At 40.1% G+C, this 144,179-nt stretch overlaps 1 protein-coding gene across 1 annotated transcript; it reads left to right on the top strand.

Moving 5' to 3' along the window:
• The first annotated feature begins 31,472 nt into the window (after positions 1 to 31,472).
• LOC124716701 (speckle-type POZ protein-like) lies at positions 31,473 to 91,806 on the top strand. The gene is made up of 3 exons (XM_047243243.1): positions 31,473 to 31,497; positions 35,729 to 36,773; positions 91,740 to 91,806. The coding sequence occupies exons 1-2, from the start codon at positions 31,473 to 31,475 to the stop codon at positions 36,763 to 36,765; spliced, it is 1,062 nt and encodes a 353-aa protein (XP_047099199.1). The 3' UTR covers positions 36,766 to 36,773; positions 91,740 to 91,806.
• Positions 91,807 to 144,179: the final 52,373 nt, after the last annotated feature.

The raw sequence follows: 144,179 nt of genomic DNA, 5'->3' as shown, positions 1-144,179 counted from the left end.
GTCCACCGTTAAGGGGGTGGTATAATTAGGGCGATGGAATACAATTGTGCATCTTGCGAGCTGACATCATACTGTAAGGCAACCCGAAATGTCCGTTTTTTTGCTCAGGAACCGAAATTAGTACCGATAAAGCATTCTTAGGCCGACTTTACGTTTTGACGTTCTCATACCATAAATAAAATATTACGTTTTGGAGAAATCTTTAACACACTGTTGCATTGGAATACCAGGCTATACATCCGTAGCACGATTTTAAATTAAAAAGTGCCATAATGCAACTTAAGCTTCTCATGGTTATGACTTGTTATGTCGTGTGACGGTAGCTACATGACACGTAATATCTAGAAAAGGATTTTCCCAGCAGTAAAATAATCTTATAAACCCCCCCCCCCCCCTAAACAAACACACACGTACAGGTGATAAATCGCTGACAGTCTCGTCAGAAATATTGCCTGCAGTCGGTTGCTCTGCTTGATCGTACCGCACACGAACTATGTACCAAACATTTTAAAAAAATATTTCGAACCATTGTGGGTATGTCACTTAATACGTAATGAACCATTATCAGAGCTGTCCGACCCGATAGGCCGGCACGGTAGCTCAGCGTATTCGGTCAGAGGGTTACGTACCCTCTTTAATTTAAAAAAAAAAAAAAAACTGAGTTAATCGATCATAAGGCATGGATGTGTGTGATGTCCTTAGGTTAGTTAGGTTTAAGTAGTTCTAAGTTCTAGGGGACTGATGACCACAGATGTTAAGTCCCATAGTGCTCAGAGCCATTTGAACCATTTTTTTACAACGGTCGCCCCGAGCTGATACAGCGAAGAAAATGAGATTCGTCACGGACTGCCGTACGAAGGGCCCGGGTTCGAAGGGGCCCGAGTTCGATTCCCGGGTGTGTCGGGTATTTTCTACGCTCAGAACTGGGTGTTGTGTTGTTTTCATCATCCGGCGCGCAGGTCGCCCAATGTGGCGTCGAATGTAATAAGACCTGCCCCTAAGGGGCCTACCGGCAAATGACGCCAAACGCTTATTTCCATTCCCATGGGAGCTGAATGTTATACAATAATGAAGTGTTTAGTCCTAAATTTCTGCTGCTTCCTGCTTTTAAAACGTTTCTGATTCTTTTATCTTGCTAGAGAAAGTAACTCATTTTTCCATGAAATAAATTTAAATATACTGATTTTGATCATAATATCAAAATTCAGTATGTAAATATATAGTGTGATTTACTCTTGTTATCAAAATATTTGTTTCATTAACAGATTAAGTTCATTATGTAGGCACAATCACGTTATTTGAATATGTTAGGTTACTCAATAATTTGTCAACTGAAGTGGCCACCTCTTTCTACCCTGTTCTGTTGTATAGTTTATTCATTTCTGTGAATCCAGGACTGCACAGTGTGCAAAAGATATTGGTCCATACCTTTATGCTATACACATTTATTGAAATTTTTTATGGACATGAGTTTAGCAGAAGGTAATTTTTATTATTCTGTATGCTTCAAATGATAATCTTAATGGGTGCTTCATTTTTTTGTTTTTCAAGATACTCCCTTACTCTGTAGAAGTACTGCTTGACCAAGAAATCTTCCACTTTGGGTTTGCAATTGTATCTGTACATTATTAGTTTTATGGATTTTGGTAATACACAATACAGTTTGATGGCAGGATGAGTATACGTTTCTGTAATAGCACTCTATTTTCTGTCGTAGGTGTACATCATTTATCTGTCTTGTGTGATAGCTGCCAACAGATTCATCATAGGTGACACATGAACTGCTACAGTTTAATTTGTCTTTTATAGTAGTCAAATTTTTTAGTATGGTACATAAAGACATGGAAGTGGTAGTATTTTATTTTTCTTAAATACTGGCTTGCATGGTGATCCTTGGTCCACCTCTGCTACATCTACATCTCACTCTGCAAACCACTGTGAAGTGCATGGCAGAGGGTACATGCAGTTGCACCAGTTATTAGGGTTTCTTCCCATCGCATTCACGTATTGAAAAAATAAAATGAAACAAAGCCTTCCATGCACTTCCTCTACTTGATGACCCTTCGATTACTGTTGTGTAGCCTACTCTTTCTGCTGTACTAGCTGCTGGCTGGAAACTATGCCAACACCGACTTGCGCCAAAAATGCTATTTTTTCCCAAATGCTTTCCCATCTGGAGCTACCAGTTTTGACACTCATTTCTGGCCAGTCACAGCTCATACCACAACTTGGCACAAAATCGGTGATGATGAGAAGGTGCAGTCCCTTTGTCAAACTTACTCCACAATTTCCCCAGAATGTTACACCATAGCAGGCACGGGTGCCCGAGCTGTTCTAGGTGCTACAGTCTGGATCCACGCGACTGCTACGGTCGCAGGTTCGAATCCTGCCTTGGGCATGGATGTGTGTGATGCTCATAGATTAGTTAGGTTTAAGAAGTTCTAGGGGACTGATGACCTCAGAAGTTAGTGACCCCATAGTGCTCAGAGCCATTTGAACCATTTTTTGTTACAGCATATTTCAACATTGAGTGAACTGAAGAAAAATATATGGTCCTGAGATTATTGTATGCTATATGCTTTCTTGGTACTCATTTTATGTATTGTGTTTATCTCAGTTTTCTATTTATATCATCTACGTGTGTATCCCACTTTGTATTCTGTCGTATCCACACACTGAGAAATTTTGTATTCTCTGTTTTTATGATTGTTTGTTCATTTATTTCAGTATGAGGGTTAGCTGGTGTTCTGAGTGTGAATATGTACATTGCAACAGTTTTTTTTTTTTCAGGTTTGTAATTAAACTGTTTGCATGAAAGTATTCTGCTTTATATGGTAACATATTCAGATATCAGATGATATCATCCTACTAAGTGGAAACAGTTAACGACTCTTTTTGTAAGCTGAGCCTGAAAACTACATGATGTTTGATCATTGTTTTGTTTGTGAAAGGGTGTAGTTCTGTTTTGTTTTTGAAAGTGTGTAGTTCATTAAGGATCATGAATACAGTTTTGTTACATTCGTTAATCACCTTTTATCCTGTGTTATGGGTGTTTGTGGGCTATTTGAAAGATTTCCTCTATTCTTAACTACAATTTTACAAACCATAGCTTTCTCTGACTGCCTACACATCTAATTCAATATTACATGGACAGTGGTTTTCCCATACAAGTCCTATAAAAAAATTGGGTTTGTACTACTATTGTTTAGGCCTATGGTCTTGACATTTTGCAAGTAACTACTGTCATAATTAACAGCATTATGAAAAGGATAGGTTGCTACCTAGCGTTAAGATGACACATTGAGTTGCAGACAGATGCTTACAAAAGCGCACCGCAATCTCGATTTCAATGATTTCGAAAGTAACATGCGGTGTTTGGTGGAATTCCAATGTATACTTTCGCAATATGAAAATATGCTGCTCATCAAAGATATTTCCAGAACATGTGTTTTTCCCTGAGTTTCATTTTCTACATTTCCAGGAAATTCTACACCTGTGTATAAAACCATAACCATTCAAAGGATTGGTAAGTTTTGCAGTTCCTAGGGAAAATATATTGTCGCTTAACACAGAAAAAGTGTGTCTTCACCCGAGACAAAGTGTATTTTTAACTGGGAAATCTGGGAAAAATCCAGGAATTTTTTTCCCTTGCCCGCATATTCCCCCCTGTGCAAATACAGACTTGTTTAGACACTTAAGTAATTATGTGGTATGCCCTTTCCAATTGAATTTATTATCGAGTTGTAATCCCAGAAATTTAACACTGTCAAGCTCTTCGATCTGCATGCCTTCATATGTTATACACATGCTGGAAGGAAATCTCTTACAGGTTCTGAACTGCATACATTGGGTCTTTTCAAAGTTTAATGAGAGTGAATTAGCTTTAAACTGCATATTAATGTCAGTGAAAATTTGATTAGCAGCTATTTTTGAATCTGTACTTGACTTGCTAATTATTGCAATGTTTTGTATCATGTGCAAACAAAACAAACTTAGCATCTGCCAATGTAACAGACGAGAGGTTATTAATGTACACACGAAAAAGCAATAGACCCAAGACGGTACCTTGAGGAACACCACATGTCATTAATTCCTAATCAGATGAAGACTGACTGCTTACTGCACAGGTATTTCGTAACAACACACTTTGTTTCCTGTTAATTAAATAAGACTCACTTCATTTTGCAGCACTGCTGGTGACACTGTAATATTCTAATTTACATAAGAGAATGGTGTGGTTCATAAAGTCAAAAGCTTTTGACAGGTCACAGAGAATAGCAGTAGTCTCTAATTTATTATCTAATGAATTTAGCCCACATCAATTCAGGCAGCATAGGAAAAAATCTTACCTTCGTAGTCGTGGGTGTTATTGAATTTAGCATATGTCAGAGTGAAGCACTAAGTAAGAAACATGTATACAGCTCTCCCACTGTGCGTACCATTTTGAAGATGTGAATTTTGAAAAAGAAAATTATAATGCTGTATCTCTGGAACAGTTCTAGATGTCTTATTGTTCTTTTATTTGAAAGATAATTGCTTTATGATTATAAAAAAATCCTCTTTTACTATAGCATTCTGAATGTTTTTTATAATTTATGGAAAAAATTGTCAATCCATAAAATTTTGATTTTTTGCTGTTGATTAGTACCATATAGTTCTACATTCCGTGAAAAGGAGAGCTTCCACTTTTAGGTTGAACAGGTTTTATAAGCAACTGAAATTTTTGCCATACATAAAACTTTTTTTATTATCACATAACAGGCTCATAAAGATCAAAACCTAGCCTTATCTTTCAAAACTAAAATTATGTTACATGAGTAAGAGTGTCATTTTTCAAGCATTTTAAATGGTTCCAAAATGTATGTGAAAGGTCCGAAGACTTAATGGTTTCAATTTATACAACTTCTGTGCACTCTGTTTTGTACTGAAATTAGTCAGTCAATGAATAAAAATTGTCCCCCACTGCTTCAGTATCTTTCTTTGATGTAGAGTGATGCTTTGCTTTTGAACCAGTAGTAACTGTAGTACTTACAATATTCAAAACATTGAGAACAGGAAGCGAGCACTGATGGTGTTGTTGCTGTCCTTCAGCAGGAAACCTGTATCCAGCAACTGGTCTCTGTGGTAGCATAAAGTTCACCAAAATTTAGTTTAATTCATAACTGGTGCCTATAATCTCTGCAATCCACCAGTCACAGTCATACACATGTGCCACAAACATCCCCCATGTCAATATTATCCTGCTGTTACTGAGGTGTTGGCCGAACGAACGAAATTTCTTCTTTCTTGCTCTTAAAGTACATGCAATATGAGTTCGCCCATCACTTTGAGGCCAAAAATGTTTCCTTTCACAGGAGTAGTTTGTTTGGACCATTCTTCTTTTTCCTATTCATGGAATTCTTCGATTTCCTCTTTGGACAAAAGAATTAGGGCTGTGGGTGTGTAAGGTTTCATGACTCTTGTGAAATCCTCAGCATTCTGAATTGCAGCTGTATTTGGTCTGGAAATATTATGTTTTGTAGCATGGTGCTTCAGCAGGCCTCCTGCACCATCACAAGGCCCCTTCCCATGACCAGTAGCACTGTATACCCAATCAATTGGCACTCAGTTCAAATGGCTGGTAACAGTTTTTAAAATGACTAGGAGCGCCATCAGAAATAATGATGATCTTCTCTGCCCCTGTTTGCAGTTGAAGAATTTTGCGCATTGCTAGCAAAGCTTGTGCTGATTCATGTCCTGTGTAATCACTTATAACAGCAACTCTTGTGGTCTTATTTTGAAAATATGTCACTCCAGTAAAATTGAAACCTGGTCATTACTCCAATAATACCCTTGTACTTCTTGTGGGAGAATTACGGACCAGTTCTCAGCAAAATGATAGTGAAGCACTAAACATAGTTCTTCAGCATGTACACACCCTTTCACTTCTGCAATGTGTTGTTGTTGCAGTTTCTTCAGATTCTGGTGTGTTACTGCTTTCACTGACCATTTACTCAGTTCATCAGTGAAACTGTCAAAGGCAACAATTTTCTTAATTAGTTTATTTTCCTCCCATGTCGCATTTGTAATTTCTGCAGAGTTATCTGCTGCATCTTCCAGGCCAAGTGTATGTAAAGTCAGTCCACCCTTTTCCAGGGCACCACATTCTTGAAACAAACAAGTCTCTCGCTTTATGTCACAGACTGCTAATAAGTTGACATGCCCAACCAAGGTGTCATATGTCACGTGCTCCAATAAGTTCTTCAAAGTTACCACACGAAGTTTGAAATTCTTACAGTACACACATAAACAGAAATCTCTAGGTGGTTGTGGTACTACCCACTTAGGTTGTAGTGCGTAAAATTTTGATCTTTCAATATGTGAAGTTACATAGTTGCTCTTACAAATTGCAAAAGTTTCTTCAATACTGCTAATCATTTACCTCTTCACTTTCACAACTTTTTGAACTTCAGCTGTTACAGTTATAGTGTCTTTTTTGTTTGCTCTCTGGCGAGAACAGTCCCATTTATAAACCAGATAAAATGACTGCACTATTTGAACTTGAGCTGCTTCTACAGGATGACCATAATAGGGATCTGGGCTTCTAAAGACACCTTTTACAGGCCTCACATATTTGATTTGTCTACCATGTACTTTGATACTGATGGAACTTGGTTCAGAATTGTTTTCTTTGAAAAGAATAATAGTTAACTTGCAGCTTTTCACTGTACGATGCACAATATTCAACAGCTGAATTGATATTTGTGAAAAATTCCTGGCGGGAGGTGCAGGAGTGCTTTGGTTTATTTTCTTCTGAGGATGGAATTTCTACTTTAAAGAGTGTGGTCAGCTTTGCTGTAGTGTATTCATCCATAGCTTTAGTAATTTCTCTGCACTTTCTTGGTGCATAGAGCTTAAGACTCGACTTCACAGACCACGGTTCCTTAACAGGACTAACACCTACATCTGAAGTTGACTGATTCAGGGTATTTAATGCTTCCTCAATCGATGCAAAATCTGCAGCTACATCTACATGCATACTCCGCAAGCCACCTGGCGGTGTGTGGCAGAGGGTACCTCAAGTACTTCTATCGGTTCTCCCTTCTATTCCAGTCTCGTATTGTTTGTGGAAAGAAAGATTGTCAGTATGCCTCTGTGTGGGCTCTAATCTCTCTGATTTTATCCTCATGGTCTCTTTGCGAGATATACGTAGGAGGGAGCAATATACTGCTTGACTCCTCGGTGAAGGTATGTTCTCGAAACTTCAACAAAAGCCCGTACCGAGCTACTGAGCTTCTCTCCTACAGAGGCTTCCACTGGAGTTTATCGATCATCTCTGTAATGCTTTCGTGATTACTAAATGATCCTGTAACGAAGCGCGCTGCTCTCCGTTGGATCTTTTCTATCTCTTCTGTCAACCTTACCTGGTACGGATCCCACACTGGTGAGCAATATTCAAGCAGTGGGCGAACACCCTATTTCCTTTGTTTTCAGATTGCACTTCCTTAGGATTCTTGCAATGAATCTGTCTGACATCTGCTTTACCGACGATCAACTTGATATGGTCATTCCATTTTATATCACTCCTGATGCCTACTCCCACATAATTTATAGAATTAACTGCTTCCAGTTGCTGACCTGCTATATTGTAGCTAAATGATAAAGGATCTTTCTTTCTATGTATTTGCAGCACATTACACTTGTCTACATTGAGATTCAATTGCCATTCCCTGCACCATGCATCAATTCATTGCAGATCTTCCTGGATTACAGTACAGTTTTCCATTGTTACAAGCTCTTGATATACTACAACATCGTCCGCAAAAAGCCTCAGTGAACTTGCGATGTTATCTGCACCATGGGAGGTGCCGTCTTGTTCAGATACTATCATTATTATTTATTATTCTGTCAAAACATTTATAACTCAAAAAGTCATCACTAGAAACATCTTCACTTTGAAACAGTCTTCAAATGAGAACACTTATTCCCAATCTAAACAAAGTCTGTTTTTTTGTTTGTCTTATGGATATGCAAAAAGGCAGCACATTTCACTGCCCTGTGGTCCCAGTCAGAAGACATTTCAAACAGTCCTTTTTTCAAAACAAACTACAACTGTGTCAACTGGCAAATTCCTCATGGAAACACAGAACTCTCTGGATGGACTCAGAGGTTTTAGAATCTTCTTCAGTAAAAAAATTAGCACTGAACAACTTCAATACAGAAATCTGCAATGAGCAACCGTGAGAAAGAAACTACAAAAAAGTGTAAGTTATATCTGTAACAATGAAAGTGAAAGAAATAACCGCAACAAAGAAAGTGAAACGAAATAACTGCAACAAAGACAATAGAAATAAACATTGTAACAAAGAAATTAGTAGGAAACATCTTCAGTGAAGACATTCATTGCCATTGAAAGTTAAAGTGGAAGTTAAAGAAACTATAGTACTACATGGTAATCAACAGAAAAAAATCTAACTTTTCTGGATTGGCATTTAAAAAAAAAAATTCTGTAAATTATTAAAAAAAATTCAAAGAGTGACAGTAAAAGAACTTTGACAGATTTGTCCAAACGGAGGATACCATTGTAATCACAAGGAAATTAGCTTTCAAATAAAAAGACTCTAACAAAATATCAATTTTTCAAAAATTCACATCATCAAAATCGTGTTTGCAGTGTCATCTTTGGAGGCCTGTATCTTGGGGCAGGAATTTTTTTGGAGAAAACAAAAAAAATTACATATTCCTATATGCTAAATTGAATAACATCTGAGACTATGAAGGTAACCAACCTGCCTGAAGTGATACGGATTATGCCACTGTAAGTGTAAATAGCTTTCTCTATCAGAACCCTTAAGAAATCCAAACTGTCACTTGGACAATATATTATCTGCAGTCAGAGACTTAAGAAAACGCTCGAACACAACCTTTTGAAATATTTTTGAGAAAGCCAACGAAAGTGAAATTGCTCAATAGTTTTGGTGGTATCTCTTTATCCCCCTTCTTGTAATGAGGCTTAACTTAAGCATATTTTAGCCAGTCTGGAAATGTTCTGCTGATAAGAGATTGATAACACAAACCAGTCAAGACAGAGCTCAACTCACTTGAACACTCTTTGATTAACTTCATTGGTATGTTATCATACCCACTAGAATGTTTAGATTTTAAGGATTTTATGATGGATGCTACTTCTTTGGGAGACATGAGTTTGATTTCCATTTTACTGAAGTTATTTTTAAAGACTGGTCTCAGATACTCCATTGCACTGTTCACCGGACCTTATAATCTCAAGCTGTCTGTAACAGAAATGAAGTACTTGTTTAAGAGATTTGTAACACAACATGCACATGTTACCAAAGTCTCATTTATTTTTAGAGCTCTCTGTTCCTCTACCTTTTTGTCCCCATCAATCTCTGTCTTTACTATATCCCATGCAGCTTTTATTTTGTTGCCCAATGTAATTGCCTTTTTCTCATATTAAAGCTGCTTTGATTTCTAAATTACTCACTTCAGTATTTTGCAGTTTTCGTTGTGATGTATTACAGTGCTAACATCAGAGCTGTTCTTAGGTAGTAGATATACTCTACTTTTTGTCCCACTTGATATCTTTATTCCTTGTGTAATCCATGATTTATGGTTTGATTTCTGTGTGATTTGAGATACCTTTAGGGAAAGCAATTTTCAAAAGTGGAAGTAACTTTATTAATGAATGCTTTGTATTTTCCATTTGAGTCAGAAGTATTGTAAACATGTATCCAGTTCATGTCTTTGAGCAATTTCCAGAATTTCTCAATTTTTGACTGATATATTAACTCCCCCCCTCCCCGTACTCAGATTTAATAGATTTTTATCCTGACAAGTTTCAACATCTAACACAAGATGCTGCACGTCATAATCAGATAGCCCATTTACTATTGGTGTTGTTATGTGACTTCTTTCCCTAGGTTTGTCTACGAAGATATTATCAATAGCGATCTGAGAGCATTTACATATCCTAGTTGCAAAGTTCACTGCAGGAAATAATCTGAATGATAGTGTTACTGATTGCAGTAATTGTTCACTGACGGAGCTTTTCAATAAATCCTCAGTAAAATTACCAGCAATCACTAATTCCTTGTTTGTTACTATGAGGCAACTACTATATGGCAACAGAGAAAAGGACTTATTATGAAGTACTACTTCTGTTGCACAAGCTTCTAAGTGCTGTTCTGAGCTAAATTTATTAATATCAATATTCTTGAAATCAAAACAGTTTCTGACAAATGTAGCAACTCCTCCATATTTGCTCACAGAAGTAAGAAGCTAACTTGAATTCTTTAACATTCAGCATATCTATACCAATGCTCACATGATGTTCGGAGAGTCATATTATATTAACTGGTTTGATCAACTCTAATTCTTCAACAAAAATAAACAACTCATTAAGCATACTTCTTAGTCCTCAGTAGAGAAAGTACGCAAAATGAAAGTTTTGAGGTCATAAAGGTACAGCATCATACTGCCATCTTAACTAATGCACTTACAGTTTGCCATATCAAAAGTAGACACACACATTATCATTTTAGGCCTAAAATAAGAACATAAGAGAGAAATACTGAATCTATAAATACCATTCCTCTACTTTGACCCATGAAGTCATCAAAACAGCAAACATGAGCCACCTATCAAAATCCACAATGTGAAAAATATGCTCCATCGTAATAATTATGATTACTCTCTTGATAGCACTTTCATTTGTTTCACTAAGTCACAAGAAATCAGTCACCATCCCATCTAATGTAGACATTGGGCTACACTACAAATCATTATCCCATCTAATGTAGACATTGAGCTACACTGCAAATCATTATGTAGCCACAACTAAGATACAGTATTTACATTGTCACCTTCCAGCATTATGTAAACCTTATTTTACAATACAGATCCTTGTGTCACCATAGCCTACAACCCAAAAAAGTCATTGTTCTGTTCTGTCTCTGTTTCTTGTAGCATCACATTCCACAACATTGTCACAAATTAAAGCCAACATTTGGTATCAGCAGATTTTACCTAATCCATAGTAAACCAGTCAAACCCATAATATATTTTTAAAGAAAAATGGTCGAAATCTACATAAGATTGTACATAGGAACTAAAAAATGTCTGCATTACAAAAAGGAAGGAAAAAGTTTTGTGGTTTACACAGGAAAGTGTCCATATCTATGTAGATTGATGCTTTGTCGAAGAAATTATCACAAAATACCATATCTAGATACATTACTTATGCATAAGAAATGACAGTTAGACTTGAATATTACTCTGTCTAAATTAAACAAGATTTGGTTCACGCATATTTAAATTATTAGACCATTTACACTATTACATCTTGAGATTGTAGGAGAACTTTCTATCTAAGGTATTATTACCATTTCATGGTACTATTTCCAGAATTACTTTGCCATTGTTTGCTACGTTCCTTCTTTTTCTTTCTTTTTTTCCAGCAAATGCGTTTTTTTAATAAGGAATCCTGTAATGGGCACCAAATATGAATCTTATACCTTTTTCTGGGAGACAAAGATATTCTTCGCCCCAGTAGAATTTTCCAGAGTTTCATGGTTTAAGTGTTTATTAAAATAAGAAGGATGTGTTGACTGAAACTAATTTTACTTTGGAAGATAATCTGATAGACTTCCCATGCACTAAACATTATCAATTTATTTGTTAGTTTTTTCTAGGATTTTTTTTTTCTTTTGTTGCATTTATAAAATGTGTCTTTTGCTACATGTGTATTTGGAAATACATCTCATTATATCAGAAATAAAAGATAATTTACTTATCTGAAACATTACGTCATGAACCATAAGTTTTTCAACTGATAAATCAAATACTTCTACCTTTTGTCCCCACGCCATATTTTATGGCATCAGGTCAACCATAACCAACAATATATAATGTCAAAAATCCAAATAGGCAGTACTGCATGGCCACTGCTGTAAAATGTTTCATAGATTTTCATTAATAAATACATTACAACTATTCATTGTAATATAGTTGCATTTGAGTATTTTGAACAGAATCAACTTTACAAAGAAACGATGTGACCATTTATTTAATATTTCTGCCAAAAACTAGCATTATAATCTTTTGAGAAATTCTGTACTTTCTAACAGAAAAAGGTGGTTTTCTATTATTGGCCTCCTTTATGTTTGACATAACAAATTTTTCACTTTTAAGGTGATCCGACACTTCTCAGTATGTATTTATTAGCTTGTTATTGCAGTCGATTGTGTGCAGTTTTTCTTTCCTTCTGGTAACCTTATATTATACTGAAATAGATAAACTGAGAATTTCTATTGTGTAAACAAGGAAGTACCAAGTGGTTCCTTCATCCGAGGAAAGAGGAAGCAGTCCAGTGCTGGGAGAATATGTGAAGTGTGCAGTTTGAACTGGAGTGTTGACATGTAGTAAAAACACCGCCTCTGATTTCTTGTGACTCTTGTTCTTGACAGCCTCCCAAAACGTTATTTGGAGATTTTGGTAGTATGTTAATGCAACAGTTTGCGTCTTAGGAGAATAATCTATCAACAAATGAAATTTGTGAGTGGATTTGGGGATTTCTTTAAGGAGAACCCACTTTAATACCTTGGATAGTGAGTTTTTGACAGAAGTAAAAGTAACTTCAGATATGCCCCAGAAAATTCTGATAGGACTGCTGCTATTTCCTATATACATAAATGATTTCATGGACAGTGTGTTTGCTGATAATGCTGTGGTGTATGGGAAGGTGCAGTCATCAAGTGATTTTAAGAGGATATTTGATGACGTATAGTCTGTTTAAAATTACTGGATGGATGACACTTCATTGAAAGAAATCATTCTTTCAATCAGAGCACTCATCATAATTCCTGAATCATTTGCCATTGCCAAATTGCCATAACATTTTTGAAGGCTGTCAGTTGATTATCGTAAGCAGGCAACCAGAGTCATAAGTACGACAGCCAGTTGCCAAGTAATGTCATAGCAGTGTTGTTAGCATATGACGTTGACATGTAGAAGGCTGAAGATTCAAATACAAGGAAATTTTTTATTTTTCTAAACCTAATCAAAGGAATTTCATTATCATTTTTATTTGATTAATCGGTTTAAATGTAATCATATTTTTGTAATCATATTGACTTTTTTTAATTGCTCTTATTTTTCTTCCTATAATTCATTTTTTGTTGGAATGTGTTTGTGTCAACTATATTTTGCAACCAAGTGTCAACCAGAACTACTCTTCGATTGGTAATGTGGCATCCCATGCAGTCAGTGTGCGGGTAGTTTCAAGTAATCAATGATAGCAAGAAATTAGTTTGCTTTTATCGCTAAAACTGAAATTTTGCTACAGGAGATGACTATGGAAGCAAACATATTAAGAAATTCTTCTGTCTTGAGTTTGTTCTTAAAAGTTAGCTTTAAATGCTGTGAACAAAATGATCATGATTTTAGTTTGGATGCAAATTACTGATCTCCATTTTCTCAAATACATTGCACATCATGAGGTTGTGGTTAGGTTAGGACATGAGTTTAAATTCAAGGCTAAAAAATCCGTTGTCTCACAGTTCAGTCGTTGATTACCTAAAATCTGCTGTCGACCGAACATTTCCCATTTCCATGACTCCTCGCAGCAGCTGCTTGCAACATTGTTCCACGTTTGACATTAGCAACATTTGTGGAAGTGATTACTATGTTTGTGTGTTGCCTGTGACCGAGTTGTAGCCAGCAGCTGTGTGACACCACTGTAATGGCAAGTGAAAAATTTCAACTACCAAGTAATTTTAAACAGGCTGTAGACAAAATTTCTGATTGGTGTGGTGAATGGCAGCTAGCTCTAAATTTGGAAAAATGTAAGTTGATGTGCACAAGTAGGAAAAACAAACCCATAATGGTCAAATATATATAGCATTAGTGATGTGCTGCTTGACAAAGACACATTGATTAAATATCTAGGTGTAACACCTCAAAGCAATATGAAATGGAATGCGTGCATGAGGATTGTAGTAGGGAAGGCAAGTGGTCAAGTTTATTTCATTGGGGAAATCTTAAGAAAGTGTTGCTTATCTCTAAAGGAGACTGCATGTAGGATGATAGTGCAATACATTCTTGAGGGCTGCTCAAGTGTTTGGGATCTGATCCAGGTAGGATTGAGGGAAGGCATTGGTGCAATTTAGAGTGATGCAGCTAAATTTTGTTACCATTAGATTAAAAAAAACACATAACTATTACAGAGATGCTTCCAGGAACTCAAATGTAAATCCCTAGAGGGAAGGTGATGTTCTTTTCAAGGAATGCTGTTGAGAAAATTTAGAGAACTGGCATTCGAGCCGATTGCAGAACGATTCTGTTGCTGCCAACATACATTTTGTATAAGGAGCTTAAAGATGAAATAAGATAAATTAGGGCTTGTGTGGAAGCATATAGATAGTCTTTTTGGTCCACTCTATTAGCGAGTGGAACAAGAAAGGAAATATGCAGCAGTACTCTCTGCCACACACGGTGCAGTGACGTGAAGTACCTGTGTAGATGTAAGACATTTGATGTTCATGTTGTTCAGATTAATGACATGCTAAACAATATTAACAGTGACCTCAACTATTGGCAGGTGAACCTGTTGTCTGTAATGAAGTACCACTTGGAGAAAGCTGTTGAAATATTCTTTTAAGATTTTTGTAAGATTTCGAACTAGTATAAAGATTGTATTTAAATGCTGAGAAATGTGATATTCTGCACTTCACAAACTGTAGAATGAGACACAACTGGAATTAAGTGACTCAAGAGTTTAACATTTTGTGGGGATATGAAATGGGCTGCTACATAATCCCAACCATAGGTAAAACAGGTGGCAGATTTTTGTTTGTTGGTACGCTACTAGAAAGGTGCAGATAATCTGCAAAGGAGATTGCTCACAAAACACTTGTGTGACGTTTCATAGGATATTGTTCATGTTTGTGGAAGTCACACCAGATATTGAGTGTATACAAAGAGTGGGGGCATGAGTGGTTGCATATCTGTTGGCGTTACATGAGAGTGTCACGCAGTTGCTTCGCAACCTAGAGTGACTGACAGTTTAAGTTACATGCTGACTATCTCAGCACTCAAAACCTACTTACAAAGTTTCAAGAACCAGTGTTAAGAGAGGAATCCGGGAGTATACTACAACCCCATACATACCACTTCCACAAATAACATGAAATCATGATCAAACTAATTACATTGCACACTGAAGCATTTAAATAATGATTTTTACTGCACTCCGGACATGGATGATGGTATAGTGAGAAGTACCATGTATTTCACAGTGGTTTGCAGGGTGAGGGCAGCTGTGTACATGCAAATAGGAGGCAGTATGCATTTTCTTTCTGTGCACTAAGTGGCCCATGGTTCCATCAGCTCCTCTGTGACCCTGACGTCCAGCAATGGTAGTTTCCTCCTTTTGATCACCATAGTGAGTTTGTTGTTGGGGTGTATGGAGTTCAGGTGTGCAAGGAAGTTAAGCAGTTTGCCCCTCCTATGGGTCCAGATGATGAGTATGTCATCTCCATAATAGGGAAATCAGGTGGATTTCCATTTGGATGATTTGAGGGCTTCTTCCTCAAAGTGCTTCATTTAAAAATTCGCACACACTTGCAAGAATGGGCTGCCCATTCCAACTTTGTCTGTTTGTTCCTAGTATTCTCCATTAACTGGCTGTCAGAGAATCATGTGAGGGAATACGAAAGTCCCAGGATTTTAGCGCAGACTTCAAAATACTGTGACAGTGTTGTCAGAGAAGCCACTGAAATTTGTGCCAGGAATAATTTTATTAACCAGGAGTGTGGCTAAATTATGAACAAGGCTCGGGAACCGGCACTGGGTATAATCACGGAGACACTCAGCAAATGCAACAATCTGGCAGCCAGGGCTGACAGAGCTACTTCAACTGCACTACCACAGATGCTAATGCAGTTGCCTCCATGGCCACTGATGCACTCCCTAGGACACAGACTGTGGAGGGAATGGCTCATGGGGGAATGTAATGTAAGTCAGCCATGCACCCCCAATAGCTCAGTTTGCCAATACAGCTGATGATGGCAACGTACCTGACTGCTGAAATATTGTGCATGTTGAACTGGCAGTATATCTGTGGACTGTTGATCAACTAAACTCATGTTCAGTAAGCATTATAATCTAACAGACCTCTCAACAAGCTCTAGTAGAAGACGCAGAAACACAATTTTGCTACATGGAGCTCTTATTAATGTTAATATTCCAATAACTTATTCTTCATGATAGCTGAAGAACATACCTAATATTCCTTCTCCACACATTCCCCATTCAAGGCAACACAGCTTTTTCAATTATGTATGACTTGATGGAGGCCTTGGTTGTATAAGTCTGCATTCTGGCTGTTCAGGATCTGCGTCATTTTGAAAATCACCTCATTATCATTCTGAAAATTCTGCCGTGCAATAGTTTTTCAACTGGGGAAAAAGGAAGAAGTCACTGTCAGCAAGTGTAAGTGGTGGGAGGCCATGAATTTCAATAGCCCAAAGAAGGACCGTGGACATCTGTCCTCTGCAGAATGAGTTAGGATGTTAATGTTGAGGAAGAGTGTGCCCTCAGACACTTTGTCCTGATGGTCTAGCATAGCCTCACCAGGAGATTTTAGTAGTGTGGTCCCGTATGAGCATAATCTGTTAGCACCTCACTGTGACGGTTCCTAAAAATGCTCAGCATTACGTTGCCTGGTGATGGTTGGGTCTTCACCATTTCCTTCAGTGGTGATTGCAGCTTTCTACTGCTTGCTTTTCTCCTGTGGCTCAGGATAGTAGTGATACACCTGGCACTCATCCGTGGTTATTAGGAGGCTTACGAAGTCATCTAGATGGATCTGAAGCAGCTGAAATGTTTCTGCTGCTACCTCTTATTTAGTTGGCTTGTAGAATGAGTTTGAGCATTTTTGTAACCCAGCAGATAGCAGCCTCTCCTCTGTTATGTTCAAGTAGTTGTGCAATACATTGAATTCAGATCTATAAGCCAGAATGAAATTTTCACTCTGCAGCAGAGTGTATGCCAATATGAAACTTCCTGGCAGAAAGACTGGTGCTGGACCTTTGCCTTCCATTGGCAACTGCTCTACTGACTGTGCCTCCCAAGTATGACTCAGCTTGGCTTCTGTCAGTAGCTCATCTCCTACCTTCGAAACTTCACGGGACACCTCCTGCAAAAAGTGCAAGACTAGCACTCCTTGAACAAAAGATGTTGAGAAGACATGTTTAGCTGCAGCCAGGGGGATGTTTCCAGAATGAAATTTTCATTCTGCAGGGAGTGACTACTGGTGTGAAACTAACTGGCAAATTCAAACTGTGTGCCAGATTGACACTCGAACATGGGACCCATCGAATGATCCATGAGCAATTTTGATTGTTTTTATTATCGTGTCAGCTGTGGTATCTACCTCTACAGAGACAGTCTACGAGGCACTATATTATTCTCTCCCTTTCCTTTTCCACTTGCTGATGGACTGAGGGGAAAACAGCTATCTATAAGCTTTGGTATGAGCCCTGATTTCTCTTATCTTGTGCTTGCTGTCCTTATGCAGGATATATGTTACTGGCTGTAGGACTGTTCTGGAATCTTTGAAAATGTGAGATCTCTAAACTTTCTCAATAGTCTTTCATGAAAAAAACTGTCTTCCGCCCTCACGGGGTTCCCATTAGGGTTTGCATAACATTCCTGTAATGCACACCAATTGAACCGATTGATAGCAGACCCAGAGATATCCCTCTAAATTGCTTCAGTATGTTTTACGATCTGATCTAGTGGGGGTCGCAAACACTGGAGCAACACTCAAGAATGAATCCCAAAAGTGTTCTCTACATTGTCTCCTTTGTAGATGAGTTGCACTTACTTAAATTTATATCTTTAAAACACCTTCCCTACAAGTGACGTGTGCTTGTTTCATTTCGTATATACATTTGCATTGTTATGTCTAGAAACTTAATCAACATGACTTTGTGAAGCAGCACATCACTAATTCTGTATTCAAATATTATATAATTGTTTTTCCTATTCATCTGCATTAATTTACATTTTTCCACAAATGATCATTTGTCTAATAAATATGTTACTTGGTCATTTTCAAATCACGGGTTGTCTGTTCTGTGTGACATTCAGCTACTTATAAAAGGGCGTAAGATCAAACTGTTATTTTCAAAGCTACAAAATGCTTTGAAATTTGGTTATGTGGAATTTACTGGTTTTGGTGAACTTAAAGGACTAATGATTTTAATTTATACAAAAGATCACCAGCCACAAAATTATAAAACTACATGGATACTGTTTTCGTTCTACAGTACTATTCCCCTTGTTTACATGCATGACTGTTGCAACTTAAAGAGAATTAGATGAAATTATTAATTTGTAAGTTAATCAATCAATATTATCTTCTGTGCCCTTCCATTCACCATTTCCACTGTTCATACATTACTCTGTCTCTACCGAATGGCTGCAAAATATGGCTGGGAAGTAGTATTATGTCTGATTAAAACTTCAAATACTTTTAGACAGCTCTGCAGTTGGTTGTAGTAGTTCACCTTAAATTCACCTCTGCCAGTGTTTTATGGCAACATGCTGACCTTTTACATGATTTTTCAAGTTTTTAAAATCTAATTTATAACAATTTTTATCAGTTTGTCCCCTCTCATGCACACACACACACACACACACACACACACACACACACACGTGCTAGCAGATATGGTACCAGCTTTTATTTGTCGTTAATTTTAATAGAAGTATTTACTTCACTGGGTAGATGGTCAAAGATTTTTATGGCTGAATAGCCTACCTCACTTCTTTCTGTGCCACACCAAGGCTCAGCTGTTTACAATATGTGCAAGTTTTTAAAGAGATGTCTGTAAGAGGTTCTCAACTGGACATGACATATTATCCTCATTTTACACTTTTGTGCAAGAACTGTTTTCTTCTTGAATGATGTTTTGCCCAGAAAATGATAGTGAATGAAAATACGAAGGCCATCCGTGGTGGCCGAGCGGTTCTACGCGCTACAGTCCGGAACCGTGCAACTGCTATGGTCGCAGGTTCGAATCCTGGCTCTGAGCACTATGGGACTTAACATCGGACGTCATCGGTCCCCTAGAACTTAGAACTACTTAAACCTAACTAACCTAAGGACATCACACACATCCATGCCCGAGGCAGGATTCGAACCTGCGACCGGAGCAGTCACGCGGCCGGCCGGCTTTAAAGTATTGAAGTCACTCAATTAGTCTTGATTAGAATCAGAATTTTTATTATCCCATAATGTACAAAGTTAAATCATAGATTTCATGTACAACGGATCTGTCAACACACAATTACAATTCAAATGTATTACAGAAACAATACATACCAATAGCATTAATGTAAAAAATGTAGCTATTACAGTCTTTTATTTCACATAAAACTAAGCTTAATTAGTAGCCATTTGCTTAGTTGCTCAGATTTTCCCTTGATGGTTCAAAAGCCTTGTAAGGAATAATAGCATTTTCGTACTAACAACTTTCATAGCTCTTGTTTCAGCACTCTAGCTCCTTGCAGTGGATTCGTTTCTTTTCTAGAACATTGTAAATTTTCATGCCCATGTGTTCTGGGATTTGTGCGTATCTCTTTCAACTATGAGTGGGGAAGCATGAAATTCTTCTTGTTCCTAGTGCAGTATTGATGTTGAAAATTATTGTCTATAATTAAATTAGGGTTATTGTGTACAAAAATAATCAGTTCATAAATGTACAAACAGGGTTCACTTAATATTTTTAAATTTCTGAACAGTGGGTGGCAGGATTCTTTTGGTTCTGCATTGCAAATATTTCTAATAATTGATTTTTTAATTTTAATACTCTAATCATTTTGCTTGTGTTACTACAAAAAGTAATACCATACATTATAACTGACTCAAAATGAGCCTGTTTTTGCCTGTTTCTAATTTACTTTAGTATTGCAAATGTGATTGTGCAGTACAAACAATATGTTTAGATTTCGAAATTTTTGGCAAAGAAGCTACTTGTATGATGACTTAGTTTTCTGTTCCCTTCAGGGTTGGTTGTGGTGAGTTTGTAAACCATCAAAATGCTTGATTGCAATGGCCATCCTTGAAGCCCTCCACCCTGGTGACTGATTTTGGTGTGTGTTTCCATCAAACCACCATAATTCTCTCTACCAGCAGAATATAAACCACAACCACTGTAATAAGATAAAACATCTGTGAAGTTTTAATGACAGGCGCACCTGCCATGGATGCACACGTAACTGTAAACACTCACCAAAATCGAGCACTGCAATTGTAAGTGGCAAGGGGACTCACTGAAATGAATCATCCCACAACTATTACAGCCACTTGTTGTACCTGAGTCACGCTAAGTGTAGTTCCTGAAAAGACACTGAAATGGCTAACCACATTGTACTGTACAATCAAACTTGCAGCACTGAAGCACATTTTGAACATAAATACCATATGTTAGAACACAAAGGTCTACATTTACACTGTAAATGAAAATTAGAATCAAATGCATCAGTTCTTAACGACAAAAACAGGTACACCTCATATTTGTCAAGTACAGTATCATCTACCACAAATGGACAACAATTTTTTAATGTAGCATCCAAATATGCAGTAAAAATTGGATGGATTGAAAATACACAGCTGACGCCATACACACAGGAGGGCTGATTAGGAGCTGGCCTGTTGAAACACAGGCAGGTGTGTACTTTTCATGTAGAACATTATTTTCATGCAATGCCTCATTTTTAAGATATTTGGTTATCTCAACTTAAAACAAACATCCTGTACATGAATGGAATTATCAGAACCACCACCTTTTTGCTGATGTTTCAATTACAGAAAATCTTCAGAAATTAATGAAGAAAATACACAGCTGATGCCATACACACAGGAGGGCTGATTAGGAGCTGGCCTGTTGAAGCACAGGCAGGTGTGTACTTTTCATGTAGAACATTATTTTCATGCAATGCCTCATTTTTAAGATATTTGGTTATCTCAACTTAAAACAAACATCCTGTACATGAATGGAATTATCAGAACCACCATCTTTTTGCTGATGTTTCAATTACAGAAAATCTTCAGAAATTAATGAAGAAACTTCGTTGAGCAAATTTGAAATTAGGTCTGATTGAGTGTCAAATTAGTCATGAAAGTCAGATGTAGTAATGCAACAGTAATGTGTAATCAAGAACCTACCTATATTGTTGTTATCTGCAATGCACACTCATGTGGTTCATAACCTGGGGGTAGAAAAAATCTTCATTGCAGGATGTAGGAGGCAACAATAGATGGCATAAGGTTGTTAACCACCAGAATTCGCATCATTATCATAGATAAAATTCCAACGCCTCTGCAGAATCTTATGAAAGGACCTGTCAAGGATGAGCCCTCTGTTGGGTGGATTCATTAAGCCTGACAGTCCTTTTGGTGCCGTTCAAAAGGAATATACTATGTGCCAGACCAGATTTCAACCTTTTGCTTCACTCATCATCATTCAACGCAAATATAACACCATACTGTACTTACTATATATGCTTTGGTGTCAGCTACATTCAGATGATACACTTACGATAGCTCTCTTGCATAATTCTTTCTGCTTAGGCAACTGAAATACCCCTCAAGGTCTCCCAGCTGACAACACATTGGAAAGAAAACTGTATAAAATGTACCATGCACTCACTGAAATAGTTGTTAGGTTATTCCATTTAAGGCTGTCAAAATCTGTAGCTGAATTGGACACCAGAAGATGCAAGCAGAATAAGCAATAGGATTTCGAGAGCTCAATAAAGTTTTGATGACTTGAGTGCTCGATAAAGTTTTGGTAACTTAAGTTTATGATGTGTCTGAAAAAGAAATTTTATAGTCAGTGTGTATTACCAGCTATTGTTTCTAGCAGCGTGACAAGGGATTTTAAAGCAAACACTATTCAAAAGGAAAGGATTGTTCATCGATTATTTGATAGATATTTGTTGGGGCGTACTGGGAGAGATAGGTTAATGGATCAGAAAACGAATTGAAGAGGTTGAAGTAGGCCCTACATGTAATGAAAATTAAATGAAGGTGGCCTGAACATGTAGTCGTGCACAGGATGATTGGTAGGCCAAGGAAGTTCTATTCTAAATTCCAAATGACAAGAAACACTTGACACAGTGACTTAAGGGAAAAATCGAAAAATTAGAAGAGCAGCATGAATGCAGGTAGGGGAACCCTGTAATATACAGAGAAGTTTGTATAGACATCAAATGGAACATTATTAGTTACCATCTCAGACCTTTTTTAAAAAACAAATTGTAGAATTATCGGCATTGAACTTCCATGCTGCATTTGTTTAGGCACTGCCAGCATTTATCTAGGCATTGCCACTGTCTGATGTGGATAATTCACCAGTTGCAAAGTGTTAAGTAATTTAGAGCTTCTATTTTGCATTGAAAACTGGGCTACCTCTCACACTGATAACGATTTGTAAATGTATGGGAAGATGTACAAGAAGCCTGCTTATGTACTAGAAATACCTCTCTGAAGTCCGCCTGCTTGGCTGGGGGTAATGTGCTCGCCTCCCACGCAAGTTCAATTCACAGCCGGATTGGAGATTTTTTTTCCACTCATGGACTGGGTGTTGTGTTGTCCTCATCATTAGTTCACCCTCATTACCGGTGCGCATGTCGCCCAATGTGGCATCGAATGAAATAAGACTTGAACTTGGAAGCTGAACTTTCCCGAATAGGGCCCTCCCGGCCAACGATGCCATATGTTCATTTCATTTTTTACCTCTGAATTGCTGAAAAGAGAGTATGAATTTTGTTTGCAGGAGAGAGGATCACTTTCTACAAATAAGTACTGCCTTCCTAGCAGACATCATGAGCTACTGTCCAAACCGCGGTCAATGTAAGTAATTACGGTTCTCATATGCCAAACATACATTCTTCATGTGTGATTTATAGTTGCTAAAAACTTTAACAACAGTTATTAATCTTTTTATTGATACCATGTCCATGTAAAAATTGTTCACAAAAAGAAGTTTATGTGTTGCAGTGTGCTTTTCTGTGTGTACTGTGGTAAGGTGCTAACTCGGTTTCCATTTTGTTGAGTACATAGGCCTGCCCCCTGCATATTTTAGCCACCACTTTTATGTGTAGGGTTCACAGTTATGGCCCCTCTGGAGGTTATTTGTAAACAGGGGAGTGTCATAGGACCGTTGCTATTCACAATATACATAAATGACCTTGTGGATGACATCGGAAGTTCACTGAGGCTTTTTGCAGATGATGCTGTGGTGTATCGAGAGGTTGTAACAATGGAAAATTGTACTGAAATGCAGGAGGATCTGCAGCGAATTGACGCATGGTGCAGGGAATGGCAATTGAATCTCAATGTAGACAAGTGTAATGTGCTGCGAATACACAGAAAGATAGATCCTTTATCATTTAGCTACAAAATAGCAGGTCAGCAACTGGAAGCAGTTAATACCATAAATTATCTGGGAGTACGCATTAGGAGTGATTTAAAATGGAATGATCATATAATGTTGATCGTCGGTAAAGCAGATGCCAGACTGAGATTCATTGGAAGAATCCTAAGGAAATGCAATCCGAAAACAAAGGAAGTAGGTTACAGTACACTTGTTCGCCCACTGCTTGAATACTGCTCAGCAGTGTGGGATCCGTACCAGATAGGGTTGATAGAAGATATAGAGAAGATCCAACGGAGAGCAGCGCGCTTCGTTACAGGATCATTTAGTAATCGCGAAAGCGTCACGGAGATGATAGATAAACTCCAGTGGAAGACTCTGCAGGAGGGACGCTCAGTAGCTCGGTACGGGCTTTTGTCAAAGTTTCGAGAACATACCTTCTCCGAAGAGTCAAGCAGTATATTGCTCCCTCCTACGTATATCTCGCGAAGAGACCATGAGGATAAAATCAGAGAGATTAGAGCCCACACAGAGGCATACCGACAAACCTTCTTTCCACGAACAAAACGAGACTGGAATAGAAGGGAGAACCGATAGAGGTATTCAAGGTACCCTCCGCCACACACCGTCAGGTGGCTTGCGGAGTATAGATGTAGATGTAGAAGAGATAAGGTGCTTGGTACGGGCAAGCTGCCAGGAGTTGCCACAGCATCCGGGGGCCACCAGTCTCGCCACTACGTGGCCCGCAAATCACAGCACGCAGTGCTGCATCACAGGCACTAATTTACATCTATATAGTCACATGCTGATGTGATACTGTGCACATATTCGTCCGCAGGCACGTACTTACGTCAGCACTTTGCCCACCGATAGCCAGTTATGTCCCGAACTCCGAGCAACTGGTAGCCACCTTGACTCTCCCTTATGGATACCACCAATTGCTGCTACTTCATTACCCACCAAGGTGCCGTGCTGCTTTTGCCCTGAGCAACACTTGATGCTGTGCTTCCAGCAATTGCTCCGAGGGCACCATTTCACAGTATTTGTTATGAGTGCCAACATGCTCATTGCCTCTTGGGACCGTGTTATTACCTTTAAGCAGTCTTAAGAGCTCTCACCCTCAAAGGATCATGCTGTCACAGCACCTGCTGCTGTTCTCAAGTTTCATAGGCATAATTAGTGAGGCTCTAATAAAGAGATGTTATTGTAAAGTGTGTCACTTCAGTGCATCTCGCTACTCTAGAGGAGAATAGGACACCTTCCATTGACTGTTATGTTTTAAATATACAGTGACAAGCATTAAAACTGCAACATTGTGGAGATGGCAGGCAGCAAATACCACAATTAATCAAGCATACATGCTTGGGTATAAAAAGCATTAGCATTACAGCATAACTTCACAAAGTAAGTGGAAGTACCATTTTTATTATATATGTGGGATGTGCAATAAGTAATACAACACTTTTTTATGGGCCAGTTCAGTTTAAAAAAATGGAGATTTTGTTATGAGACATCATGGAATATTCCCACTTGAGCCCCTATAGTTTCAAGAAGCTTCATTAGGTGGTGGCACTATACATAGCCTTCAAAATGGTGTCTATAATGGAGATGTGTTCCAAATAGAGAGCTGTCATTGTGTTTCTTTTGGTGGAAAATCAGAGCATTGCAGATATTCATAGGCATGTGCAGAAAGTCTGTGGAGACCTTGCAGTGAACAAAAGCAAGATGTGTCTGCCATCATCGCAATGAGGTCACACAAACCTGTTCTATTTCCCAAGTGCTGGTCGGCCGCACACAGCTGCGGGCCCTTCAGTGTTGGAATGTGCGGACACTTTCATTCGAGGTGATCGAAGGGATCACAATCAAACACTTTGCTGCTCAGCCGGTAGTCCGTTTTAAGTGCTGAAACATTCATCTAACAGTGGGGTACCCGTTGGATTCCTCGCTGCCTAACAGTAGACCATAAAGAGCAATGAAGAATCACCTGTATGGAACTGGTAGCTACTTATGAGACTGATTGTGCCAATTTTTTTTAATGCCATCACAGATGAGGAAACATGGCTCCATCACTTCAAACAAGAAAAAAAAATATGGAGTGGTACAACACCAACTCTCCTCCGAAATAAAAGTTCACAGCCGCACACTCAGCCAGTAAAGTCATGGCGATGGTCTCGTGGGGTTTGGAGGGGTTATTCTGATGTGTTGGTAAATGTGTCAACACCTTGTAGATAGAGGAGGCCTAAATGCACGCTATTTACTGCAGACGGGCGTGAATTCTGGAACAGGATAAGTAGTGAATGGTAATAAGAAAAGTATGCAGCTCCTCGAATACTTAACTTTTATATAGTCCTTTGGTACATCGCTCTTGATAATACAAATAAGACTATCTTCAGATACGGTTAATGGCGCCTTGCTACGTCGTAGCCATGGACTTAGCTGAAGGCTATTCTAACTGTCTCTCGGCAAATGAGAGAAAGGCTTCGTAAGTGTAGTCGCTAGCAAAGTCGTCGTGCAACTGGGGCGAGTGCTATTCCGTATCTCGAGGCCTGCCTTGTGGTGGCGCTCGGTCTGCGATCACACAGTGGCGACACGCGGGTCTGACATGTACTAAATCGACCGCGGCCAATTTAAAGCTACCACCTAGCAAGTGTGGTGTCTGGCGGTGACACCACATTCCTCCCCCGCAAATCGGCGAACGGTCGTGTGATAAGGCTTCCGCCCGCCGTGGGGAGGACCCCATGTGGACGTATGCGATGAGGTGGGGAGCCTAACAACAGGCGAGGCTGTGCCACCCGCACCCAGCCATTCGGTCCGAGGGGAGCTAGGAAACGCCTGAAAACCTAGTCCAGGGTGCACGTCAACATGCGGTGTATGCGCCCGTAAAGAGACAGGAGGGGCCGAAGGGTCGACCTCCATTGCGTCGGGGTAGCCGACGCGCGATGACGTCATGTGGTCCGGAGCGGGCAAGAGTTCCATGGCGGAGGACAGCTGGTCACGGGAAGCGATCGGCGGCGCGTGACCCAGGGAGGCGCTTGGCGGCTGCAGCGAAGCGTCGAATGCGGGCAGCGCCGGCGGGAGAACAGGCGGCTGCGGCGGCGTGTCGCCATGGGGCAAAATGGAAGACATCGTCGGTAACACCTGGGGATGAGGCGAGCCAGTAGATGGGTCCCCAGGGCCCTGACCGGACGGCACCGTCGCTGAAAGCAGACGGGGAATGGCAGAACCCGTGCGACGACAGAGGCACAGCTGATTGAGATGCCGACGCACCTCAGCAGAGGCCCCCAAAACCAAATACATCGCGCGGCCGAGGCAGCGAAGAATGCGCCCTGCTAGCCAACGCCGTGAACCTCGATAGTTGCGATAGAATACAACGTCGCCTGCAGCAAAAGCAGAAGCCTGCCGCTGCACAGGAACCTGATGCGGCGGGTGAAGCAAAGACATCAAGGTTCGATGAGGACGACCGTGGAGCAACTCAGCCGGCGAGCGACCATCTCGGGGCTGAGAGCAATACGAAGACAAAAAGAGCAACAAGGCGTCCTCCCGAGAATGCGACGCTTTCAACTTCAACATCTGTGACTTGAAAGTCCGGACCAATCGCTCAGTGGCACCGTTTGACTGAGGCAAAAACGGCGCGGATGTCAGATGTTGAATACCATTGGCCTGGCGGAATGACTGAAATTCTGCGGACATGAATTGTGGGCCATTGTCGGAAACAATAGTCTGCGGAAGACCTTCAATGCAAAAGATAGCAGACAACGCTTGGATGGTGGCAGAGGACGTCGTGGAAGACATCCGGACAACAAAAGGAAAATTACTGAAGGCATCTACCAGAACCAACCATCTAGCATTCCAGAATGGACCAGCAAAATCGATGTGCAAGCGTTGCCAAGGGGGAGTGGCTTTCGGCAATGCAAAGACTTTCCGCGGCGGTGCGGATTGTTGTTCGGCACACACCATGCAAGAAGATAACATATTCGTAATCGCAGCATCGATTCCGAACCAAGTACAGTGCTGACGAGCAAGTTGTTTCGTGCGCACTATACCCCAATGTTCTTGGCGAAGAAGCCGTAAGACAGAGGACTGTAACGAACGTGGGACCACGACTCTGGACTGATCATTATCAGAACGCAACAACAAAACACCACGTCGAACAAAAAGTCTCTGCTTGTGAGCAAAAAATCGGCGAACCAACGGATCATCGATCCGAGACTTTGACAAAGGCCATTGCATAGCAACAAAACGCAAAACGGTAGCAAGGACAGGGTCAGCAGCTGTGGCTGTAGCTACACGACGAAAATCAATCGGAAACGGTTCGACCACGTCATCGGTTTCCGAATCAATAAACATGCAAGCAAGTTCGGAAGAATCGAATGCTTTATCCTCAGCAACAGGCAAACGGGACAACGCATCGGCGTTTCCGTGCTTAGCAGTGGACTGATACAAGATATCGATGCAGTACTGCGAGAGGAAAATAGACCAGCGAATGAATTTCTGTGCTGTACGCGGAAGTACAGGCTTGTTCGGATGAAAAAGCGACGTCAAAGGTTTGTGATCTGTGATGATGGTAAAGTGATGACCATACAAGAAATCATGGAACTTAGTAACACCAAAGACAAGAGCCAAAGCTTCTTTCTCTATGTGCGAGTAATTTCTTTGCGCAGACGAGAGCAATTTTGACGCAAAGGCAATAGGGCGATCATGCGATCCATCTTTGTGCGCAAGCACAGCACCGATCCCGAAATCCGATGCATCTACCATCAACAAAAGGGGTTTCTGGGGATCGAATGGCGTAAGGCAAGTATTAGAAAGCAACGCCGATTTCAACTGGCGAAAGGCGCGTTCGCATTCCGTCGTCCAGAGAAACGGAACACTCGTACGGCGTAAGCGATGAAGCGGAGCTGAAAGGGAAGAGGCATTGCGCACATTCACACACACCTTGTGATGCTAAATTGTGTAATGTTCTTGCGACCTCATCACGCAATGCGTGGGGAACATTGCGCGCTCGGATAAATTTCGGTTGCGCGTTTACTTTCAGTTCCAAATGTGCTACATAGTTCTTAGTGCAACCTAGGCCCGGTGCAAAAATGTCTGCAAATTCTTGACACAGACGAGAAACACTGTCTGAAGGCACAGTCTGATTCACTGATAGGACCTGATTTACTATAGACATGTTAAACAACTGAAATAAATCTATACCAAACAAGTTCACTGCAGTATAAGAACGAAGAACGTAAAATGACACAAGTTTTGTTTGTCCCTTGTATGTTGCAAGAACGCTGCACTGTCCTAACACAGGAATTTTCTGTCCTGAATATGTAGTGAGCTTAACAGTTGCGGCACGCAACGGAGGTTTGCCCAGTTGTTTGTATGTGTAGTGATTGAGCAATGAAACTGCAGCTCCGATATCGAGCTGGAATGGTATGACCGTGCCATTGAAGTCCAAATCTACAAAAAGTTTATTGTCCTGCTGACGACAAGAGCGACTGTCTCGTGCAATTTGAACTGATACAGGTACAGCATCACTTGCTAATTGACGTGACTTCCGGCGACGTCGACGCACAGTTTTTGTGGGACGAACACAGTCACTGTTAGATAGAGTGGCACTGGGCGAAGTGGAATTAACTACACGAATGTCCATGGGTGAAGGTCCACGAGCCTGAGTGTCCTTGGTTCGATTCCGGCGCGAAGCAAAGGGCCTGGAATGGTTAAGAGTGTCTGATCTGAGCTTTTTCTGGCAAACACTTTGAACATGTCCTTTCTTATTACAGAAAAAGCAAATAGCTTGGCGTGACGGGCAATTCTCACGCGAATGTCTAGTTTCACACCGCGGGCATGATCTCAGCACTGCATTTGCTCGCTTTCGCGGGACACGTGGTTGTGCGGACGTGCACGAAGGCTGTTTACAGTTCCTCGCAGCGCGCCCGGCGGGCCGGTTAATGCGACACACAGCTGGCGAAGTTTCAAATGATTCCTGAGCAAAGTCAAGTGTGTCTTGTCTATCCAATATGTCTATCACTTGTGGAAGGGAGGGATTAACTAGTTTCAAAATCTGTTCCCGTATGCGAACATCAGAAACGTTCTGTGCAATTGCATCACGCACCATAGTATCAGAATAAGGAAGGCCACAGTCACATTCAAACGCACAATCCCTAGTAAGGCCTTGCAAAGTTGCAACCCACTCCCGATTGGTTTGACCGGCCGTACGTTTTGTACGAAAGAAAGTATACCTTTTTGCAACTACATTAACTGTTTCTTTGAAATAGGCGTCCAATGCCGACAAAATTTCTTCGTAGGACAGAGTTGCTACGTCACGTCGGGGAAACAATTTCTCTATCACGTGGTACGTTTGCACCCCTACACACGCCAATAAATGAGGCTGCCGCTCGTTACCTTGAATTCTGTAGGTGGCGAGATGAAATCCAAACTGGCGTGACCACTCAGTCCAGGTCTCTTGCTGTGCATCAAAATTGCGAAACGGCGGTGCAACTGCATGTTGTGGCTACGGTAGTGATGAAGCGGCGGCGGCCGCATCGTGTGGCAGTGCACGTTGACCCTGGACGAGCTGTCCAAGGGCATCCAATAACGCCTGCGTCTGCTGATTCTGCAAGCGATAAAATTCGGACAGTACATCTGGAGATTGTGGCGAAGCCATGACACAAGTAAATGTAAGCTATGAGAAAGAACAAGACCCTTTCCGTTGTCTCGTCGCCAATGATGTGTTGGTAAATGTGCCAACACCTTGTAGATAGAGGAGGCCTAAATGCACGCTGTTTACTGCAGACGGGCGTGAATTCTGGAACAGGATAAGTAGTGAATGGTAATAAGAAAAGTATGCAGCTCCTCGAATACTTAACTTTTATATAGTCCTTTGGTACATCGCTCTTGATAATACAAATAAGACTATCTTCAGATACGGTTAATGGCGCCTTGCTAGGTCATAGCCATGGACTTAGCTGAAGGCTATTCTAACTGTCTCTCGGCAAATGAGAGAAAGGCTTCGTAAGTGTAGTCGCTAGCAAAGTCGTCGTACAACTGGGGCGAGTGCTATTCCGTATCTCGAGGCCTGCCTTGTGGTGGCGCTCGGTCTGCGATCACTGACAGTGGCGACACGCGGGTCCGACATGTACTAAATGGACCGCGGCTGATTTAAGCTACCACCTAGCAAGTGTGGTGTCTGGCGGTGACACCACATATTCTGTGACACGTCCTCCCTCGAACAATTAACTCTGAAGTGAAACGTGCCAGGCTCAGTGAAATGGAGAAATTCACTACCACAAAAATGAAAATGAAATTCTTCTCCATGACAGTGCAAGGTGTCACACAAGTCTGTGTACATGAGAGGAGCTTATATAACTTGATTGGACTGTTCTTCCTGATCCAGCCTATAGCCCGGATCTCACAAATTCCAATTTCCATCTGTTGGCCCAATGAAGGTTGCACTCCACGGGAAGCAGTACAAGGACGATGGGGAGGTTATTGATGCAGCAAGAAGTTGGCTTCAGCATCAAGCAGTTGGAGTGATATGATGTAGCAGTAAGATGGCATATGGCCTTCGCATTGAACGGAGATTATGTTGAGAAACAAGGTTTAGTAACCAAAAGAATGGGGAGTAATAATGTGTATTGGAATCCTGAATAAAACCAGAAAAAATGTGTTTTGAATGCTCCTCATACTTAATTTAGAAACAGTCTTTGAACTTTTTTTGTAAGATCATGTTATGCCTCGTGTGAGAAACAGAATATCTGTCAGCACGTGTCAGAATTTGACAATTGTGGTGGAGGAGGAGGAAGAGGAGATCAGTGTTCAACATCCTGTCAACAGTGAGGTTATTAGAGAGGAAGCACAAGCTCTGATTAGGGAAGGATGGAGAAGGAAAGTAGCCGTGCCCTTTCAAAGGAACCATCTCAGCATTTGCCTCATGCAATTTAGGAAAATCTCAGGAAACCTAAATCAGGATGACTGAACACAGGTTTGAACCATCATCCTCCCAAATGCAAGTCCAGTGTGCTTAAAACTGAGCAAACCCACATGGTTGTGGACACTGTTGTGCCACGTAAGACTGTATTTATGTTTCTGAAATATTGCTGTTAGCGGTGGCTGGGATACCACAATTGTCTTGTGTATATGTAATTGATGGGTTCATAAGGATCACACAATAACCATACAGGATTTCACATGAATACTACCCAAGAGGACAGACACACTGTTCACTTGGCCACGCAGGATCCTACAGCAATTTCATGTACCTTGTGTCAAGAATTGGGCTCGTTTGCATTAGGTATCCGGGCACACTGACATTGGGGTGCCCTGCAGCAACACCAAACAAGTAGCAGACAAGACATCTATTCCAACAAATTTCGGTTCTGCATACAGCATCATGATGGACAGATCTATCTGTAGAAGCACTGAAGAGAACAGACATTACCAAATGGCACTAGTCATCATAATATGGGCCCAGTAGCTTTGGTGATGGTGTGGAGTGCCATGTACACAGCACAATCACGTCTGGTTTGCACAGGACAGCAGCTGTCACATTTATTATGTGCTAATGCCGGTGGCTGTACCCCATCTCAGAGTTTCCATGATGATACCGTTCAACACAGTACAGAACGTAACATGAGACTGCATGCTCTGCTTGCTGTCTTGACTATTGCCCTGTCCAGCACATTCTCCAGGCTCTCAGCCATATCCAAGAGATTGGCAAGCCACCACTCACCAACTACTATGAGTGAAGAAGGAGCACGAAATGGTGTGCCTGTATCTGTCGCCCAAGCTCACCTGGGTTAGAGCTGTTGTTGCCCCCTGGTGTGGGATCTTTTATGTACTGAATTTTGCATCATGTGCACCCCTAAACAACCCATAAATATAATAAAATAACAAAACAATCATATATGACAAAACAACTCACCAGGTGCCAGCAGAATACACACACACAAAAGAAGGTTATAATTAGGCAAGCTTTCGGAGCCAGTGGCTCCCTCTTCAGGCTGAAGTGGTGAAGGGGAAGGAAGAGGGGTAAAGCAAAAGGACTGGAGAGGTCTAGGAAAAGGGGCAGACTTTGGTAAAGTCACCCAGAACTGCGGGACAGGGTAAAATTACCGCACGGGATGAGAAGGAAAGACTGGTTGTTAGAGACTGCATCCGACAAGATTTGAAAACCTGAGAGCTTAAAGGTGGAAGACAGGGTAATATGCAAGACAGAGACTACTGTTTGAACAACGTGCATTAGTTACTAAGAGTGAAAATCTAAGAGCATTGTATGTAACAGAGGTGGGCAGTGAAAAATAGATGGGTAAGACAATAAAAGGTGTAGTAAAAAAGAAAGAAGTAAAACAGAGTGAAGAAAAGAGTAGTTACTGTAAAGAAATTCTGAGGTGGAAGAAATTAAAGTAAATTAAGACCAGGTGGGTGGCGAGAAACAAGGACGTGTTTTAGCGCTAGTTCCCAGGTGCGGAGTTCTGAGAAACTCGTGTCTGGGGAAGAATCCAAATGGTGCATATGACGAAACAGGCATTGTGGTCACAATTGCCATGCTGTAGAGCATGCTCTGCAACAGGATATTGTGTGTTGCCAGGTTTCACCCTCTGCCCAAGCTCATTCACTGTAATTGATAATTTGGTGATAGTCATGCCAATGTAAAAAGCTGAGCAGTGTTTACATAACAGCTGGTATATGCATTCTCCTACCACCACTTGTATCAGCCCTGTAACAGGCAAGACTTATATTATCAAAGGGAGAACCACCCGTGAAATGACACATTATATACCAACTGTTATGTAAGCACTGTTCGCTCTTTTACATCAACATGACTATCACCAAATTATCAATTAGGATGAATGGGCATAGGCATACAGGCAATATGCAGTATCCTGTTGCAGAGCATGCTTTACAAGATGACAATTGTGACCTCAGTGTCTTGTTTCACCACAAGTGCCATCTGGATTCTTCCCCGAACCACCAGTTTCTCAGAAGTCTGCAGGTGGGAACTACATCATGTCCTAGGCTCTTGCCACCCACCTTGCCTTAATTTACGTTAATTTCTTGTGTCTCGGCATTTATTTACACTAACTACTCTTTTCTTCACTCCATTTTAGTTTTCTATATTTTTCATTGTCTTATCTGTCAGTTTTTCACCATCCCCCTCGCACCTCTATTATATACAATGCATTTAACTTTTCACACTTATTAACTCGTGCACGATGTTTAAACAGTAATCTCTTTCTTGCATATTACCCTCTCTTCCCCATTTAAGCTCTCAGGTTTTCAAATCTCATCCAATGCGGTCCCCAACAATCAGTATTTCCTTTTCATCCTATGCAGTAAGTCTCCCTTACCCATGGTTGTGAGTGACTTTCTCAAAATCTACCCCTTTTCCTTTTACCTCTCCAGTCCTTTTGCTTCACCTCTCTTCCTTCCCCTGCAACCCTTCTGCCTGAAGGAGGAGCCACTAGCTCCGAGAGCTTGCCTAATTGTAACCTTCTTTCACGTGTGTGTTCTGCGCCACTTGGTAGGTAGAGTTTTTATCTAATAAATACAATAATGAATTTTTCCTGCCACACTTTATGTATACAACAAGTAAAATTTGAGTGACCAATTATTAAAACCAGCCAAGGTCACTGAAGGCATTTTTTTCAATACGGGTATGATGAGACAAAGTAATGATCGACACAAACGTTTGTCTTTCTTTTCATAATTACATCCTTAATGGTTTAATAAATAAGTTCTATTGGTTTGTAAAATCTGATTCATAATTAACCTTTATTCAGGAAAAAAATAGTGATTTTTTTAATATCACTTTTTTATATAAAAGTGTACCCCTTTTACATTATTAGATATTCTGCAGGAAGCAGTTAAATGAAAATAAAATGCTGTATAATTACTTTTCTTTATTGCAATAAATTTATAATTTTACTTTTTGTTATATAAAATTGTACGTTTTTAAATTACCAGCAGGAAGCAGTTAAGACAAATTTATGTGTAATTAGTTTTCTTTATTGCAATAAAATAAATCATTTAAACATGAACTGGATGATAACGTATCAAGAAGAATATCAGATAACTGCTAGCTGTTTCACTAGCTCATATTATTGTTTTATAAAATTGTTTTTTCTGCATCACATTTTAGATGTCTTGTTTTAGAGACAGGTAGAGTAATTATATGAATGAATGGTGTCTGTTCTTTTGGACACATCTGAAATAACAGACACCATACATTGATATCATTGGTTCTAGATGGGCACGGATCCATTTCTGCAGTGTAGATGCAGAAATATGTCCGACTTCCCGCGGGAATCTCAGAGTAGTGAGCATGGAGGACACAGACACAGACTGCAGATAGGTGATGCTCGATGTGAATGGGGTTTGGCCATGAGGCGTGCCAAGATGTCTGCACAGATGCAATAATACTGCGTCCTGGATGGCACAGTGGTTAACGCACTTGCCCAGTTATCAGCAGAATCGGGGTTTAAATCGTGGTGCGGTACACATTTTCACTCACTGCCACTGTAATGTCTCGATGCAGCTGACATCAGTAATCCCTTCCATTTCCCTTTCTTTCTCCCCCCTCCACCTTCAGTTTACATATAAGAAAGAGTAATGTCTTCAATCAGTGCTTTATTTGAGCCAGCAATTTTCCTCGTTTACACACACTTTGGTGCTTCTGAACATCGTAATTGTTAAGATACCACACCTTTTATATGGACAGAACTTTTTGCCTTCTTTTTTATCCATAATAATTCTTTTGGTTTTAGCTAAGAGAAAATGCTATTGAAAAGGAGGCATCAATACATCAGCAGCCTGTGATTTTTCCTACTGATATAGTCACATTGTTGCATAATCTAACAACACAAGTTTCCAGACAAAAAGTGCTGTGACATGTTGCTTGTTCCTTAACGTGGTTGGTTACGAAATCAGTGCTCTGTAACAAGGACACATTGCCAGTTTTGAAGTCTTACAACTGATAATGATGTACTTCTACTTTAAATTGATAATTTGAACCCATATTTGTAATTTTGTGACTTGGCTGGTTTTGTTCTCTTTAATAAAAGTGAACATGCTGCAGTTAAACTACTTTTCATCATTTGATTTAACTGTGCGGATGAATTTCACGTGATTTTATGTTCTGGGTTAGTAATTTATCAGTTTTTCTTTCCAAAAATGTTTGTGGTAAAATAGCATCAACTGAATAATTCTGTACATATCAAATACAGGTATTGCACTAGATAATGTGGTAGATAGTTGCAGTATCTTGTTTAGTGATATTTTACAATCTTTAATTGTTGCAGCAACTGCTTCACTTAATGGATACAAGACACCAAGTAGTATTGCAGAAGTAGCAGCAGGGACTCCAAAAATTTTGAAGCAGTCATTTAGTACAAGGTTTGAGAATTTCTCATCTTTGAGCACTTGGACTGTGAAGGGGCTGTCAATCTTGCCGTCTGATAGTACCGCCATCGAGTCAATCCCGTTCGCCCACCAGAATTCCAGTGAATGGTGCATGGTGCTTGCAAACCAGTCAGATGGACTTTACCTGAGCTTTTTGCTGAAAAAGTGCAAAAATGGAGAGTGTTTAAGAGCAATGCTGAAAGCTGATGAGATTATTCCTTGTGGTAAAAAACGAGAAGTCTTCCCAAGCAAATGGTACTCTTTGTCACAAGGAGGAAAAACACAACAGAATCTTGTGAGGAGTTTGGGTACATCAAAAAATGAAGATGAAGTAATATTGCAGTGTGAAATCCGCATCCAGTGCATTACGCAGGACAAGTTGCCTGTGGCAGGGAAAGTTGAGCCATACATACATATAGTAAAAGGCTTGGAGAGGATGTTTGACAGAGAAGAACTCACAGACTTTGAACTGCATGCAAGAGGCACAGTTCTAAAGGCACACAGAGCTCTACTGTCTGTACAGAGCCCTTACTTTGCGGCCATGCTGCAACCACACACGAAGGAAGCAATGGAGGGCCACGTGGAGGTCAAGGACGTGAGTCCGGGAGTGCTGAAGCAGGTTCTGCTATACATGTACAAGGGCGTGGCACCGGATCTTAAGGACATGCCGTGGGATCTTTTAATTGCTGCTGATAAGTACCAGCTCCACCAGCTCAAGGGACAGTGTGAAAATCACATTGCCAGCTGTTTGAATGTGGACAATGCTGCAGAAACTGCCGCTAATGCTCAAGTTTTATCTTGTGACATCCTGTGGGACCGTGCAGTCCTTTACATTAAACAGAATCTTTGTAAAGTCATGTCCACTCAAGGTTGGCGTGACATAATAGCCTCACATCCGGAAGCTGTACAGTGTATCAGTGAGCTGATGGCACAATAAAATGAGAGGTAAGTGCTCCTATTGTACAAGCCTTTGTTCAACTCCTCTTATATCATTTAGCATGTTAGTATGAAAATTTTCTCTAAAACTTTCTGGCACATTAAAACTATGCCAGACTAGACTCAAACCTGGTGTCTTTGCCTTTTATGGATAAGTGCTCTGTCAATTGTGCTATTTAACATGACTCTTGATCTGCCCTCACAGTGTTACTTCTGTCAGTGTCTCGTCTCCTACCTTCCAAACTTGTTGTCGGAATACTGGTTTTAATCTGTCAGAAAGTTTCAGACCGCCACACACTCAACTGCAGTGTGAAAAGTCACCGTGGAAGAAGTTTCTCTATCATAAGCATTTCAGTAGAAAATGGAAAGTAACTTTTATATAGTGTGCTCTTACAGAGAACTCTGTGACTGTGAAATATAATTGTAAGCATTGTTATTGTTTAGCGTGAGTAATATATTTGTCCAAAGGCCATATTACAATGATACAGGTAAACTTGAGTTGTATATGAAGACATGTACTCATGTTAAATAATGAGAATTGTAACGTCTGCTGGCGACACAAGCTTACAAACAAGGGTCCAAACTCAACCCTAGCAGACATGGCTCAGATGGTATCTGATCAAGTGTACAAATGGTTCACAGTTAACAGTTTAAATCCTAATCTTACAAAGACTTGTGTTATGCATTTTCAGACCATCAATAATGACCTGTTCGTACCATATATAGATGTCAATGTTCACCACTAAGTGAAACATAGCGTATAAAAGTACCTGGAGTCCAGTTGAATAACAACTTCAAATGGGTCACCACAAAGATAAACTAAACACAAAACTCAGTTTTTTTCAGTGTGTTATACATTTAGGGCACATCGAGAATGTATACAGCAGGAGGGAGTAGTAAGGACATTGTGAAAATTAGATAAGTATGCCCCATAAAGAAATCTTTTTAAAGATCTTGGAATTCTTACACTCATCCCCAAATATGTTTACTCTTAATGGTTTTTGTTTCTGACAGGAAAAACTTGTTTCAGTCAAACTGTGATTCACACAGTCACAAAACAAGACAGAGATGTAATTCTGAAGTAGACTTCTCCTTTTTGTCCAGGGTTCAGAACTGATTCATCTAGGGGGGAGGGGGCACATTTCAACAAATTTCAGATTGTGATTTTTTCCATATCAACCATAACTTTTGTTATGTTTAACATTATTGGCTATTGTTGTATGTTGGACAACTTTAAGTGCCCGGACGACTTTAAGTGCCCTTCACTTCTGTTTGCTTACAGCCCTTCCGCTTTTTCTGTTGTTGGTATAAGATTACAGCTGGACATTCAGTGCTTGTGCTTTGTTCACACTCCAACAGGCAAAGAATCCGACTATGACATCCATGTTGTGTATTCAGTCTTTTGTAAAATTATGTGAATGAGTAGCTCATCCGTAATAGTGAAAAAAGTTCTGAGATATTTTCATTATTAAAAGCTGTTGCTGCATGTGAGCTAGTGTGCTGTTGATAAAGGCTGAAAAACCCATGTCCTTGTGTATTCCAGCTGTTTTTATTACATCTCAATTGCATTATTTTCTTGAGCCCAGTTATTTTGGATGCTGTTACGCAAGATGACAGAGTTGTTTGGAAGTCAGTCCATAATTCATGTTGTTGAGTCTCATAGTATAATTGTAAAGCTTAAATTGTTCATCTACAATGAAAACTTGTTGAGTTGTATGCTTTTAGGGATAATTTTGTGATTACCATCATTGAGCTTAATATCCCCACATCATTATTTTTTAACCTGTCAAATAAAGCAAAACAGTAAATTTGAAATAGTACAACCTATCTCTCACTGCTTTCATGACATTTTCAATATTTCCCTGATGTGTTTAGTTTAATAAAATAATTTTTCAAGGTCACCCCACATTACCAAAGCCTACAAGAAAACATTGTGCTTTGCACCTGTTGTTCCATAAATTAGTGTGTTGTTGCCAAAATCAATTATTCAATCAAAGATATGTTGACATCTGCTTCAAGTGCAGCCACTGTTACTTAATTTAGGAAAGGTGTTTCAAGTGGTTTACATTATGTTAGGTGCAGAAAATACTCATTAACTGGATGTCATGCTATGATAATAATGGAGAGGAAGACATAGTCAGCTATTTTCCTGTCATGGAATCTAATCATTTACCTGTTGGTAAATTAAACAGAGGTACCTGTAGTTAGAAACTGAAACTGTTCATAGGTGCCTCTTAGCCTCTTGTTAAAATGTACTGCCCAGTCCCCTTATCTAGTTCATAATTCTTGTCCAACATAATTAAAGCATTATTTAGATTCAGATGTTGTAAATTTCTTTTACCTACATGGTATAATCTTACCTCCCTCACAAAACCAGTTGATTTTCACTCTTCCAAACAATTGACTCGTTTCATAAGCTTTGAGAGGAGTAAGATTTACAAATAATTATTTTTTACTTGTCTTGTTTTCTCAGTGTTGGCTCCAGTTGTCACATCTACGGTTTGATTCTTGACGCTGAAATTTTTGACTTTGTAGTCTCCAAACGACATGATAATGTTTAAAGATTTGCCTGTCTTTCTCTTGAATTTTATTCTTTGTCACTTTTTTCAATATCGCACTTTCATAACAACATAGCCAATCACAACAGAGGCATTCCACTACTAACTCATTCTGCGGCACTAACAATATTCCAAAAGAGTTCAAAAAACAAAAAGAGTTTACAAACTTCCTTGACAAATGAAGATACACCAATTCATGTCATTATTTTATAAATCCCCCTCCCCATGAACCATGGACCTTGCCATTGGTGGGGAGGCTTGCGTGCCTCAGCGATACAGATGGCCGTACCGTAGGTGCAACCACAACGGAGGGGTATCTGTTGAGAGGCCAGACAAACGTGTGGTTCCTGAAGAGGGGCAGCAGCCTTTTCAGTAGTTGCAGGGGCAACAAACAGTCTGGATGATTGACTGATCTGGCCTTGTAACACTAACCAAAACGGTCTTGCTGTGCTGGTACTGCGAACGGCTGAAAGCAAGAGGAAACTACAGCCGTAATTTTTCCCGAGGGCATGCAGCCTTACTGTATGGTTAAATGATGATGGCGTCTTCTTGGGTAAGATATTCCAGAGGTAAAGTAGTCCCCCATTCGGATCTCTGGGCAGGGACTACTCAAGAGGACATCATTATAAGGAAAAAGAAAACTGGCATTCTATGGATGGGAGTGTGGAATGTCAGATCCCTTAATCAGGCAGGTAGGTTAGAAAATTTAAAATGGGAAAAGTTAGATATAGTGGGAATTAGTGAAGTTTGGTAAAAAAATAGGAGTGCAGGTAAGCTACTACAAACAGCATAGTGCATGCCTTATTTTGGCCAAAATAGACACGAAGCCCATGCCTACTACAGTAGTACAAGTTTATATGTCAACTAGCTTGCAGATGATGAAGAAATTGATGAAATGTACGATGAGGTAAAAGAAATTATTCAGGTAGTGAAGGGAGACGAAAATTTAATAGTCATGGGTGACTGGAATTTGAGTGTAGGAAAAGGGAGAGAAGGAAACATAGTAGGTGAATATGGATTGGGGCTAATAAATGAAAGAGGAAGCCGCCTGTTAGAGTTTTGCACAAAGCATAACTTAATCATAGCTAACACTTGGTTAAAAAATCATGAAAGAAGGTTGTATACACGGAAGAATCCTGGAGATACTAGAAGGTATCAGCTATATTATATAATGGTAAGACAGAGATTTAGCAACCAGGTTTTAAATTGTAAGACATTTCCAGGGGCAGATGTGGACCGTGACCACAATCTATTGGTTATGAACTGTAGAGTAAAACTGAAGAAACTGCAAAAGGTGGGAATTTAAGGAGATGGGACACGGATAAACTGACTAAACCAGAGGTTGTACAGAGTTTCAGGGACAGCATAAGGGAACAATTGACAGGAATGGGGGAAAGAAGAACAGTAGAAGAAGAATGGGTAGCCCTGAGGGATGAAGTAGTGAAGGCAGCAGACGATCAAGTAGGTAAAAAGACGAGGGCTAGAAGAAATCCTTGGGTAACAGAAGAAATATTGAACTTAATTGGTGAAAGGAGAAAATTAAATGCAGTAAATGAAGCAGGCAAAAAAGAATACAAACATCTCAAAAATGAGATCGACAGGAAGTGTAAAACGGCTAAGCAGGGATGGCTAGAAAACAAATGTAAGGATTTAGAGGCTTATCTGACTAGGGGTAAGATAGATACTGCCTACAGGAAAATTAAACAGACCTTTGGAGAAAAGAGAACCCCTTGTATGAATATCAAGAGCTCAGATGGAAACCCAGTTCTAAGCAAAGAAGGGAAAGCAGAAAGGTGGAAGGAGTATATAGAGGGTCTATTCAAGGGCGATGTACTTGAGGACAATATTATGGAAATGGAAGAGTTTGACAGAGCACTGAAAGACCTGAGTCGAAACAAGGCCCCGGGAGTAGACAACATTCCATTAGAACTACTGACGGCCTTGGGAGAGCCAGTCCGGACAGAACTCTACCATCTGGTGAGCAAGATGTATGAGACAGGCGAAATACCCTCAGACTTCAAGAAGAATATAATAATTCCAATCCCAAAGAAAGCAGGTGTTGACAGATGTGAAAATTACCGAACTATCAGTTTAATAAGTCACAGCTGCAAAATACTAACACGAATTCTTTACAGATGAATGGAAAAACTGGTAGAAGTCGACCTTGGGGAAGATCAGTTTGGATTCCATAGAAATATTGTAACACGTGAGGCAATACTGACCTTACGACTTATCTTAGAAGAAAGATTAAGGAAAGGCATACCTATGTTTCTAGCATTTGTAGACTTAGAGAAAGCTTTTGACAATGTTGGCTGGAATACTCTCTATCAAATTCTAAAGGTGGCAAGGCTAAAATAAAGAGAGCGAAAGGCTATTTACAATTTGTATGGAAACCAGATGGCAGTTATAAGAGTCGAGGGGCATGAAAGGGAAGCAGTGGTTGGGAAAGGACTGAGACAGGGCTGTAGCCTCTCCCCGATGTTATTCAATCTGTATATTGAGCCAGCAGTAAAGGAAACAAAAGAAAAATTCGGAGTAGGTATTAAAATTCATGGAGAAGAAGTAAAAACTTTGAGGTTCGCCGATGACATTGTAATTCTGTCAGAGGCAGCAAAGGTCTTGGAAGAGCAGTTGAACGGAATGGACAGTGTCTTGAAAGGACGATATAAGATGAACATCAACAAAAGCAAAACGAGGATAATGGAATGTAGTCAAATTAAATCGGGTGATGCTGAGGGAATTAGATTAGGAAATGAAACACTTAAAGTAGTAAAGGACTTTGCTATTTAGGGATTAAAATAACTGATGATGGTCGAAGTAGAGAGGATATAAAATGTAGACTGGCAATGGCAAGGAAATCGTTTCTGAAGAAGAGAAATTTGTTAACATCGAGTATTGATTTAAGTGTCAGGAAGTCGTTTCTGAAAGTATTTGTATGGAATGTAGCCATGTATGGAAGTGAAACATGGACGATAACTAGTGTGGACAAGAAGAGAATAGAAGCTTTCGAAATGTGGTGCTACAGAAGAATGCTGAAGATTAGATGGGTAGATCACATAACTAATGATGAATTATTGAATAGAATTGTGGAGAAGAGGAGTTTGTGGCACATCTTAGACAAAAAGAAAGGACCGGTTTGTAGGACATGTTCTGAGGCATCAAGGGATCACAAATTTAGCATTGGAGGGAAACATGGAGGGTAAAAATCGTAGATGGAGACCAAGAGATGAATACACTAAGCAGATTCAGAAGGATGTAGGTTGCAGTAGGTACTGGGAGATGAAGAAGCTTGCACAGGATAGGGTAGCATGGAGAGTTGCAGCAAACCAGTCTCAGGACTGAAGACCAGTACAACAACAACGACATTTTATAAATCAATCCAGAAATTAATTTTATAAATAGTGTTACATTGTGGAATTAATAATATTACTTTTAAGTGTGCCAGATATTTCATAATTTCAAATATTTCCAAAAGAAGATTAATTTCAGCTGTACCTACAGAGTTAATACATATCAGTTGTAATAAAGTAATAAAATAATTTCTATGTATACATTTTAGCATGAAATATAATGCATCGTATAAAAAATCATATGAAATTATTTTAGTTAAACAGCTGAGATAATAGTAACCTGTTTAAAAGCTAGAAGGTAATTTTGGTATCGATAACTTCTGTTGAATAAAGTTAATAGTAGAGGAGGGTGTCCCTTTACAATATCCCCATCATAAAATTTGGAAACAGTGTGACGATATATTGTAACAGACTATAAAGTTTGCCAATCAATGTACAAAATGATGCCATAAGATGGAATCCAAATGTATAGAAGTAACTGATACGTAACATATTACAGAAAACGTAAGAAAAATATCTACTGTAGAAGTCATAATCTATACATCGGGATATGGCATTCAGATTTTCGGATGCGTGGAACATTCTGTCACGAGACAATCAATACAAAGTCAAAACTACAACATTGCAACACTAAACTATAGAAATAAATACAGAGACAAGTTAAAGTACTAGAATTACAAATTGTAAGTTTACATACATAAAACCACACCTTCAAAATCTTCAAAAGACAAGAGAAAAAATTCGAAGTGTAAGTGTACGATGAGTGAGCGGGCTCAAAAAACTCAAAATGACGGGTAGAGACCAGTAGAATATACTCAACTATGAGTAGGAATATAGCACAAAATCAATCGGCCACATAAACCAGAGTACTTAAGGATATGTTGACTCATGAAAGGACAAAATAATGAAAAAATGGTAGGGCGTAAGCTTAAATGTGGGGGCCAACCCATAAATCCACTCCACACTGAGCACAAACAAGCAAAAAATGTTTCGACACAACATAATGAATAAAGTTCAAAATCATATTAGTAAGTTCAATCACATGCAAAGAGTAATTGTGAGAAGCATCTACCCTCGATCAATAGTTGTACACTCTCCTTTGGAGTACACTCAGGCGATGACCAGGGGTACCCAAAACAAGAGTTAAGCATGAGTTTACCCACAACTCAAGTTCCAAGCAAATACAATATTGCCGTATTCAGGATAAATAAAGGCAAACAGTCATTATTAGCTTTGAATTATGACATAATCCAGTAGCTGGAGAACCACAATCAGTGTATGAAAGCAAACCTTGTTATATTGTCTGTACTAGTAAAAATCTTACACACTGTTTACTAATGTCCATACACAGTAACCTAAATACATAAAGACCTAGAAGAATCATTTACAATCAATAAAAAAAATAATAATAAAACTGGTTTCCAGTTACATAATGTACTGGGAAGTTAATCCCCCTACTTGAAAAAGCATACATTAAAACTGTCTTTGGTAGTCTTGGCTAACAATTTACAAATCTCAGTCACAACACTGATATAGTTAACAAATGCTTGAGTACATACCCAGCAGCTATAATCTCTTGTAAGTCGACTGGTCCAGCTGGGTACAGCCATACGGCAGTTTGGGGAGTAGATCGGCCCACATCTTTCAGTTTCGTTCCTAGAGTTATCATCACACTATCCAACAGATAAGTTATTTCCTGTCTAGCATTCGCATCAAATCCTGAAACATTGTTTTGTGTACTAAACATGCTGTTCAGTACCTTCTTGGCATATGCTCTTCCTATTCATTTTCCAAAAGCAATTATGCGGGATTTATGTCAGGTGAGATTAAAAAATGTCCACATATGAAACTTTGATAAACAGAGTTAAATGCAGTGAAAAAATGAACTAAAAAGGTGATGTACACAGATATACTAAGACACTACTCCCTAATTTTTGCAGTACAAATTAGATCATTGTACTCATTTAGTCTCATGGCATATATGTATCAAATTCTAAAGCGCAGATCTATTACAAAACTTAATTATATAGTGTATCACAGATTTTAACTCAGTCAAAAGATAAGACAGAACTTGAAAAAATAACATCGTTTTACATACTAAATTCATAACAAACAAAACACAGTTATAGAGTCTTATAAATCTACAAACATAGTGTTTATTTTCCTCTAGACTAGGTGTCAGTATGCATCCATATTCAAAGGTTACTTGACATTGTACTTACTTGCTTTGCTAACCAGTAGCTCCTCTTATCTTTACATGTGGAATGGTTATTTCCACAAAATTCTTACTATACTTACTCTTGTCTCTAAATTCTTAAGATATCCCACAAACTGAGCTACCTGAATCAATTAGACAGTTCCCTTCCCACAGATCAATCTTAATCTTGATGTATGGACACCCAAAATCTGAATCCCATCTTAGACACTTCTCACAAAACATCACTTTTAATTTCATCAAATGCTACATCCACACTGTTTTTGCAGGGTTTTATCAGCTTTACTGGTATCATAGCATTCCTTTGGTTACTTATGTCGTCAGGTAAAGATTGAACACAACTAACATCACTTATTACAGAAGGAATGCAAAGTATATTACTGTCAAAATTACACTTCGTACTTAGATCTTCTTTCACTTCATTCCACCAATTTGAATACAAATTTTGAGTAACTACAGCTGACTTATTCCAGAATGGACACTCATCTATGTTATTATCAACCTGGTCCCAAACAAACTGCAAAAAGTTTTTACTCTCTAGTCTTACCGATACTCACCTTTACTGTTTGGATCATTATTCTGCATGACATTAATGAAAAACTACTATGACTGGACTGGTGTTGCATGTCTCTCATTTACATCACTTATCTGTATTCACAAAATACTCTGAAACTTCATTATTCTTAAACTCCACAAATACCTTATACTCATCTTCACATTCTTCCAAAATTGCTTCATCAACAATATCATTAACAACACAAGTCTCAGCTCCATTAACACCTCCACTCTTTTGCAATAAGATACCAGTCTCAGGCTGACTAACCTCAGTTATTTCAGAGCTCTCATTCATATCTACATCAAAAATACCACCTAGCTCAGATCCAATACAGTCATCACATCATACATCAATAAAACTGTTTTCTGACCAAGAGAAGAAATCATTGGTACACACATAAAAATTCTCATTACTCTCACTTTCAGGCTTGTGATTAGCACCTACATCTCTTTTTCTGTTCAACTTCAGATATCTGTGCCACATTATTAACACTGTAATTACTGTCTAATTGCAAGTGTAGATTGGGGGTCCTGTGCTTGTTTTGTTTCCTCGTCCCAAAACTGTGGACCTTCATGAGGCGGACTGCCGTTTCGAGAGTAGTTACCTTTATGATTATTTCTTCTATTGCCCATGGTTATCACCATTATTCCTATTCTGCTGATTTTCAAAATTTCTGTCTCTATTAACATTTTGACCTTGATAGAAATTGCCATTGTCTCTGTTTCTGTGGTTATTGCCATTGTGATCTCTTGTCATTTCGATTATTATGGTGCAAGCTTCTTTCTGCTGTCCTATCCAGCCTGTCAACATTTTGAAAAAAATTGTGCTAGACAGTTGTCAGGACCGTGTACTAATCCCACTGCAACCTTTCTGGTAATTTCCTTTTGAGTGCTCGAGTCAATGTCATTTTGTCAAATGGTTTGTCAAGGTGTGTTAATTTCTTAAATTGATTCTTACAAAACTCTTTCAGTGTACTGTCCCTATTCCTATAATTAGGCCCATTCAAAAATTCACTTTTAATTATCCCCCGTACAGCATCTGACCAAAATTCCTTTAAAAAACTTTTCTCGAAACTTTGATGTTTTTGCCACTGACTTAAATTTAGATTTACCCAAGACAGAGTTTCGCCTTCAAGACATCTTTTAACAAATTTGAGTTTTTGATTGTCACTCCTGCTGACACAAAACTATCTTTACAGTGGTACAGAAAATCCACTGGATGTAAATCATCTGATGGAAAACTTTTGACTGGAATGTTGGACCATGCAATACCATTGTTTGAATACAGATTGCTGTGAATGCAATTTTCCTGAACTGCTGAAATTTTTTGATCTAAGAAGATTCACATTAGTTTGCATATTGTTTTCAACATTTAAAGTTTTTTGATCTAAACTACTAAAGTTCTGTTCCATTTTTTTCCACTATGGCTTCTGTTCAACTCTGACATCATTAACATTCTTCACCAGTCTTACAGATTCGCCATCTAACTCATTTTCCAAAACAATAAATTTATTTTCTAAGACATCAACTTTTTCGTGACTACCCATTTTTAGGTTGAAACCTGATTACCATGTTGGTCTACTTGGTATTGTATCCTATCCATTTTACTATTGCTTTCATTTTTCAGGTCATTTAATTATCCTTGTAGTGAAGTAAATTTTTCAGTTAACTGATCATTAACTGCACTAAATTTACTATTGTTATCTGTCTTCATTTCCTCTAGTTTTGACAAAAGTAACTATAAACTGTCAGTTTTTATTGTTTGTTTGCTGACCACACTTTCATTTGGTTCAAACATGTCCTGACTGGGTCCTACACCTTTCACTTCTGTGTCACTAATACCGTCATCTGTATTCATTTTTTTAACAATCGCACTAGTCCACAAACAAATTAATTTCACAAGTAGTTTGTACTTATCTTTCCTTTTTGATGTCCCTTGTGATCGTTCTAAAGTCCTCTTTCAGTTGATCTGGTCCGTCATTGTTGGTAGTATCTCGTCACTGTTGATACGACTTTGTTGAGCAGCTCTCGGTCTCCTTTCTTCAAGTGATCGGATTTTTATATAAACTGCAATTGACACAGATTGCTGTCCCTTCTTCTTTTGCAGCAGACAAAACTCATTATCAGTCAACTGATTGTGGATGATGCCCTCAGCAATCTTGCCCTCCGTCATGTCACCTGTTAGTAGTCTGTTTCAAAATAAAATCTTTTAATAAGCTTCAAGAGGACTAAGATTTACAAATAAACTTTTTTACTTATATTTATTTCTTGTTGTTGGCTCCATTTCATCATGTCTAGGTGTTCATTCTTGAGACTGAATTTTTTTGACTTTGTAATTTCCAAATGACATAATAGTGTTTAAAGATTTCCCGGTTTTGCTTTTGAATTTTATTTTTTCAGTATAGCACTGTGTTTTTTTTTTATATATATATATATATATATATATATATATATATATATAAAAGGAAAGTTGCTACTCATCATATAGTGGAGATCCTGACTCATTTTCATAATATTGTTACATTCTATCCTGGATTTTCTATTCTTTGATTTTCGTCTTAACAAATTCTCTTCATTATCAGAAATTACATTGTTATTGCCAAACATAATAACTTGTCAGATCATAACAGAGGCATGCCCACTACTAACTCGTTGTACGGTACTAACAATCTTCCAAAGACTTTAAAAAACCAAAAGAGTTTAAAAGTTTTCTTGACAAATGAATATTCACCAATTTATGTCATTATTTTATAAATCAGTCCAGAAATAAATTTTATAAATAGTGTTAGATTGTGCAATTAATAATATTAATTTTAAGTGTGCCAGATATTTCATAATTTCAAATATTTCTAACAGAAGAGTAATTTCAACTGTACATACAGAATTAATATATGTCGATTGTAATAATGTAATAACATAAATTCTTTTTATACATTTCAGCCTGAAATAGAACACATCATATGCAAAATCATATGAAATTCCTTTAGTTAAACGGCTGAGATAATATTAACCTGTTGAAAAGGTAGAAAGTATTTTTGGTGTGGATAACTTTTGTTGAATAAAGGTAATTTAAAGGAGGATGTCCCTTTACAATGGTATGTAGAAATATTTTTTATGGAGCTGTATGATGGTTAGCCCTTTGGCTGCTATAGCTGCATGTATGGCTGGCCATGTTGAGCACGCCCTTGAGATTACCTAATCCATTTACCTGCACTAATAGCAATCTCCACCGACTACGTGTGTGCGTGAGCTCTTCGCTCGGCCGACCTCACCCTGTGCTGAGTATTTCTGGAGCCAGAGAGGTTGTGACTGTCTTTCAGTCTGAGTGTGATCATCGACATTACAAATATCTGGATACTTATTCCATAGCTTTGGATCGGGAGATGAATAGCTTGACAGACGTAATGTACACTGATATTGCTTATTCTGTTTTCTTGCATATGCAATTAGTTCTTGTGAATCATAAGGTCTCTGCATGCATCTGAGTTTTGTTTGACACACTGATACTTAAAAAACTATCAGCTTTTGTACTTAATGTACAATGTAAATGCTGGACAATCCATAATGATCAAACATTGACTGTCATCTGCTCTAGCACAATAATTCACCCACAGACAACTTTCGAGGGAAGTATCTGGATGCCAAAACACACTTTTGAAACTAATCTCTATATTTTGAGCTCATTAACCCAATAAATTACCCTTGGGGAAACTTTAATTCAAAAAGCCAATGTTTCTAGATGCTTTTGATACAGGATGCAGTTGTTATTATACAGTAGAAATAAATGATGATGTATAACTTTTGTTTAAGAATTTGATAGGGAAATATTAATGTTTCTACAGTACCTAATTAAACATCACCTTTAACTTCTAATGACATTTTGTGCCTCAGAAATGTTTGAATGTGTGCAACTGGTCATCGTCTAATGATGTTAGCATTCATTATATTTTATACGTAACATCACAGTGTATAAAAATGAGCTGCTGTGCATTAGTCTCGTTGAAACTCGGAAATGGCTTAACTCATTTTGGGTTTTTATTTATTTATTTATTTATTTTTTTCTTTTTTATTTTATTTTTTTTTTTTTTTTTGACAATGTTTGTATGAAGTAAAAGATTTGAAAAGCTCCGTACAAAATTGGAAAATTCTGGCTGAAAAAGCTTTTTTATGGGATTTTCATGATTATCGTTATTTACAGTGGAAAATATCGATATGAATAATTCTTTTTTTTTTTTTATTTGTTCACGATGGCCTTGTATTTGAAGCACCCAGTCTGTGTTTGGCAGCACGGGCTGTAAATTTCACATGTTTGTATATAAGGTGTTTGTTAGCACAGTAATTCATCTGGAGAGGTTCTTCAAGCTCAGATAATTCTGTGTTTTCATTTATTTATTTTTGCACTGTTTTATTTCCCATCCTTCTTTCTCATCCAAGCTTTGGACTGGCAATAGTGAAGTTAAAAATTTTTTTTTAATTTTTATATATTTTTTTATATAATTTTTTGTAAATAAGGGCTTAATTTCATCATCCACATTTAGCAATTTGCTAAAAGTGCTTCTTTGTGCGGTATGTTTCAAAACATGGTACAGCACACAAGCGTATGTTGCATGTTTTGCATTCATATTTCGTTTCTCAGAACAAATTCTGTTTTCAGCAGACTGTATATTGGCATTTCTTGGACTGGTCACTTGGAATGACATATGGAAAGTGCCTTACAGTAAAGCAAAGAGGATTCTCGTCATCAGAGCATCTTCCTTTCCTATCTCTTCTGTGTTCTGTAGCAAATTTTTCCACAAGTTCTTGTATCAGACAAATGAAAATCTGCTAATGGTATTTTTCTCCCTGTCATCAATCTGTGAAGAGGGTGAGCAATCAAAACACAAAGGTCCGCAACAGGAAAAAATATCATTTTCTGCCATTTAACAGATCTACACGGAGATCCAACTGAGTTTTAGCAACACATCAGAGTGGTCTATTGTGCCCATACTTGCATTGTAGTCGACAACACATTGTGACTTCATTACTTTCTCACCAGTCTTTCTGTTTGTCTTTCCCATGTTACGCATTTCTGGAGTGTTACATATAGTCAGCATCAACACTTCTCTCTTGTCACATCACTTGATGGCGTGTCAGTTGACATAAATTCAACTTCTCCTCATTTCAGTTTCTTCTGTAGCTTCGGCAAATTGCACCTGTTGCTACGAACAATACTGCATGCTGCTGCTCTGTGGTTGTGACACCAGAGGAACAAGTCTGGACTTGTATGGCTTCATCAGTATTGCCACTATATCGCCGGATTTCCACAAATTATGGACTTCAGTTTTTGTAGCTGTTCCTGTGTATACAATGAAATGCAAGATGTATCCAGTTTTACAGTTGCACGACACAAATCTCTTGATGCCAAATCTACTTCATTTCGAAGGAATGAATTGTTTAAAAGATAAGGACCTTTGAACAAAAGCAGGCTTTCATTGACACAGAGCTTTTTGTGTGGATTAAATGCAATGCACAACGCCATACAAACTGTACCAGTTGTTTTTCTAATTTTAAACAGACTCTCCAAGATTGACGGAGTTGTCACTAAAATGTGACATTCTCAAAAGTAACATAAAACGATCAGAGGTCATAACTTTGCCAAAAATTGTAGTGCTCAGAAGTACATCTGTAGACCAATATTCCCTTATTCTCAGCTTTTTAACTCTTGCCATGAGAAGCCTGATACCAATGAAGCAATACAGCTCCGCAAAACCAGTGTCTTTCCAGGTGGACAGTCAAGAATGAACTGGTCCTGACATATGTGCCATGGTGAAAGTGTAAAATCGGTTTCAAGTGCTATAAATTTCATCAGATTTTTCTGATTGAAATAGCATAAAAGTGGATAGAAGGCTTGAATCAGGTGCTAATTGGCAACTATCCCCCGAAGATGGGACATCAAATGCATGTAGTGCTGGAGTGAAATCACGCTTTTGCCAATCAAATTTGTCACTAAGGCATGGCCTTTTACAGATCAATTTGTCTTCACTTTCAGATCACTTTCAGAATCCGAAGAAAAAGTATCCTGGTGAGGTCTATTAGGTGAAGTATAAGGTCAAAATCATCATCACTACTACAGTCATTGAAGATATCACACTCACTGTCACTCCTTGTGAGTATCTCCAGTATCTCTGTGTCTGTGCAACCATGCTGACATGCCATTTGTTTGTGGAACTCAGAAGTGATAGAACTCTGAAAATCCTGATGAAGAGGCAGAAAGCCAAACAACACCACAGAAGCAGAATGGAGATGATCACAAGAATCAGCTAGCACAAATGTCGAACAGCAACTGTGAAATACAATGGAAATACTGCTGAGCAGCTATAAATGTTCACAGGACCACAGGTAGTGGAACTGGCTGAAGGTAAAAGCCGTTGTAAGGACTCTGGTACTGTCCAGGCCATCTGCAGTGCCCATGGGAAATACCACTACAGCGGCTACGAGGCAGCCCATGTGGAAAGGTGGAGCATGGCAGGATTTCATGTCTGCAGCGCTCAAAGGGTTAATGATGCAGCGGACAGTGTTTTACCCTGTCAGGGATAGCGTCCCTAAAACTACGCAATCGTTTCCTCTCAGTATCTCACTCTGATGCCTGATTTTAGGGTCACATGAAGGAATACACACTACATACACACTACATACTTCCATATAAGGTTTCCAGCATTTTCTGCTCTCTTTGTTGTTGTGAAACATGTAGTGAGATCTCGAGTAGAAATTTGTAAATATTTTTACTTTTACATATTTACTAGCGAACTGTTCTGTCTTCGCATGGGCCGTGCTAAGTATCTACAGTTGGACGACTTAGCTGGCCTAGCAGTAATTTTACTTAGGGGCCACTTCCTAGAGTTCCGAATTAAGTTCAAAGAACAACATTAGGCAACCAAATAACATTGCTTTCATGCAACTGAAGCAATTATGGCAGTGCCTATTGGGAAGTGTCTGGAGACATCGCTGTTATTTATTCCACATTTAATTGGCATTCTGGCTCATCTCATGAAAGTGATGGGAGCTGTGTGCTACCACACTGCATGGTCCACCCTGAATCAGTCTACGTATTAGTGCAGTGGTTCCCAACCTTTCTGCCTCAGTGGAGTCATATATTACTTCTAATACATCTCCCCTCCATCATTAACATTAGTACCTAATTAAACTTTAGAGAGAAAAAGAATTTTCTTGGAAATCTTTTCATACTTACTGTTTGTAAATACCTTGATTGCTGGAGCCCAGGATTGGCATGAATTGTAAGACTTAAGGCTGGAAAAGCTTTATGTCTGACAACTTCCACTAATAACAATACTTTGTAGACTGTACAGCAGTGTTATAGTCATTACACAGTTATTGTTGCATTGTGTTGTCACTTAGTTCTTTTATTGTTGTGAAGTGAATAATGAAGCAATATCTGAGAGATATTGATGCATCTGTCATATATACGAGGGCTATCCACAAAGTACATTACGTTTTCGTTTGTGTCCGTTAGGGGCGGGGCTAGCGCGGCCATCTTGGTGTCATGGTATTCCGCCGTGCAGTCGGCATCCTGCCATGCTAGTGAGAGGTTCGTGCTGTACTCCGTTGAGTTACTGTGACAGTTTGAAATGTCAGCGTTAATTGAAAATGCCGCAAAGTGTGAAGTGCGTGCTGTAATAAGGTTTCTGACTGCAAAAAACTGTACAGCGATAGAAATCTATCGGCAGCTTGTGAAGTGTATGGCGACAACATAATCACTGAAGGTGGAGTGGGTCAATGGGTCATAAAATTTAAAAATGGCCGAACTAACGTTCACGACAAAGAGCGAAGTGGAAGACTCAGCATAGTGACTGCCGAACTTGTCGAAAAAGTCGATGCCGCGGTCCGTGAAAAGCGTAATTTCACAATTATGGAACTCTCTATGAGTTTTCCACAAATTTCACGAAGTTTGTTGCACGAAATCATTACCGAAAAGCTTGGTTACCACAAGTTTTGTGCAAGATGGATACCAAAAATCTTGACAGAGATTCACAAAAATCAGCGAATAGCTGCAGCGTTAACATTTTTGGACGCTTACAAGAAAGATGGCGACTCATTACTCGATCGCTTCATTACTGGTGACAAAACGTGGGTTAAGCATGTGAACAGCGAGACAAAATTGCAGTCAATGCAGTGGGGGCACACAAATTCCCCCCAAAAACCCAAGAAATGCATGCAGACAATGTCAGCAAGGAAGGTGATAGCAACTGTGTTTTGGGACAGAAAAGGTGTGATTTTTGTGGATTTCCTGGAAAGAGGCACTACAATAAACTCTCAAAGGTATTGCCAAACTCTGCACAACCTCAGAAGAGCAATGCAAAACAAGCACAGGGGAAAGTTGGGCTCAAAGATCTTGCTGATTCACAACAACGCCCGGGCCCACACAGCAAATGCCACTCGTGAAGTTCTCGAATCTTTTAAGAGGGAGTTGTTTTCTCATCCACCATACAGTCCCAACCTGTCACCGAGTGACTTCCACTTACTCCCAGCAATGAAGAAGTGGTTGGCTATGCAGCGTTTTGATGACGACGCACAGCTTCAAGAAGAGGTAACGACGTGGTTGAAGGCGCAGGCGGCCGAATTTCACGATGAAGGAATTTCCAAGCTCGTCAATCGCTACGATAAGTGCCTTAATTTAAATGGCAACTATGTAGAAAAGTAGTATTTAAGTGTTGCTTTCATCTGTATATAATAAAAAAAAATTCCAATACTTTATTTATTTTTAATTCCAAAACGTAATGCACTTTGTGGATAGCCCTCGTACATTTCAGTGTTACTATCATAGATAGTTAGTTCAGAGTGCAAAGTCTGTGTGTAGTGGGTGGATTATGTGAGGAAGATGTTCATACATTCATTTCTCAAGCTGTAGCTTATGCCATACATTAATCTTTGTATCTGGAAGAAAAAAATTGCTGTTAACAATTGGTGACACAACTAGGTGGGCTTCCGCAGCTGGTGTCATGATGACTAAAATTCTTCTGGGTGTTTTACCACATCATTGCATAAAATAGTTTAATTATAATTGTAAAATCAACATTTTGACCATACTACAGTGGCATTCCTTGGGATAAGACTGGTTTTGGTGTAGGATAGATGGCCCTATTTATTGCAAACAATTGGTGTCAATACTTCATATTTCTGAAACTTTATTGGCCATAAAATACAGTAGGCTAGTCACGACATTATCTACCCAAATGTGGCGGTGGAGATGGGAAGCTTCCTTCAGCATGTATACAGCCGGAGTAAGAATATACAGCTCATGCATGAAACCAAAACTGATGGTGTGTTACCATTTTTGGATGTGGAGGGATAAAGAACAGTGGATGGCAGATGGGAACACAAAGTGTAGTGGTGGCCATCCCACACAATTCGGTACCTGCATGTGGAGAGCCAACATTGCCCAGCTCAGAACTATTTAGTTGTGCACATGCTGACAACCCATGCCTATCAGATAAGTGACACTAACAACATCAAAGAAAAATTGAGGGTATTACACCACACCTTTTACATATACGATTATGACAACATTATAAGAAAGGTGAGCAAGGACAACCAAAATAAAACTAGAGAGAAGGCCAAAGTCAAGAAGTTTCCACTAGTGCACTTACCATATGTGAAGGACATCAGTGAATCATTAGGAAATGACCTGTACCGACGACATATCAGACTGATTTTCCGCAGCAGCCATAGGTTCCACAACATGATAGGTTCCACCGAGGATGCAGTCAACAAACTAAACACTGCAGCAGTATATGAACTACATTGCGAGCTCAAAGCTTGTTACATAGAGGAGGAAAGGAGACCAGTTAGCACACGAGTAACATAACATGAACGTTATGTGTGATTAGCACAGCATAATAAATTGGCAGTAGCCGAACACCACCGTGATTGTGGACAGCATATCTTGTTCCAGGAAGCCCGTGTGGTGGCGAATGAGTTGTAGACATGCCAACAAAAAATTTGGGAGGCAGTTGAAATAATTAAGCAGCCAGACAACATTAATAGAAAGGACGGCTACAGGCTTGAGGCATCCTGGCTGCCATTTATCCTCGTCCAACCATCAGTGGCTCAGTCTCGGAGAAAAGCCCCACCGAGCTCAGACATGAGAGCCTCGAGAAACAGCTACAGATGAACTGACAGTGCATTTTTGGCACACACCGGGAAGGAGACTTGCCCACCAGCAGCCTTGTGCTGACGTGCTGACTGTCTCCAATCACTGACTAGTCTGCTGCTCCATCAGTAGCTTCTGTCGTATCCTCCCGCCTTCTGTCATGACTTGCCTATTATATACTAGGGCCATTAGAGTTTCAAAAATATGAGTATCGACACTGATCATCTGCAGTAAATAAAGCCATCTTTTGTGCACCGAAACCAGTCTTGCGCTGAGGAAGGAAGTTGTAATGTGGACGAAACACTGGTTTTAAGTTTATAATCAAATTATTTTACACATTGACATGACCCAACAGCACAAAGAATTCCAATTATTATGTAATTGGTGTTACAGTATTGCATAAGCTATAATAGTAATGCTCTTGTAATCAAAAGAAGTTGAACCCTTTCGTTTCTACTTTTCAGATGGTTTCAGTTTATTCTTGAGGGTTTAGTTACCTCCGGATTGGGAACCACTGTATGAGTGAAAAATGTACCAAAATCCCTACAGCTCCTGAGATTAACCTCCGCATATAGATGGAAATACATGGTGGGGACTTTAAGTTATAAAATGTACAGAGGAAGAGATGTATAGCTGTGTAGATTCTGGTACTAATGGTTTTGTGTGGCTCAGTGGCCTAGAGCAAATCTTTCAATTACATGGCATTTCGTGTCCCTATTGGATGACATTGAGTTGATCCCTGAAGATGCTCTGCACATGTACAAAGCCCATGGAAATGACACTAGGTCGCACAACCACTGCAGTGGTGTCCTGGAGTGAGTGGAGAACTGTCACCACTGCATGGAGTGGTGAAAATGAAACAGATGTTCTCAGTCACACAGCGGCATATTTTTCTTCATCATAGTTCAGCCAATTTGCACAAAATAGTTAATTCTGCCTCTTAGTAAAAACTGTATCAAAATCCACACAGTAGCTAATGAAATTATTCTGAACATACAGACAGAAGTGTGCAGGATAATTTGGTGTGTATATGTAGCAAAGTGTTGTCATATATTTTCTTGCATCATACCTTGTCAGATGTTATATGTGTAATTGTGTTATATGCACCCGCACCCCTACCGAGGCCATACATCCTCATTGCCGCCCCCCCCCCCCCCCCCCCCTGCTTTCCCTTCTTCCACCAAGCCTTACTCCTCTTGAGAATCAACACAATCATACACCACCAGCAAATACAGAAACACATGAAGAATTTATTCAGAGAAAAAAGATGTGACTGAAGCCAGACATCCACCAAACTCAACACTACACTCCCAGTTAATTCTTCCAAATAATGGAAAGCATTCCACCAACTCACTGGCAGTTTTTCCATCCCTCACCACCTGTTTGTCTACAGCAACCATTCCTCATCTGACAACCTGAGCAAAGCTGACCACTTTTAGGGTATATACACCCCTGAATTATAGGGAAATCTGGGAAAAATCCAGAATTTTTCCATCTGGGAGAAAAAGGGGAAAAATTGAGAATTTTTAGAATTCTGGGGTATTTCTCATTGTTTGAAGTTTGAATTAATTTTTTAAAATATTAGTTGGTAAGAACTGATACTCTTAATTTTAATTTAGCCCAGTACTGCAAATAACACTGCAGCAATGAAACATAAATAAGAGCAAAACACTAATGTGCCAGATCTAGTTGACAGCTGGTTACTCAGTATGGGGCAGGATAAGATTACGATTGTGGGTGGAGCTGTAATCAGTTACCCTCAGTTACACAAGAAATACGTAAACTTTATTTAAATAAATTAAAATTTTAGGCCTTATCACAGGAAAATGGTTCACAATTTTGGGGCCGAAGGCCACCAACAATAACCCCATACAACAAATGGCTGAAGGCCTGAATTGGAAGCCAGAAGAACAATTCCAAAGAGCACATATTAAGATAAATACTTCGTTTGAAAACAAACTGTAACACGGCTGAAGGCCTTATTACAAAAGAAGTGAAATTGTTACTCTGCTGAAGGCCACAAACAATTTCAAATAACAAATAGCTGAAGGTCTGAATTAGAAATTAGGAAAACATTTCCAAATAGCACTCTTAAAATAAATCTCTTGCTTTTAAAACAAGTTTTCTTAAAAAACTTACTGTAGCATGGCTGAAGGCCTTATCACGAAAGAAGTGAAATTGAAGGCCACACCAGCAATAATTAGAAAATTACAAATATCCTTAAAACAAAAATCACAATCTAAGGAATCAGGACAAGCGGTTCTCAGCAAGTGTTCCAAGGGTCAGCCTGGGAAGGTAACTCAAACCTGAGGTAAGGTGAGACAGACAGCCAAGAGTTATTCTCACATAACAGGATGGCAACTCAAACTAGGGGCAACTTACGCGCCGACTGACCGACTAACCAATCCGCCTGATGTCAGATCACAATGGAATATTTTTAGGCAAGGGCGAAGAGACAGACAGCACTATGTCTTTAGAAAACACCCAAGGCCAAAGCAAACACAAGAACCAAGGTAGAACTCCCAAAAACAATATGCACAGTACAATACAAGAGGCTGTCGAACTACACACAGTGCCGGACAGCATCAACACGACGAGGAAAGGTACACTGCCAGAAAAGTACGCTAACCTCCAGGGCAGGTAACCAGGGCTTTAGGGGCCCCAAGGCAGAAAATACTGCTGGTTACACTTCACTAATAAGAATAACACTAAATGTAATGATGAATAACAAATAGAGAAAGATGGCTGCAATATTTCACCACCTCGAAACACTTCACTCGTTGCTGCCAGGCTCAGTGGCCCTGGGAGCAACAACCCGCCGACCAAAGACGAAATCTCAGAATAGTCAAGGTTTCATTAGCAGTTAAATCTTCACTCAACTTAAATATCCATGGTTCGGTGTGCAACGAAGTTGTCGCTCTTGCAGATACCCCTCCCTGATCTGGCAGTGGTAGCACAGTGCCTCTGGCCCCGGCTTGCCCTTGCGCTGCACGGACCTGCTCACTGTTGTGCCCACAACCGACCTGATGTCCGTTCACAACTCTCCACCAAATCCATTACTCAGACAGCATTAAAATTACTGCTCATTCCAAACCACAGTATACACACGGATCCGGGAAAACAATTCCAACAACAACTCACAATACTAAAACCAGTCACTGTAAAACAACACAGATGAATTATAAGTCGGCACAAACACAGAGAAGCCAGAAGTGGTCAGAAGACCAAATGCACATCGTCCGCTGTGTAGACCGACCGAACGACCAACCAACGGTTGTACCCACTCAAATCTGGCATTGAAAAGATCCCAGTATAAAATGTCGACTCACAACTTTTTGCCATGAGGTCACTTCGACGGGCGGACACACGCAAATAAGTGAAAGTTTCACTACTCGAATATCACAGTCCATTCAACTAAAACACACTGAATCTGGTCCTCTTGCGACCACATCCTTCCGTCGGGCAGTGCATTTGTGTCGCCAGTGGTCGAGCAAGTACAGGCTGTCCAGACCTCACTACTGCTCCATCCCAACTCCCATAGCTCGACACACAATGACCCAGAAATACTAGAGACCATTCCAAAGATGGCAACACAGTATGCGCTATCGATAAGCACTGCTCCTGCCACTCATGGACAGAAAGTGTGAGAAAATGAGATGACACTATCGCTATTTACAAGATGCCAAGCTATGAACGGCATCAACGCGAGCCGCACACGGTTCAAAAACACTGATATAAAAGTTAAGTTGCAGAGAAAATGTGCAATTTTACAACAACAAAATACAGTGTACACCAAGTGTCCACCAACAGCAAATGCAATGAAAGGTGTATGAGCAGAGCAGACACCAGGCTTGGGCTTCCTACGTCACCATAGCTGTGTGTGTGCAGTAACACTTATTTTCTTGCACTCTTGGAATTGCTCATATGAACCTATTTCTAACATGTCTCGGGAAAATATTGCAATTGGCGGTTTGAGAACCGTTACCTCCAAAGTAAATTACTTTTACACAAGATGAATTCTGCTGTGTGTGAGAATGTATGATGAATTTCTTAAATGACAAAGTGTTTGACTCATTCGAAACTTAACACTTAAGAGGACAAGCTACGTTGGCCCCAGGAGACTGGACATTTATGTCATCTTGTAAAATTTTACTGGTACATATATGTTTGATATATCTTAAAGAGTAACATACACAAAAACATGTGAAAGCTTAGCTTTTCTTGTGGCTATACTGTAAGTATATTAATTTGAACGATGTAATTTTCCTGTTTCTTTGTTCTTGCTACTTAACAGTGATGTTGCTGTTGGCTGAGCATGTTACATGTGCTAAAGTCTGAATATCTGCTGCCATTTGCTGATGAGATAACTTGACATAAGCTATGATTGATAGGCAAAAAGAGCACTGCAATCTCGACTTCAGTGCTTCGGAAACTACCTTGCTGTGTTTGGTGGAATTTGTATTTGTACTTTCTTAATGTGAAAATACGTGGCGTACATGTTTCTGCGCATCAGAGATCTTTCTAAAATGTCCCTTTCTTTCTGGATTTCATTTCCAGAAGTGCCGGGTAGTTCTATACTGGTGTATAAAACCTTTACCATTCAAAGGATTGATAAGTTTTACTGTTTGGACAGACTGTACACCGTCATTTAACACAGGACAATGGGTATTTTCACCTGGGAATAAGTGTATTTATAACTGGTAAATCTGAGAATTTTTTTCCTTGGCCACATACACTCTCTGCATTTGCATCCTATCTCTGTGACATCTACTCGTCCCTGAATATCCACATACTAATGACTGCCTGTTCCCTACAATCCACAAACACATAAATACTACTGTCACATCCGTGGCTCCCAGCATCCACCATATGGACAATATCGCATAAACGGAAATAAATACACCATTCACACCACACAGCATAACACAAGTACTTCACAAAAAAGAGAACACTTCCTATCAACAATTCAAAGAATGCCTTCCTTTCCAGTAGTCATTGTGGCTTTCATCACAGCTTCTTCTTGGATGAGCAGTTCCTACACGTCATTCATCTCCTTTCACACCAGGTAACCACCCATAAATCTGCTATTTTTGTGTCCCCTGACCTATGGAAATCCTATGACCATGTATGGCATTGTGGTCTCCTTTTCAGTCTCCAAACTTACTCACTTCCAGTTAACTATGTTGGCCTTACTGCATCCTTCCTGTCTAATCATCCATCCTGTGTCACTATCAACAGTAGCTACTTTCATGCCTTCCACCCACTGCAGGTGTGCACCAAGGCTCCATCCTTTCTCGTCTCCTTTATTCCTCTATACTGCCAATATGCTGAAACCACCCCCATCAGTCCATCTCCAGTATATTGATGAGACTGCTTTCCTCATCCTCTAAATCATTACAATCTCTCCAAACCCATTTCAACCAGTTTACATCCTGATGCAACCAGTGGCTCTTCAAGATCAACCCCCTCCCCCCCCCCCCCCCAAATCCCAGGCAATAATTGTACCTAATACACTAAAATATCTTGGACTAATCATCAACTAGCAATTAATATGGAAACCTCTTCACCAACTATCCAGCTGAAAGCCCACAACAGACTAAAATTACTAACGTCGATCAGTTGTAGAATTTTGGAACACGTATTATGTTGGAGTATCATGACTTTTCTGGAGACTAGAAATCTACTCTGTAGGAATCAGCATGGGTTTCGAAAAAGACTATCGTGTGAAACCCAGCTCACGCTATTCGTCCACGAGACTCAGAGGGCCATAGACACTGGTTCCCAGGTAGATGCCGTATTTCTTGACTCCCCAAGGCATTTGATACAGTTCCCCACCATCGTGTAATGAACAAAGTAAGAGCATATGGACTGTCAGAGCAATTGTGTGATTGGATTGAAGTGTTCCTAGATAACAGAACACAGCATGTCATTCTCAATGGAGAGAAGTCTTCCGAAGTAAGAGTGGTTTCAGGTGTGCCACAGGGGAGTGTCGTAGGACTGTTGCTATTCACAATATACATAAATGACCTTGTGGATAACATCAGAAGTTCACTGAGGCTTTTTGCGGGAGATACTGTAGTATATCAAGAGGTTGTAACAATGTAAAATTGTACTGAAATGCAGAAGGATCTGCAACAAATTGATGCATGGTGCAGGGAATGGCAATTGAATCTCAATGTAGACAAGTGTAATGTGCTGTGAATACATAGAAAGAAAGATCCCTTATCATTTAGCTACAATATAGCAGGTCAGCAACTGGAAGCAGTTAATTCCATAAATTATCTGGGAGTAAGCATTAGGAGTGATTTAAAATGAAATGATCATATAAAATTAATTGTCGATAAAGCAGATGCCAGACTGAGATTCATTGGAAGAATTCTAAGGAAATGCAGTCCGAAAACAAAGGAAGCAGGTTACAGTACACTTGTTTGCCCACTGCTTGAGTACTGCTCACCAGTGTGGGATCCGTACCAGATAGGGTCGGTAGAAGAGATGGAGAAGATCCAGCAGCGAGCAGTGCACTTCGTTACAGGATTATTTAGTAATTGTGAAAGCATTACGGAGATGATAGATAAACTCCAGTGGAAGACTCTGCAAGTGAGGTGCTCAGTAGCTCGGTACGGGCTTTTGTTGAAGTTTCAAGAACATACCTTCACCGAATAGTCAAGCAGTATATTGCTCCCTCCTACGTATATCTCGTGAAGAGACCGCGAGGATAAAATCAGTGAGATTAGAGCCCACACAGAGGCATACCGACAATCTTTCTTTCCATGAACAATATGAGACTGGAATAGAAGGGAGAACCGATAGAGGTACTGAAGGTTACCCTCTACCACACGCCGTCAGGTGGCTTGCAGAGTATGGATGTAGATGTAGAAAATGATGTTTGCGCACCTCTATTGTCCTCCACACACGGAAAAACCTTGATGAAACCCACCCTTTCCTATGGAAAAGTTGCATGAATATTGGACCATCCAAGTTCTATAAGCCACTGTAGATCATCAAACTTCTTGCTTTCTGTTTTGCTTTCCGCAGCTGCTTATCTTCCCCCACATGGATCCTTTACCATCTCATCAACTTCACATCTCTCCTCACTCACACTGTACCATCCACAAATTTGGCTCCAATAATGCTATTGTAACCCTCTTAATTTCCACCTCTGCTGACTCATCCCACAAACCCTACACCTGCGCACCCTCCAGATCCTCTCCCAATGAAATTTCAATCATCTCCCTATCCCAGACCATAAAATATGTCCAGACTCATTTCAATTGAAATGTTTGGAATATTTTGTGAGACATAGTGGAATATTCCCATTTCAGCCCCTATAGTTTCACGAAGTTCCGATAGGTGGTGACACTGTACATAGCCTTCAAAATGAAGATGCGTCCCAAGCAAAGAGCTGTCACTGAGTCTCTCCTGGTGGAAAACTGGAGCATTACAGATATTCATAGGTGGTTGCAGAAAGTCTGCAGAGACCTGGCAGTGGACAAAAGTACAGTGAGTCATCACGACAAGCTTGTGCAGACCTATCTAATGCCCCATGTGCCAGCCAGCCACACACAGCTGTGACTCCTGTAATATTGGACTGTGTGGACCATCTCTTTCAAGGTGATTGATGGATTACAAACACCTTGCTGGACTCGGGGCAGGGACAGCCTTTTCTCTCCAAAATCCACTTAGCATGGTCCTTCTCAACTCAACAAGCTACCTTCCTGGATGTTAATCTTAATTTCTCAGCTGGCTCCCAAAATACATCTGTCCAAATCAAATGCACCATCCACCAATTGTACCTCCATTTCGATAGCTGTCACTTGATCTGTGTCAAAAATCTCTTCCACTGACCGACACTTCTGTGATCACCCTGTGTCATCCTGGTCTTTAAAAGCTCAACCACACCCCTAACCAGGACTTCGATTACATCTCGTCATGCCCTGAGATAAGGGATATCCTACTCACATTGCTCAAAGTAAAATTCTGCTGCCCAACAAACCTACAGATTACCCTTTTCCATCCCTATTCCAATCCTGCTCCAAAACCTGCACCTCATGGGTCTTTCCCTTGTGATCAATCCCAGTGCAAGACCTGTCCCATAAATTGACCCAGCACCTCCCACCATAGTCCAGACACAAGCATTTCTTACCCTACGAAAGGAAGAGACGTGTGTGATATCAGCCATGTTGCAATTACTGTGCAGCATTCTCTACGTGCATGAAAAGTAACCAACTGTCTGCTCGTGTGAATGGCCACCAATGTCTTTCCTTTTTTCCCACTTCCCTTGCTCTTCATCTCCACCCTCCTTTCCTTTCCTGCCCTCATTCCTCTCACCTCTCCCTCTACCTCTTATATCTTCTAACCCCTGAACTCCCTCTGTCTTGTGCAGCTGATGAGCCATCTGTTGAAATACCTGCCTCACACTATCCTGCAACCGTCTTTTTGCCTCCTGCACCCTTCCCTACCCACACCCACTCCCTGCATCCATCTGACAGGAAAAGGAAAATTCAGTAATTGATAATCGACAGTCAGTATCGATGTGGCAGTGGATATGTGCATTTCGGTGTCTGTGTGGTTGTGCATTTGAATGAGTGTACTTTTACTATAGATGGAGCAAGAGCTTGGAAGCTAGCGTAAATACTGTTTTGTGTTGCATGTTTCTATGTGCCACACATCAATAAGCTAAAGGTGAGAGGTTGCCTTTGTTTTATTTTACACATTATTACATAAAGGAATTTCCATTGTCATTATACTTTAATAGTGGTTGTTAATGGAGTTTTCACATCGCATTTGTGTGCCTTCAAAACATACTAGCACCCCATGTAGGCTTGCCTTCTTATTTTTAAAATTTTTGTGTTAATTTCATGACTTCATGCTGTGCTGTGTGACACATCACCATTCTTCAGGCTGTTGGTGCTATACAGGTGCAGACAGAAGACAGCAGTACATGCAAGATCTTTAATCTTGACAAAACACCTCACAGATATATTGATTGGCATTTTATTTAGTAATGGTTTGGTTTGTTTTGGGGAAGGAGACCAGACGGCGGGGTCATCGGTCTCATCGGATTAGGGAAGGACGGGGAAGGAAGTCGGCCATGCCCTTTGAAAAGAACCGTCCCGGCATTTGCCTGGAGCGATTTAGGGAAATCACGGAAAACCTAAATCAGGATGGCCGAACGCGGGATTGAACTGTCGTCCTCCCAAATGCGAGTCCAGTGTATTTTTAGTAATGATTCAAAGTGTTGAATGTATTGCTATGTTGGGTTTAGCCAGTTGCTTCAAACAAAGACAGATAAGTGCTTGTAATACACTTGTCTCCAAGATATTTTTTCATTATAGTTCATGATGACTAATGTTTTATTCTCAATTTTCATACAATGTTTGACTGTTAACATGAGAACTTTGGTCAGACATGTGGAAAATAGATGGAAATGCTTGGATGGAATGAAAATCTCTTGGCACTCATGCTGGAAGTGAAGTAATGTGTGGTCAAAAGGTACAAGAACAGAAGTTGTTGCTGTTGGGCTAACAGATGTCATATCATCTTTAGAGAGATGGGGAATTTACATATACAGTAAAGCCATGATGTATGTCTTGTCTCAGCTTTGAAATGGAATGAAGTTCTCTTATCACATCTCCATGTTAGGAACTACCCTACATACTATCTATACTGCACAGATACCCTATGGCAAGTGATGTATCTACAGTTGTCATTTTCCCCTCTCTTGTAACATTTGTGAGCATGGAATGAAAACTGTCATTAAGTCTATGGCCAGCATGGTGGCAAAGGGGTTGAATGTTCAATGACATCAGAACGGGAGCCGACACTGAAGTGTTACAAGTAGTAGTCCTTTGTTCAGTGGTGTGTAGGTGGTGTGTAGTACCCTTCCACAGAGATCACACAATAGAGTCAGACACATTGCTATGTGATTTGCTACTGGAACAATATACATTACTGAAAGTCAATTTATTCAATATAACAGAAGGTCTAAGTATTCTAGTGAAACAGAGAGAATTGTTTGGAGAGTTTAAAACATTGTATCAGCATTTACAATTAGGTCCTCATAAATCCCATGAATGATGAGAATATCAATGTCTGCATTTCATTATGTTTTGAAAAATATTGATGCATGCTCGAGAGTATCCTGCACCAGTTTCCATTTAACTATATTACCCGAGGCAAAACTTACAGTTACTGTACCTTTATGTAAGTAAAAGGGAGTTCAAATTTAAATTTGATATTACTTTAAAATTTTATTTTAAATGAGAATAGTATCACACAATGGAAACAGTTGCATCTAACATCACTATGGCAAAAAATTGTTAGACATGTTTGTGAATAGGGAACTGGCCATTGAGTGGTCGCAAAAAAGTTACAATTTACTATACAAGTGATTAAAATTTAGAATCGAAATATACATCTAATTTAAATGTGACTAGTTTCTTCATATAAGAGTATGTAAATTTTTTATTAACCCTCCAAAATAAATGATTGGTGGGAGCCAAGGATTGGATATTCTGAACAGAGAAGTTCTATAAGTACCAGAATAATTACTGAATTTATTCAGTTCAGCAGAGAAGCAACAGGAAAAATTAATTGTTCTGTTCTTAAAACTTTTCCCTAAGTAGAAAGAAGAGAACAGTTAATACGTATATAGTAAACTTGGATATGGCTTCTGTGGCGACTGCCTTGTCTCCCTACCCAGACATACTGCACAGAATTCTAATGAAGTTTATCCGATTACAAGTCTATTGGAATAAATTATGCAAAATGGTGATCACGAAAGGTGCGAACTGGTAATCAGATGTCACAGTCTCTACTGCACTAGCAAGATGGAGCAAGGTGCTAACTGAAAAACACGAGGCTCGTCAAAGTACATTGGTCCTTCATTGTTGTTGTTGTTGTGGTCTTCAGTCCTGAGACTGGTTTGATGCAGCTCTCCATGCTACTCTATCCTGTGCAAGCTTTTTCATCTCCCAGTACCTACTGCAACCTACATCCTTCTGAATCTGCTTGGTGTATTCATCTCTTGGTCTCCCTCTACGATTTTTACCCTCCACGCTGCCCTCCAATACTAAATTGGTGATCCCTTGATGCCTCAGAACATGTCCTACCAACCGATCCCTTCTTCTGGTCAAGTTGTGCCACAAACTTCTCTTCTCCCCAATCCTATTCAATACTTCCTCATTAGTTATGTGATCTACCCATCTAATCTTCAGCATTCTTCTATAGCACCACATTTCGAAAGCTTCTATTCTCTTCTTGTCCAAACTATTTATCGTCCATGTTTCACTTCCATACATGGCTACACTCCATACGAATACTTTCAGAAATGACTTCCTGACACTTAAATCAATACTGGATGTTAACAAATTTCTCTTCTTCAGGAACGCTTTCCTTGCCATTGCCAGCCTACATTTTATATCCTCTCTACTTCGACCATCATCAGTTATTTTGCTCCCCAAATAGCAAAACTCCTTAACTACTTTAAGTGCCTCATTTCCTAATCTAATTCCCTCAGCATCACCCGACTTAATTAGACTACATTCCATTATCCTTGTTTTGCTTTTGTTGACATTCATCTTATATCCTCCTTTCAAGACACTGTCCATTCCATTCAACTGCTCTTCCAAGTCCTTCGCTGTCTCTGACAGAATTACAATGTCATCGGCGAACCTCAAAGTTTTTATTTCTTCTCCATGAATTTTAATACCTACTCCGAATTTTTCTTTTGTTTCCTTTACTGCTTGCTCAATATACAGATTGAACAACATCGGGGAGAGGCTACAACCCTGTCTTACTCCCTTCCCAACCACTGCTTCCCTTTCATGTCCCTCGACTCTTATAACTGCCATCTGGTTTCTGTACAAATTGTAAATAGCCTTTCGCTCCCTGTATTTTACCCCTGCCACCTTTAGAATTTGAAAGAGAGTATTCCAGTCAACATTGTCAAAAGCTTTCTCTAAGTCTACAAATGCTAGAAACGTAGGTTTGCCTTTCCTTAATCTTTCTTCTAAGATAAGTCGTAAGGTCAGTATTGCCTCACGTGTTCCAGTGTTTCTACGGAATCCAAACTGATCTTCCCCGAGGTTGGCTTCTACTAGTTTTTCCATTCGTCTGTAGAGAATTCGTGTTAGTATTTTGCAGCTGTGACTTATTAAGCTGATAGTTCGGTAATTTTCACATCTGTCAACACCTGCTTTCTTTGGGATTGGAATTATTATATTCTTCTTGAAGTCTGAGGGTATTTCGCCTGTTTCATACATCTTGCTCACCAGCTGGTAGAGTTTTGTCAGGACTGGCTCTCCCACGGCCGTCAGTAGTTCCAGTGGAATATTGTCTACTCCGGGGGCCTTGTTTCGACTCAGGTCTTTCAGTGCTCTGTCAAACTCTTCACGCAGTATCGTATCCCCCATTTCATCTTCATCTACATCCTCTTCCATTTCCATAATATTGTCCTCAAGTACATCGCCCTTGTATAGACCCTCTATATACTTCTTCCACCTTTCTGCTTTCCCTTCTTTGCTTAGAACTGGGTTTCCATCCGAGCTCTTGATATTCATACAAGTCGTTCCCTTATCTCCAAAGGTCTCTTTAATTTTCCTGTAGGCAGTATCTATCTTACCCCTAGTGAGACAAGCCTCTACATCCTTACATTTGTCCTCTAGCCATCCCTGCTTAGCCATTTTGCACTTCCTGTCGATCTCATTTTTGAGACGTTTGTATTCCTTTTTGCCTGTTTCACTTACTGCATTTTTATATTTTCTCCTTTCATCAATTAAATTCAATATTTCTTCTGTTACCCAAGGATTTCTACTAGCCCTCGTCTTTTTACCTACTTGATCCTCTGCTGCCTTCACTACTTCATCCCTCAAAGCTACCCATTCTTCTTCTACTGTATTTATTTCCCCCATTCCTGTCAATTGCTCCCTTATGCTCTCCCTGAATCTCTGTACAACCTCTGGTTCTTTTAATTTATCCAGGTCCCATCTTCTTAAATTCCCACCTTTTTGCAGTTTCTTCAGTTTTAATCTACAGGTCATAACCAATAGATTGTGGTCAGAGTCCACATCTGCCCCTGGAAATGTCTTACAATTTAAAACCTGGTTCCTAAATCTCTGTCTTACCATTATATAATCTATCTGATACCTTTTAGTATCTCCAGGGTTCTTCCATGTATACAACCTTCTTTCATGATTCTTAAACCAAGTGTTAGTTATGATTATGTTGTGCTCTGTGCAAAATTCTACCAGCCGGCTTCCTCTTTCATTTCTGTCCCCCAATCCATATTCACCTACTATGTTTCCTTCTCTCCCTTTTCCTACACTCGAATTCCAGTCACCCATGACTATTAAATTTTCGTCTCCCTTCACAATCTGAATAATTTCTTTTATTTCATCATACATTTCTTCAATTTCTTCGTCATCTGCAGAGCTAGTTGGCATATAAACTTGTACTACTGTAGTAGGTGTGGGCTTCGTATCTATCTTGGCCACAATAATGCGTTCACTATGCTGTTTGTAGTAGCTTACCCGCATTCCTATTTTCCTATTCATTATTAAACCTACTCCTGCATTACCCCTATTTGATTTTGTGTTTATAACCCTGTAGTCACCTGACCAGAAGTCTTGTTCCTCCTGCCACCGAACTTCACTAATTCCCACTATATCTAACTTCAACCTATCCATTTCCCTTTTTAAATTTTCTAACCTACCTGCCCGATTAAGGGATCTGACATTCCACGCTCCGATCCGTAGAACGCCAGTTTTCTTTCTCCTGATAACGACATCCTCTTGAGTAGTCCCCGCCCGGAGATCCGAATGGGGGACTATTTTACCTCCGGAATATTTTACCCAAGAGGACGCCATCATCATGTAATCATACAGTAAAGCTGCATGCCCTCGGGAAAAATTACGGCTGTAGTTTCCCCTTGCTTTCAGCCGTTCGCAGTACCAGCACAGCAAGGCCGTTTTGGTTATTGTTACAAGGCCAGATCAGTCAGTCATCCAGACTGTTGCCCTTGCAACTACTGAAAAGGCTGCTGCCCCTCTTCAGGAACCACACGTTTGTCTGGCCTCTCAACAGATACCCCTCCGTTGTGGTTGCACCTACGGTACGGCTATCTGTATCGCTGAGGCACGCAAGCCTCCCCACCAACAGCAAGGTCCATGGTTCATGGGGGGGTGGTCCTTCATATATTTAATAATTGGAGCTGTACTCAGTGTTGTAGTTGACTGTCTGCATTGGTTGATGGGTTGCTATGTAGATGATCCACAGAGCTGCAACTGCGGTGATGCACAATCGCATTAAACAATGTGTTCATGTCTGGGCTACCAGACAAGTAAAACTGCTATCTCTGTACTCTGTAGCAAACAGTATAGAGTAATACAACTGCTTGCTAAGGCAGTCGCAACATGACTTACCTTTTTCAGATCGAGTGTAGTATTAATTTCTCCCACACTACACCTCTTTCAACAACATTTCTGGCAGTTTGCCTGTCTTCCCTCTAACTATTGTGTGTGCAGGAATAATCACCCCACTTCACATAATTTTAGCTAATGGCTAGCTTCTGGGAGACATTTTAAGTTGAAATATTCTCGAGGCTTTTCCGTCACTAACAGAACCGTCAGAATGTTTCTCCAGAATCCCACACTGAGAGCAGGAGTGTGAGGGGCTTTTAAGGAGCACACCTCACCAACAGGACTCGTCATGGTGCCAGACTCATCTTTTCTGCTAATATGGCACCTTGGCTGCAGACATCTTGAGCCTGGTCCAGCTTTCTATGTAGTGGAGAAATCGCAGCTTTGAGTTCTACAGTGCGGGACGAGAGTGCCATCCCTCCCGCTACCTACAGAAAGCCGGCTGCCCGCTGGGGGTAGTGTGTCCACTGGCTTTCTCTCAGGCCACACAAGGAGGTCATTTTAAACCGCCCTGAATTGGCCGTTCCCTCACCTCATTGTGCAGGGCGTGTTGCGACTCGTTCTCGGAAACGGTAGCTAACTGCACTATTTTCTTCTGCTACAAAATTTGCTATTCATGTGAAATGTGACATTTAATCATAGATATAGTCTGAATTATTCTGCATACCACGTGCAAATTGGAGAGCTATGTATTAAAAATTATAAGGTGGGCAAGAGACGTGGGTGTTGCACACATTGCTGCTTGACACCTTGCAACTTATCACACAATTTAAATAGTTGCATTTAATATCACTAGTGCAAGAAAATGACTAGACTGCCAAATTCCTGGAATTTCTTGTGCTGCTGTGATAATTTCTTCAAAGGACAAGGCTCAGCATCCACTGCACACTCGAGGAACACAAACAGCTTTGTGTTGCACGCACACACTATCTCAGACACTGTTCCTGCCAGCTGCTTATACCTCCAGAAACACTTGCCACCAACTCACTTCCATATCATCCAGTGGGTTTGTGTGGCATACTGCTGGGGAAACAGCGTTCAACATTACCCACCTCGCTCCATTCTTGCCACGGCCTAAGCTTCCATATGAACTGTCCGATGGCATGACAGAAGCAGAAATCGGGGTTGATATGGAAGACACATGGGATACAATATCAGAATATGAGTTACAGTGAGATTAGGCAAAAGCATTAAATAATATTCCTTCAAATTTCTAAAATCTTTGGGAGAATTGGTGACCAAGTGGCTGTTTAAATTAGTTTGTAAAATCTGTTGTTTCTGGAGACTACCATCAGACTTTTGGAAAAACGTCATCCACACAATCAGCTTAACTCCCCATGAATCCCAGTTGATAAAGAGAATAACATACAGAAGAATAGAAAAGGAAAATTAGGATCTGTCAAGTGACAATCAGTTTGGCTTCAAGAGAAGCAAAAGGCACCTCAGAGGCAGTTGTCATGCTGCACTTGATAATGGATGCAAGAGCTAAGACATATTCATAGGATTTGTTGACCTAGAAAATACCTTCAGTATTTTAAAATAGTGAAAGATGTTCAAAATCCTCAGGAAGATAAGTAATAAGCTATAGGGAAATGATGGTAAAGTGGAGTGTTAGCCTACATCATTTATCATGTTTCAAAGCACTATTTATTGACAAGTATATGATGTGCAAAGATGAGATAAACATGAAAAGATGGATACACTCAGCAGGTTTAAAAAGCCCATCTCATGGCTCGCATGTGTGCTAAATGGCAGGTTTGTGGTGGCACTGCATAAGGTGCCAGAAATGCAGCAGGAGTTTTCTGCGTTAGAATATGTGAAGTGTTCTTCAGTTACAAGTGTTCAGTGTGCATTCATATCCAAATATGGAAAAGCTGCACCCGGTTTCCAGAACATTTTGCATTGGTTTTGGAAAAGCACAGGGTGATCACCTGTCTCAGAAGAAAGAGCAGAATGTGTGAAACAGAGTTATGTGTGCAGCCCACAGAAATCAGTTGTTTGTGCAAGACATGAAATGGGCATTCTGCAGAAAATTTTGGAATATTTTTGGGGTAGTGTTTGCATTTTAGAACCTACCGTTTGCAACTGTTACAACACCTTACTCCAGATGATTGGAGATTTGCACCCAAATGCAAGGTAATTATGACTTTGCAGGGACATTGCTGCTCAGTGATGATGCAACATCCCATCCAGCAGAAAATGAGAGTCATTGCAATGTTGCCGCAACCAACTGCTTACTCTTCAACTTTTGTCTTTCAACATAGTAGGGCTCCATCTCACAGGAGAACAACTGCCTGTGCCTTTCTCAACAGAAAATTGCCACATCACTGTATAGGACGTGGTGTTGTGGGGTTTGACCTCTCGCCCCAGGCAAATTAGGAAAACTGGTTGAAATAATTTATAAAGTTTTGAAACCTTGGTAAAACACCCATAAATGATGTACTATTAAGAACCAGAAAAGTACTTCATTTGGTTGCAACAACACTGAACACAAAAGAAATTTCATCAAGTTGAAAATTATTTCCATATACATACTCTAATTATTTTCATAACTGACTAAGCAACAAGAGCTACAAAAATTGTGCATTACCACAATCCTATTCCAGCAGATGAGTACCCCCTCCACCACCTCTTTTCAATTTTTATGAAAAATGGTTCTTGCTGCAGACATCTACTATGACAAAAAATATTTCTGGTGAAATTCTGCGCTAAGAAAGTCATATGCCTGTTGTAAGCAAGATAACCAGTTTTTGAGACATTTTATGTGGAAGATCAATAATCCATTAGCCTATGAGTTTCAACAAAAATTGATTTTAATTTAGTTGGATTCTTCTTCTGTGTATCCATAACTGCTTGTCTTTTATGCATGCAGAAACATGTGTAATGCATGAATGTTAGTATTAAAATCAGAAGTTAAACAAGAGAATCAAATTCTTTTTAAAACTGAAATTTATTGATTCAGAACAGTGTTACCGTACAAGTTTTTGTACAGCATTGTGCACCTTAATATTTGGTTTGGAATGAGAATCACTTGCCATAAGAATTAAGAATTATTGTATTATTAGTCAACAATTACTATCTCTATAATACATCATATGTACAACACCTACACAACTAAAAGATCACAAAATAAGCTCAGGTATTTAGTTATTTACACAAAACCGTCCTTCAGATCTTCTGTCAAATCACTGCAAGTGATGTTAGTGCAGCTTAGCAGTTGACAGCTTTTACTTATTGTTGTGCAACATAAGTCAGCCTTCACACATTTGTATTTTTCTTCTGCCACATTGAATGCAGCAATATGAAGCAGTACTAATAATCTTGTCAGGATCTGGTGGTTGTGTCATGGAGAGAAGGAAGAGTTTGATTCCCTTCAACCCCAGTTTCTAGGGTCCAAGATGTTTTCCCAATCATAGCTGGACTTGTGGTGGGAGTGGAGGTGTGCTGCATCAACAGTGGGTGGGAAATGAGAGAGTACGACTTCATGGCATGCATGACTCACAAGTACATTAAAATGTTTATGTCTGGTGTTATGTAAGGTGTCATGACCAGGTTGCTTTCCTGTTTTTGTCTAGAGAGGAAGAGGATGAATTTTTCTCCGGCTTTAACAGTGTTCACAGGAGATGAAGGTGTCCTTGTTTTTCATCCTTTCAGTCACAGTTTCAACACATATGAATCAGCCTGTTTTGAAATTTGGTCAATAACATGAAGACAGTCTCAAACTTCTACCATCTACTTGTGAAACCTCCTGTTTATTTAGTTTCTTGAGCAACATTCTGATTAGTTAGTTTCCTTACATTATGTTGCTTAATATATTGACATTGACTTACCTTATACACTCCAACATTTTGTAGAAGAGTTCGAGCTTCATCCTTCTGCTCTTTGCTGACACATGTCATGTTTCCAATCACTTCATGACTTTTTATGTCTCCCCTTACAAAATAGATTTACCACAAATAAAAAAGCTGTTAGGGCCCAGTATTGGTCTTCTCTCAGTCCACAGAAAAGAAAAGAAAGTAAGAAGGACACTACATAAGTAAACAGAGTGAACTGTCCCACTTGGTTTTAATGAGTTTTCGCAACATATCAACTAAATTATACACTTGTATAACAGCAGTGCCTGTAGTAGAGGAATGGTGAATGAATAGCAAAGGGAACATGCTGTTCCCATTGTTGGGTACCTCATTTGGTTACAACAATACTGAATGTTGTGTCTAGACAAGACAGCCTAGACACAATGAGAGGAAGCCGAAAGGCACGCGCTACACTCACGCAGATGGGCGTGAGGTCTTAAACAGGATACGTAATGAATGCTATACAGAAAAGTACGTAGCTTCTGGAATACTTAACTTTAATCCATCCATTTGGTACATCTGGAGATTGTGGCGATACAAGTGAGACTCTTTAGATACATGCAATGTTACTAATGGCGCCTTGCTAGGTCGTAGCCATTGACTTAGCTGAAGGCTATTCTAACTATCTGCTCGGCAAATGAGCGAGGCTTCGTCAGTGTGCATCGCTAGCTACGTCGTCTGTACAACTGGGGCGAGTGCTAGTCAGTCTCTTGAGACCTGCCTTGTGGTGGCGCTCGGTCTGCGATCACACAGTGGCGACACGCGGGTCTGACATGTACTAAATGGACCGCGGCCGATTTAAGCTACCACCTAGCAAGTGTGGTGTCTGGCGGTGACACCACATTCCTCCCCCGCAAATCGGCGAACGGTCGTGTGATAAGGCTTCCGCCCGCCGTGGGGAGGACCCCATGTTGACGTATGCGATGAGGTGGGGAGCCTAACAACAGGCGAGGCTGTGCCACCCGCACCCGGCCATTCGGTCCGAGGGGAGCTAGGAAACGCCTGAAAACCTAGTCCAGGGTGCACGTCAACATGCGGTGTATGCGCCCGTAAAGAGACAGGAGGGGCCGAAGGGTCGACCTCCATTGCGTCGGGGTAGCCGACGCGCGAAGACGCCATGTGGTCCGGAGCGGGCAAGAGTTCCATGGCGGAGGACTGCTGGTCACGGGAAGCGATCGGCGGCGCGCGACCCAGGGAGGTGCTTGGCGGCTGCAGCGAAGCGTCCACTGCGGGCGGCGCCAGCTGGAGGACAGGCGGCGGAGGCAGCAGCGGCGCGTCGCCATGGGGCAAAATGGAAGGCATCATCGGTAACACCTGGGGATGAGGCGAGCCAGTAGATGGGTCCCCAGGGCGCTGACCGGACGGCACCGTCGCTGAAAGCAGACGGGGAACGGCAGAACCCATGCGACGACAGAGGCGCAGCTGATTGAGATGCCGACGCACCTCAGCAGAGGCCCCCAAAACCAAATACATCGCGCGTCCGAGGCAGCGAAGAATGCGCCCTGCTAGCCAACGCCGTGAACCTCGATAGTTGCGATAGAATACAACGTCGCCTGCAGCAAAAGCAGAAGTCTGCCGCTGCACAAGAACCTGATGCGGCGGGTGCAGCAAAGACATCAAGGTTCGATGATGACGACCGTGGAGCAACTCAGCCGGTGAGCGACCATCTCGGGGCTGAGAGCGATACGAGGACAAAAAGAGCAACAACGCGTCCTCCTGAGAATGCGACTCTTTCAACTTCAACATATGTGACTTGAAAGTCCGGACCAATCTTTCAGCGGCACCGTTTGACTGAGGCAAAAACGGTGCGGATGTCAAATGTTGAATACCATTGGCCTGGCAGAATGACTTAAATTCTGCGGACATGAATTGTGGGCCATTGTCGGAAACAATAGTCTGCGGAAGACCTTCAATGCAAAAGATAGCAGACAACGCTTGGATGGTGGCAGAGGACGTTGTGGAAGACATCCGGACAACAAAAGGGAATTTACTGAAGACATCTACCAGAACCAACCATCGAGCATTCCAGAATGGACCAGCAAAATCGATGTGCAAGCGTTGCCAAGGGGAAGTGGCTTTTGGCCATGCAAAGACTTTCCGTGGCGGCGCGGATTGTTGTTCGGCACACGCCATGCAAGAAGAGCACATTTTCGTAATCGCAGCATCGATTCCGAACCAAGTACAATGCTGACGAGCAAGTTGTTTTGTTCGCACTATACCCTAATGTCCTTGGTGAAGAAGCCGTAAAACAGAGGACTGTAACGAACGTGGGACCACGACTCTGGACTGATCATTATCAGAACGCAACAACAAAACACCACGTCAAACAAAAAGTCTCTCCGTGTGAGCAAAAAATCGGCGAACCAACGGATCCTCGATCCGAGACTTTGACGAAGGCCATTGCATAGCAACAAAACGCAAAACGGTAGCAAGGACAGGGTCAGCAGCTGTGGCTGTAGCTACATGACGAAAATCAATCGGAAACGATTCGACCACGTCATCTGTTTCCGAATCAATGAACATGCAAGCAAGTTCGGAATAATTGAATGCTCTATCCTCAGCAACAGGCAAACGGGACAACGCATCGGCGTTTCCGTGCTTAGCAGTGGACCGATACAAGATATCGTAGTGGTACTGCGAGAGAAAAATAGACCCGCGAATGAATTTCTGCGCTGTACGTGGAGGTACAGGCTTGTTCGGATGAAAAAGCGACGTCAAAGGTTTGTGGTCTGTGATGATGGTAAAGTGATGACCATACAAGAAATCATGGAACTTAGTAACACCAAACACGAGAGCCAAAGCTTCTTTCTCTATCTGTAAATAATTTCTTTGCGCAGACGAGAGCAATTTTGACGCAAAGGCAATAGGGCGATCATGCGATCCATCTTTGTGCGCAAGCACAGCACCGATCCCGAAATCTGATGCATCTACTATCAACAAAAGGGGTTTCTGGGGATCGAATGGCGTAAGGCAAGTATTTGAAAGCAACGCCGATTTCAACTGGCGAAAGGCACGTTCGCATTCCGTCGTCCAGACGAACAGAACACCTGTACGGCGTAAGCGATGAAGCGGAGCTGAAGGGAAAGAGGCATTGTGCACATTCACTCACACCTTGTGATTCCAAATCGTGTAATGTTCTTGCGACCTCATAACGCAATGCGTGAAGAACATTGCGCGCTATGAAAAAGTTCGGTTGCGCGTTGACTTTCAGTTCCAAATGTGCTTCATAGTTCTGAGCGCAACCTAAGCCCGGTGCAAAAATGTCTGCAAATTCTTCACATAGCCGAGAAACACTGGCGGAAGGCACAGTCTGGTTCACTGATAGGACCTGATTTACTATAGACATGTTAAACAACTGAAATAAATCTAAACCAAACAAGTTCACTGCAGTAGAAGAACGAAGAACGTAAAATGACACAAGTTTTGTTTGTCCCTTGTATGTTGCAAGAAGAGTGCACTGTCCTAACACAGGGATATTCTGACCTGAATAACTATGTAACTTAACATTTGCAGCACGCAACGGAGGTTTGCCCAGTTGTTTGTACGTGTTGTGATTGATCAATGAAACAGCAGCTCCGGTATCGAGCTGGAATGCTATCACGTGGCCATGAATGTCCAAATCTACAAAAAGTTTATTGTCCTGCTGACGACAAGAGTGACTGTCTTGTGCAATTTGAACTGACACTGGTACAGAAGCACTTGCGACTTGACGCGATTTCCGGCGACGTCGACGCACACTTTGTGTGGGACGAACACAGTCACTGTTAGAGACAGTGGCACTGGACGAAGTGGAATTAACTACATGAATGTCCATGGGCAAAGATTCACGAGCCTGAGTATTCTTGGTTCGATTCCGGTGCGAAGCAAAGGTCCTGGAATGATTAAGAGTGTCTGATCTGAGCTTTTTCTGGCAAACACTTTGAACATGTCCTTTCTTATTACAGAAAAAGCAAATAGCTTGGCGTGACGGGCAATTTTCACACGAATGTCTAGTAGCACTCCGCGGGCATGATTTCACTGCATTTGTATGCTGGCGCGGCACACCTGGTTTAGAGCGTGGCGGCAGCTGCGCGGACGTGTGCGAGGGCAGTTTACCGGGCCGTGCAGCGCGCCCGGCGGGCCGTTTAATGTTACACACGGCTGGCGAAGTTGCAAATGATTCCTGAGCAAAGTCAAGTGTGTCTTGTCTATCTAATATGTCTATCACTTGTTGAAGGGAGGGATTGACTAGTTTCAAAATCTGTTCCCGTATGCGAACATCAGAAACGTTCTGTGCTATTGCATCACGTACCATAGTATCTGAATAAGGGAGTCCACATTCACACTCAAAAGCACAATCCCTTGTAAGGCCTTGCAATGTTGCAACCCACTCCCTATTAGTTTGACCGGCCGTACGTTTTGTACAAAAGAAAGTATACCTTTTTGCAACTACATTAACTGTTTCCTTGAAATAGGCATCTAAAGCAGACAAAATTTCTTCGTAGGACAGAGTTGCTACGTCGCGTCGGGGAAATAATTTCACTATCACACGGTACGTTTGCACCCCTACACATGCCAATAAATGAGGCTGCCGCTCGTTACCTTGAATTCTGTAGGCGGCGAGATGAAATCCAAACTGGCGTGACCACTCCGTCCATGTCTCCTTAGCTGGGTCAAATGTCTGGAACGGGGTGCAACAGCATGTTGTGGCTGCGGTAGCGATGAAGCGGCGGCCCCCGCATCATTTTGCAGTGCACGTTGACCCTGGACGAGCTGTCCAAGGGCATCCAATAACGCCTGCGTCTGCTGATTCTGCAAGCGGTAAAAGTCGGACAGTACATCTGGCGAAGCCATGACACAAGTAAATGTAAGCAATTAGAAAGAACAAGACCCTTTCCATTGACTCGTCGCCAAAAATTGTTGTGTCTAGACAAGACAGCCTAGACACAATGAGAGGAAGCCGAAAGGCACGCGCTACGCTCACGCAGATGGGCGTGAGGTCTGAAACAGGATACGTAATGAATGTTATAAAGAAAAGTACGTAGCTTCTGGAATACTTAACTTTAATCCATCCATTTGGTACATCTGGAGATTGTGGCGATACAAGTGAGACTCTTCAGATACATGCAATGTTACTAATGGCGCCTTGCTAGGTCGTAGCCATTGACTTAGCTGAAGGCTATTCTAACTATCTGCTCGGCAAATGAGTGAGGCTTCGTCAGTGTGCATCGCTAGCTACGCCGTCCGTACAACTGGGGCGAGTGCTAGTCAGTCTCTCGAGACCTGCCTTGTGGTGGTGCTCGGTCTGCGATCACACAGTGGCGACACGGGGGTCCGACATGTACTAATGGACCGCAGCCGATTTAAAGCTACCACCTAGCAAGTGTGGTATAAAAATGGAAATGTCGTGTGGCTAGGGCCTCCCGTCGGGTAGACCGTTCGCCTGGTGCAGGTCTTTCGATTTGACGCCACTTTGGCGACCTGCGCGTCGATGAGGATGAAATGATGATGATTAGGACAACACAACACCCAGTCCCTGAGCGGAGAAAATCTCCGACCCAGCCGGGAATCGAACCCGGGCCCTTAGGATTGACAGTCTGTCACGCTGACCACTCAGCTACCGGGGCGGACCGCAAGTGTGGTGTCTGGCGGTGACACCACACTGAACACAAAAGAAATTTCATCAAGTTGAAAATTATGAAATATTTCCATATACATACTCTTTATTATTTTCATAACTGGCTAAGCAACAAATGCTACAAAAATTGTGCATTACCACAATCCTATTCCAACCCTTGTCTCTAAAACTATTTGTTTGAGTTCAAATATACATAAGCCGATTTTTGTGTATAATTGTACAAGTAGTGTTTCTTTTATTTCTCTCTCTCTCTCTCTCTCTCTCTCTCTCTCATTTTTTTTCTTTTTTAAATCACATTTCTCTTCTGAAAATGAACTTAGGGTTCTGGAAATCAAGTAGTATTAGGGAATTACAAATGTGTCTGGCATCTACCGGTAGGACAACATAGCACGTGTTGCATTTTATGTGTGTAGTTTGAGGATCCCCAGGATGCGCTTACCATACTTCCCCTGCTCATAGGTCTCCCTGAATTTCAGTCTGTGGCACCACCTTGATTGGTCTGTTCACACCGAGGATCTTCAACAGAGAAACCTAGTGCATCTGACCACAGCACTGGAGTCAGCATGGCTCCTCATCTCTGTCGGTATGTTTCAGAATCTCATGGACTCTCTTCCTGCATGTCTCACAGTATTCAACATTGCGAAAGGTGGTTATTCCGGCTTTTGACAGGTCCTCATATTAATGTTACTGGACAGTGTATATTGATACCTAGGCATACAGTGGACAAATGGTGAACATGGCTGACAGCTTGCTCAGATGCTGAACAATACTTATCCGGTTACATGTGACTGATGGCTCGAGCATGCCTTGTGGCTGGATGGGTGCATATAAATAGAGCCATGGTGACTTTAACTGCTACTACTGCGTGTGTCAGCTAGTGAAGTTAACAACACTGGCTTGACCCCCACCCCCCTCTGCATATTGTATTATTGTATTGCTGGAAGGCTTTTGTGTTGTGGACACCTACCATGACAAAAATGTCAGCTATGAAATGACACCCCAAGCGAGCATTGAAAGTATGTTATAATTTTCTGCAGCAATGTTGCAGCCTCTTTTGATATAAACCAATTTCTTTATTTTGGAATCTAAGTGCCAGTACCTTTGCCAGCATCACTCCCCTGCGTTCTTGAGATCCATCTGGTAGAAAGCAACAAATCCTCTTATAGGTCTAGTCAGATACACTGTTTTTCAAATATCTTCATCTGCCACATTGTAGAACTGTTATGAGTTCCTTCTGTAAGCAAGGAATATTGTATGAATTTGAGTGCAAAGGAACATGGAATCAAAATAAGTGCCAGTATTTATCTGTGCGTAAGATGACCTTGATTATAAGACAATCCTCTTTTTTTTTTCAACAGGCTTATTGTTTTTTAACATATTCTGAGTTATAAAAAATTACACACTGCTTTGTATTGTATTGTATTTATTGGTCCAGAAAATCTTACATGTACAGTACAGCACATCAGATATTGGACAGGTCAAAGTATATCTTACAATTAAAACACTTTAGAAACTAGAAAATTATGTTCACAAAATTTTACAGCACTTCATATACTGGGGAAGTCAATGTGTAAGTTATAATGAAACCACATTAAAAACTTGAAGTTTACAACTGAATACATGTATAAGCCAATATTAACGATTACAATATTTGCATGATCCTCACTTAAGCTCTAAGGATTTTTGAGGAACTCTTCTACACTATGAATTGACATGTACACTAGAGAATTACATTCACAGAATTTTACTTCATATACTGGGCAAGTCGGTATACAACTTATACTTGAACCCCATTAGAAACTTGAGAATTACATCTGAATGTATTTATAGGCCAATATTAATGGTTACAGTATTTGCATAATCATTGCTTAGACTCTCGAGGATTTTGGAGGAACTCTTCCACACTATAAAAGCAATGTGTCAACAGATATTCTTTTAATGCTGCTTTAAAATTTTTTACATCAGTCTTTACTTTAATTTCTCTTGGCAATTTATTGTAGATAATTTTTCCATGGTGCAATGTTCCTTTTTGGCACAAACTGGTTTTTGTAGGGAGTACATGAAAGTCAGTTTTCTGTCTTGTATTATGATGATGAACATTTTCATTTTTGGGGAGGATACTAGGATTTGTTATTGTATATTTCTTTATAAACATTGCACTTTCAAATAGGAAAATACATGGAAGGTGAAGAATCCCCATCCTTTTAAATAATGGTCTACATGGTTTGTTCCTTTTTATTCCAGCCATGATTTATTTATTTTTATTTATTTATTTATTCATGCGTGGAACAATAAATATTCTCACTATTCTTACAATAAATATTCTCACTATTCTTTTTTGCATCCTGGAGAGTTTTAGGCAGGATGGCGAGTTACCCCAAAACGTGATCCCATATTTTAGGACGGAATGTATACTAGAATAGTAAACTGTCATTAGACAGTCTTTATGACAGCAGTTTTTTAGCACTCTCATTAAATAACACATGGTACTTAGCTTCTTTAATATGTTGTCAATGTGAGTTTCGCATCTAAGATTATCCTGTAGCCAGACCCCCAGAAATTTTGTATTAGGCACACTTGCAATATCCATGTCTGACATCTGAATTCTTATATCCTCTTCAATGTTTCTCATGACATTATGAAAATTTAATGCTACTGTTTTGCTTTTATTTATTATTAGTTTGTTTTGGTTGAACCAGTTTATAACATTTGTTAATGCCTCAGACAGTCTTGTCTGTTGTATCTCTGCAGTCTTCCCGCTGACTAATATGCTTGTGTCATCTGCAAACTGGATAGTGCTATGGTACTGGTTGGTTGATGTTAGGTCATTTATATATATCAAAAATAGGATGGGGCCCAGTACCGAGCCCTGCAGTACTCCTTATTTTACTGCTTTATAATCAGAATAGTGTCTTGTTGATTTATTTTCTTTGTGAAAATGTATTTCTACTACTTGCGGTCAGTAAGATATGATCTAAGCCAGCTGTTAGGCATACCTCTGATACCAATTCTTTCAAGCTTCGACAGCAATAGAGTGTGGTCTATGATGTCAAAAGCCTTAGACAGATCAAGGCATATGCCAGTTACTTTTTGTTCGCTATCAATTTTTTCGAGTACTTCACCCAGAAATTCATATATTGCTGTTTCTGTTGATCGGCCTTTCCGGAAGCCATGTTGGGTTGTGGATAATATTTTGCACTTTTCTAGAAAATCTAGCAACCTCTTATGAAAAATTTTTTCTAGTATTTTCGAAAATGTAGATAGCAAGGCAATAGGTCTATAATTGGCTATGTCTTCTTTCTTACCCTTTTTGAACAGTGGTTTTAGTTTCACTGTCTTTAAGCAGGAAGGAAAGACTCCATTTGTTAATTAACTGTTGAAAATGTGGGCTAATGGTATTGCAATGAGGTCCCCCACATTTTTAATGACATAATCTGGAATCTCATCCACACCTGTTGAAAATTTTGTTTTTAACTCTCTAATTGGTAGCATAATTTCCTTAGGGTTGGTTGGAGTAAGAAATAGGCGGTTGCAGTTTCTATTTTGATTTGATGGTGTTGTAGCAGGATTTTTATTTGAAGATTTTATGTCAGTAATTTTTCACTAATATTTGCAAAGTATGTATTAAAAGCATTGGGTACTTCTTCTGGATTTGTAATTTTTTTGCCATCTTGGATTACCTGGAGATTTACATTTTGGGAGGTCTCATTTCCTACTTGTTCTCTGACTATCTTCCACATGGCTTTCATTTTGTTCCTGGCCATTTTTATATGGTGATCATTTGCTGTTGTTTTTTTTTTTTTTTAGATTCTTTTATGACTTTGAGAAGCACACTCTTATAATTCTTGAAATGCACCAGAAATTCTTCTGTAACATTTTGTGTTTTTGAGATTTCATAAAGTCTCCTCTTTTCAGCACATGATATTTTAATGCCTTTCGTCAGCCATGTAACATTTCTTTTTTTAGTTTTTAATGTTTGGTTTTTAACTGGAAAAGAAATGTTGAAATAATGGGAGAATATTTCCATGAACATGTCAAACTTTTTCCATGTGTCCTCATAGTTGTCTATATCATTCCATGTTTCTTTTTTCAGTAAGTTATCGTTCTAGGTTGTGCTTGCTAAAATTCTACCTTTTCTTGTCATTTGTTGTTCAGTATTTCCTGTAGTCTCTACTGGGAATTCAGTAAACTGTGCATAATGATCACTGAAACCTGTATTCATATTTCCAGATTTGTATAAATATTTATCTGTATTTATTAGTATCTGATCTATAGCACTGCTTGATGATTTGGTGACTCTGGTGGGGGATTTGATAGTTGTATGTATATTGTAGGTTTTTAATAAGGCCTCAAGGTTTAATCTGTCTTTTGAGTTCTTGTTGAAATCTATATTAAAGTCACCACATATGATGGTTGTTTTACCAACTATTTTTATACTGTTAAGTGCCTTCTCAAGATTTTCAATGAAAATAGTTACATTTCCATCTGGGTTTCTATATATGCAAATAACAATTATATTTAAATTTGTCAGTTGTGTAGCTTTAGTGATATAAAGCAGCTGCCTAAAATGTTAACATAATAAATATTCTAAATTTATACTTATTGGTTGTCTAAACTTTGATAAAACTGGGGCAAATAAAATAAACAAAGCAAAATGCTATATATATTAATTTTCAGACCATTTTCTTTTCTACTAACCCAGTCATCTTTGGTGTCAATTTTTTTAATCATCATACTAATGGCACACCTGTGAAATGTATATCTTCATTATCACAAATATTTGGCTGTTTCTTCCTGAATATTTTGTGATACCTGAGGTTGTGGCTTCTGTGGGACATTGAACACAGTTGTTCTATCTGAATACACAACAGATTTTGTTTCTGCGGTGATCTGAGAATATTACGGTGTCACTTGCTTCCAAACGTATTGTCTGCCCATTGCTCTCAATGGCTCTGTAGAACTAGCAGCTGACATAAAACACCCTCTTTCATTCACATTTTACATCATGATGAGTGTTGACAAGATGGCAGCACATAAGTATTCCACTGGCCCCTGTCTAGGCTTATCATTTCTTGTACTGTCGTTGAATAGTTGTCCAGTTTTAAAGTCAGTTCAATTCCAACTACAAATGGATTCAGGGTCATTCCATGTCAAATCAACCAATTGTACTACACGATATGAACCATGACCTCTCAGATTTGGATGAAATTTTTTTTTCAGGTAATGTACCCACAACACTAGTTTAAATTTGAAATTTCAAATTTTCTGACCTTTCGTTTTTGAGTTTCAATGGTATAAAATAAAAAATAAATCTCTGTTTTTGGTCAATCGATGATTGTTTTAAAATGCTGTAGCTGAAAAAGTATACAACCTAGAGAGCTCAAACTTGCACCATTGTTTTCTTCTAAAAATTTCCTTCAGTTTGATATGTAACATGACTATGCTATGTAAATCTGAAAATTTTAAACTATTCCAAAAAAAACATTTTTTGAAATTTCCAAAATATGTACCCTCGGATTTTTTTAATAAAAATTGTATATGTTGAGCAGTCCAACTGACTACATGCATGCAAAATTTCAAGGCGGGATCTCAATGGGTCCTTGTATAAAATAATATTTTACTACCACAATACACACTACTGAGGTGAAAAGCAGACTATTTACAGGCTATGAATACTAAGGTAGGCCTATGTAATTCTAACAAAATGAAATTATTATGTTAGCCTTTTTATGCAACATTACCCTTTTATTGTTTGTTAATTCATTATATGATATAGTGTTGTTTTAATTTAATGTTCATGATTCTTTTAACTATGCATCAGAAGGATGTAAACACATTTTAATTGGTAATATACGTGCTACAAGTTAAAATTTTGAATAAAGCCACTCACCTTCATCCTTAGTTGTAAATGGCAGAGATTATCTTTTTCTTGGTTTTCCAGTGTTATTTGTAATCATTTACAACAAATTCCTTATATTAGAAATTGGCATATAAGTAATTTCACTTGTGTAAAATATTAACTTGTTGATATTTGCATGACTAGAACTGTATTTCTGATACTAATTGGTATTTACAAAGTTAACACACATGGTATTTCTACAGCTTAGTGTTTAGTGAGGGTAGGTGTAATGTAATTTAAATGTGCTTCTTTTATGATCTTTTAAGATATTTTTCCAAAGCGAAAGAAGACAACTTCATTTCTTTAGCACTTAAAGTGTAGGTTCATCCTGTAGCTATTGTTGGATTCGCTGTTTGTAAAAGGAAATCATCCAGACTAAAATGATAAGGCTTGACAGTAATTTGACTCTATGTGCAGGGTTTATATGAGTGAAACTTTTGTGTTCCCACCATCGCTTTTGATTCATTATACCGATGAAGTAAGTATTCTTTGGTCAGTTCATAGTCCTTTGTTGTGCAATATTCAAAGTCAATGTTTTTTATGTTTTCCATGGCAAATACATAAAGTGATTTGGGTGTTTAGATTTGTTGGTCATATGGCCTTTGTAAGCTGGCTTTAGCAGCTAGCCACTTAACAGTTCTGCCAAGGCCATCGCATGCGCTCTTGCCATGGGATGTTGCAAAGAACTCCCACTCTGCCTCAACTTCAAAACAACAGTTTTATCCAAACACAAATTAAGGATGTTTTTCTTATTTTTATATTGTGCAGTGCTGCCATCAGAAAAGTAAGTAATCTTTTTAAGTACAAAAGGCAAGGTTTGCTTTATGATTTCTAGCAGTTTTTTTATGAAATCCATAGAAAGCGACTGTATTACATTTCAGGCAATCTGATACGAAGACATACTGCAGATGTTTTAGTTTTCCCTCCCATTTATAATATATGATGAAAGGATGCAGTGTAGCTTGGGTGGTAGTCCAGTGGAATGATTGTATTTCATCTTGTACTACGAAAGAGTAGTTTTCTGCAAAATCACAGTTGACTACTAAATGGCCTTCAGTTAAATTGTCCTTGATTTCGCTGTAGTATTCGTTCTGCTGACTAGCTATAAATGAATGAGTTTTTACCTTCATTAGTGTGTCCAAAAACTCATTCGTAAAGTCATCAGTACATTTTACTACAGTTTCCATCAAACACCTATCTACAGTTACCGTTTTTTTTGTAGGTAACTTCATCAATCATATCATCTGTGAACTTTGCAGTCAATAGATCTTTAAGTCTAGAGACACCAGGACATTCTTTACAAATATCCATAAAACAGTGTTGTGATGGTGGATTGCACATCATCTTGACTAGGCAGGAATGATTAGATTTCAAAGCAGTTTTATCTCCATCCAAATCAAAATTTTGCATCTTAGCAACATTCATCATTAGCTTAATGTTTTGGTGTACGGTACACACACAAACAGTATGTGTGCCACTTCTCCCAGTCAGGATACAGTTCCTTGGTCTTAATTCGCAAAAATTGGAAAACCCGATTTTGTTTGTAGGGATCTTTTCCTTCAATAGTTTCTTGCAAAATTGCCAACACTAGCCTCTTTTGAACCTGGATCTTTCCATCTTTATTTCTTATGGTCACACAATCTTTTTTCCCTGGCATCATTCTACTAACATCATCAGAGTTGTAGAAGTCTTTTACACACTCAACAATATTCTCATTTAGAGTTCTTCCAGGTTTAGGATTAGGATTTGTCAAAATTCCTTTTTCTTTTACTAACAGTTTTACTGCACAAGCCAATGTAGTTCGTCACTCCAAATTCTTCTTCTATTTTCTGACAGCTCCAACTCATAGGTAAGATAGACAAAATCATCATGTTTTCACTTCTTTTTGTTGTTCGATTAAACTTTTCTTTTAACTGTTGAATACTCTCCGATTCATCTTCGGAATGTTCAGTAATAACTTCTTCAGGGCTCGCAAGGTAAAACTTCTTCTTCTGTTTTGTGTTTGTCACTAACCTTTTACCTACATACATCACATATTTTTATGCCACTAATGATTCCTAAGTCTAGAGAGCACATCCAGTCTGTTATATTTCTTAGTGATTGTACATGGACTTCTGTAAGGTAACAAATTCTACAATCAAAAAGTAAATATATATATATATATATATATATATATATATATATACAACTTAAATAACTACATTTCTATTATTTGGAACATTCTAGAAAAAATAAATATTGTAAATAATCATATTTTATGATTGTTCCATAAAATCATGGGAGAACTGCCGGATATCAGTAACTTCCTGCCACGATATTTCGGTGCAGTCTTCTGGCCATTTTCAGGTGAATCCCACTGTAGTAGTACTGATGAGTACACGATGAGCTCCGCTATTTAAAACCTTCTGAGGTGACATTGCGCATGCGCTGCTCAGCGTCACGTTCATAACGGCTCCGTGCGCTGCGCCACGCGCCCTCCACTGTGAAAGCCTGGCGTATTGGTGTCAGGTCGATTTCCATCTTTATGCAGATAACTACGTCGACTACGAAGTTTCTCTATAACAGGATTCCAAGCAGAGTTCAGCTGATAACCGCTATCTCGATTGATGAAAGTCTCATTGTCAGACAATGTTATTTCCACAGATTCATTGATAATCGAGCTCCAAAAGTTTGATGTCTGGGCCAAAATTTTTCTGTCGTCGTAATTCATGGAATGGTCTGTGGAAATACAATGTTTGGCAATTGCGGATTTGGTGGATTGGAGAAGGCGAGTATGCCGTTGGTGTTCCACAATGCGTTCCTGCACAGTTCCTGTTGTTTGCCCTATATATGATTTGCCGCATTCACATGGAATTTTGTAAACACCTGGTTTACGCAGGCCCAGGTCGTCTTTTACGGATCCCACCAGTGATGAAATCTTAGAAGGTGGGCGAAAGATGACTCTCACTTGATACTTTCTCAATATTCTGCCTATCTGTGAAGAAATATTCCCAATAAATAGTAGATAAACAGTCGACCTGAAGGCCTCTTCCTCTTCCTTGTTCCGTCGTTTGTAGGTTTTCATCACTCTGTTCACTTGCCTAGGTGAAAAGCCATTCTTCAAAAATACTTTTTGCAGGTGTTCCAGTTCCGCTTGAAGACTGTCGGCCTCAGAGATAATATGGGCACGGTGGACCAAGGTTTTGAGAACGCCCATTGTTTGTGCTGGATGGTGGCAATTAGTAGCTTGTAGATACAGGTCTGTATGAGTGGTCTTTCTGTACACCGAGTGACCAAGTGTGCCGTCACTCTTCCGTCGCACCAAGACAGTCTTCAAGCGGAACTGGAACACCTGCAAAAAGTAACTCAACTTCTGCAATACAGATCTTTTCATTGAATGGTGACTTCAAACAGGACCAAACAAAGAAATGTTTCTATAGACACTTGAATAGCACATATCATATTGCATATTATAATCTATGTTAGGACTGGCTGGTATTCCAAAGGAGCTTAAAATTGCACCTGTTACATCTAGGTGGCCATAAGTAGGGTAGTGGCCAAAACTAGAGCCTTGACCCTATACGAAAAACTCGCGTTTTTTTATAACAAAAAGTGAATGTTGTATAAAATCATAAGATTCTTAAGTTATTATTTTTTATATATATATTATTTTTGCATTAAAATATCATTTAAAGAATTAACAAACAATAAGAGGGTAATGTTGCATAAAAAAGGCTAACATAATAATTTCAGTTTCTTAGAATTACATAGGCCTACCTTAGTATTCATAGCCTAGAAATAGTCTGCTTTTCACCTCAGTAGTATGTATTGTGGTAGTAAAATATTATTTTATACAGGAACCCATTGAGATCCCATCTTGAAATTTTGCATGCATGTAGTCAGTTAGACTGCACAACACATACAATTTTTATTAAAAAAAAAACCGAGGGTACATATTTTGGAAATTTCAAATTTATTTATTTTTTTTAAATTTTATTTTTTATTTTTTTTTGGAATAGTTTAAACTTTTCAGATTGAGGTAGCATAGTCATGTTACATATCACATTGAAACGAATTTTTAGAGGAAAACGATGGTGCAAGTTTGAGCTCTCTAGGTTGTATAGTTTTTGAGCTACAGCATTTTAAAACAATCAACGATTGATCAAAAACAGAGGTTTTTTTTTATTTTTAAACCCTTCACACTCAGAAACCAAAGGTCAGAAAAATTTGAAATTTCAAATTTAAACTAGTGTTGTGGGTACATTACCTGTAAATAAATTCATCCAAATCTAAGATATCAAGGTTCAGACTGTTAGTTGATTTGAGATGGAATGACCCTTCAGGGAAATTGCAGTATAAATGTGATAGATGTTCCTACAAAGCCAAAGTACATGTTATACATTCCCATGGTTGGAAACATGTCCCATGGTTGACAACATGACTGCATAAATGTTCAGTCAGATCTTGGTAAGATTTCACGTGGTGCAGACATTGGCAGCTTGCTGTAAAAGTTCATAAATGTAAAATTTTGCAGTTCACAAAATGAAAAAAAAAAGCATGATATCCTATGACTATAATGTCAGTGAGTCACTGTTGGAATCAGCCGACTCATACAAATACCTGGTTGTAACACCTTGTAGGGATAGGAAATGGAATGATCACATAGGTTCAGTCATGGGTAAAGCAGCTGGTAGACTTCAGTTTATTCGTAGGATACTGGGGAAGTGTAATCAGTCTACAAAAGTGATTGCTTGCAAATCAAAAAGTGATTGCTTACAAATCGCTCATGTGACTCATCCTAGTATATTGCTCAAGTGCCTGGGGCCTGTACCAGATAGGACTAACAGGAGATATTGAAAATGTATACAGAGAAGGTCTGCACAAATGGTTACATGTTTGTTTAATCCATGGGAGACTGTCACAGAAATACTGAAGGAAATAAGCTGGCAGACTCTTGAAGACAAACATAAACTGTCCCGAGAAAGCATATTAACAAAGTTTCAAAATCTGGCTTTAAATGATTACTCTAGGGATATACTACATACTACAATCCCCTAAGTATCACTCACATAGGCATCATGAGAATAAGATTAGCATAATTGCTGCACTCACTGAGGCATTCAGTCAGTCATTCTTCCCTGCTCCATGCATGAATAGAGCGGGAAGAAACCCAAATAACTGGTTCAGTAGGATGTACCCTCTGCCGTGCACCACACAGTGGTTTGCAGAGTATAGATGTAGAATTTGCTGTTCACTCACTACTCCTCTCCCCACACTCATGCTGTTCTCTGCCAAGCTGGAGTACTGTTGCCTCTCCAGCCCTTCCGTAACACCGTCCTTGAACAATTGTGAAACAAGGACTGCAATGTCTCCTAGATCCAAGTCATATGTAACAACAGCAAATAATATATAAAAGATACTATCATGATTCAGTCTGATTTTCGAACTGTTGCTCCTCCTGTGATCTACCAACATCTGTTGGTACTATCTCCACAACAAGTGTTACTCCCGTAACTTAATTGCACAACAATTAGTGGCCTCAGCAGCCAGAGACTGGTCATGTGTGAGTTGCATTTGCATGTGTGTGTGTGTGTGTGTGTGTGTGTGTGTGTGTGTGTGTTGTCTATTTCTGATGAAGGCCTTGGTAGCTAAAAGCTCACTTTCAGACACTAGTTTTTTGTGCTTGTCTGCGACTCATCATTTCCGTTATATGGTGAGTAGCAACTATACTTCTCATAATACTGAATGTTTGTTATCTTTAAATTTAATATTAATCTAGTTGTATCATTTGTTAATGATACATTGTTAATGTGACCATTGCTGAGATATGATTCTGTGATACAAAGGGGATGCCTTTAATGCCATGATGTTTTACTGTCCCTAGTAAAATTCAATGCTTTTGCAAAAGGCAGAAAATGCCAACAGTGTAATTTTTCTTGTTTAGTTCTACAAGAACTGAGTTGGTGAGACCAAATTTTGCTTTCTCTGTAGAGAGTACTTCAGTTAAGCTAAGCTGAAATGTTTTTGAAACGTTACTATTAGGACAGGTGTTTAGCTGAACTGAAATGTTGATGGAAGGTTCCTGTTAGGAAAGGTCCCACAAATTTAGAAAACAGGACAGGAGCGAAACAAGAGCGAAACAAGTCTATAATTTAGAGATCATGTATTTATCTCCATTTTTGTAAATGAATGTTGATATTGTGTACTTCGGTCTTTCAGAAAATGTGCCTTGACTCATAGCTTGATAGCATGGAATACTTTGAACTGGGGTGAGGGCAAGGGGTGGATGCGGTTCTATCTAGTCAGTACAAGATTTCAGGATTTTCACCATGTTCAGTTATTTCTATATAAGGTAATAATATTACGCTTTTGTATTTAATACAGCAGAAAAGTATGGCATGTGCGAAGGAGAAATGGAAGTATCACAATTCAGAGTGTACCAGAAGATGACGGAATGCGACTCATACTTCCATAGACATAAAAATACAAGAAAGAAAAATGTGATTTTTTGGAACTGTGTGGAGGGATTGGAAGTGTTGGAGAAATCATTTATTTCTTGAGTTCTGTGTTTCAGTCATAAGTTGAGATTTGTATCATTTTCTTTATTAATGTGTGGGTGTATTACAGATTTTGTGCAAAAAAGTAATAATTAGTTTATTGCAACCATTCTGTGCAAATCTCATACTGTTGCTATGTTGCTGTGTTTCTCATTTTTCTTTAATCTGTATTTCTCCTTGCAATCCAGTGTGTCAACAAAATTAAAGTACTATAATGGTGGCAGTTTCTTGTATTTTTTAACATTTTTTCTATAATGATATATAAATAATTCTTGTATTATTTTTGATCCAATAATGTAATAATTAGTTTATTTCAGTCATTCTGTGCACATCTCATGCTGATGTTCATTGCTGTGATTCTGATTTCTTTTCAATCAATATTTTGCATGGAGGTTGGGTATTGTAACAGTGGTGGTTTCTTGTGTTATTTCTGAGTGAAAAATTGCTTATTTGTTCATGAAAAAGCATTATTTTAAATGCTCCTTAAAATGTACATTTATGTCAGCTGAATTTGAACTTAACAGTTGTAGAATTGAAAACATAAATAAATAAATGGACAAAACTGAGATTTTCATTTTATCATTTGCTCATGCTTAAAATCTTAGTACCTCTGCCATATTTATTACATGTCCATGTCCCCACACTTGCTGTAACTACTCCTGTAAATTAATTTACTAAAATCATAATATCTTTGGAGGATACAGTAAGAGAGTTGTTTGGGGTAGTCATAAGATTTTAACTATTAGTTTAGAAAGTTAAAGTCACTTTTGTTTGTTTGCAGGTACATATCCATGGCCCTGATGCACATTTAAATCTCTATGCCACAAAACCATAACATACCAATAGAGGAGTCGAAACAAATGGTGCAGCCCATATCCACTTTGTCAATAGCCAGCACTGGCAGATTTACTTTTTCTCCAGTTTCCCTAAATTAATTAAGGCAAGTGTTGGGGTGGTTCCTTGGAAAGGGCACAGCCATTTTCTTTCCTTACCCTTCCCCATTCTGAGCATGTGCTCTGTCTCTAAAGACCTTGTTCTTGATGGAATGCTGTACCCTAATGTTCCCTTGTTCAAAGTTAGCAGAGATACCACTACACTACAAAAAGTTACTGTTTACTCAGTTACATTAAAAAAAGAAAACAAGTGTTTAATATTTATATAAACAAATTCAGTACATTAAGAAAACAGGTTTTTAATACCTAATATAAACAAATTATCAATGCACATGCCCCTATAAACGAGGATAACAGGAAAAACAAAGAAAAAGTGGAGGCCTTTTGGAATCATCTAGTTGACATTATTCAGAAAATTCCAGATAAAAACATCATCATTCTTCTTGGAGATTTTAATGCACAGATTGGTAAAGAAAAAAGATATAAGAACATAGTTGGAAACTATCCTGCACACAAGAGAACAAACAGAAATGGTGTGAGACTAATAGAACTTTGCCAAGCACACAATTTAATTCTTAAATCCACAGCTTTCAAGAAACTACCACGAAGGCAAAAAACATGGGTATCCCCAAATCCTAGCCTTGGGGAATTTCAACTTGATCATGTGGCAATTAAGAAGATTTCTAGCAAAGAAATCATGAACGTTAGGGTACTCAGGGGTGCAAACTTGGATTCAGACCATTACCTTTCTAAAATTAAGTTCAAAGTCATCCCAAACAGGAAACTCAGCATGAAACAAAGTAAGGGTCGGAAGTATAGCACAGAAAAGATATTAAAATCAGATGAATTCACAAAAGCAACAGAAACCATTCAGACACAAAGCTGGGGGGATATCAAGGAAAACCTCATTACTACAGCTGAACGGATAGCACCTAACAAAAAAAGTAAAAAACATGCCTGGTGGTCGCTGGAATGTGATGCCCTCATTGAAACGAGAAAACAGGCATGGCAAAATTGGCAATCACAGAAAACAGAAGAAAGTAGACTGAATTTCATTACAGTTAGAAAACTGGTAGATAAAAATATAAAAAGTATTAAGAAGACACATGAAAACAAAACTCTCCTCCAAATTGATGAAGAATTTGCTAAAAACAACACAAGGAGCTTTTACAGAACTTTCAAACAAAGGTTATCAAGATACAAAAACACCCACCCTCCAATTTCGAGATGTAAATGGGACCATCGCGCACAACAACACGGAAAACTGCAAAATACTAGCAGGCTACTTTGAGAAACTCTTGAATTGTGAACCCATCCTTGAAAAATTTGAATCCATTCCAAACAACCGTGAGAAGCCGGATTCAGAACCACCGACGACTGAAGAACTACAGAAGGTCATCTCAGAACTTAAAAACAACAAGGCATCCGGAGAAAATCAAATAGTGGCCGAACTATTGAAAAAGGCTGACAAAAATGCAGTTACATCCCTAAAGTTTGTTTTCGATCAAATCTGGAAAGAAGAAGAGATCCCCGCAGAATGAAGAACAGCTCTCATCCACCCTATCCACAAGAAAGGTTTGAAGACAGACCCCAACAATTACAGAGGAATATCACTGCTGGATATAACGTACAAGATTCTTTCTAAAGTCCTTTTGAACAGGGCAGAGCCGCAATTGGATCCGCAAATCGGGGAATACCAGGGAGGTTTTAGAAAGGGTAGATCATGTTCGGAACAAATACTAAACCTCAAAAACATCATGGCTTACCAAAAATCAAGGGCAAAGACATACGTAATCTCCTTCATTGATTTCAAAAAAGCATATGATTCGATTGATAGAGAATCTCTGTTATCAGTCCTGGAAGAAATGGGTTTGGATAAGAAAACAACTAATATTATAAAAGCGACCCTTACAAATACATTTTCGAAAGTTAAATTTATGGGCGAACTGTCGGAACCCTTTGAAATAAAAACGGGAGTGCGACAGGGCGATGGGCTCTCACCGTTGCTGTTCAATTGTGCTCTTGAGAAAGTAGAGAATGGAACACAAATATTAAGAGTGGTATAAGACTGGGTTGCAAAAAGAAGAACCTTAAAGTAAATTGCATTGCTTTTGCAGATGATATGGCCCTGTTTGCTGAAACAATGGAAGAAGCACGGGAGCAAATCCTTGAACTAAAGAAACAAGCAGCTAAAATTGGTCTTCACATCTCCTCTGAAAAAACTAAGATATTGACAAACATCAAGCACTCATGTAAATACCTCAAGAACAGAAGATTGAAATAGTAAAAGAATTCAAATATCTCGGAGAATGGATTACTTGGAATGCTGGGGAAAGCAAAGCAATGGAATCCAGAAAAAATAAACTTGAATTGGCCTTCCAACTAACAAAAAATACATACAACAAAAAATCCCTTTCATGGGGGTCCAAAATTACACATTACAAGACAGTGATTAAGCCAGAAGCACTGTATGCAGCAGAAACACTTAACATGAATTTCAAAGGCCAAATGGAGAAACTTGAGATAAAGGAAAGAAAAATTTTAAGAAAAATCATTGGGCCAAAATTTCAAGACAATAAGATTATATACATCAAAAATGAAACTCTCTACAAGAAAATTGAAAAACTTTCAGATTCTATGCGAAAAAGGAGAATAAATTTTTATGGTCATCTTCTCAGAATGGATTCCAACAGATTAACTAAACAAATCTTTGACTTCTTCCGTAACCGAAAAACGAAGCCCAACTGGTTTAAAGAAACTGAGAAAGACCTAGTGGAATTAAATATTTCAGAAAATTCACTTATTGATCGAACTGCTAAATTAATTACTAAAGATGAAAACATAAGGTTCCAAGACAAATCCACACAAAAGTCCAAATCCTTCATCTCGGAAGAAGAGAGGAGAAGAAGATCAGAAAGAATGAAGAAATACTGGGCCCTAAGAAAAGAACAACGCACAAAGAAATGATTGATCCAGCGTACCCCAAAGAGGGTGAAACGAAAGAAGAAGAAACAAATTTATATACAAGTTGATTCAAATTACTATCACAGGATTCTAAGAGTTGTAGAGAGGACTTAGCAGATCAATTTTGATAAAAAACTCCTCTCCATAAATGTACTGTTTGGATGTAAAATCAGTTTGAAGAGCAGATCACTCTCAAGTCTCCTGTTCACAATCTGGGAAGAGAGCACCATTGTCAGTTTCTGTTGTAGTTATGACACCACATTATGCCTGTGTCCCACTACAACAAAGGTTGACAGGAATTAGTATGTGCAAATGACAGACATGCTGCACTCTTTACTTTGAAGATAATGTCCACGATCACATTGAAGAAAACCCAAGGACACATACTTGAAACATTGTCCATGCCCTATGCTCCTACAGTACACAAGTCAGAGCTCATTGTCTCTGCTGTTTGTGTACCATGAAGCAGCAGATTTGAATGTGATCTGATCCTCAAACTGGTTTTACATTCAAACGGTACATTTCCGGGCATGGGTTCCTTAGCAAAACTTCATCCGATGTGTCCCCCTACAATGCCTAGAAGCCTGTAATAGGAACTTTGAATCATCCTGCGTAGTAAAGAATGACAGCTATATACACACTGTGTGAACAGACATCTTCTTTCAGTAAACATTTCTGTTTGACATGCAACCAATAGAAATGCTAAATCAAGTTAACTGCACTCATGCTCATAAATTAAGGATAATGCTGATACATGGTGAAACAACGCTCTGGTGGGCAGTTTGCAGGTTTAAATCACCTCGGAGTATGACTATGCGGTGCATTTGACCTGCGGTCGTCGCACGGTGTCGCTGGCAGCAATCCACATACGCAGAGGTGTGTTGGTGCATATCAGAGTATGGTGCAACGAGTAAGTGTGCAGATGTTTTTAAGACGTGCTAATGGTGACTGTGTGTTGAAAATGGCTCAAAGAACACCTATTGATGACGTTATGAGGGGTAGAATACTAGGGCGACTGGAGGCTGGTCAAAAACAGCGGGTCGTAGCACGGCCCCTCTGTGTGCCACAAAGTGTGATCTCAGGATGATTGCAACGATTCCAGCAGACAGGAAACGTGTCCAGGCACTACAGTACAGGACGTCCACAGTGTACAACACCACAAGAAGACCGATATCTCACCGTCAGTGCCCGCAGACGGCCACGAAGTACTGCAGGTAGCCTTGCTCGGAACCTTACTGCAGCCACTGGAACAGTTGTTTCCGGACACACAGTCTACAGACAACTGAACAGACATGGTTTATTTGCCCGGAGACCTGTAAGGTGCATTCCACTGACCCCTGGTCACAGGAGAGCCTTTAAAGCCTGCTGTCAAGAACACAGTACATGGACATTGGAACAGTGGTCCCAGGTTATGTTCACGGACAGTCCAGGTATAGTCTGAACAGTGATTCTCACTGGGTTTTCATCTGGCGTGAACCAGGAACCAGATACCAACCCCTTAATGTCCTTGAAAGGGACCTGTATGGAGGTCGTGGTTTGATGGTGTGGGGTTGGATTACGATTGGTGCACGTACACCCCTGCATGTCTTTGACAGAGAAACTGTAACAGGTCACGTGTATCGGGACGTCATTTTGCACCAGTATGTCTACCTTTTCAGGGGTGTAGTGTATCCCACCTTCCTCATGATGGATGATAACGCCCGGCCCCACCGAGCTGCCATTGTGGAGGAGTACCTTGAAACAGAAGATATCAGGCGAATGGAGTGGCCTGCCTGTTCTCCAGATCTAAACCCCATTGAGCACGTCTGGGACGCTTTCGGCTGACGTATCGCTGCACGACTTCTAACCCCTAGGACACTTCAGGAGCTCCAACAGGTACTGGTGCAAGAATGGGAGGCAATACCCCAGAAGCTGCTCGACCACCTGATGCAGAGTAAGCCAACTTGTTCTGTGGCCTGTGTACGTGTACATGGTGATCATATCTCATACTGATGTTGGGGTACATGCGCAGGAAACAGTGGCGTTTTGTAGCACGTGTGTTTCGGGATGGTTTTCTCATCTTATCACCAATGCCATGAACTTACAGATCTGTGTCGTGTGTGTTCCCTATGTGCCTATGCTATTCGCACCAATTTTGTACAGTGCCATGTCGTGTGGCACCACTTTCTGCATAATTTATGAGCATGAGTGTAGTAGATATAATTGTTGAAAAGGCATGTTTTTAACATATTTGACGTGACCTTCTCAACAGAGAAAGTGCAATACAATATTGCAGTATCTGTGTTTGTAAGAAGTATGATGCAGTGTTCATTCTGACATGCAAACTCAAAGGAACAGGCACTGTGGCGACTAGGAACCATTATGAAATAAATGAAACTTCCTGGCAGATTAAAACTGTGTGCCCGACCGAGACTCGAACTCGGGACCTTTGCCTTTCGCGGGCAAGTGCTCTACCATCTGAGCTACCGAAGCACGACTCACGTCCGGTACTCACAGCTTTACTTCTGCCAGTACCTCGTCTCCTACCTTCCAAACTTTACAGAAGCTCTCCTGTAAAGTTTGGAAGGTAGGAGACGAGGTACTGGCAGAAGTAAAGCTGTGAGTACCGGACGTGAGTCGTGCTTCGGTAGCTCAGATGGTAGAGCACTTGCCCGCGAAAGGCAAAGGTCCCGAGTTCGAGTCTCGGTCGGGCACACAGTTTTAATCTGCCAGGAAGTTTCATATCAGCGCACACTCCGCTGCAGAGTGAAAATCTCATTATGAAATAAATGTATTCACAGTTGTGATTGGGGGTGACCTCCAATTGTAGAATAGAATGTTGACACTGAAAATGGATGAATGCATGTCTGAAGGAACATTGCATCATACTTCTTACAAACAGAGGCACTGCAATGTTGTATTTATCTGCCGATAATAGGCTAGCAATTTTTGATTAAATGTCTCCCCTGTACAGAATTACAGCAAGTGTATTAGTGTACGTGAATAACACATCGGCAATGACATATCTGATAAGCTAGAAATCTAGGTTCGAGTCAGGTCTGGCACAGGTTTTCAATGTCATCATTCCTTTCTAAGACGGAGGTTGTCTGTATTCGCAACTGTGAATACAATTCCTAGGTTCAGTGCACTTCCCCAAATGACACCTCAGTAATTAAAATGATCTTAGCTGTGAGTAATGGCACATTGTGTTCTCACTCACTGTGATGGGTGTGTTCAGCATTTACTCGTCATCTAATTGTCGAGGGAGCATATTGAGTGCACTGGTCTGTCAACAACAATGCCCCACTTGAGCTGCATGGTGGCCTCTGCAGAAACAGTCAGTCAGTCTGTGGTGGGCCAATCAGGAAGAACACAATATGGGAGCAACAGAGACTGCATTGTGGGTAGGAAGGATGGAGCTGCAAGTTCACTTATCCTGCATTGCAGCAGCCTGGTGTGCAGTCCTGGCCCATGCTAGTACCTAGCAGCAGCTTGTTATCTACACACGCACATATTAGTTCCCGATCCAAGGCAGTACCTTGTGTCTTGGCTCCAGTGAAAGACCTCGCAGATTGTACACTAAATTCTAGAAGGAGTGTTCGGTAAATAATGCAACACATTGTTTTACGAAAAACAGATTGATTTTGTTCATGTTTCAAATACACCATATTATTCCCCACTGTTTTGTCTACAAAATCCTATTTTTCAATGGAATCTCCATTCAATGTAACAGTCTTATGGCACTTTCCTGGTAGGGTCCATATACCCAAATGGTACCACTCTACTGGTCATCATCGGAGCCAAGTTGTTACATGTTCCATAGATGATCTGAATAATTATTTTATTGAAGTGATGAGGAACAATTCAGTACATAGGATATGTATACATGATTAGTGGTAGCATTAATGACATATTATTTTTAGTCTTCTTATGCAACTACATTTTATTATTATTTCTTTCCTTTCTCAGGCGTTATGTCTGGTTAAAAATTGAAAGTGACGCGGACCTTGATCAAGCGTGACTTCCTTTTAACTGTACAGTATATGTTACATTGCATTTAGGAACTTTCGGGTAATTGAACATGTATCAATAATTACAGATTTCTGTAGTTGTATATATGCATTTGGATGTAGCTGTATTGCGTTGATGTACTGGTGGGTATTGTGTTGTATGACTCCTGTAGTTGATAGTGTAATTGCTATAATGTCAACTTCATCCTGATGCCACATGTCCTTGACTTCCTCAGCCAGTTGGATGAATTTTTCAATTTTTTCTCCTGTTTTCTTCTGTATATTTGTTGTATTGGGTATGGATATCTCAATTAGTTGTGTTAATTTCTTCTTTTTATTGGTGAGTATGATGTCAGGTTTGTAAAGGGGTTGTTGTTTTATCTGTTATAGTGGTTCTGTTCCAGTATTATTTGTATTCATCACTCTCCAGTACATTTTGTGGTGCATACTTGTATGTGGGAACGTGTTGTTCTATAGTTTATGTTGTATGGCAAGTTGTTGACGTATTATTTTTGCTATATTGTCATGTCTTCTGGTGTATTCTGTATTTGCTAGTATTGTACATCCGCTTGTGATGTGATCTACTGTTTGTATTTGTTGTTTGCAAAGTCTGCATTTATCTGTTGTGGTATTGGGATCATCAATAATATGCTTGCTGTAATGTCTGGTGTTTATTGTTTGATCCTGAATTGCAATCATTAATCCTTCCATCTCACTGTATATATTGCCTTTTCTTAGCCATGTGTTGGATGCATCTTGATCGATGTGTGGCTGTGTTAAATGATAAGGGTGCTTGCCATGTACTTTCTTCGTATCTGTTGATGTTATGTGATCTGAAGGGTTGTAGAAGTGGTTATGAAATTGAAATGGTGTAGCTGATGTATTTATATGAGTGATTGCTTTGTGTATTTTGCTAGTTTCTGCTTGTTCTATAAAGAATTTTCTTAAATTGTCTACCTGTCCATAATGTAGCTTTTTATGTCGATAAATCCCCTTCCTCCTTCCTTTCTGCTTAATGTGAATCTCTGGTGCTGCATGTATGTGATTTATTCTATATTTGTGGCATTGTGATCATGTAAGTGTATTGAGTGCTTCTGGGTCTGTGTTACTCCATTTCACTACTCCAAATGAGTTGGTCAATATTGGTATAGCATAAGTATTTATAGCTTTTGTCTTGTTTCTTGCTGTCAATTCTGTTTTCAGTATTTTTGTTAGTCTTTGTCTATATTTTTCTTTTAGTTCTTCTTTAATATTTGTATTATCTATTCCTATTTTATGTCTGTATTCTAGATATTTATAGGTATCTGTTTTTTCAATCGCTTCTATGCAGTCATTGTGGTTATCCAATATGTAATCTTCTTGTTTTGTGTGTTATCCCTTGACTATGCTATTTTTCTTGCATTTGTCTGTTCCAAAAGCCATATTTATATCATTGCTAAATACTTCTGTTATCTTTAGTAATTGGTTGAGTTGTTGATTTGTTGCTGCCAGTAGTTTTAGATCATCCATGTATAGCAAATGTGTGATTTTGTGTTGGTATGTTCCAGTAATATTATATCCATAATTTGTATTATTTAGCATGTTGGATAGTGGGTTCAGAGCAAGGCAGAACCAGAACGGACTTAATGAGTCTCCTTGGTATATTCCACGCTTAATATGTATTGGCTGTGATGTGATATTATTTGAATTTGTTTGGATATTAAGTGTGGTTTTCCAATTTTTCATTACTGTGTTTAGGAACTGTATCAATTTAGGATCTACTTTGTATATTTCCAATATTTGTAGTAACCATGAGTGGGGTACACTATCAAAAGCTTTTTGGTAATCAATGTATGCGTAGTGTAGCGACCTTTGTTTAGTTTTAGCTTGATATGTCACCTCTGCGTCTATTATCAGTTGCTCTTTACGTCCTCGTACTCCTTTGCAGCAGCCTTTTGTTCTTCATTTATAATTTTGTTCTGTGTTGTATGTGTCATTAATTTCTGTGTAATGACTGAAGTTAATGTTTTGTATATTGTTGGTAGGCATGTTATGGGGCGATAATTTGCTGGGTTTGCTGTGTCTGCTTGATCTTTAGGTTTCAGATAAGTTATTCCTTGCGTTAGTGCTTCAGGGACTGTGTATGGGTCTGCAATGTAACTGTTAAATAATTTAGTTAGATGTGAATGTGTTGAGGTGAACTTCTTTAGCCAGAAATTTGTTATTTTACCTTTTCCAGGGGCTTTCCAATTGTGGGTAGAATTTATTGCTCGGGTGACTTCATGTTGCAAAATTATCACTTCAGGCATTTCTGGTATCATCATGTATGTGTCTGTTTCTGCTTGTATCCACTGTACATGTCTGTTATGTTGTACCGGGTTTGACCATATGTTGCTCCAGAAGTATTCCATGTTTGTTATGTTTGGTGGATTGTCTATTTTAATGTGTGTGTTATATATTGTTTGGTTTTGTTTCCTCCTATTTTCACTTTTTTTTGTATCTTCTAAGTCGTTTGCCCAATGCTTGTAATTTCTGCTTCTTTTCATCTGATTGCTCTATCGCTTCTTGTTGTGAGACTTTACCGAACCTTTTTCGTTTTTTGTCTGATATTTCATTTCTTATAAATTGTTTTAGCCGTCCGATGTCTTTTCTCAGTTTTTCTATTCTGATCTGTAGCCTGTGTTGCCATGCTGGTTTTGTGGGTTTCTTCTGTGTGTTGGTTGGTTCTGATCTCTGCCTAGTGTGTATATTTAGTGTAGTGAGTGCTCCTATGTAAACCAGTAGTTGTAACTCTTCCATAGTTGTATTTTCATTTATTTTGATCTGTATGATTGTGTTGATAGTTGTTATTGTTGTTTCGACTTGTGGGCTATTTTGCGGTCTATGCAAGACTGGTCTAATGTGTGTATTTGTGTCTTTGTATTCTATATATGTCAGCTGAAATTTTTCTTCTACATCTAACATGTGTGTCACTTCGTGTTCTATTTGTGCTTGTTCTGGTGGCTGTCTTAAGATTTCGTTTTCCTCTGATTGTTTAATTGATGCGTGTTGTTCTTTGTTTGTTTGCTCTGGGATGTTTGAGTCCATTACTGTATTTTCTTCTTCTTCTTCTTCTTCTGATTGCACATTATTTTGTTCCAGTATTTGTTGTACTTGTTCTTTCATGTTTTCTAATTCTGACTTTATTTTTTATTATTACACGGATCTGATCAGCTAGTCCTTGTTCTGTTAAAAATTTTAATTCTGGGTATCTGCTTATAAATGTTGTGTAACTTGTGAGCTGTATCCAGTTGTGTTGGTTTCTAAGTTTGTTGCTTGGTATTAACAGAACATGAGGTGTTGGTTAACTTCATCTGACCATCTCATCCTCTGTCTTTGTTTTCCTTCTAGAGAGGTTGCAGGAAGCATATCCTGTAAAACACCTCTATTTGAATTTAAATTATTTTCCGTGTGGCTAGCAGTGTCATTACCATTGTGGATGGGCATAGGGTTCAAGCGTCGTCCCCGACCATGACAGCGCTTGTCCGAGGTTTCATTAGTTCTGTCCTGAACCAACTAATCACACTAAAGGGGGGTTAGCCCTAATAGTGGTTTGTTCTTTTCGTTGCCTTTTACGACTGGCAGAACATACCGGAGGCCTATTCTTTTCCCGGGCCTCCACGGGGTATTATTATTATTATCTTTTTTTTTTTTTTTTTTTTCACTTACTAAATGTTATAAGTAGCAGTTCATCAGTATTATAGAAGGAGTTGTCCAGGAGACATGATTTTAAATTAGATTTAAAATTTACTTTGCTACCTGTCAGACATTTTATGTTATTGTGAAAATGATCAAAACTTTTTGTTGCTGTCTATTGAACTTGTTTCTGAGCCAGCAACAGCTTTAACAATAGGTAATAAAGATCAGTTTCCCTTTACTGTTGTCGTTCCCAAATTGTGATGAATTGTTTATGTGTATTGTGATGGAACAGTGAAAATGAAAATGACTAGCTCCCCAAAGAGGTGTCTACATGACGTCCATGGGTGAAAACCACATATTATTCTTATTGCTTCCTTTTGTGGAAATTTGGTGGTAAGGTCATATGAGACCAAACTGCTGAAGTCGTCAGTCCCTAAGCCCACACATTACTTCATCTAACATAAACTAACTTATGCTAAGCATGACACACACACACCCACACCCGAATGCCCGAGGGAGGACTCGAACCTCCGACGGGGGGAGCTGCACGGACTGTGACAGGGTGCCTCAGACCACGTGGCTACCCCTCGGGGCTCACTTTTGTGCAATCAATACTTTATTTATAAGTGATTGGTAACCACTGAAATTCATCACAGAAGACATTACTGAGCGGAAATATGGAAGCCAGTTGATAACGTTTGTTTCCAAGAGTAGCAATTATATGAAGAGTAAAAACTTGTAGCATCTATGACTCGAAGTGACACTTCTTTGATTACTTTCTTTGGCTTTGCATTCTGTCTTTGTTTACTTGTGCCATGTTCGACATCTAATTCTGTATTCACTCTGTTCAGTGACAAAATAAATGTTCATTCTCACTCTAAAAGTGTGTTATTACAGTTCTACGACAAGTAAACCCTCAGTGGTGACCCCGACTTTGACATCATGCATTCAGGAATTATTTTGTGCTTATTTTCATCGTTCGTGTGCCAGTCCACATTGTCTTCAGAACAATGGACCTACCAGTGTCGTTTTGTGCTAGTGGCATGCACCCTTTTAACAATGCTTGCATATATACAAGATTTCCCAATGTACAGTTGGTTAAAAGTGAACAATTTACTGGCCCCTGCCATGCCAGTGGCCACTTAACCGTTACCAGCCCAATATGGCCACCGTCAAATGCTACTGCGCAGCAAGACCAACCGCCCAGACAGTGCACACCGCTCACCGACATTGTGAACGATAATTGTGTGAAGGACGTCCTCCAGTTAAGCAGTTGCTTTCCGGTTGGTTTGATATGTGCAGACACAGTTCGAGAACTATACTTCGAATGATCATGCACATGGGGTTGCACCACATTCTTATAGGCTTCAGTGCAACACCCCCCCCCCCCCCCTCCCCCAGCATGCCCTGCACGCTGTCTCAGCGACACCAGTTGTCTCAGCTGCGCAGGTCTCCGCGACCGTCGCTCCGTGGTCACACCACGATCACCTTCCGCCTGCCCCCATAATGGCACTGGTCATTTCGTCTGCGCCAGCTTCCGCATCAGCTCCCCCTTGGCTGCTTCGCAATCACCTTCTACCAGCTGTTGTAACGGCACCGGCCATTAACACCCGTGCTGTGCCCACCTCCGGGCCTGCAGTTGGAACACATTCTGCTATCCATTACACCAGCTCACTCCACACCATGTGCTGTTTACGGTCGCCTCCCAATGCAGACCTCGGACGACGCAACGCTCACTGTTACTGCAGTCCTGGTGTCGGGGGCTCCCTCCACCGCCGACACAATTCTTCGCCCACAGTGCTATTTCGAAATGTCTTACCTGGCAGATCTCCTAAGCTGCCTGTGTTGCAAAAGGACAACCCTAGGACTTGGTTCACACTGGTGGACCATCTACAGGATGCAAGGAATTTCGGATGACGATGCATGTTTTGTCTGCCTGGTGAGCGACCTCTACGCCCATCCAGACCTCATCGGTGATCTGCTACTCTCGCCGCCTGCCTCGCCCCAGTATTTAACGGCAAAAACATTACTTATTGAACACCTTTCTCGCTCCCTGGCACACAGACCCTCCCGAGTTTTGCTTACGCACGGCGAATTGGGCACACACAATCATATCACCTACACTGACTGTCACAGATGACAGCCCTGTCACCAGCAGTTGGCATGCCTGCAGCTTTGGTCCTGCACTCTGCCAACAGAGACCAGCACTCTCACCACAGCACCTTAGCTGCCTGTCAGGAGCTGCCACCTAGCAGCCTACAGGAGGCACTGCCTGCGCTCCCCCCAACAGCTGCCAACCTCACCCAAGCAGCAACCTGATCAGCTTCCTGCCCTGACGCAGTCAGCTGCACTGTGTTGGTTCCACGCTATTTATAGGGATGCTGCCTGCAACTGTAGTGCACCTTGTGGCTTTCCCAACTGACACCAGCGTGCATGCTTAGGCACCATGTCCTACCATGACTCTTCACGGCGCCCACCGATGCCCCACCTCTTGCTCTGGTGGTGTGACACCTCTGCATCACTCACTTGTCATCGGGCACTCACTTTCTCGTCGACACCAGCGCCAATGTCAGTGTTATCCCGGCCAAGCACGTGGGCAACATGCTTTCTCCTCCTAACCTCGATTTGAACGCTGCAAATTACTCTCCTATCGTGGTCCTCGGATCCATCAAGATGTCGCTTCGTCTATCACCAAGTGCGACGATTCCTTGGACCGTCCATGTCGCCAACATGGACGAACCTGTTCTTGGGTTTGACTTCCTACACCATTACGAACTTTGGCCAGATCTGCAGGCTGCTACGCTCTGCCGTGTGCCTGGTTCTACCATTCTATGCTCGGATAAACTTGGCATGTCTCTGCTCTCTGGCTGCTTGGCTACGCTTTCCACATTTGCATCTCTGCTCGAAGGTATTACGCCACATCTCTCCGATTTACTGGACGTCTAAAAACAGATCAGCGGGCTCCACACACAAAACGTAGAGCTACGCTCCCACATTGCCACCGCCTCCACTGAATTGGCTCACGCACGGAGTACCTTGTGCAGCCTCTCTGCAGAGTCGCTTCTTTCAACACCACCTCCCTCTCCTACTGTGTCTTCACTCTGCTTCACTCCTGTGTCGAGCTGCACTTTCCCTGCTGCTGGTTCCATGCTGATGCGGTTGGACCATCAGGCCGCTCCACATTTTGCAGGCCCTTCTCATCGCGTGACCGCCACGCCATGCACTGCATCGTTGTCTGCCGCTGACGCCCTCCCCACTTCACTCTGCCCCGGCACGGTTGCTCATGTTCTCGCTTCGAGAGATCCCTTGCATTTCTTGGTAACCGCACCGTGTCCTCAGTTGTCGCCTACTGCCGATGCTCCGCACACGCCATCCCGGCATGCCGTGGTCAGTCAACCACCACCGCTCGTACCCCCTCTCTAGCCCCTCCATGCATGCCTCCCTTTGCGAGTCTCGGCAGTCAGGTCACCGAATCCGCACCACGGATGACCCGCCCATATGTCGCAAAGCTCGACGTCTTAACACTTCAAAATTGGTACGAGTGAATACGGTTTGTTCATCGAGTAAAGCCTGTGTGGTTCCTCCTGTAGCCACTCGCTGCCTGCGCTGATGTCTCGCTCGCCGCTGCCATGGCCCCCTTCAACCCGCCACTACCTGAAGATGCACACTTTGCGTGCCAGACGCCACCTCCGTCACACTGGCCCGAAGATCTTTTTGTGGATGTGTGTTAGCTTGGCCCCTCTGTGCTTCACACTGCTGGGGGCGGGGGGCTCTGGCATCTCTGATGCAGAGTGACTCTTCTTTTATTACTTTCTTTGGTTTTTCATTCTGTCTGTGTTCACTCGTGCCATGTTTGACATCCAGTTCTGTATTTGCTCTGTTCAGTGGCGAAATAAATGTCCATTCTGACTTTAAACGTGTTATTTAAGTTCTGTGCCACACGTAACCCACGAACTTAATTGTTCGAGAAACTCAGTACATGATTTGGTCCTTCCAGTTCAAATTTTCATCAATATATAACCCAAAAAATTGGAGCATTCTACTATATATACTCACTGATGCTCATGTGCTATGTCAGTTGTTGGGTTGAATCTTATTTCTTGTACAGGACTGGATGTAGTGTGTTTTTTCTAAATTTATGGAGAAACCGTTTTCAGAGAACCACTTAATAACTCTTTGGTAAATATCATTCATCAAGTCTTCTGTTACTTTCTCACTAATAAGATTTATTGTAAAACTAGTACTGCCTGAAAAAAGTACCAGTTTTGTTGTTGAAGGCTTAGTGGAGGGTTCACACATATAAGGAATAGGGGGAAACCGAAAGTTGAATCCTGTGGGTCTCTCTTTTTGATTCCTCCCTCCCCCCTTACACAGCCTCTAAAATTTTCTCCCTTTCTGTCATTGTCTGAATTATTGATCACAACCTTTTGCATTCTGTTTCTTAAGTATGTTTCAAACCAACTGTGCTTAGGGCTATCAATTCAATAAAACTTGAGTTTTTCTAAAAGAGTAAAATGCATTGGATAGATCACAAAAAATATCAACTGATGATATGTTATTATTTGAGGATAGTACTATTTGATGAGTGAGTGTATAAATACCATTCTCAGTCAAGCAACCCTTCTGGAATCGCTAAGTAAATTATTTCCACCTAAATGTATGACTACTCTTGAGTACATTACTTTTTTCAAATTTTTTGGAAAAATATGTCAACAAGGAAAGTGGATATATTTGTGTGAGTTTTGTCTTGTTATCTTTCTGATGAAGTGGTTTAACAACTACTGTCTGGTAAAATTCTGTGTGCCAGTGATGCATTAGATATTTCACTGAAGACATTACTTATTGAGATGAAACAACTTTTCAGAATTATTTCTGAAATTGTATCGACCCCACATCAGATTTTGTTTCTTAAATTTTTTATAATTGTATTAATTTCAGTGAAGAGTGTATTTTATTAATTTTAGTGAAGGATGTTGGTGGTCCTTCTACTTGCTCAAGGTTTTGTTGGTTGATTCTTCGATTTTGGGGAGGGGACCAAACAGCTAGGTCATCAGTCCCATCAGATGAGGGAAGGATTGGTCAGGAAATCAGCCATGCCCTTTCAGAGGAACTATCCCGGCATTTGCCTGAAGCAGTTTAGGGAAATCATGGAAAACTTAAATCAGGATGATCGGATGTGGGTTTGACCATCATCATCTTGAATGCAAAACCAGTGTGCTAATCACTTCGCCACTTCACTCAGTAAAATTTTTGTGGAATAACATTTTTAATATATTCTCGTACTTTAACTGAACCTCTTAATTCTCTATTTGCTACTACATTTAAGAAATGATTTTTAAAAGTACTTTCAAATTTGTGAATTAGCAGCTACAACAAACCATTTAGTTTAATTGTTAAGGTATCTTGTAGACTGACCGGCTGTTCTGCTGCTTCTCTTTTTTTTTTTTTTTTTTTTTTTTTTTTTTTTTAAAAAATCGTGAAAGTAACATCGGATCTTGACTTACTCTGGCCTTTACATAAATTTGTCTCTTGCTCTTAATGAGATTTTAATTCCCTTAGTTATCAGTGGCTTATCTTTTTTTTATTTTATTTATTTTTTTTTTATTTTTATTTTTTTTTTTTTATTGATGCCTCGTTCAGATAATTTTTAAGCAACTTTCAGATATTGTCGCTAATTTAGTTTGGAATAAACTGTATTTGACTTCAGTGTCTCTTTCTACACATGCCTCATTCCACATTACCCCTTTTAGCTTACCCTTAAAACATTATATACTGTTCTCATTAATAAGCCTCACTGCTTTGTATGAACCTACCTCAGAATTGTAAGATGTCATACTTTTAATTTCTGTTGATTGTGCATCATGATGAGACAGTCCATTGGCAACTGGGTACAACATTGTTTGTTTCAGCCTAAACACTGTATATAAAAATGATATCAGTCAGTGTGCTACTACTTTGCTGCGTACGATTAGGAAAATTAACTACTGAAACTAGATTGAAACACTCAAATAATAACTCTAGATCATTTTTCTTGACCACGTATTTTGAGAAATCTACATTGAAATACCCACAAACTACTAACTGTTTCTTCTTCTCTGACAGATAGCTCAATGACACATCTAAATTTCTCATAAATAACTGAGAGTTGCCTAGAGGTGATCTGTAGACTGTTACAATTGTCAGAGAAGTATTCTGCAGCAACAACTCCCAAGCTCATGCTTCTAGGTTCTACTCAACACAAAAACTACTTGTTTCAATATTTTTGACTTCGTGTCCAACTATTACATATGTTGCTACTCTTCCTTGTTTCCATGTTAACTCTGCACAAAGGTTATGTCAGTCTGTAATCTGTGATATTTAACCTCTCCATCCTTGTGATTACATGGTGCAGAGAGGCACAGAACATCTATAACATCAGAATTTTCCACATCTTCTTAGCATTTAGTAAGTTCATCTATCTCGTTTTTCAACCATCTGCTGTTCTGACGAAACAAATTAATTTAATTTTTCTGGAAACTGGCATACATATTATGGTCTTGTACTGCTCTTTCAATACTCTGTCTGTAACCTGACACTAATCAAAAAAATGTGTCCCTCTGATTCAAGTAATCACATGGATTTTGTGTGTTTGTGGCCTCCCATACACTTCCTGCAAGGCGCTCAGCTAAACTTTCCTTCCCCTCCTATGCAAGTGATTATTGTATCCCCATCTCTGAACTGCAGCAACAGCCACTGCACAGATATAAGAGTTTATTTCAGTGAAAATCAATTCGCTTCTTCCTGTGGAGTGCATCTTTCATTGGACCAGATGGATGGAAGTAGGAAGATGTGAGGCACAGGCTGTAATACGGATGAGGAAGAACAGTCCAGTGAAGTTTTGTGTGTGCAGACTTCCGTGAGGCCTTGCACTGTCATGGAGAAGCAGAAGTTTGTTTGAATTTTGGTGGTGAAAAGCATGCTGAATTCATTTCTTGAATATCCTGAGGATAGCCCAATGCAGTTAGTAGATTGTTGCACCATGAGGAAGGAAATCAAACGAGCGAAATAACTCAGAATCCCAGAAGACCATCACCATGACTTTACAGGGTGTATATGTGGACAAGGAAAAAAAATTCCCGGATTTTTCAGTCTGGTTAAAAATTCACTTTCTCTCGGATGAAAACACACTTTTTCCATATTATTAAGTGACAGTATATTTTCCCTTGGAACTGTAAAACTTATCAATCCATTGAATGGTTATGTTTTTATACACAGCTTAGAATTTCCCTGCACTTTAGGAAACGAAACTCAGGGAAGAAAACCCCTTTTGGAAAGATTTTTGTTGTGCAGCAACATGTACGCTATATGTTTTCGTATTACAAAAGTGTAAATTCGAATTCCACCGAACACCACATGTTACTTTCCGAATCATGTAATCGAGATTGCGATACGCTTTTGTAAGCCACTCATAGCTCATGTCACACGATTCCGCCAGCCGATGACAGCGGATATTCAGACCGCAGGACACGTGATGTAGTCAACTAATAGCAACATCACTGTTAAGTAGCGTGGATACACAAACAGGAAAAATTAAATTAATACACATAGTGTTGCTACAAGAAAAGAAAAGCATTCACGTATAATGTTGATACTTTTTGCGCGTGTTACACTTTAAGGTACATCTCACAAATGTGCCAGTAAAAATTTTAGCCTGTCTAGTGACTTGTCCTCAGAGTTTTCCACAAACAAATTAGCTACCGCAGAGGAGAGAGAGCTTCCGTAACACTACATCAATTTGCTCATAATGATGACATGAATTTCTGATCTTCTGGGCTGGAAATACTTCTGAACGGCTTGTCATCAAATGCTCTGTGATTTAAGAAATTCATCGTACATTCTCACACCTAGCTCAACTCGCAAAAAAGGTAATTTACTTTGAAATCTTCTTCTCTAATTGGTGTGATGTCCCCATTTCTTCTCCTTCCTCGTTCTAACAAACAATCTTGTCATGACTAATTCTGTGACTATTCCTGGCCTTGTCAAAATTTATTCGCCGGTTAACTTCACTAACCCTGCCAGAATCATCAGTTTAGTTATTCCCGATTATTCTCCGGTAAGGCATTGTTATGTTCTTACAAACCGCTTTCCGCACTACTTCCAGAATAGAAGTTAAGTGGCTGCTAGATGGGGACTGTACAGCTGCCTCCTACTAGTGTGGCAGTCTGGCCAAAAATTTTCTGACAAAATTTCATTTTCTTGGATACACCAAGAAGATAATAAGTAATCTATCTTGGCCATTATTCCTGTCAGTCGTTTATTTCCACTCTGATAGTCTGAAGATATGGAATTATAACAACGCTGATCATTCGCAAATTCAGTCAACCACATAAGCAGACAGCGGTTCGGCTTTAGTCCGCTCAGCTCGTATAACCCGGCCCTCTTTTGCCTGCAGGAAAGTTTATTTCTAGTTGCGACGAGGATTCCCCTGACAGACATCATGTACACTATGCACGCATTCAAAAATTAACTTATGATTCTTTCAGAAATCAATTTACAGAGTGTGTTCAAAAACCGACAGGGATGCGTTTCAAAATCATATGAGTAATCAATCGACCAACATGCGCTGGATGCTAGGAGCTCTGTGAAACAAGGTTTTTTATTCTCAAGAATATGAATTTGCCCTCCCCCCCCCCCCCTTCGGTAGTTGTCATCGGGTCAGATACATAGATACATCGGTTTGCTCTTCCCCCCCCCCCCCCCCCCCCACCTGCTGCGCATGCGTGAATCTGGCTGCTTGGGCACGACATTAAAATTTTTCCCGGTAGCATCTAGCTGCTCGCTGCGACTGGTTACACAGCCAACAGCCACATTTCTGTAGCCAGAAGGGGGAGAATGTACAACACATATGCCACTCGACTGCACATGCACATGAGCCCACTCGTAACTGCTATCATGAATCTAATTTAAACAGTTGTGACATCACGCTCATCTGAGGCATTTTGTTGTTATGAAGCACTGCATAGTCTTCCTAGAGCCTTTGACACATTTTGCTGTTGACAAACACGTGTATGAGCACTGTGTTTTGTTGGTTTATATGGCACATTTCTTTTGCAATTTATGTTTTATTTTCATATTTTTTTCTCTTTCACGTTTCATTGTTGTAGTATTATTCTGCAGTAGCAGGATACAGTAATATCCTTTGTTAGAATATCGATTCTTACCAGTCAAGATTACAAAAATTTAACTGAAAACTAAAACAACAACAAATTCCCAGAACCCTAAAAAATTCCCCGGTTTTTCGCAGTTTTTTCCCGGATGAAAAAATTCCAGGGTTTTTCCCGGATCTCCATGTTGTCCCGGGTCGTATACACTCTGCTTTACCACCTGAAGGTGCAGCTTTCCACTTTGTTACCAGTTTGAAGAGATGAACCCATGTTTCGTCACTTGTGATAAAGTTCAACCAAATATTGTCATGGTCAGCCTTTTAATGCACAAGCAGTTCCACACAGATGGGCCTTCAATGCTGTTTATGGTCCTCTATTATGTGGCGAGGAACCTGTCGGGCACACACTTTTGAGTGCCCCAACTGGTGGATGGGTGTCTCAGCACTCCCAACATAGACATGCAGTTGTACACCTTTTTTTTTCACTAGCTGCTTATATTTTATGCCCTACCATCTAATTTCTTATGGTGGGTCGTATGTTGCCACTTAGCCGCTGTGACTGGGTCCAGGGTCCGGAGTGACTGAAAGTAACACCACCCCGGCTCCCGTCCCCACTCACGCCGTTGCCCGTGTCCCGCCATGTGGGGGCGGGCTCTATTTGTTTACATCCATTTGATATCTTTTTTTTGTGTGTGCAGCATTAGAAAAACTTATAACTAATACAAAATCAAGTAAGATATTAATAAACAAAACGAAATTAAGTATTTAGATAGAAGGAAGGAAGAGAACTGAATAGAGAAGGGATAGGTATAATATTGCCCGTCACCTGGTTGTGGACGGTGCCCCGGGTCTTGGAATGACCCTCAAGACCCTGGCCGTCGCTCACCATGCCTTTAACATCTACCATCCTAAAAACTAACTTAACTAGAAGAGATTAGAGTACACTAAAGCTAGATACTAAGACTAAGACCACCATGTCCAGCCTGCTAAACTATTTACGATATACAATAGAGAGGTAACTGATTTTGTGCTTGGCTCAAAGTTGCTAATGAAAGGGTTTTTGTGGTAATAGTAATAAAGGTAATGACGTTAATGGTTTGTGTTGAGCCTACAAGGCCCCTAGTAGAGTACATCAGGCACAAGTACCTCCCGGCCCCGCCGACAGCACGGCCTGAACGGTGGTTTTCCCCGATCTACCATAGGTATTCGTTGGATTGGGCTCAAAAGAGGAACCACAATTAAGATCCTTCCATCCAGGCCGTGCACCGCCTCTTACCAGGAGGCGTAGGTCCCTTGAAGAGGTGCCTAACTTTAAACTTCACATCAGAAGTTATTAGTGTAGTGGAGGTTGAGGTATAGGCTGTGTAGGTTGGTTGTCCAAACAATTCATGCTGAGTCAATGAGACTTATAATGATACATGGTGTGGCAGTTAGCACCTTCCGGCCCCGCCAGCAACAAAGCCTGAATGGTGGTTTTCCCCGATCTACCATAGTTATCCGACGGATTGGGCTCAAAAGAGAGGGACCACAATTAAGATCCTTCCATCCAGACTATGCGCTGCCTCTTAACGGAAGACATAGGTCCCTTGAAGAGGTACCTAGCTTTAAGCTCTTATTAGACATGGAGGTACTGTTAACTATTTACATATAAGGTGCAATCTGTTTTTAGGATTGAGTGTGACATGCAGTTGTACAATGAAGTGTTCGATTGTGATCCATTTATCAGCTTGAATGACTGTGTCCACACGTTCCAACATCGCAGGAGTCACAGCTGTGTGCGGCCGGCCTGCACATTGGAGACCAGATAGGTTTGAGCAAACTTATTGCGATGATGACAGACACTGTGCCCAGTGACTCGTCATGCTTTTCTTCACTTCCAGGTCTGCATAGACATTCTACAAGCATGAAGATTCCATGATGTCCCACAGCAAATTCCTCATTTTTTTAGCCAAAAATTGCTGAGAAAAAAAGAAAGTGTTACATTACTTATTGAATGCTCTTTGTACACACGGTGTTTATTTATTTATTTATTTATTTGATGTTCCATAGATCCAGTTAGTGAGTCAGTCACAAGGATATGGAACGTGTCAAATTGTACAGGTTTCAATTTAAATTTACAATAAATACAAGGGCAATTAAATGCCAAATTGTACATAGTTTAAGTAAGACATACTATAAATACAGTAAAAGATACAATGTCAGCTAGATAACATAACAACCATTTAACAGAAAAAGGAGTTTCAAATAAAGGTTAAAGATAAGAGCACAAAATTAAATCAGATATTAGGTCTATAAGAGTAAATACAGGTACAACCAATTTGTTGTTTCAAAAAGTGTGCTAATGCTCAAATGCACAATAAAATCAACTGAACTACTTCTAGACACAATAAGTTTAGTGATGGTATACATTTTCTTTCAGATATTGATCCATTGTATAAAAAGATTTCTCTGCCAGGTAATCGTTGAGAACTTGTTTAAATTTTGGCAGTTCTGTATGAACACATTTGACATGTAGTGGTAGAGCATTGAACAGCTTAATGCTGTAGTAGTAAACTCCTTTTTGTACCAGAGTGAGACATTTCATTTCGAAATGTAGATTGTTTTTGTTTCTGGTGTTATAGCCATGGAATTTACTGTTGTCTTGGTAGATAGAATAATTTTTGCACACAAAGGTCAGCAAGGAAAAAATATACCGTGAGGCAGTTGTTAGGATACCTATGTGCTCAGGAACATTGGTGCACATGAAGAGAGTCATGATAGTGGTGATGGATGCCAACATTCAGTATTAAAACTGCCTGTCGTTTGACTATGATACGCCTGTAAGTGATACAACCAGGAGGCTGGCTTGTAAGGTCAGGAAAGGATAAATTATGGCTGTGAAAGGATAAATTAAACAAGGCAATGAAAGTTTTGCACAAATCATGAAGTGTGAGAATAAAATGGAAATATAAATCATTTAGCAAATCTGTGATCTTTCTAAAATTTGTCTATGGTATACTGTAACAGATGAAGAAGAAGCATTGGAGATTGTCACTGCTAGTTGCAGTGTTGTCAACTTAGTATTTACCATGTGCCTACACAACACATGGAAAGCACACATGTCAGCCCCAAGCTGTACCTATGTTTCACCAAGGGCAGATTGAAGTGGCCCGGAGGCTCAGCATGATCATTTTGGAAACTCCACGACTTGTCGAGTGTTTAAGGAGTGCTTTGGTGAGTGGACTCAACACGTGGTGAAGACGAGGTGAAACAACGTCCAAATGTCATGGGGATGGGTAGCCACCCCTGATTACAGATGACGGATGTCGTATGCGGGGCAGACTGGTAAAACAGGACAGGCGGTGAACTGTGGCAGAATTAACATCACACCTTAATGCCATGCTCAGCTGACAACCTGTGCATGTGCCAATGTTAACACTACAACATCGGCAAATACAACTGAAATGGGCATGTGACCATTGCCAACTGGAGGGCATGAATCCATCGTATTCCAGGGGAACAACTCCTTGACACCTTTTCGGTGGGAGGGGAAAAGCTGGCTGCTCTGGGGAATGTTCACATGGGCATCCATGTGGAGCTCGTGCAAGGTACGATGATGGTCGAGGAGTGTCGTATGATGGTTGCAGACCATGCACACCCCTTCATGATGATCATGTTTCACGATGGCACTGGCATTTTTAACAAGATAGTGCACAATGTCACAAGGACGGGAGTGTGTCGAGTGGTTCGGGGAACACATTGGTGAGTTCCAATTGACGTGCTGGTCTCCCAACTCATCAGATCTGAACCCATTTGAACATATGTGGAATGTGATTGAATGTGGTATCAGAGCTCGTAGCCCTCTCCCTTGAATATATGGGATATGTGACTTGTGTTTGCAAATGTGGTACCAAATCCCTACAGCGACTTATCAAGGCCTCGTTGCTACCATGCCACGATGCATCATGACTGTTATCCATTCCAAAGGTGGACGTACTGGCTATTGGGTAGGTGGTCATAATGTTCTGGCTGATCAGTGTTTGATGACCTAACAATTCCTACACAAGAACACTGAGCACCAATAGTACTATTGTTGAATAAAACACTTTGTAATAAATAAATAATATGTAAATCATGCACTGCCTGTCATATGGCATAATCTAATGAATCCAGACAGTGTGATTCACATTTAAACATGAAAAGATGCATGGCAATCTTCCCCATCACTCCCTCTTTTTTTGATCAGTCATTAATATCATTTACATTCCTCTCCTGCTTGCTACACTCCTCTGAGTCAATATTTTTCTGGTTTGTCTGTAGCTTCTTTTAAGTTTTCTCGCACTCCCATTTTTTCTCAGTTGTGAAGCCATACTCAAGATATATTAATATTAATATCATATGGGGAAAACTGTCAAACCTTTTATTGGAGCTGAAGTAACTACATTGCACCGCACAAACTGCTTATCCTGTTTCATTGTATTTCACACTGTTTGAATTTTTGCTATTTTATATAGGAGTCAGCTGTTATTTTTCATGATAATAAATGAGTTATATCAGAAATACTAATTTTGAGCCATAAATCGTTGTCATGGCATGATGAAACACATACCTTCTCGATATCCGATCACAGCCACTTTCTCTTCATGTACTATGGGCATGCTAAATATGATAGGCACTGGCAATTTATACACCTCCTTCCCCTCCTCCCAGCAAATAAAGCATTTGTGTGTAAGTTACTTGTTGTTCTATTACCTTCCACTTTTTACATCAGAAACTCTGATGATACTGCGGGCAGTTCAGTTCTCAGCGCATTGGTTGTCGCAGGTCTCACACTGGCACTGGATGCTCCCCTTTGTTCAGGGAACAGGAAAAAGTGAACAAATCTTAGTTATGTACTCTGGAAGTGACATAACTTAATTGTGCTTGATGTAATTAATTTTGGAGTTATAACTGAAAATAAACATCTCACTTCTGTTTCACAGATCAGTGCCCCATTCTTGGGTTTCATCTGAAAGACATATTCACAGGAAAATTTTTTATGAATAAGTGTGATATATGAGAATAAGATGTATCTGCTGAATGACATTCCGTGAATTGTTGACTATGTCTGAACGCACAGAACTGCAAAGCTGGCCTTTTTATTTATTTGACTGCAAGGTTTTGTAGAATAAATACTTGTTCACATCTTAATATCAATGTCCCAGAAGATTATGCTATGGATCAGTACTGAGAGGAAATATGCTAACAATCCTGTCTGGAGGAGAACACAGAGACATTTCTGAGTGCAAAGCAGGCAGAACTCAGCTTTTTGGTTAACTTACCCATGTTCTGGTGACACCTCAGTTTATTATCCATTTAGATACCCAGAAACTTCACACATAGAGCCTCATCCAGTGTTTTCTCATTAATTTCTATGTTTGGTACCAGTAAGTAATTTTGATTTGTTTGGAATTGCATAATCGGAAATTTTGCAAGATTAAGTGTTATTTTGATTTGTTTGGAATTACATAATTTGAGTTTTTGAAAGGTTCAGTGTTACAGTTGTGGCTGTGAACAGCTTGTAAACCTATCCATTATTCACATGTTTGTGAGTGGTAAGGATATTTTTGAGCCCTTTATCGATATACATGTGTTATTTCCAAGCACTGCAGTTTCTGAATAGTCTTGCAAAGTCTCAGGTAGATTGTGGTGTGCGTACTGTAAGACCTTCGGTACACACAACATCAGATTATTTGACTTGTCGCTCTAACGAAGTAGGCGAGTGTCGGCAATATGTCTCGTGGTCTTATCGTGGCATGTTTATCTTCTGCCATTAGGTCAGACGATAGAAATGCCACTTGCACGCTTAGAGTAGCAGATTGACGGTGACCAACTTTAAACAGAACTTGATTAATTTTCACACACATTTATTAAAATAATAACAAGTATAAAAATAACTTAACTTGGTTCTGGATGCTATTTATAATTGACAATCTGAAGTTCCTTTGGTCTTGGTACGTTAGTCTTATTCTCACATATCTCTGATACTTGACGAAGTGTCTATACATTTATCTTCATGGCTATGTACAGGAATATGATAATCTTATTAGGTGCAGACTGGAACTTGACTATAGACTGGTACAGACTAATGCAGACTGACTTATCAGAGGGCTGTACACTCGTTATAATACCTCGTGCGTTCAGGTATCACTGCGCGAGTGTGATCCGCGAGGAGAAAAGGTTCTACATTATCAGCAACCTCATTGGCTGCGTTACATATTAATATGCGGATTGGCAGAAGCAGAATTCGGTCCATCTCGAAGACAACGCCATCTCGTAGTGCGGAGACGGACGAGCGCTGTGCCTGCACTGTTGTGCTTAGCGGGGCGCGCTCTATTGAGAAAGTTGTGTACGCGCTGACTACGTGGAACTATGTACACAACATAGATCATTTATGTAGATCAAGAAAAAGAATGAGCCAAGCACTAAACCTTGCAACATACCATAGTTCATATCTCTCCCATTCCAAATCGAAGCATATGTTTCAAACGAATTCGAAGAAAGTTGTTTCATCATCACAAAGAAATTCTTGTTCGCTATCATCTATCCAGTCCAAGCTAATGGTCTTGATATCAACAAGTCATTACAATCCAATCTTGATTCTTTTGTAATATGTCTGAACTTTCTCAGTATATTGAATTACATAATTATTTGATGCAGTCTTGGTTCCCAAATTACTGCCTTACCATCATGGCAGTTATCCAATCCCATTTCCGACTGTCACCTTCCCAAAAGTAGCACCAGAAGTAACATGAATGACTTAGTTAATTAGTGATGTATATCTGTCATAGGTCAGAATTGCAATATGAATTTGGATAGATAGATACTCATCATATGGAGGAGACCTTCAGTGGCAGACAGGTTCATTTAAAAGTAGCAGTTGGATATTAAACAGTGGAAAAGCCAGGATGGAATGTCACAATATTATGAAAAGGATACTTACTACTCAACATATAGTGGAGATGCTGAGTCGCAGATAGGCATAGCAAAAAGACTGGCAGAAAGTGAGCTTTTGGCCAAAGGCCTTTGTCAGAAATAGATGACACACACACACACACACACATTGCCACAGTCTCAGACTACTGAAGCCACACTGTGAGCAGCAGAGCATGGTGGGAGAAGCAAGCAGGTGGTGTAGGTAAGCAGGAGGCAGGGGCAGAGAGGGGGAGGGATTGCAGGGTAGGGGTGGGGGATGGTGAAACACTGCTGGGGAGCATGTAGGGACAAGGTGGAGAGAGGATAGGGCAGCTAGGTGCAGTTGGGAGGCTACACAAACGGCAGTGGAGAGATGGGAAGGGGGACAGGATAGCATAAAAGGAGAGAAGTAAAAAGTGTGTGTGCATTGGTGGGATAGAGGGCTATGTAGTGCTGGAATGGAACAGGGAAGTTACAAGAGGGTAAGGACAATGACTATTGAAGGTTGAGGCCAGGAGAGCTACAAGAATGAAGGAGAGTTCCCTGGTGCTGGTGGGAAGGATCCAGATGGCACAGGCTGTGGAACAGTCATTGAAATGAAGAATGTTGTGTTGGGCAGCTTGTTCAACAATGGGGCACTCCAGCTGTTTCTGCTGCATTCTACGTGGGTATGATTTCTGTCTGTCTGCATGAAAGGTGATCAACAAACTGTGACTAAGAAACAGCTTGATCACCCTGTTGCTGAGCACGCTGCCCAACATGACATTCTTCATTTCAATGAATGCTTCGCAGTCGGTGCCTTCTGGATCCTTCCCACCAAAACCATCTTTTCTTAAGTGTGTAGCAATATATCGTATGTTCCCATACCCCTCCTGGCCTTAATCTTTGTTAGTCATTGTCATTACCCTCTAGCCCCTTTCCAGTTCCCATACCAGCAGTACACAGCCCTCTATCCCAACAACACACTCACAGCCTTTTTACTTCGGTCCTTTTCTGCTCTCCTCTCTCTGTCTAACTCATCCCTGTATGCCCCCACGAGCAGCACTTCACAGTCCTTCACTCCTACCCTTCTGTCCCTCTCCCTCCCCACCCCAGCCTCCTTCTTACCCCCACCCACCACCCTGTCACTTCTCCCATCATGCCCTCCTGTAGCCAAAGACTGTAGTCATACGTCTGTGTGAGTTGCATTTGCATATATATATATGTGTGTGTGTGTGTGTGTGTGTGTGTGTGTGTGTGTGTGTGTGTGTGTGTGTGTGTGTGTGTATTTCCAATGGAGGCCTTGCCATGAGAAGTGATCTCTGCTAGGGTGAGTCATGTGCATACAGAGGAGTGGGATAACAAGGTGGTGGTTTGTGAAGGTGCTGAACTGCTGGCTGTGGGAATGGGCAGACATGTAGCAGGGGCAGAACAGGGGGCTGCTAGATGCAACATTGAGATGTGAACTGGGCAGGGCAGGGGAGAGGAGGGAGGGTTTAGAGAGAGGATACGGAATATGTGGGTGAGCTGGGGAACAGAAGGTGTGTATGGTGCTGGAGTGTGAGCAAGGAAGGAGATAAAGTAGGTGGGGGCAGGGACTAGCAAAGGTTCGGGCTGGAGGGGGAGGGGGTTACGGGAACATTGGATATGTTGTAGAATGAGTTCTCACCTGTGTCATAAAGGAAAACTGACAGTGGTGGGGATGCTCTATGTGACATGGGCTGTGAAATGTTCATATGGACAGACAACTTGCTAGTGGCCATGCCCACATACACTGCCAGTCTAAGTCTTTTACAGGGATATGAACCAAGGGAAGGGGATCAGAGTATCAGTGAACACAGACAGACGAGGATATTGTGTAAGTTAGGTGGGAGTTGGAATACCACTGTAGGGGGCGTGGGGAGAATATCTCTTATTTCATGACAAAGGATGTGATTCAGTTGCCCCAGCCTAGGCTGCACTGAGTAATGAGAGGAGTATTTCTTTTTGGCCAGTGAGTATGTGATGGATGGTACGTGACTGGAAAGACCTGTTTCTGGTCGTGGTGATGTGGGTAATTTCAATTTGTGAAGGCCTCAATGAGACCTTAGGCATATTTGGACTGCTGTAGTATGCATATAAAGGACTTCTTAGTGTGGGATGGATGGCAGGTGTTGAAACTGAGGAACTTCACAGACTGAAAGCACCCTTGCAACTGCCCTCCTCACCTCTTTCACAGTTGTATTCCACTGCCCACTCAACCTACACAATACCATTGGCCATCCCAATTCTACCTCTACACCCAACCCCATGCCATATGTCTCGTATCCCTGTAAAAGTCGTAGTCTAAATCCTGTACCAATCATTCTTCCACTAGCATCTACTCCAGTTCTTTGCAGGATTTTCCTAGCCCATCAGAGGCAGGGCCGCCATTGAAAGAAGCCATGTAAACTGCTGACTTAGCTACAACCACTACATGGGCATGACCAGTAACAAAACTCCCTGCCCACTTGAGTAGCCAATGCCAAACTGTTATTGAGAGACAACTGAAGCACCCAGTTGCTGAAGATGCTGTCCAACACAGTGTACTTGACTTCAGTAATTACTTCACAGTCCCTACCATCTGGATTGTTCCCACCACTACCTCTTTTTCTGAACAGCATACATGGGAAATCTCCCTGAAACAAATCCTTGTTGTCATACTCCCCGTCAACCCTTGCCAGTCCCTGTCCAGACCTGCCTCTATCCCCTTTTCTCCAGCCTCACACTCACCTGCTGTCCCTCATCACTCCTGCATAGCCCATAGTCTCCTAATGCTGCACCTACTAGGGAAGATCAGAAAATAATGCAGAACAATTTTATTACTAAAAAGTTTAATAGGAAACAGAATAAAAATGTCAAATGAACTTAATCTTTCACCCATTTTTCTACATAGTCAACAACATTTCAATGCATTTCTCCCATTGTGGCACCAGTTTCAATATGTCCTGTTCGTATAAGACTGTTTAGTTGGAGCATAGCCATCTGTGGACTCTTAATTTGACTTCTGCATCTGTCACAAAGCGTGGGCTGGCCAGGAATTTCTTCATGAGACCAAACAGATGAAAGTCTGATCGTGCAAGTTCCGGAATGTTTTGAGGATGCTGGAGCACCTCCTACCCAAATTTGGCAATTTTCTCATGAACAAAGGAGCACATGAAGGTAAGCACAGTCATAAAGAAGTTTGATACCATCAGCATTAATGTTGTGTTTGTGATGAAGAGCACAATGCAACTTATCCAAAGTTCTAATGTAGGCTGCAGAATTCTTGGTGGTCCTGTGTTCAGCAAAGTCCATCAATAACACAATGCTTATTCCAGAACACAGTCAAAAATGAAATGGGTTGGGCATATAGTGGTATGCCCATGACTCATCACCAGTGGTGATTCCTTTGAGAAAGTCATGCCCTTCTATGGGGCAATGTGTTAAGTGATCCGAACTTGTCATCATTCGCTGGCCATTGTGGTTATCTGTCAGGTTCTTAAGGCACCCAGTGAGCACTAACTTTACAAAATTACAATGTGTCATGAACAATATCACACACCACACCATAGTAAATATTGAACTCGTGCGATAAGGCTTGCAGTTGCAAATGTTGGTCATTCAACATTGCTGCCTTAAGGCTCTGACATTCTGTGAGGTTGCAGCTGTTACTGGCCCACACACTCATCACCAAACATGCCACACATGTGCATGTGAATTACAAAAGTTTATAACCTTTGCTCCTCAAATATCAAACTACACATTGGTGCTCTTTACAACATGATGATAGCAACATTCATTCCATGGTTTTTTTCCTAGTTGAGGATTTTCACAGTAGAGCTACACATGAAAACAAAATACCCTCTGTAGCACAAACTTCAAACTATCTCGTCATGAAATTTCAGCATTCTGGCTGTAATACCACGAGAGAAAAAAATTATTCTGTCTTATTTTCCAATCCTCCATCGTAGTTGTTATAACTTCACGTTGAACAAATATATTTCAAGGATGATGCAATACATGAAAGTCACAGATCAAGAAAACAGAGTAAGACGTGTGTCACTTTAACAGTCAAATCCTAACTGAGTCTGAGTCTAGCGGCCGCTGGCTGGCTGACCACTTAGGTGTAACTGCTGCTGCATGGCTGGCAGACAGCGCCGCATGTAGAGGACACGCGTAACTGCGCGGTGGCACTTTGAAAGATCGGCTAGTCGCAACACTTTTCCCCCCTTTGAAGTTTTTTCACAGGTCTTGATGGTGGTGGCCTGTAGATTGCTAATGTCCATAGGTGTTGTTTGACTGGCTGTAAAGTCTCGAGGAGGAGGCTTCCCATATGGACGGAAGTGTCCCCGATGATAACGGGTCAAATCTGCTGGGGCCCCGTGCACCAATCTGTCCGTTGTGGCAAGTCCGGTTGTTATAACAGGAGACATGGGTGATGTGTCCACGTCCGTAGGAGAAGGAGGCAAGTAGAATTGCTCCGACAGATGGTGGTCATCTGGTTCCTGCATGGGCAAGTCTCCTATTGGCGTCTGTTCTTGTGCTGGCACCGATATGATGGTGAGAGGACTGTGTTGTGAGTAATGAGAGATTCCAGGATCCCGAGCATCAGGTAGAGCCGAAGGTGGTGTAGTGGCATCCGGAACAGGCGTTGCCGGCACACGAGGCCGAAGCTGGTCTGAATGACGCACTGCAACGCGCGTGTTCATCTGGATTTCATACAGGCGTCGACCACGGTGTCGTAAGATGCAGCCAGGACTCCATTTTGGCCACCTGCTTGCACAGGACAGAGTAGCATGGAGAGCTGCATCAAACCAGTCTCTGGACTGAAGACCACAACAACAACTACAACAACAACAATGAAAGAAACAACAGTAATTTTCATGGAGGCTTTGTCTCCTTGTCCAGGCTTCAGGACAGAATTACGTACTTCAGTGCAATGGTTGTCAGTAATATTCTAATTAACATAAAGAAATAAAGTACAGTAGGTATTTGTGTCAAGTCAAAAGAAAGTTTACAATTTATCCGATTATTTCGATTTGAAGATTGTATATTCCTGTTAGCTACATAGGAGGTAGCAGTGTGGAAGGTCAAAATGACATATAGTAGTGTATTGCAAACATTTCTCTGTCATTATAGATGCAAGAAGTTAATTTCTTTGAAAAATACCAGTGTTACAAAGCAACTATCAAGGTACCAACAGAAGATAAACTATTTACTATCGCTGAGGAAGCAGCACTTACCTATTTTACTAATTTAAATAGCTGTTATACACACAAATCTTTTGTTTTTAATGTATTACAAAGATTAAGTTTTGACAAGTTGCTTCTCTATTGTTAATATATACCTCAACTTGTTCTGCATCCCTCAAGGTTCTCCTTTGTGTTGATCATTCACTGCCCAGGCTAACATACAGGGCCCTGCCAGTCAAACAACATTTGAGACAGTTGCCTACATGAGAAGATACTGTGTATGGTTTTAATTTGATTATCAGCTGACAGTGTTGCACCACCTCAAATACCTTTCAGAAACACAGGAATCTACATGTTCACCTTGTAATGCACCTCTTTCTCTGGGGAACAAATATTAATTATTATCAGTAGTAGTATGTTAAGCTACAAATTATCATTTTAAACCTGTGTGGTCTCCCTGGTGTGCTTAGTCGACCACAAGTCCCCATCACGGTGTTCATTCTAACAACAGAGTACATACAGGGTTGAAGACATGGAGAAAGAAAGGTATCATCACAATTTGGATTTAGAGTAATATAACTTTCTTACCTTTCTTGGTCATTCTTGCACGCTTATGTTCCAGTGATGAATCTCGCCATCCGCTGTTTGTTAAATCAATTTGAGGTCCAGGGTGTGTATTCTGCTGTGTAGGAACTGACACGTATTTAAACTCCCAACTTTTATTTTATAAATGCTGATCATGACGATATTCAATAATTTTCAATGTAACAGCTTTTCCAGTACATCATTTCGTTCTCTCTATCCTTGACCTTCTCAAAGCAACTGCCCATTGTCTCTACACCCGCCAACAACCAGCTCCTGTTCACAGAGCTTACAAACTGTGTAGTACTGCCAACCTTGGTTGTATATCGATATTTTACATATCGCACGTGTATATATAACAACAAAGATGATTTGACTTACCAAATGAAAGTGCTGGCAGGTCGACAGACACACAAACAACCACAAACATACACACAAAATTCAAGCTTTCGCAACAAACTGTTGCCTCATATATTTCCTACGTGGAATGTTTCCCTCTATTATAACCATATATATATATATATATATATATGGTTATAATAGAGGGAAACATTCCACGTAGGAAATATATGAGGCAACAGTTTGTTGCGAAAGCTTGAATATATATATATATATGAAAAACATAGTACGAAAAATGAAAAGTGTTTATATTATAGTTCTGTGGCAATATACCTCATGATTGTCCTCATATTAACAGTTTTGTAACAAAATAATAATATTTCAGTTTTATGTTTACGCAGTTAAAGTTCGCTTGCTCCTTCAAGTTGATCGACAGCACCGCACACCTCGCCAGTCAGTGGTATTGGTAGTTTCAGTAGTCTGTTACATTACAACCTACATCCTTCAGTTGCATGGTACTACGTGTGAAATGTGAACTGTTTCGCACCAGTGGTTTTCCAGAAATCTTACCAATACTATAAGAGAAGCGTCTTTTCCACAAGGACTGTAATGATTTTCAAGGTTCAGTTTATGCTCTCAGATCTTGTAATGAATTACTGTTAATGATATCAGACTATAATTATATGTGTCCATTCTTTTTACTCTTCTCACTCACAGGTTTGACCCGTACTTTTTTCCTGTCACACAAAACTGGTAGCTGCCTGAACCATTGTCAATATATAAATTCCAGCCTAACTCCAAAGGACATCATTTGTAAAACCTAACAGGGCTGTCAGTTTTCTTTCATGATTACAACAGACAAGAAAATGAAAGACCATGTTAAAGCAGTGCTAAACTTCCTCTAAATTTAAATAGTGTTTGTTATTGCTACCACTTCTGTTTCAAAAATTCCAGTTACTGGAGTGCAATGACACATATTTGATTCTGTTTCTCACCGACAAAGTTAATCACTATATGCAATCAGGCTATTATCTGGACTGGTTGTGGAACTGACTTTCACTATTGCATGATCAAATAATGAGGCACAAAAATCATTTAAAATCATTCCCTACAAAATATTTCTCACAAAACATATAAAAACAGAGCAAACAAATTTTGTAAAATACTTTTGATGAAAAAATGATTTAATTGAACACAAGTCTTTGTGGCACTTATTTACTCAGTGTAGCAATATCACAAAAATGAAACATAGCAGTGAGACTGAAGAAACAGAAAACACTTTCATTTTCACATCTGTGTCAGTATAATAATACTGTATTCATACATTTTCAGTCTTACTACCATGAACATAAATAATAAATTCAAATAATGCCATTTAGTTAAGTGCAATGTAGTGGCAGAAAGTTCATAATTCTACTTGTGACAGAGCAGCTAGACCCCACCATTCTACTTTGTATGCACTCTTATTTTTTATGTTAAAATCTATAGAAAATTTTTTCTAGCTTTCTTTGCAACATTATGATGTTAAAGTTCGTATATTAAGCATGTAGTATGCAAATTATCAAGATTATAGAAACAAATCCACCCCCCCCCCCCCCTTTCTTTCCAAAAAAAACTTTATTATTCAGATTCTTATTCTGGTTGCAGTGATCAATTTAATTTTGTCAGAAATGATGACTATCAAAAGTTATTGCAGTTATAAAATTTCAAACGTCTAGAAATATAGAAAATCTTATGAGCTAGTAGGTAAATTTGAAGTAAAGACCATTTCCAATTTGAAGAGCTATTTTTTCTCTTTTCAGTAAAGTATTTACATTAATAGAAACTTAATTAGTTTAAAAGGTATTCTTAATTAAAGATTTCATGTGGACCAAACTTTCAGTGCCAGTTATGGCCACATTACTGTAAATTTAGGGGAATACTTTTGAACGTTTGATTTTTCTGAATCTGTTGATTCCCATATTAATGAGCAAGAATCCTTAATTAAAAATTTCAATAACTTAGTTTTAACTTACAAGATGGATCCAATGTTCATAAGCCTGGGATTCCCACTGCGTAGACATAAATCAGCACTGCATAGACATTGCTCTTGAGAAATAATATAAAAGATGAACTTTCTGACCTTCAGGATTTGTAAACTGTTATAAATTAACAAAGTTCAGTAATGTACTGGAGCAAGTTTTCATAAGTATTTTTCAGTCAGTGTGCCTTTAGTGTTCACACAGTAGTATTCAGTCAGTCTCCTCAGAGGTTTCTGTCATTCTGTTAATTTAACTCTGTGCTTGGGTGATATAGCTAGTCTGCATTTTGACCCAGCCTCAGAAAATGTTTTTGTTGTCTCTCCTTTTGTTTAGTTATAGCTGAAAAAACATTTTTATAGCTATGAGCAATAGACATTGAAATTTATGCTTTGATTCATTAGAATAATATTTTTGGCTATAATAACAGTTCTGTGACTTTTTCTTCTTAATTGTATGTGAAGCAACTTTTGGTCACTCCATCTGTACTGTGCGCTCTTTTTCTGTTTGAGGAAATAACAACTACTACCCTGCATTTGTCTGTACTAACTACCTGTGTGTAAATATGATTAGAGACTACAGAATTGAAGAACTGTGGTTAAAGATTGGAAAACCTTAAATTTTCAACTTGAAGAGAGACTTCTGGCTATTCATTTTAAGGATAGATCCTACAACAACTCTTTCACATGGTGGTCCAGTGAAACTGTGCAGCAGCCAAGCCTTATGCAACAACAGGTAGGACTAGTTTGTGTGACATACTGTAAAAGTTGCCAACTGCAATGTAACATATTTTCTTTGACTTAATTTCTAGTCAGGAACCACGTGAATGGATTTTGTGACAAAGTATTCAGGTGATTAACTACTGAAACAACAATGACTCATCATTCTGATTATAATCAGAATCATTATACACTAAGGTACCCGCCAGGGTAGCCAAGAGTGCTAGCGCGCTGCTTCCTGGACTCAGGTAGGCGCACTGGCCCCGGATTGAATCCGCACGGCAGATTAATGGCGAGGGCTGGTGTGCCGGCCAGCCTGGATGTGATTTTTAGGCGGTTTTCCACATCCCGCTAGGTGAATGGTGGGCTGGTGCCCACATTCTGCCTCAGTTACACAACTCTCAGACATCTGAACACATTCGCACTATTCCATGGATTACACTAGACACAGACCATAGGGGTACACTAATTCCTTCCTCAGGGATATGGGGTGGTGACAGGAATGGCATCCGGCCACCCCTTAAAATTAACACGCCCTATCTGACCCTGCAAGTCAGGATTAATGCTTGGAAATTATACACTAAGGTAACAGAAGTCATGGGACAGCGATATGCACACATACAGATGGTGGTAGTACCGCGTACACAAGGTATGAGAGGACAGTGCAGTACCAGAGCTGTAACTGGAACTCTGGTGATTCATGTGAAAAGGTTTCTGATATGAGAGTCACCACACAATAGGAACTAACAGACTTTGAACACAGCTAGACACATGGGACATTCCATTTTGGAAATCATTGGCAATTTCAATATCCTGGGATGCACAGTGTCAAGAACGTGCTGAGAAAACCACACTTCTGGCATCACCTCTCACCAAGGACAATACAGTGGCTGATAGCTTTCATTTAACAACCGAAAGCAGTGGCATTTATGTAGAGTTGTCAGTTGTAATAGGGAAGCCACATTGTGTAAATAACCACAAAAATTAATGTGGGACATATGAAGAACATATCTGTAAGGACAGTACGGTGAAATTTTACGTTAATGGGCTATGGCAACAGATGGCCTGATGTGAGTACCTTTAATAACAACATGACATCACCTGCAACTCCTCTCCTGGGCACATGACCATATTGGTTAGATCCTAGATAACTGGAAAATTGTGGTCTGGTAGGATGAGTCTCAATTTCAGCTAAGAGTTGATGGTAGTGTTTGAGTGTGGTGCAGACCCCATGAAACCATGGACCCAAGTTGTCAACAAGGCACTGTGCAAGTTGGTGGTGGCTCCATAATGTTGTGGACTGAGTTTAAATGGAGCAGACTGGGTTCTCTGGTCCAATTGAACTGCTGATTGATGGGAAATGGCTATGTTCATCCAGTTACAGACCATTTGCAGCTATTATGGACTTAATGTTCCCAAACAATGATGGAATTTTTATGGATGATGGTGCACCATATTACTGGGTCACAGTTCTTCATGATTGGTTTGAAGAACATTCTGGACAAGTCAAGTAAACAATTTGGCCACCCAGATTGCCTGTCTTGAATACCATCAAACATTTATGAGACATAATTGAGAGGTCAGCCCATGCACAAAATCCTGCACCAGCAACACTTTCACAATTATGGACATCTATAGAGGCAGTAGGGCTCAATATTTCTGCAGGGAGCTTCCAATAGTTTCTTGAGTCCATGCCACATTGTATTGCTCTGCTATGCTGGGCAAAAGGATGTTCAACGTGGTATTAGGAACTATCCCATGAGTTTTATCACCTCGGTATAATATTTCATCCGGACAAAAACACAGCTAGGTTAATTTAAAGCACTATATTCTCTGCTGTAATGAGTATTAATGAGCATGAAGTAACTGAATGATCAGTCTGCAAAACTCAATGTGACCTAGATAATCCTCTTCACATTGCCCTTTTACAGATGATCAGCACTTATACCAATAGCTAGCCACGTGCCTACTGCACTTGCCCACCTCATGACAAAACCTTATGTCAAAAGTACCACCACACCCTATTGACTATTCACTAAATAAGCATTGTTTACAAAGTTTTTTTGGTATATTAAAGCTTTCATTGTATTATTTTCATGACAAGTGATGCCACATGAATAAACATTAAACAAAATCTGATTGATAATTTAGAAAAAAATAAACTTACATATTTACACAATTGGCCAACAATGGCACCACAGACTTGTCAAGTATTGCATTTGCACAATCAGTATAGTATGGCGCCAAGTCAGGACTATAGGGTGGGTGAGTGATTATGTCCCACTGAAGCTGTTGCAGGAGAGCAATGGTTTGCCAACCAATATGTGGGCGAGCTTTGTCATGGAGAATGTGTACCCCATTGCTCAACATTCCTCTTCTCCAGTTCTGAATTGCCCATTTGAGTTTTTGCAGAGTCTCTCAGTACCTGTCAGCGTTAATTGTGGTCCCAGCAATTCAGCTCCGATGACAAGGTGAAAGAAGAGGTTCATAACTTTCTGAACTGCATGGCGGCGAGCTGGTATGACATGGGCATACAAAAACTGCTACAGCGTCTACAAAAATGCATCGACAGAAATGGTGATTATGTCGAAAAATAGCTAAATGTTCAAGCTGTAAGCTGAGGTAAACCATTGTAGAAATAAACACGTCTATGTACTTATTAAAAAATAGGAGACCTTACTCTAGGGATTACCCTTGTAGTTTAGAAAAAATAATATCCATGTGTACAGTGTCAGCATTACAGTGGCTATTGCATCTTACTTCTTAATAATGAGAGTTGCCTATTGATTTAGTTTCATTCTCAGTGACTGCCATCTTGTCCACTATCAGGCAAATATGGTGTCATCAACTTGAAGGTTAGTTTGAGCACCACAGTGCTTTCCTAGGGATGGTTTTATAGGAAGTGGTATGCTTTTACTTGCTTCTGATCTGTGGATTCAAATGATCCAGCCAGCTATGGGGGACCTATAGTTCAACATGGACTCCAAACCACTGTGCAACTCCACATTTCTCACATCAAAAAACATTACAGAGGTGAAAGGAGTGACAAATGGTAGACTTTTGGGTGTAGTGTCTGGCTCTTAAGCACTTAGTCTCTGACTCACACTTTCAGAATGTGAATACAATTTTCTTCAAAAAGAGAGACATGATACATCTCCCATTCTCATGTAAGGCTGATGTACATTGTCTGTGTGTATTTGCCCAGAACAGTCTTTTTCAGGTATCTAATAGGATGTTGCAGAGCAGAGGAACGGGAAAACATTTGATCAAACTGATCAATGCTTCCACTTATTACTAGCCATTTTACAAGACTCGTTTCGGAATTAAGGTAACAATTCCACTTACTGTTGTTTATAAAAATTGACATATAATTCACACTAATGGTCTTCCCACAGAGGTAGATATCTACACAGACAGAAAGCAACTACTATACAGCTCTCGGATGATCAAAAAATAACAGAGACAATAATGCAACAAGCATAGAAATTGTTTACATCAAATAAATTAACTCTAATGATTTTTAATAAACACACATTACCATAATGAATAAACAAAATTTCTGGTAAGTTGAATGCACAGTTGTTCACTGTAAAATAAGGGTACTGGTGTATGGTTATGAAACTTTACAATGTTTGTCTTATAGAAATAATTCTCATATTGTTATATAAGTATCATTGTTTGAAATTTTCAATCAAATGCCCCAAGATAATATTGGAAAAGTGCTGAAAAATGGAAATTTGTAACATACAGAAACAAGACTGTCACTGGCTTGATTGTTGCTTTAATTCAGGATCATAAGCTAAGCACCAAGTTTCGTGTTGTGATAATTTTTGAAAAAAAAAAAAAAAATTGGATCATTTAAGGACTCTCCTTTCAAAGCACTGCATGCTTCCATGGTACCTTGGTTTTGTTCAGCAGTTAACATGAGTTATCAGCCACCCTTTTCATTCCAAAACCTTCCGTCACAGTTTGCTGCACTAAACTCCAAGTCAATCCCGACAACACCAAATTTATTGACTGATCCATCATTGATCTTTGTTGATGATTACATGAATGTTTTCAACATTTTCATGCATGTGGGCTGTGGGAGGATGTTCAGAAAGAGGTTTGTTGTCAACTGACATTAAACCTTTTTTGAAATAGGAAAACCACTGAGACAGTTGAGTTTTCCCCATAATGTCATCCCTGTATGTCTTTTTTAACATTTCATGAGTTTTTGTTCCACTTTTTTCGAGAAAAAGGCAGACTTTTACTGCCACACCATTCACGAAAATCTACTGTAGCAAAAACAACAATCAAATGAAACAGTTGTCACCCTAAACTCTGCTGAAACTAGTCATGATCTTCTTCAGTAGTGTCACTTGATTTAAACTGACTAGGATGTTCACGCTATGTGCTGCTAGCTGCAAAATGTGGGACAAGGAAAGCTCTGTCCACCAAAAAATTTGTTCAGTTTCTTTTGGGTGCCCTCTTGTACACATCGTATGCAGTTTAGGGCTTGTAATAAGTTTTCAAGCAGCATATCTAAATTATAAAGACAAACAGATAGAAAATATGACTGCTAAATTCTTGGGGTTACACCTTGTTAATAGATTCAACTGAGAGGAGCATAGTATGTAAGTAGTAAAGTACCCATAACACTTTTTTTCTGCAGATTTCAGACAGTTGATATAAAATAAATAATTATTTAAATAAAAAAAACATTTTAATACAAACACTTTTTAACTTTTAGTAAAAATTATAAAATAATTTATCCTAGCCTCATGCAGATTCCTCTTACCACACAGAGAGTCCTGAAAATTTGTGCTTGTGAATTTTTAATAGCTGGGATAATATGTGTTAAATTTGGAAAGATAAACGTGGGGCAGATGCAGTAGATAACTGCTGCATGAATAGTTCATTTAAGTCACTAGCAATTTTATGGTACTGCAAATGATGAATTGATTTATGTCAACAATGGCTATGTCTACACTACTTTCTATTTTTATTGCATTTACCCCACATCTTTCATTTCAAATTTCATAAGTATAGTAATAGCTATTAAAAATTAACAAGCACAAATTTTCAGGACTACCTGTATGATGTTATGAATCTGTATTAGGCTGAGAGAAATTATTTTATCCTTTTTAGTCCATTTTAAAAATGTGTCATATTAAAGGTTATTTATTTTAATAATTATTTACTGCTGTTAAGTGTAGTGTGCGTGAACTTTTTCAGTCAATTCCTAACATTTTGATGAGGTTACAATACAGGAATGTGGTTAATTTCAGGTTTATTTCAGTTTCTCTTTACCTGACCAGTATATTGCTTCCTTGTATGTATATATTATGAATATCCTATGAAGGTAAAAATTAGAGAGAATCAAGCTCATTAGAAATTGTTCCTGCTGCAAAACATTCGCGATTGGAACAGGAGAAGGGGGAAATAGCATTGGTGTGCAAAGTACCCTGTGCCACTCACCAGACAAGAAAACGAGTAATATTGTCATCCAGTTCTGACCCATGCTGAAAGTTTCAAGTTCCTAGCCCATCAGAAAATGATGGTGGTAAACAATGTATGCTCTGCCACACGCCAGACAACACAGTGAGGTAAAATATTGTATTATGGGTGTAGTGTTGTAGGATTGCCAAATCAAATGATGCACACTCAGGGTGGATACATGGACAGGGGAAAAAAATTCCTGGATTTTTCCCGGATTTCCCGGTTAAAAATACAATTTCTCCCGGATGAAAACACACTTTTCCGTGTTATTAAGTGACAGTATATTTTCCCTCAGAACTGTTTTTATATACAGGCGCAGAATTTCCTGGCACTTCAGAAAACGAAACTCAGGAAAGAAAACTCCTTTTGGAAAGATTTTTGATGCGCAGTAACATGTACGCTGCATATATTCATATTACGGAAGTATAGATTCAAATTCCACCAAACACCGCATGTTACTTTCCAAACCATTGTAATCGAGATTGCGATGTGCTTTTGTAAGCCAGTCATAGCTCATGTCGTGATCCCACCAGCCAAGCCAATGACAGTGGATATTCAAACTACAGGACACGTGATGTAGTCAGCTAATAGCAACATCACTGTTAAGTAGCGCGGATACACAAACAGGAAAAGCGAATGTTTTAAATTAATATACATAGTATTTCTATAAGAAAAGCAAAGCTTCCTCATATAATATTGGTCTCTAAGGTTAATAAACTGCAAGAGAAGCTAAGCTTTCACATATAATGTTGATATTTTTTGCGTGTGTTACACTTTAAGATATATCACACAAACGTGACAGTAAAATTTTTAGCTGGGCCCAGAGACTTGTCCTCAGAGTTTTCCACAAATAAATTAGCTACCAGAGAAGAGAGAGAGCTTCCCATGGCATGACATCAGTTTGCTCATAATAACGACATGAATGTCTGATCTTCTGGGCTCGAAATACTTCTAAATGGCTCGTCATCAAACGCTCTGTGATTTAAAAAATTCATCATACATTCTCGCACATAGTTCAACTTGCATAAAAGAAAATTTACTTTGAAACTAACGCTTTTCAAACCACCATTCGCAATATTCTCCCGCGACCTGTTAGAAATAGGTTCGTTTCAGTAGCCGTAAGAGAGCGCCAGATAACAAGCGCCACTGCACTTTGGCAGCTGCTATGACGCAGCAAGCCCATATGTTCATACGTGTAAAACATTAAAAGATCTTTCATTACGTCATAAAAGAAAAAAGGCATCAGAGGATACTCCAAGAGCATCGGAATTTCGTGAAGCATACTAAAATGGCACATTTAAAGTACATACTTAAAGAGCACATTCGTATGTCCACACTCCCACTGAAGTAGGCCTCAATCTGATATTAAGCTTTTCCGTGTGGGTTGTGGATGTAAATTTTCTTGGAGTACCAGTATTGTATTAACTCATTTTTGATTCTTTATTATGACATAATGCCATACGTGCTAGTTGATGAAAACACGCACTTGAAATGAAGTGAGCAGTTGAAATTAGCCAATAGTGTGGAACTAAACACTTTGTTTCAAACACATTGACTGCCTCAGTGTAAAAGATTAATAAAAACCAAATTTCTTTAGCAAACCGACAAAAATAACTTCATTGGTCTATAAGGCGATTAATGCATGGCTGTCAGAAAGGTGGAAATAAAATAAAATCTGACACTAATAACATATATTAGCTTTCTGTAATTATGTGAATGTATTTTAATTCACTTGATAGCTCCCAGCCACAAAAATCCATTTTGTTTTCATTTGACGTGAGCTCAGTAAACGAAGAGGACACAGCAAAATCACTAAATGTAAACACGGGTCACGTGCAGACTACACAATTCCCTACTATAACTCAAACTGCTCTGCCCATCAGCCTCGGCTCTACAATATTTCCAACCCGGAGCAATACTAAGATAGTGACGCCCCCCCACCCCCCCTGCCAGCCCCCCTCCAGCGGGCATTTGAGATACAACGTAAAAAATTTTAACAAATCAAATTTTGAAAAATATGTTCATTTTGTAGTGCACATCTTTCAGAAGACTCTGATACATAAAACATATATGTTCGAGGAAATGTAAGAAATGTTATATGGTCTTAAGTGTGTCAGAGCGCAGTCCCACCCCTCTTCACACAGCATTCTTCTATTGCACATCACTGTATTTCACTCTGTGGAATTGAAACTTGTATATTTTGTACTGGATGCCATCAACCTATATTCAGGACAGTGGAAATTAAAATGTCCTGTGGCGCCTTTCCTCCTCCCAGTCACCCGGTTTGACATCCTGGCCTTCTTAAAAAAAAAACTCGCAATTGTTACTGGATGGGATTATCTGTAATCAGGAGAACAAGAATTCTTCAGAAAATTTGCACTCTTTATTACCTGTTAGCTAATAATTAATTATAGAAATGAAAGAGAATGTAGATGAAGATGAAATAGGAGATATGATACTGCATGAAGAGTTTGACAGAGCACTGAAAGACCTAAGACTAAACAAGGCCACGCGAGTAGACAACATTCCATTAGGACTACCGACAGCTTTGGGAGAGCCAGGCCTAACAAAACTCTACCATCTGGTGAGCAAGATGTATGAGACAGGCAAAATACCCTCAGATTTAAAGAAGAATACAGTTTAATAAGCCATGGCTGCAAAATACTAACACAATTTCTTTACAGACAAATGGAAAAACTGGTGGAATCCGACCAACCTCGGGGAACATCAATTTGGATTCCGTAGAAATCTTGGAACACGTGAGGCAATACTGACCCTACGATTCATCTTAGAAAATAAATTAAGGAAACACAAACTTACGTTTCTAGCATTTGTAGACTTAGAGAAAGCTTTTGACAATGTTGACTGGAATACTCTCTTTCAAATTCTGATGGTGGCAGGGGTAAAATACAGGGAGCGAAAGGCTATTTACAATTTGTACAGAAACCAGATGGCAGTTATAAGAGTCAAGGGGCATGAAAGGGAAGCAGTGGTTGGTAAGGGAGTAAGACAGGGTTGTAGTCTCTCCCCGTTATTATTCAATCTGCATATTGAGCAAGCAGTGAAGGAAACAAAAGAAAAATTCGGAGTAGGTATTAAAATCCATGGAGAAGAAATAAAAACTTTGAGGTTCTCCGATGATATAGTAATTCTGTCAGACACAGCAAAGGACCTGGAAGAGCAGCTGAATGGAATGGACAGTGTCTTGAAAGGAGGATATAACATGAACATTAACAAAACTAAGATAATGGAATGTAGTTGACCTAAGTCAGGTGATGCTGAGGGAATTAGATTAGGAAATGAGACACTTAAAGTAGTGAAGGAGTTTTGCTATTTGGGGAGCAAAATAACTGATGATGTTTGAAGTAGAGAGGATATAAAATGTAGACTGGCAATGGCAAGTAAAGCGTTTCTGAAGAAGAGAAATTTGTTAACATCGAGTACAGATTTAAGTGACAGGAAGTCGTTTCTGAAAGTATTTTATGGAGTGTAGCCATGTATGAAAGTGAAACATGGACGATAAATAGTTTAGACAGGAAGAGAATAGAAGCTTTCGAAATGTGGTGCTACAGAAGAATGCTGAAGATTAGATGGGTAGATCACATAACTAGTGAGGTGGTATTGAATAGAATTGGAGAGAAGAGGAATTTGTGGCACAACTTGACTAGAAGAAGTGATCGGTTGGTAGGGCATATTCTGAGACACCAAGGGATCAGCAGTTTAGGATTGGGGGGCAGCATGGAGGGTAAAAATCGTAGAGGGAGAGCAAGAGATGAATACACTAAGCAGATTCAGAAGGATGTAGGTTGCAGTAAGTACTGGGAGATGATGACTCTTGGACAGGATAGAGTAGCATGGAGAGCTGCATCAAACCAGTCTCTGGACTGAAGACCACAACAACAACAGCTAATAACTTGCTGATTTGGGTGACATAAAATTAAATATAGGATACATAAGACCAGTAGAGACAAGGGACAAGCAATATAGTACACATTTCTTCAATCCTTAGCTGCTATCATTGGTTTTTCTCTAATCTTGTTACAGCTTTAGATGGTGTGCTTTCCTTTCTGCAACAGAATCTATTAGCTCATCAAAGTTTGTCAAACATTTTGCTGCATGAAAAATTGAACTATTGTTATCTAATACTGCGTAAGCTGTTAATGCAAATAGTACTCAAGACTGTTGTGGTTTCTCGATCTGATTACGTCTATTTCATCACTGTCTACTAGATAAAACATAATAGGCCTTTCTAACACTGCAGAAATTGTACATAAAATGCCTAATTGGCATACTACAAGCAAAACGCTTTGTTAGAAAATAGTTTCACATTTCATTCATATGCTCCAGTCTCTCGAGCATGAGATTGAAAAGTAGTAGTAAGAGATTTTTATATAAATTGGAAATAGTCATATTCTTCCCTAATTTGTGGATGTCCCTCTTTCTTTTCCTCCTCATTCTAACAATCTTGTAATGACTAATTCCGGAGCTATTCCTGCCTTTGTCAAAACTTATTCGCCCGTTAACTTCACTAATCCTGCCAGAATCACCAGTTTAGCTACCCCTGATTATTCTCCAGTTAGGCATTGTTATGTTCGTAAAAAACCATTTTCCGCCCTACTTCCAGAATAGAACTTAAGCGGCTGCTAGACCGGGACTGTACAACTGGCCCTTACTAGTGTAGTGGTCTGGCCAAAAATTTGCTGACAAAATTTCATTTTCCTGGATACACCGAGAAGATAATACGTAATCTTTCTTACCTGTTATTTCTATTAGACATTTATTTCCACTCTGTTACTCTGAATCTATGGATTTCCCTAGTAATTATAACAACGCTGATCATTCACAAACCCAAACAACAACATAATCAGACAGTGATTAGCGTTCACTTGTTCGGCTTTACTCCTCTCAGCTTGTATAGCCCGGTCCCATTTTGCTTGCAGGAAAGTTTATTTCTAGATACAATGAGGATTCCCCTGACAGAGACATCACATACACTATGCATGCTTTCAAAAATAATTTTTTTTTTTTTTTTTTTTTTTTTTTTTTTTTTTTTTTTTTTTTTTTTTTTTTTTTTTTGCAAACTGCTGATGTCATTGGTCCCTAGGCTTACACACTACTTACTCTAACTTAAACTAACTTATGCTAAGGACAACACATACACCCATGCCCAAGGGAGAATTCAAACCTCCAATGGGGGGAACCGCACGAACCGTGACAAGTCGCCTTAGACCGCACGGCTTATGATTCATTCAGAGATCAACTTACAGAGTGTGTTCAAAAACCAACAGGAATGCACATCAAAGTCATATGAGTAATCAATAGACCAATGTGTGTTGGATGCTAGGCGCTTTGTGAAACAAGGTTCTGTGCATGCATGAATCTGGCAGCTTGGGCGCAGTAATGAAATTTTCCCCAGTTACATGTAGCTGCTTGCTGTGACTGTTTACACAGCCAGCAGCCACACTTCTGTAGCCAGAAACGGGAAAAGGTACTACTCATGCACCACTCAACTGCGCATGTCCATGAGCTTGCTCGTAACGGCTAAAGTGAATCTAATGTAAACAGTTGTGACGTCACACTCATCGGAGGCAATTTGTTGTCATGACATTTTGCATAGTCTGCCTAAATCCTTTGACACATTTTGCTGTTGGCAAACACTTGTATGAGCACTGTGTTTTGTTGTTGTATATGGCACATTTCCTTTGCAGTTTATGTTTTATTTTCATTTTTTTTCTCATTCAAGTTTTATTGTTGCAGTATTATTCTGCAGTATCAGGATACAGTAGTATCCTTTGCTAGAGTATCGATTCTTACCAGTCAAAATTACTAAAATTTAACTGTAAACTAAGACAACGAAAAATTCCCAGAATTCTAAAAAATTCCCGGGTTTTTCCATGACAAAAAATTTCCTGGTTTTTCCCAGATCTCCCAATTGTCCCGAGTCGTATACACCCTGACACTATACCACATGTAATAAGCACTATTTTATTACTTGGAAGCACACATATACATTCTTGATTCTCGGTGCACGTGTGTGCTGTTTCGCGAGCGGCCACAGACTGGTTGCAAAAAGCTTGCCAAAACAAAGATATTACACGTGACTTGGTCGATAGTCGCCACATTAGCAACCCCCCTCCATACATGTAAAGGAAACACCCAGGTGGGCGGGAGAGGGTGTTTAAACTGAAACCATACCTTACACTACATTACATTAGTAACTGAAATCTTCGAGCCAGCGAGGGGGGCGCACGGTCCTGCCTGACCAGGCGAATCCTCGTACGGCAGTCGAGGGATCTGGGGAGGGGACGGTGGGTTGTGAGGAGCCGGGCTAGCAGACCTGAATGCCTGTTGCGGTACGTAGGACTTTTACCATTGGTGGGTCAGTAACGACAGGCAAGGGGACAGATGGAGAAGATGAATGTGGGTTAAGTTGTCATTGGGGGAGCTGGCTCGTTCATAGAAGACACACACATTATCTGGCTGTATAACAAAAAACACTTTAGAGCTGCAAATAAAATATGTGTTGACATTCACTACCACTTCCATATACAGGTTGACAGAATCTCCACACGAGTCGTCATTGGTGACATCACACATTCCGAGGCTGGTCCCTGATATGTCACTAAATCCTTACAGGGGAGAGGTGGGGGTCTGCCTGTAGGAGGGGGAGTCATCACATGGATCATTCTGTAGGGGAATGTCACACGCACCAGTAGCACCGTCACACGACTGAAAGTGCGTAACGTCACACGTGCAGGAATGGGCGTCACTCATCTGCGGACCGTTGGTAGATGACTTGTGCAAGGCGGGTGTAGCAGGGGGTGGGGGCTGACTGGGTGGGGTATCTAGCAGTTATCTCAGAGACTACGTCAGTTTGAGGTGGCAGACAGATAACATTTGAGGTGTGCCGTTAATGAACACTTTGAACGTGTTGGTACGCCGCGATATGACTCTGCGCGGGACCGAGTATGGAGGTCTGAGTACCAGTCAGACAGCGTTATCGCACATCGTGACACAAGTGCATGACGCCAAGTCCTTATGCAGAAATATGGGAGGGAGCGAGTGCGGTCAAGGAGGAGGCACGCGAATGTTAGTGATTAGCTCCTTAACACGCGTGACGAATGACGAGTCGCAGATTTGATCTGGAGGAAGTGGAGGCTCGACTAGCTCTGCTGGAAGTGTGAGGGATCATCCGCACAGTACTTCTGCCAGCGAGACACCAAGGTCCTCTTTGTATGCAGCCCGAACACCTAACATTACCTGTGGTAAGGTGTCGCCCCACTGACCTCCGTGGCACATCAGGGAAGCTTTAAGCATTCAGTGCCAGTGTTTGACAAGGTGTGGTATGCAGCAGTCCTAAATCGTTTCACCCCACACAGTTCACAAAGTTGTCGGAAGAGGGTGGACTTGAACAGGCAGCCCTGGTCAGCCGTGATGGAAACTAGGCAGCTGAAGCATGAGATACACATTAATAAAAAGGCCTGGGCTACTGCATCAGCTGTGATAGTAGTGAGAGGAATTACCTCTACCCAGCGGGTAAACCTGTCAACCAAGGACAGCATGTAACGGAAGGGGCCCGAGGGAGGTGCAGGCCTGACGATATCGATATGTATGTTCTGGAATCTTTTTGCCACATCGAACATACCCAGGGCCGGGGGCTGTGCATGACGTCCTACTTTTGCCCCCTGACAAGCTACACATGCTCGCGCCCAACTGTGACACTGTTTTATCACCCCGGGCCAAACGAAATGTTCAGATACCAAATGCGCAAATGCCAGGGTGTGCCAAGTTGTGGATACTATTAAAAATGTCCCGGCGTAGAGGTGCAGGAATCACCAGACATATGCGTCCTGTTGAAATGTCACACCAGAAGGGTGATGAAAACCCAGGAAGTGTCCGTAACTCTAGTTGGAGTCCTGTTTTAACATCGGAGCGTGATGCGGCAATTTCAGTATCCTCTGTTTGCAATTTATTGAGTTCACTGAGGTCCAGCTGTGAAGATAAAACCGACACACAAGATAGAAAATCAGCGATGACGTTGTCTGCCCCTCTGACGTAATGTATGTCATTCATAAACTCACATATGAGGTCCATATGTTGAAAACATTTTGGGGATGAGTCCTTGCCTGGGTTACGGAAAGCATATACCAGTACCTTGTGGTTGGTAAATACCACAAGATTGTGGCCTTTGATATCGTCTTGGAAATATTTGGTAGTGGTGTAAATAGCAAACAGTTCCCGGTCGAAGGTCGACCATTTATGTTGGGAAGCGGACAGATTGCAGGAGAAAAATCTGAGCAGCTGTACAACAGAACCCATGGATTGCTGAAGTACTGCCCCCACTGCTGTATCACTCACGTATGTAGTAAGCAAGATGGGAGCACCAGGAAAGGAGTGAGTGAGCATAACAGCTATCTGTAATGCTGACTTCAGGTTATCAAATGCGCGACGCATATCTGGAGTCCACGTGACCACCCAAGACCCTGAAGTATTTTTTCCTGCGAGATCATCCATCAGTGGGGCTTGTATGTTGGTGGCGTGGGAGATGTGTTTGCGGTAGTAATTTACCATCCCAAGGAAGCGGCGTAGGCCCTGAAAATCTTTGGGCAAAGGCACCATAGTAATGGCCTTGACCCATTCGGGTAGGGGGTGGATGCCGTAGGCAGAAATCCCATGGCCCAGAAAAGTGACACCAGTGTGGTGGAGTTGTGACTTAGCATTGTTCACTGTGACACCATTTGCTTTTAATAGTTGAAACACTGTATTTAAATGGAGTTCATGCTCCTCAAGGGAGGAAGAAAAAATTAACAAGTCATCCAGGTACACCTATGCAAAGTCCAGTTTTCCAACCAATGAGTCGATGAACCGTTGCCACATCTGTGCAGCATTTTTAAAGCCAAACAGCATAAACAAATACTCGAACAAACCGAATGGGGTGATGATAGCGGTTTTTTTAACATCCTGCGCTGCCATTGGCAGTTGGTGGTATGCCTTGTGACAGTCAATTACATTGGAAATTTATGCCCTGTGTAGTTGGGAAGCAAAGTCTTGAATATTTGGGATGGGATAATTATCTAGAATTGTTCTGGTGTTAAGCGCCCGATAGTCAGCACAGAGGCAAAAGTGCCATCTTTCTTGGGCACCAAATGAATGGGTGACGACCAGCTACTAGAAGAAGGGTGAATAACCTTACTATCTAAAAGTTCATGAATAATAGCTCTGGCATGTTTAAGTTTTTCTGGATTAATATGTCTAGCCATTGCACATACTGGTGGACCTTTGTGGTATTGATATTGTGGACAGTACCATTGCTGATCGCAAACACCGAAGGGGATGTTGGACCCGCACATGATACACTATGACAACCATGTAATTTGTATCCCAGGCCAGCGGGTCAGCTTCTATCCGGCAGTAGTAACGTCATGCAGCATCGGCAGCAGGTGCGAGGAGGGCTTCATTGCTGTCTCGAAGTTTGTCGTTGTGTGATCTAAGAGAGAACACTGCAACAGCGGTTTCAGCTAGCTCACACAATAGAGTGGTGCTCTCGGATGAGAGGAAAGAGATATCTGAACCGTTGGTACGGCCTATTGAATTAAAGGTTAGTGTACCTCGTTGTAAGTTGGGTGACTGTGCGTGGGCCTCAGAGAAAATCTACCCTGAGCACGGGTTCATCCACATCCGCAATAACAAAAGTTCACTGTAACGGGGTATTAATGCCCTACAGTTTAAGGCTTAAATTAGTTACTCCATGAGATTGGATCAGGGAATTGTTGGCTCGAAGTGGTAGGCAAGGCTAATGCTTGAATTTAATACCCACGGACCAAGGTACCACACTAACCTCGGCCCCTGTGTCGACTAGAAACAAAAGGCGAGACACTGTGTCTTTCACCTACAAGGGAAGTCTTGACGTAACTGTTTGTCAGAATCTGTCACTCCCTGTCCATAGCTTTGCAGCGTAATATGCTCGGGTGCTGTAGCGGTGCACCAGCTTGCAACTCTGTCAGTAGCACGCGGCACGGTAGGCGTGGCTGGTTCGACCTCGGTTGAGACATCAGTGAGTCGGGCGTTCGACAGAGTAACACCAACAGGCGCGGTAGAGCCGACCGTAGTCGACTGATGTGTGGGAAATGATGGAGTACAGTTTCCGGGCCCCTCCCCTACAGGTGCATTAAAATTGTTAAAATCACCTAGTGTTCGTGGAACAAGCACAGCAGGAACGGCGTGTGCCATCAGAAACACTCGTAAAGTGAACGCTGGTAGTGTGTGTGTGTGGGGGGGGGGGGGGGGGGGGTGAGCTGGTGCATAATCCGGAGTTCTGAGATAAACGTGAAATGTCCATCTTGAGTGACCCAGCTTGATTTGTACTGCCACTGATTCGA

This window comes from Schistocerca piceifrons, chromosome 9 (assembly GCF_021461385.2).
Source record: "Schistocerca piceifrons isolate TAMUIC-IGC-003096 chromosome 9, iqSchPice1.1, whole genome shotgun sequence".
Taxonomy (NCBI): Eukaryota; Metazoa; Arthropoda; class Insecta; order Orthoptera; family Acrididae; genus Schistocerca; species Schistocerca piceifrons.
This window is presented reverse-complemented; position numbering and strand designations above follow the sequence as displayed.

Coding starts and splice junctions, on each gene's coding strand:
- LOC124716701 (XM_047243243.1), top strand. CDS start 31,473: ATGGTTGTGGACACTGTTGTGCCAC. Junction 31,498..35,728: donor TGTGGACACTGTTGTGCCAC/GTAAGACTGTAT, acceptor TAATTGTTGCAG/CAACTGCTTCACTTAATGGA.